The following is a 138,156-nucleotide window of genomic DNA, read 5'->3' as shown; positions in this document are numbered from 1 at the left end:
AGAGAAAGACGTCAGTTTGAATGGTTCCATTCCCCACCGCTACCCCAGCCAGGTTCTGAGTGTTGTGGTGACCCAAGAGAGGAACCTCTCTTCGGTTCACCTCAGTTTTGACAACTCTCTCGAGGACAGAGAGCTCCTCCTCTCTGCCCTTGCTTCTTCTGCCGTCTCCTATTCGCCTACCCGCCTACTTTCCTCTTGCACTCCCATTTGGAGATGGTACATGGTGATGCTGGGGAGTGTTTTCAAGAGCCAGAGTGTAGCCGAGTTTGCAGTGGGAAGCAGTGAATCAGAAGGTGTCCCCTGTCTGGGCTTAGTAGTCCTCCACCAGATACTTGTCAAAGCATGTCCCAAAATAAGGTTGGGATCGAAGGAGGTGGAATTGAGGTAAAAAAATCTAACTTGAGAACGGCAGGCAAAGCTGGGGCTTGATCGTTGGCTTTGTCTGTGGTCGGCTGGGTCAGTGGTATGTGAGCCTGCACTTGGTTAATTTAGTTCATTAATTTCACAGATATTTACCGAGCACCCACCATGCACCATCCATCGCACTAGGCAGTAAGCAAGACGGAGAAGGTCTCTCCACTCTCACGAAGCTTAGATTTTCCTGGAAGGAGACAGAGTATAAGTAGGTAAAACTATGAAGGAGGGAGAATCATATCGTGGTAAATGCTGCTAGTAAGTGGGTTCCCCTGGTGGCTCAGATGGTAAAGAATCTGCCTGCAATGTGGGACAGAGAGAAATAGATTAATGTCAGATCAAACGGGCAGGTGACCATTATATGGAAGAGGTGATGACTAAGCTGGTTTCTGAATGACACGAAGGATCTAGCCACGCAAAACTCTAGAAACAGAACTTCCTAGAGAATTCCCTGGACGCCCAGTCGTTAGGACTTGGTTCCTTCACTGCTGTGGTTCCATCCCTGCTCGGGGAACTAAGATCCCGCCCGCAAGGGGCAAAGCACAGTCAAAAATTTAAAAAAGGAACAGAGCTTTCTAGATTGAAGCAAGACTGGGTGCCAAGATCCTAGAGTGAACAGACCCAGTGTTTCAAGAAACTCAGAAACCAAAGCTGGGACAGATCATGTTTGAGTATGAGTGTGCGTGTGCCTACTCAGTCTCGTCTGACTCTGCGACCCCATGGACTGTAGCCCACCAGGCTCCTCTGTCCATGGGATTCTCCTGGCGAGAACACTGGAGTGGGTTGCCACGCCTTCCTCCGGGGGATCTTCCCCACCCAGGGATCGAACCCGAGTCTCTTACATCTCCTGCACCGGCAGGTGGATTCTTTACAACTCATACCACCTGGGAAGCCTTTGAGGATGAGTACAGAGTTCAGAGTGTAAAAGTTGGAAACAAAGATCTTATTTATTTTACTTAAAAAAAGATATTTATCTATCTGGCTGTGCTGGGTCTTAGTTGCAGCATGTGGGATCTTCACTGCTGTGTGAAATGGAAAGTCACTCAGCCCGACTCTTTGTGACCCCATGGACTATTCTCCAGGCCAGAGCACTGGAGTGGGTAGCCTTTCCCTTCTCCAGGGGATCTTCCCAACCCAGCGATCGAACCCAGGTCTCCCCCATTGCCGGTGGATTCTTTACCAACTGAGCTATCAGGGAAGCCCTCACTGCTGTGGACAGGATTTTTTTTTTTTGGTTGCGGCATGCAAACTCTCAGTTGCAGCACGTGGGATGCAGTTCCCTGAATAAGGATTGAACCAGGGGCCACTGCATTAGGAACTTGGAGTCTCAGCGACTGGGCCACCAGGGAAGTCCCCAGATCTTATTTAGGAAAGAGGTCAAGCTGGAGTGAACCTCGAGGTCAGAGGGAGGGATTGAGGTTCACATCTCAGCTAGAGCTAAACTGGAGGGTGATACTGGGGGAGGGGGCCAAGGTCCAGGCGTGGGGTCATAGCTGGAAACGGGCCAGAGTGTCAGGAAACGCCAGGGACTGTTTGAAATTAGAGGGGGACAGGAAGCTGAGCACGTGAGGTTGGGGCTAGGGCCTGTGGCTATAGGTGCGGGTCCCGGGGGTGAGCCCAGGGTCCTTCCCGCCTCCCCGAGCCTCCCAGCCCTGCTCCCCCCACCCCACCTCTCATAGTTCCCCAGTCTTTACCTCCGGTCTCTGCTTTGGCAGCAGTCTCCCCCAGACTCCTGGAGGCCAGCAGAGACTGGGAGTAGGGGAGGCCATCTAGGAAGAGAGACACACGTCAGTAAGCCTTTGGGGTTTTCAGTTTGGGACTGTGCGCTGTGCGGGTTTTTGTTTTTTTTTTTAATTCTGTCTTTATTTTTTGGGCTGTGCTGGGTCTTCATTGCTGCGAAGGTTTTTTCTGGTTGTGCCGGATGGGGGCCGCTTTTCCTTGCGGTGCGGGGGCTCCTCTTATTGCGGAGCTTGGGCTTCGTGGCTCCGTGGCACGTGGGGTCTCCCCGGATAGAGGACAGAACGTGTGTCCTCTGCGTTGGAGGGCGGATTCTTAACCAGGGCAGCGTTGGTTTTACTTCCTTGATTTCCTTGGAATCATACACTACTTAGCAGTTCTCATCTAGGGGCCAACGCCCCCTACTTCCTCCCCAGCCCCTCACCCCCTTCACCCGGGGATATTTGGCAATTTCCAGACCCATTGTTGGTTGTCACAACTTGGAGGAACTACCACCATCTAATGAATGGAGACCCGTTGTTGCTGTTCACTCAGTCGTGTCCGACTCTTTGCGACCCCATGGACTGCAGCATGCCAGGATTCCCTCTCCATCACCAACTCCCAGAGCTTGCTCAGACTCGTGTCCATCATGTTGGCAATGCCATCCAACCCTCTTATCCTCTGTCGTCCCCTTCTCCCGCCTTCAATCCTTCCCAGCATCAGGGTCTTTTTAAATGAGTCAGGTCTTCGCATCAGGCGGCCAAAGTATTGGAGCTTCAGCTTCAGCATCAGTCCTTCCAATGAATATTCAGGACTGATCTCCTTTAGGATGGAATGGTTGGATCTCCCTGCAGCCCAAGGGACTCTCAAGAGTCTTTTCCAACACCACAGTTGAAAAGCATCCGTTATTAAACATCCCCTGACACACAGCGGTTCAGCCTCAAATGTAAACAGCGCTAAGGTTGAGCAACTCTGCCCGAGATACAGTTAAGTGCCCGCATCTGGTAGGTGGTGATGAAGAGCAGGTTCCCTTCAGGTCGCCCTGAGCCTTCTTGTGTCTACCCACATGTCCCGAGGCCACATGCCCCCAGGGTTCTCTCCCTTGAGAGGCCAAAGGGGGAGAGGGGAGTCTCAGAGATGGTACCCAGCCAGGCACGACGAGGAGGTAAACAGGATCGGGGCTGAGCAAAGAGGAAGTGGATGGGGGGCCCTGCAAAGAGATACTTAGAACCACCGACACTCACCTGGCTCCCACCATCTGCCAGACCCTCTGCTAGGAATTTTCCATGCAGTCTCACTGACCACACTACAGAATTGTGAGGAGGCTTCATAACACCGTTTTAGGCGTTTGAAACAAACAGCATCACTCTCTCGTGTTCAGTCGCTCAGTCGTGTCCAACTCTGTGCGACTCCATGGACCGTAGCCCGCCAGGCTCCTCTGTCCATGGGATTCTCCAGGCAAGAACACTGGAGTGGGTTGCCATATCCTCTTCCAGGGGATCTTCCCGACCCAGGGATCGAACCCGTGTCTCTTATGTCTCCTGCGTGGGCAGGTGGGTTCCCAGGGAAGCCCCAATCAGTCTCCCAGGCTCCCTCAACGCGTGAGTGTCAGAGCAAAGGAGGGAGCCCACACACAGCGGGTTTCTGAAACCAGAGCCGGCAGGTGGGGCAGAGTGAGGGGATGGGGTGGGCCCTCCTTTTCCTGCCTTTACTCACCAATGGTTCTCCACAGGTCTAGGATCCCCAGGGTCGTCTTCTCCTTCCGGCCTCTGTCCGCCCTCGGGGGAGGGGGGAGCACTGCAAGGGGCGGGGAAGCAAGACCAAGAGGTCGTTAGAGGCAGAGAGGACACACAGCCGGTGGTCCCAGAGCACCGCTCAGCGGGCGAGGGACGGAGCATGGGCTGACCAGGCGGGGGCGCAGCTCTGAGAGACAGACACCTGCCCGGTTACCCACCCCCCACCCCAGCCGGGGGAGACTCCTGAGAGCCCCTTGGCCTGCAAGGTCAAACCAGTCCACCCTAAAGGAGATCAACCCCGAATATTCACTGGAAGGACTGATGCTGAAGCTGAAGTTCCGATACTTTGGCCACCTGATGCAAAGAACTGACTCATTTGAAAAGACCCTGATGCTGGGAAAGACTGAAGGCAGGAGAAGGGGACACAGAGGATGGGATGGTTGGATGGCATCACCGACGCGATGGACATGAGTTGAGTAAACTCCGGGAGTTGGTGATGGGCAGGGAGGCCTGGCGTGCTGCAGCCCTTGGGGTCTAAAGAGTCAGACACGACTGAGTGACTGAACAACAAACAACCCGTAGGTGGCAGAACTGGGGCTTGAGCCCACCTGCGTCTGCAGCAAACCTCACATCGTTTCTGCCACACTTCCTGGTGCCTGACCGACTGCACTGTCCCGAGAGCACGAGAGCACGTCTCCAGTGGTACAGCAAGCGCCCCGTGAAGATGGGGAGGGGGGTCGGGCAGAGGGGACGGGGGATCGTGGCAGGAAGTGCTCCGGTCTGTCTGACCCTCACGCAGTGTGGGGACAGCGTTGCGCCCGCTGTCACGGGCCGGGGAGCCGAGGCGTGGAGGCTGCACACCCGCCCCCGGGGGCAGAGCCGGGACTTGAAGCCAGCGGTCTGGCTCAGGGATCCCAGCGCACATCACTTCCCTAGACTAACCCCCAAGACCGGTCTGGAAATCAAGCCCGTGGGCTTTGGGGGCCGGGGGCCATAGGGCTGGGAGTTTCGAGTTGCGAACACACGGCTCACAGGCGCCAGGCAGGGATGGAGAGTCACTCACCGGGACCCAGGAGGTAGCCGGCACTGTTGAGGGTCCAGCCTCCTCGCCCCTAGATAGAGATGAGAGAGACAAGGCTCAGAGAGATGGGAAGTGCAGTCTGCACGGCTGGGAGGACCTGGGTCAGCACACCGCCCGCCGCAGCTCAGTCACCACTCTGTGAAGTCGTTTGGCTTAATCTGTGTTTCCCCAGTGGCTCAGCAGTAAAGAACCCACCTGCAGTGCAGGAGACCTAAGAGTCGCAGGTTCAATCTCTGTGTCTCTGTGTCGGGAAGATCACAGGTTCAATCCCTGGGTCAGGAAGATCCTCTGGAGGGCACTGGAGGAGGGCATGGCAACCCACTCCAGGATTCTTGTCTGGAGAATCCCACGGACAGAGGAGCCTGGCAGGCTACAGTCCATGGGGTCGCAAAGAGTCAGACACAACTGAGTGACTAAAATTATTGTGGGCTTACTCTATGCCAGCGTGGGTTCTGAGGACTGATGTAGGGAGTCCAGTGCAAAATGAAGATACAGGGCCCCTCCAGGTGACTCTCCTGCTTGCTACAGCACTGAAAGTTTACATTGTTGGGAAGCTCTGCCTTAGAAGGCAGCTTTGGGCATCTCTGGGCCAACGCTAATCATTAGGGTATTTTTGCTTTGGATAAGCTGAGCCCTGACCCCCTCGTATTCCACCTGTGATCTGTTCTAACCCGCCCCCCACCCCCGCCCTGGACCAGGGTGATGAATTCAGTCTTTCTTATTTAAGAAAAAAAAAAATGTTTTTTTAAATTTTTGGCTGCACCGTGTGGCCTGTGGGATCTTAGTTCCCAGACCAGGGATCAAACCAGCACCCCCTGCATTGGAAACACAGAGTCTTAACCACTGGACCGCTAGGGACGTCCCTCTTGCCCAGCCAGGAAAGCTAGAGCTCCTTTCCCGGGAGGGCAGTGACAGGTGTGCAGTGACAGGTGGGTCTCACCCCGTGGACGGGGGCAGAGGCTGGAGTCTCGGCCAGGCTGAGGAGGACCGCAAGAAGGAGCAGGCGAACAGACAGAGGCATCTCAGGGCTGGAGGGCTGGGTGCTGCGGAATGCTGCAAAGGGCAGGGGGGTTATTTGCTAATTTTGCAGCTTGATTGGGGTATAACTGATACGAAAAAAAAAAAAGAAAAACACGAAACATGTTTAAAGAATGCCTCTTGGTGAGTGTGGACATGACCTTTCACCGATAACACCATCATTGCAATAGATGTATCCACCACCTTCAGAAATTTCTGTGGGTTTTTTTTTCCCCCTCAAAATTTATATTTTTTCCCCAAAGATCCCTCATGGTAAATGTCACATTGCGCTTGAAAATATGTGGTTTATTTTCAAATATCTTTTGATACTGATCTCTAGCATAATTCCACAGTGATAGAAGCACAGACTGTGTGATTTCAATACTTTTACACCATGAAATTTCTGCACCTTGTTTTATGTCCCTGGATGTGTTCCAGTGTCTCCTGGTTTATACTCTATGGGAACTTGAATACCATTTGTATCCTGCTGTTATGTGAAAATTGTATAAATCTTAATTATGTTGAAATGGTTCATAGTGCTTTTCACGTCTACTATATCCTTCTACTTCTCTGTCTATTCATCCTATTAATTTTTGACAATTTGATATTGAAACTCCAACTAAAAATCTTAATTTGTCTATTTTTAAAAAAACTGTAATTACAGTGGAACTATACGTAACCTAGTTCTGTATTTTCCAAGTGTCCTGTAAAATGTGTGATCATACTTTCATAATTTAAAAAAATAAAAATTAAAAAAACTTTTATTTTTAAATTTTTAATTGGAGGATAATTGCTTTACAATGTTGCATTGGCTTCTGCCATATAGCTACATGAATCAGCCATAGGTACATACATGTCCCCTCCCTCTTGACCCTCCCTCCCATCCCACCCCTCGAGGTTGTCACAGAGCACTGGGTTGAGCTTCTGTGGGGTTTTGTTTTTTTTTTAAGATGCCACACGTAAGTGGGTCTGAGGCTCTGATGGCTCAGACGTAAAGTGTCTGCCTGCAATGTGGGAGACCCAGGTTCGATCCCTGGGTCAGACAGATCCCCTGGACAAGGAAATGGCAACCCATTCCATACTCTTGCCTGGAAAAATCTCATAGACAGGGGGGTCCATGGGGTCTCCAAGAGTCCGACACAACTGAGCGACTTCACTTTCACTTTTCATTTAAGTGGGCTTCCCTGGTAGCTCAGATGGTAGAGAATCTGCCTGAAATTTGAGAGACCAGGGTTCGATCCTTAGGTTGGAAAGATCCCTTGGAGAAGGGAATGGGTACTCACTCCAGTATTCTTGCCTGGAGAATCCCACGGATGGAGGAGCCTGGCACGCTACAGTCCTTGGGGTTGCAAAGAGTCGGACACAACTAAGCAACTAACACACACTTCACTTCACATGTAAGTGAAATCATACAGTACTTATCTTTCTCTGTCTCTTAATATACTGTAAAGTGCAGGATATCCTGTTGTTAACTGAAGGTTCATCTCTACATTTTGGGTCATAAATATATAATCAAGAATTAAAACGAACACTTCTGAATTTTTTAACTTTATGTGGAGCACATTTCTTTAAGTAAAATGAGAGTTGGTGGAGGGAGAATCCCAAAGTAAGTAAGTAACAGGATATTCAGTACATAGAATGTAAGTGTGTGTGCAAGTGTGAAAGTTGCTCAGTCATGTCTGAGTCTCGGACTACACAGTCCATGGAATTCTCCAGGCCAGAATACTGGAGTGGGTAGTCTCTCCCTTCTCCAGGGGATCTTCCCAACCCAGGGATCAAACCCAGGTCTCCCGCATTGCAGGCGGATTGTTTACCAGCTGAGCCACAAGAATACTGGAAGTGGGTAGCCTATGCCCTTCTCCAGCATATCTTCCCCACCCAGGGTCTCCTGCATTGCAGGGGGACTCTTTACCAACTTAGCTATCAGGGAAGCCCTGATACATAGTACATAGTACATAGAATATGCCCCTCCAAACCCCGCAGTGCATGAGTGACCCGTTTCAGAACCAGAGAGGCCTGAACTGAGACAGTAAGACTGACATAGATACACACCACCACGTGTAAAATAGCTAGCTAGTGGGGAGCTCAAGCCAGGGCTCTGTGATGTCCTAGAGGGGAAGAATAGGGGGGAGGCGGTGGGAAGAAGGCTCAAGACTCTTTGCGACCCCAAGGACTGCAGCCCACCAGGCTCCACTCTCCATGGGGTTTTCCGGCAAGAATGCCAAAGTAGGTAGCCACTCCATTCTCCAGGGGGTCTTCCCGACCCGGGGATCGAACCCAGGTCTCCTGCATTGCAGGCGGATTCTTTACCGTCTGAGCCACCAGGGAAGCCCCAGATAGCCAGTGGGAAGCTCAGCTTGGTGGTCTATGATGACCTTCTTCTTGGAGGGGTGGGATGGGGGTGGGATGGGAGGAAGGCTCAAGAGGGAGGCGGTCTATGTTCACATATAGCTGACTCCCGTCACCGCACAGCAGAAACCAACACAACCTTGGAAAGCACTCACTCATCCTCCAAATAAAAACCAGGGCCACGGACCACCACCGTGCCTCCCCTATCCAGCCCTGGAACGCCGCCTCCTCACTGGCCCCAGCCCCTGTCCCGGACCTCCCAGCCCCCTCCCTGCCTCACCTGTGTCCCTCCCCACCTCCCCCTCCCCTTCTCCGCATCCCCTCCCGCCTGCATCTCCATCCTCCCAGGACCCCAGCCTCCCCGCCTCGGTCTCACCTCGCTGGAGTGGGCAGACCCCGCCACCTTTCTCCTGTCGGCCGGTCTGGGTCCCAGCTCCCGAGAGACTCCAGCTTTTATACCCGAGGGGGAGAGGCGGGAGGAGGGAAGCCGGAGGAGACTAGACGGGGAGAGGGCGTGGGGGAGAAAGGCGGAGCGGAGCGCCCGCCCACAGGAGGGGTTTCTCAGGTCAGGACAAGGATGCTTCCCGGAAGGAAGATTTCTCTGCCCGTTTCCCCCGCAGACCCCGCAACCCGAGGTGTTTGCTCCGCATTTATCCAAGGACCCCCAGCCCACCTCCGCCTGGTGTCGGCGTTAGTGGGAAGGGGGCGGTGGACGGGGCTTGGGGAGGCGGGGTATTCTGGGTTCTCTGCACGCCCTTGACTTCTCTCCACCTGCCGGGGCACCCGGGCCACCTGTTTCCGTGTTTGTGGAGCGTCTCTCCTCGCCACACACCGGGAAATAAGCTCGCTGCAGGCCGGGGGCGGCGGGGCCCGGGGATGGGGGCGGTCACGTCCTGGGAGTCGCCAGCACGCGGCGCTAGCCAGGCGGGCCCCTTCGGCCGCGCTCGGAGGCTCTTCCGCGCGTCCTGACCCGGGAGGGCGCTTCCGCATCCACTGGGTGGAGGCCAAGGATGCTGCATCCTCCGGGGCAGAGGACAGCCCCCACCCCCAGCAAAGAACCACTGGACCTCCAGTGTCCGTAGTACAAGGATGGGAAACCCTGTGGCAACCCCTAAAACGGTCCCCAGAACCGAACAAATGTTGCTGGATGAACAAATGAAGAGTGTGTGTGTGTGTGGGTGTGCGCTTGGTCTCTCTCCCGCTCCGTTTCGCTTCCTCCGTTCATCTGTCTGTTCCTTTCTCTGCCTCTGGGCCCCGGGACAGCAGCAGTTTTCCAGAGGAAAGACCCCGGAATTAAAGGGAACGGGGCCCGGCCCGCTGGCTCTACTCCCGGGCTTTCGACCGTCCTGGGGTCCTCGCGGGACTCGATGTCCTGGCTCTGAGATGAAGAGCCCGGGTTCAGCCCGGACTCGGGGGTCCTTGCTCCAGGTCCTCATCTCTACCCCAGCCCTACCACCCCCACTGCAGACCTTTCTGGACTGCCATGCCCGTCTGCCTCGCTTTTAAGAGGCTCAGGCTTTACCGACTGAGCTAACCGGGAGACCACTCCCGCCTGCCTCAACCTTAAAAGCAAGACCCCCAGCGGGGAGGAGGGTGAGAAACAGCATCCCGGAAACCTAGTGCGCGCCTCCCCCGGGTGGCTCCCTCTCCCCTCTTCCCGGCTTCCTTCCCTTCTCATCTGGGGGGAGGGGGTGGTGTTCCGATTGCGAGAAGGTGACAAGGAGGTGTAAATGGCTCTGCTGGAAAAGAGCGGGAGCGGGGGAGGCTGTCGAGGATAAACCGGCTGATCTGAACCTGGCGGACCCGCCTCTCTGCGTGACCAGTGCCGTGAAAAGTGAAGCCATGGGGTCTGCATCTTACGCAAACAAACACACACACACAACCCGGATGATGTGGGGGACATGTCACTTTACATTTCTGTGACACAGCTGGACGTCTGTGGATGTGTGTATATGTGTGGACATCCATGCATCTGTGCAGATACCTAGCTAGGTAGCTACCTAGCGTATCTCCTATAAGAGCTATATCTCCTTTGAGTATTCCCTAAGTAGCAGTTGTTGTTCAGTCGCTAAGCTGTGTCTGGACTGTTTGCGACCCGACCCCATCGACTGTAGCCTGCCAGGCTCCTCTGTCCATGGGATTCTCCAGGCAAGAAGACTGGAGTGGGTTGCCATGCCCTCCTCCAGGGGATCTTCCCGACCCAGGGAGCGAACCCATGTTTCTTGGGTCTCCTGCATTGGCGGGCGAATTCTTTACCACCGAGCCACCTGGGAAGCCTTTTCTCATATAGGTTAACACAGAATTCCTTGCTTTTTTTGCGACAGTTTTCAGAAGCATGTCTCTGTACAGATAAGGCTCTGAATATGGATTTGCATACATACATATATCTCTCCAAGTGAAAGTCGCTCAGTCGTGTCTGACTCGGACTGGGGTCCGTGCAATTCTCCAGGCCAGAATACTGGAGTGGGCAGCCATTCCCTTCTCCAGGGGATCTTCCAAACCCAGGGATGGAACCCAGGTCTCCTGCATTGCAGGCGGATTCTTTACTGGCTGAGCCACCAGGGAAGCCCGTATCTCTCCACCTCTTCCTTTAAACAGCCCCCAAGCCCTAAGGTGAAGTGGCTCAGTCGTGTCCGACTCTTTGCGACCCCACGGACTGTAGCCTACCAGGCTCTTCTATCCATGGGATTTTCCAGGCAAGAGTACTGGAGTGGGCTGCCATTTCCTTCTCCAAGCCCTAGGAGTTGTTATATCCCCCTGCTACCACGAGGGGGAGCCAAGCCCAGGACGATCCGGCACCTCCCAGAGTTTCCTGCGTCCCTTTGTTATTGTTTGGTGGGTGTGTTCAGAATACCTCCCGTTACGAGATTCGAAATCTAAAAAAAGAAAAAGAAAATGTTACAAATAGACCTACTTACAAAAGTATATATCGCAGTGCGATATATAACATAGGTAACTAGTAAGGACCCGCTGTACAGCATGGGAAACTCTGCTCAGTACTCTGCAACGGCCTATATAAGAGTCCTAAAAAACAGTGGCTGTGTGTATATGCATGGGCTTCCAGGGGGCTCAGAGGTAAAGAACACGCCTGCCAACGCAGGAGACACAGGTTCCATCGCTGGGCCGGAAGATCCCCTGGAGGAGGGAATGGCAACCCACTCCAGTCTTCTGGTCTGGAGAATTCCCTGGGCAGAGGAGCCTGGCGGGCTACAGTCCACGGGGTCGCAGAGAGTCGGACACGACTGAGCGACTCAACACCACCAATGTGTATATATATAACTGGCGCACTTTGCTGCACACCTGACACCAACACAACGCTGTAAATCAACTCTACTCCAGTGAAAATTAATTTTAACAAAAATAAAGAACTCTTTGCATGAGATCTCTCCTCTTGAAAAATCTTGAGGACTCCAGTCAGGGGTTCAGCAGACCTCTAGAACATACTCATCTAGCGTAACTGAGTGCCTTCTCCCCCCGTGCACACACACACACACACACACACAAACACACACACACACGGCATGCATGAGAAATCAGCCAAGGGGGGAAACCAGGACGTTCAAAAACACGTGGCGATTAGCCAGCCCACCGTGAACCACCACGGGGTCAAGGAAGAGATGGTGTGTGAAGTCAGGAAACACCCTGAGTTAGGCTGGCTGACTCAGACCTCCGCCAAGGCTTCCTCAGAGATTACAGATCCCGCCCCCACGGTTACAGTTAAATTTTCATGAGTCGGGGGGAGGGGGCTTACAAGGCCAAGTTTAACGACAGTGACTGGCCCTCAGTGCTTTCATCCGGGGGGTGGCAGAGTATGCCAACCCCCTAAGGATGCCATGTTGGGATATTGATCACTCTGAGCCTAAGCACATGGGAAAAAAACACAAAAACATCAGGGAGAGACTTCCTCCCCGCCCCCCACCCTCCACACACACACACACACACACACACACACACACACACACACTTTTACTTCTGCTGGGAACACTTATGAACATCCAAAGGAACTGTTCATCTACGCCATTGGCTTTCTATCAAGTACTTGAAGAAGTGATATAGGAGGATTTAGTCTGCTCCCAACAAATAATATATTTAAGTGTCTACATTAGGATGAAGGTGTAAATTGAAAGACCGAGGAAAGAAAATTGAGGCAGGCAGCGGGAGGAACAGCTGGATTTTCTGTCTGCCGTCTCCTGCTTTAGCATACTGAGAGAACACAGGGAGGTGAAGACGGGGTGGACAGGGGTGGGTAGGTTGGTAGATGGATGGCTGATAGATGAGAGGTAATTGATAGATGATATATAGCTGAAAGAGATGACAGATAATTGACAGATAATAGACGAGGCTTCCCTGATGGCTCAGATGGTTAAGGACCCACCTCAATGCACGAGACTCAGGAGACGTGGGTTTGATCCTTAGGTTGGAAAGATCCCCTGGAGGAGGGCATGGCAACCCACTCCAGTCTTCTTGCCTGGAGAATCCCATGCACAGAGGAGCCTGGTGGGCTACAGTCCATGGGGTCAGATCGCAAAGAGTCAGACATGACTTAGCGACTGAACAATAACAACTGCTACTTAGGGAGTACTCAAAGGAGATAGAGCTCTTATATCTCATAGGAGATACGGCTAGGTAGCTACATAGCTAGATATCTGCACAGATGCATGGACGGAAGGAAAAAACACATAGAAATAGAGAAAGACAGCAAGGGTCAGAGAGAATGTGTGTGTGAACGTGTGCTTAGCCATTCAATCCTGCTGGACTCTTTGCAACCCTGTGGACTGTAGCCCGGCAGGCCCCTCTGTCCATGCCAGGCCCCTCTGTCCGTGGCGTTTTCCAGGCAAGAATACTGGAACTGGTTGCCATCCCTTTCTGCAGGGGATCTTCCTGCCTGACCTAGGGATCGAACCTGGGTCTCCTGCATTGCAGGCAGATTCTTTGCCCACTGAGCCACCTGGGAAGACTTTATTTGCTAATAACAGTTAAAGAAGAAGCAAGATTGTCTAACTCTTGCAGGCCTCTTGTGTGCAAATTCTGTTCACTCATTTCTGTTTTTGCTGCAGCTCGTTTCCCCGTTAGTTATTCCCTCCGTATCAGTGGAGGAAGGGAAACAGGCATGGTTCTTGTCTGGCTGAAGACATAAACTTCAGTTTTGCCCCATTTGGCAAATATCAGCTGTCTGGGCCAGGGGCCCTTCTATCCCCTACTTCAACTTCGTTCCCAGACCAGGGATCAAACCTGAGCCCTCTGTGTTGGAAGCTTGAAGTCTTAACCACTGGACCATCAGGGAAGTCTCCGTTCTGAGGTTCTTAGTATATATTTCCAAATTACCTTCAACAATAGGGGACCAGTCTGCCATACCGCCAGCACTATGGGAAGGTCCCCACTCCACCTGGGAGAGTCACCTATTTTGAGAGAAGTTTAGTGAGAAAGACGTGAGCATTGCCGGTGCCAAAGAAATCGGTGGATTTTTAAAACAAGGATGGGTGGCTGAGGCTGACAATCGTGTTATCAGTAGGGGCAAGATGTCTGAGAGACAGCGGGAGAGGAACCCGTGGTCAGGAAGCGTCATTTCCTAGCTGACCCCCAGAGCACATTTCTGTGAGAAGCTGGTGAGTCAGAATGCGGTGGAGTCCAGGAGGGGTCAGGATGTTGAGGGCAGCCTGTGAAAAGCTTCGCTGGTGTTGATCGTGCCTTCACGCCGGGGCCTCAAGTGGAGTGCCGTCAGGCGGGGGGCGGAGGGGGGTCGTGCTGATCCATCCTGGAGCCTGCAAAGGTGGGCGCGTCCTGGGGTCCCGAAGCCGACAGCAGCCAGGACGCAGAGTTCAAGGGACAGCATGGCCTAGCCTTTAACGGGTGAGTGGGCCAGAAGGTGTGGACATTTTTTTCAACCTTTTTTTACTGAACTATAGTTGACTTACAATGCTGTGTTCATTTTGGCTGTACAGCAAAATGACTCAGTTATACCCTACTGTCATCACTGTTGCTGTTCAGTCGCCGAGTCGTGTCCGACTCTTTGCAGCCCCACGAACTGCAGCACGCCAGGCCTCCCTGCCCATCATCAACTCCCGGAACTTGCTCAAACTCATGTCCGTTGAGTTGGTGATGCCATCCAACCATCTCATCCTCTGTCGCCGCCTTCTCCTCCTGCCCTCAGTCTTACCCAGCATCAGGGTCTCTTCCAGTGAGTCAGTTCTTTGTGTGTATATATGCACAATACTCTAAAAGCTCTCGTCCATTATGGTTTATCGTAGGTTTATCATAGTTCCCTGCGCTATACAGTAGGGCCTTGCTGTGTATCCATCCTATATATAAAATCTTACGTCTGCTAATCCCAACCTCCCACTTTAGCCCTCCCCCAGCCCCCTCTCCCCCGCAACCACCAGTTTGTTCTCTATGTCCATGAGTCTCTTTCTCTTTCAAAGATGGATTCCTTTGTGTCATATTTTAGATTTCACATATAAGTTATTCCATATGGATTTGGTATTTCTCTTCACCTGACTTAATCCACTCAGTTCTCTAGTTGCACCCACATTGCTGCAAATGGCATGATTGCATTCTTTTTTTCATGGCTGAGTAGTATTCCATCGTATATACGGACCACATCTTCTTTACCCACTCCTCTGCTGGTGGACATTTAGGTTGCTTGCGTGTCTTGACTATTGTGAATACTGCTGCTATGAACATAGGGGGCCTGTAACTTTTCAAATTACACTCTTTACGTTTTCCCTCTTTTGAGTTGGGCAGTTTCTAAAATCCATGTTCGTGTGATGTGTGGTCCAGCGACTTCGCATTCGTCAAAGTCTGCTAAGATTTAAAATTTTAGAGCCATATTTGTCTTTTCAGTCTTATCAGAGAATTCTCTGCACATACACACAATAAAGGGCTTCCCAGGTGGCCCTAGTGGTAAGGAACCCACCTGCTAACGTAGGAGCCGTAGGGATGTGGGTTCGATCCCTGGTTTGATCCCTGGGTCAGGAAGATCCCCTGGAGAAGGAAATGGCCACCCACTCCAGTCTTCTTGCTTGGAGAATCCCATGGACAGAGGAGCCTGGTGGGCTACAGTCCTGGAACTGCAAACAGTCGGACACGACGGAGTGCCTGCACAGCAGCAACACGTACAGTAGAGCAGCGAATAGGAGGTCCTCACGCGCTACACAGTCTCCCTGAAGCTTCCCTTCTCTTTCTGCCTGAGAAGGGAGGCGAGGAGAGACTTCCGGGGTGTGCGGCGGCAGGCAGCCTTCTTCCCTGGGGCTCAGCTTCGAGCAAACACCTCTGTCCACTGTGCTGAACGTTCCAGCGTCTCCCTCGATCCCTCCTTCCTCATCCCGGACCAAGATCCAGGGATCACAATAAAGCCTCTAAAGGACACAGGTGTGTGATTGTTGGGGTTGGGGATCTGGGTTGATTAACACACCCTCTCCCTTTCCTGCCCAGAAATCGCCCAGTGTGGGTTCAACACTCCCCGCTTTCCCCCTCTCGCTTTCACCATCTCACACCGAGAAAAGAGGGGGATTTGGGGGTCAGCATTCTGTTGTTGCCCTAACTCAGGGAGAGGCAGTTGGAGACATCCTCGTGTCTCACTGGCCAACTGTGCGATTGTGGGAAATTCTGCAGGTCTGCGGACTTTGTCTCCTCTCTGATGACCTGGTTGTACCTGGGTTTTGTTTGCTTGTTTTAGTTCTTTTATGGACTCTTTCAAAATCTGCTGTGTCATTTTGTGAGTGGAGTGGGGTCATACTATAGATCTGGTTACATTTCTATCTTTCTCCCAGCTGCTGGCTCCCCCCACCCACTCCTCATAGTGTTTTAAAGAAAAAGTTGTGATTCTGTGAGTACCTCTAGTTCATTGCCTCTGGCTTCAGGTAGTATTCAGTATAAAGCTGTAACTATTGATTTTTAAAAATCTCATCCATCTCATATTTAAATGCTTTCTTCTCTGTAATCAGCCTCTGTGTGTTTTCATTTCAGTCTTCTAGCTTCACTGAGGCTTTCAACGGCTAAGTCAAAGATCCCTCTTGGTAAATGTTACATTGCACTTGAAAATACATGGGTTATTCTTGAACATCTTTTGATATTGACTTCTAACATAATTCCACAGTGATGAGAACGGACTCTATGATTTCAATACCTTTAGATCATAAAATTTTTGCAACTTGATTTATATCCCTGGATATGTTTCAGTGTTTCCTAGTTTACACTCTATGGGAATTTGAATATAATTTGTATCCTACTGTTGTGTGAAAACTATTTAAATCTTGATTATGTTGAATTGGTTCATAGTGCTTTTCAGGTCTACTATATCCTTCTACTTCTTTGTCTATTCATTCCATTAATTTTTGAGAGTTTGATATTGAAGCTCCATATGAAAATATTAATTTACCTAGTTAAAAATAACAGTAATACACAGTGGAATTTTTTATTGAAAAAGACCCTGATGCTGGGAAATATTGAAAGCAAAAGAAGAGGGCAACAGAGGATGAGATAGTTGGACGGCATCGCCATCTCAATGGACATGAATTTGAGCAAACTCTGAGGAGGTGGTGAAGAACAGAGGAGCCTGGCGTGCTGCAGTCCATGGGGTCACAGAGTTGGACATGACTGAGTGACTGAACAAGTGGAACTCCAAGTAACCTTGTTCTGTATTTTCCAAGTCTCCTGTAAATGTGTTATCATACTTTCATAACTTAAAAAAATGTAAAAGAACACACACACAAAGCAAACAAAAAATCTCATACCAATAGATCTCAATGCTGGGTTGAGGATTTTCTGGGCTCCTTTACCACAGACCCCCAGGATGCAGAGCTTGTTGTAAGGATTGGAAGGACCAAGGCCATGCAGCTGGCGGAGCAGGGTGCTGAAGAAACATGGCTGCTCACACCTGGTCCATGCCCCGCCCAGAGGGTGGTCCTCCACACCTGGGTGCCCTCCTCCACCAGACAGAGTAAACGTGGCCCCACACCTAACTAGCTGTGCTCAGGTTAACCTCTGACTTGGCAGGAGTGGTGAACCAACCCCTCTCCGTAACAACTGTTGGCCCGACTCAGTTTCACTTGCAAGGAGTTAGAGGAGCCCGGGGTTGGATGTCTTGTTTTTCAACACTGCGGCATGATGTTATCAGGCTGCCCAGCGGAATCACTTTCCGGGGTTTGGACAACTTTTCCTGGACGGTGTGCAGGCGCCTCCCCCTCCCATCTGAGCCGTCCGTCGTGGACACCGCGCTACACAGGTCCCGCTGCGCGGGGCCGACACCGCAGTCCACGTGGGTCCCCTAGAGGGCAGGATGCGAGCCCCCGGATGCTGCTGCCACACCGCAAACCTGGGGTCCTCCACCCGCCTGCGCCCCCGGCCACCAGCTTCAGACCCCAACCGCGGCGTGGCCACACACCCCTCCGATGCCTCGGTTCCCCCATCTGTGCGGCGGGGTGACCACAGCGCTTGTCTCCTTGGGTTCTGACGATTAAAGCACTTGGTAGCTTTGAGTGCTTGAAAGGGGTCCCTGGGGGCTGGCACTCGGCACGCTATTGGCAGAGCCCCGTCCTCGGACCCCAGCTCCGGGGGAGACACCCCTATCTCCCCTCCTCTGGTCCCCTCGCCGGGTCTGGCTGCAGACATGGTCTCTCCAAGCCAACCTCCTCTGCCAGGCGTGGCGACATGGACCCCGGGCGTGGAAGGAGGCCCTGCCAGAGACCTTCCGCGAGGGTCACAGTTCGGCGGGCCGGAAGGGCAGGCCTCTGCCTTCAATTCCAGGGCCGGCCCCTTCCGGAGCGTTATTAGCCCCGTCCCACAAGGTGGACGCTGAGGCCTGAGCGCTTGCCCGAGGCACCCTGGAGACCACCTGGAGCCCCTGCCTCCACCAGCTGTTAATGGTTTCAGAGGTGGGGCCCGACTCCGGCTGTAAATGCCTGTGGGGTCCAGCTAGTCGCTTTCCCAGACTCCCTCGCAGCCAGATGGCAGGGCCCCGTGGCCTGGGTCTTGCTGGTCCAGGGGCTGGCAGAGCGAAGCGAGGGCCGTGACCGAGGGGGGTTCCGCCAGCAGCAGCCGGGCCAGGCTCCTGCACTCGATGCGCAGGAGCCCAGGGCAACTCACTCCGCCACCTCTCAAGGGCTCATGGAGTCTCTAGACTCAAGGGCAAGGAACCGAGCCCTGGTCTGCGCCGACTCCCAGGGCCCTGCCAGCCGGGAGGGTCCCCGGTGGGGCCCACCATGCCCCTCCCCGGACGACAGCTTGGACAGAATGCAGGCGCCGGGGTCTGCACAACTCATCAGCGGCTTTATTAACAACTCTCCAGACGCTAGCCAGCGGGGGTCTCCGGCGCGCGTCCCGGGAGCCGGCATCTGTCCACCTCGGGCCTGCCTGACAGGCCGCTCGCAGCGCGAGGACCCCAGAGCTCGATCCCCCTGCCGGAACCCGCGCCGTCCTGTCGGAGCTGTGCCGCGATCCACCCGTCCTGGGAGGGGCAAGGGGCGGTCTCCCCGGGCAGGACAAGACCCAGTCCCCTCCCTGCAGGCTCCTCCGGCCCAGGGCCCTGCCCCTGTCCAGGTCTTCGTCTAGGCTCCGGGCCCAGGAGGGTCGGGGTGGGGAGGACCGCAAAGGCACCCTCGCACCGCAGAAGCTGCGAGGACGAGGGCGGGGCGGGGGCTGACCCGCAGAGTGAGGTTTAGGGCATCACGCGACAGGGCTCGGGCACTGGGGTGCGGAACCGGGGCAGAGGCGCCGGGCGCGCGGCCGGAGCTACCCCAGGGGCCAGGGCGGGAAGGGCGCGGTGCCCTCGGGGCCCGGGGCCGCCCCGCCCGCGCGCCCGTGGGTGCGCTGGTGGCGGAGCACGTGCTCGCGGCGCCCGAAGCCCTTGCCGCACTGCCAGCATGCGAAGGGCCGGGCGCCCGAGTGCGTCTTGCGGTGGCGCACCAAGTGCTCGCGCCAGTAGAAGGTCTTGCCGCACTCGCAGCAGGCGTGCGGCTTCTCGCGCGCGGGCAGCGGGCGCAGGGCCGGGCCCGGGCCGCCAGGGTGCGTGCCGCGGTGGCGTCGCAGGTGCTCCTTGCGCCGGAAGGCCTTGCCGCACTCGGGGCAGGCGTGCGGCTTCTCGCCCGAGTGGCTCTGCCGGTGGCGCAGCAGGTGCGCAGGCTTCAGCGAGGCCTTGCCGCAGTCGGGGCAGGACGCAGTGGCCGGGGCCGCCAGGAAGGCGGGCAGGCCGGGCGCCGGCGGGTCTGGCGGCGCCGGCAGGGGGCTGCCCGGCTCCTGCTTGTAGGGGCGCGCGGCCTGGGCGTCCGCCGTCGCCGGTTCCTCAGGTCTGGGGGCCGCATCTCCTGCAGGCAAAGGCACAGAATCAGGACGGCCATGGACTGGCTCATGGATGCCGGCGACAGGGTGGTTCATGGATGGGGGGTGAACAGGTGCAGGGACTGGGGGCAGGGTGGTTCATGGGCACAGCCAGGATGGATGGGCGGGGGGATGAGTGGGCACTGGGGGTGCATAAGCTGGGTGGGTGGACGGACTGGTTGATGGAGGGTGACCAGCTGGCTCAGGGATGGGGGGTGGACAGACCGGTTCACGGATGGGGAGGTGGAGAGACTGGTTCATGGGTGGATGGGGGATGGGTGGACGGACTGGTTGATGGATGGGGAGTGGGCTGGGGGAAGGATGGGGGTGGGCTGGTTGATGGATGGGGGCGGGCTGGGGGAAGGATGGATGGGCCGGCAGGTGGGGAAAGACAAGCTGTGGGGGGGGTGGACAGAGGCTGCCAAGGAGGCGCCTGGTGAGAACCAGGGTGCAGAGCTGGGGTCAGGCTGCCGGGACGCAACCCTGGTTCAGCAGGCGCCCATCCCGAGTGGGTTAGTCTCTTCTGTGCCGGGGCTCTTGCTGCAGGGAAAGGCTGGAGACGCCGGGCTCTCGAGGCAGCCACGGGATGTCCGCACTGCGGGCGCTCCCGTCCTGTCTGACCCCCACCCCCGTGTGCCGGGCCCTCCGGAGTGGGGTCCGGCGCGTGGGGGGTCTGTCCATTGAACGCATGAGTGATGGACAAGCGGGGAGTGTGGTGCGGAAGGAGGGGCTGCTCACCTGAGGGCGTCGCCCCACCGGCTTCCTCTTCCACGCCGACCCCAGAGCCTCCGGTCGCATCCTGAGGCGCCCTCGTCGCTGGTCCCTGGAACCAGAGACCCCACGTGGCCAGCTGAGAAGCCGGAGCCCCACCGCTCACCCTCCGGGTCCTGCTGCGGGTTTTTGAGGGCAGCGGCCGCCAGGCTAGGGTCCTCCGTGGACAGGCCCATGGAGAGACCCACATGGCGAGGCCCGAGACCTCCCTCTGAGCACCTCGGCAGCGGGTCCTCCAGCCCCCCGCAGCCTCCTGAGGGGCCCGGGCGGGCGCCCCTCACTCCCGACTCATGGGGCCGGCGGAGACCATCACCGTTTACTGCTCTGAGCCACTGCGCTTCAGGCGGTTTTGTTACCCGACAGACAGACCACTGATGGAGCCGCTTTAACCCTGCTTTTAGCCTCGATGCCCTGTGCCAGCTCCAAGACAAAACGCAGAAGGAAAACACAGACGCTACTTTCAACTCAGGACCAAATTAAGGAGCTTTTCCCAGCTGTCCCGTGGACGGCTCTGAGCAGCGTTGCCCGGCCAGAAGTCCATGTCCAGAGAGACTTCAGACCCACAACTTCTGGCTCCTTTACGCTCTTGTCGCGGCTCCTCGAGGAGTCTGTGTGGAGACATTTCTCCTGGAAAGGCCTCATGGACCTCCTGGTGGAGTCACTGGACTGCCTTTACCAGGTGGCTCAGTGGTCAAGAATCTGCCCACCAATGCAGGATACGTGGGTTCGATCACTGGGTCTGGAAGATCCTCGAGAGTAGGAAATGGCAACCCACTGCAGTATTTTTGCCTGGAGAATCCCACGGACAGCTCTGCCGCAGGGAGAAACTGGCCCCAGGCCAACTCTAAAGTGCTCGGGAGGCCAGTCACACTACAGCCCGGAGGCCCCGGGGCTGACCCTCCGGGCGCAGCAGGACCTGGGCTGCCCCAGAGAGGCCTGCCCTCTGCTCCTGCCTCCTGGGCGGGGAACCCTGGGCCGGCTGGTCCCGCCAGACTGGGTCCTGGGGCCATGCTGGGCGATATCAGGACCTAACTCACGGCAGCGGAGGCTCCGGGCCATGCGGGCATGCAGCTGAAGCCCCGCCGCACCTCCGGGCGGGAAGCTCAGGAGCACTCCGGCTGGGGCTCCTCCGTGTGCCCTGCCACATGCTGTCGCCCGGGGCTGGCGCTGCCCCCTGGGTCCCAGGAGGACTCTCCTGGCCTCTCCCCACCGTCTTTCCTCAGCAGTTAACCAGTGTCCTTCCGCCGGGACCAACCACAGCTGTGGGCAGGGCAGGGTCAGCCCTCAGGGTGGTCCACGGACCCTGAACTTTCATCAGTCGTCAGAAGGGTGGGTCTGGGGCGGTGTTAGTCGTGTCTGGCTCTCTTCGACCCCTTGGCCTGCAGCCTGGTAGGCTCCTCTGTCCTTGCCTGTCTCCCGAAGTTTGCTCAAGATTGCCTGTGCACCCACCGTGCCTTACTGCCAAGGCAGGCCTCACCCTTTCTCCCGCCGCCGCCACACCACGGACCTCAGGGTGGTGTTGGGGGTGTCTCCATGGGGAGCTGGGGGGGCTGGGGGCAGGGGAGGGGCGAGCATAGGGGGAGGCGGAGGGGGGGACCCGGGGGCAGGGGGTGAGCATGGGGGAGGGGGAGGAGGGAGGGCGGAGGGATGGGGGTAAGGAGGGAAGGGACAGGGGTGAGCGTGGGGGGAGGGGTGAGCATGGGGTAGGGGGAGGAGGGACGCGGGGTGGGGGAGAGATGGGAGTTAGGAGGGAAGGGACAAGGGTGAGCATGGGGGGAGGGGAAGGAGGAGCGGGGGAGGAGGGACCCAGGGCGGAGGGGGGGGGCAGGGGGTGGGCGAGGAGGAAGGAGAGAAGGGACGGGGGGGGGGGGGGGGGGGGCCAAGAGGAGGGACCCAGGGCGGAGGAATGGGAGTAAGGAGGGAAGGGACAGGGGAGGGGACAGGGGTGAGCGTGGGGGAGGAGGGGGACCAGGGGACCCGTGGGCAGGCGGAGGGCAGACCCCGGGCTCACCCACAGCTCCTCCAGCAGCGCCACGGCCTCCTCGCCGCTCTGTGGCCGGCGGCTGCACACCCAGGCCTGCACCTCGGTGGGCAGCGCGCTCAGAAACTGCTCGAGCACCAGCAGCTCCAGCATCTGCTCCTTGGTGCGCACCTCGGGCCGCAGCCAGGCCCTGCAGAGCGCACGCAGCAGCCCCAGCGCCTCGCGGGGCCCCGGGGCGTCGCCCAGGTGGAAGTGGCGGAAGCGGTGCCACGGCGAGTCGGCGGTCAGGCCCTCGGCGGCGCCTCGCTCCTGCTTCACGGGGCCCAGGCCCAGCGCCTCCATGGGGCCGGCGGCGGGGTCACGGAGCCTGCAGGGAGCAGCCGCAGTCAGGGTCCGCTCCGGCAGGGCCCCCACGTGGGAGGGCTGGCCGCCCCATCCCGTGCCTCAGTTTCCCCCCCTCCCCGAGAAGAAGGGCTCACCCGCTGCGTGTGGGCCCCTGTCCCTACTCTCCCCCACTCCTGCGTCCTCCCCGCGAGGACCCAGCGAAGCCGCGCGCACAGAGGCCGCCGGTGCCGGGTACCCGGGCCTTGTCATCAGCACCTCCGATGCGGGTGGTTGCACCCCGATGCCGCCGCACCCCGGAGACAGAGGCTGCTGGCTCCCAAGTGCTCCCCGCCCTGCCTCTCCCTCACTAACCAGGGTGGACACAAGCGTGTCCCCCTCCACCCCTGGGGCTCATGTGGACTCTCTGGCCCCAACGTGACTGTACGCGGGGCCGGGGCTTTGAGGAGGACGTGGAGGTGCAGTGAGGTCGTCGCGGTGGGGCCCAGGGTGTGGCTGTCTTCATAGGACAGGGCAGGTCTGGCCCTGACCTGGGGGGACACAGCAGGAAGGGAAGGCAGGGTTCGCAGGCGGGGGAGAGGCCCTCGCCAAACCCCCATCCACCTGCACTGATCCCGGCCGGATCCCCGCCTCCCCAGCCACAAGGAGCAAGTGTCTGTGGTTGAAGCCGCCTGTTCTGCGGCGGTCAGGCCTCGACACTCACAGGGCTCCCCAGTCACAGTCTGGGAGATGCTGGGGACTGACTGTAAGACCCTCCACCCTCTCAGTGGAGTCACTGGACTGTCTTCCCAGGCAGCTCAGTGGTCAAGAATCTGCGAGCCAATGCAGGAGACACAGGAGACCCGGGTACGATCCCTGGGTCGGGAAGAGCCCCTGGAGTAGGAAATGGCAACCCACTCCAGTGTTCCCATCCAGGGAGCCCTCTGCCCCCCACTTCCTTGTCCCCTTCCCAAAGCGGGGGACACAGACGGGCAGTGGCCTCAGTCCTGAGGACTGAAGACACGGAGCAGGGCTCCAGGGCAGGGTGATCTGGAATGGTCTGGGGACATTTCTGACATGGCACAGCTGGCATCTACCCAGCGGAGGCGGGGACGCTGCTGGGGACCCTGCAGGGCCCAGAACGGCCCCACCCTGACAGAGAAGGACGCAGCCCCCAAATAAACCCCGCCTGGAACCCCGGTCCTCAAACGGCCCAGGGACCCTGGCGTTCCTCTGGGGCTACCTTGAGGTGAGAACACGCTTCCTGACCCAGAGAAGTTACCAGCCCCTTTCCCTGCCTTCTCTCCCGAGCATGCGGTAGGCCTTCCAGGGGCCTCGCCGGGAGCAGTGGTGGCCGTGGAAACCCAGCTGTTCAGGTCACACTGAGATGTGCAAAGACAAGTGATACCATGCTTCCAACTTTTCGTTTGGAAAACACGGTTATTCTTCATTTAAATACCGTTATGGGGCGTGGGAAAAACTGGGAGATTGGGATTAACACATACACACTACCACATACAAAACAGAGAACTGATACGAAGCTAGTAAATAGCACGGGGAACCCTACTGGATACTCTGGAAGGACCTATATACGACTAGAATCTGTAAGAGTGGATATGTGCATGTGTAACTAATTCACTTTGCTCTACAGCAGAAACACACTATTGTAAATCAACTATCCGTGGGTGCATGTTAAGTTGCTTCAGTCGTGTCTGAGTCTTCGGGACCCCATGGACTGTAGCCCACCAGGCTCCTCTGTCCGTGAATTTTCCAGCAAGAAGACTGGAGTGGGTTGCTAGTTCCTCCTCCTGGGGATCACCCCCAACCCAGGGACTGAAGCCGCATCTCTTAGATCTCCTGTGTTGGCAGAGGGGCTCTTTACCACTAGTGCCACCTGGAAAGCTCCTTAAATCAACTACGAAAGTGAGTCATTCAGTCGTGTCCGACTCTTTGCCACCACATGGCCTATACAGTCCATGGAATTCTCCAGGCCAAATACTGGAGTGGGCAGCTGTTCCCTTCTCCAGGGGATATTCCCAACCCAGGGATTGAACCCAGGTCTCCCTTATTGCAGGCAGATTCTTTACCAGCTGGGCCACCAGGGAAGCCCTAAATCAACTGCACTCCAATAAAAAAAGAAAAGAAAAAAAAAATTAAGAGAAAAAAGTGCTATTTATGTTAACGTGGAAAAGTCAACTACTGCTATTTCTAAATGCATTAATTACTATTATGAGATTTTCTCAGCCTTACTTTCTGAGATGACTCAGAGATGTAAACAAACGTGCTTTGGGGAGCATCTTCAAAAATTGTTTAAGATATAAAGGGGTCCTGAACTTAAAACCTTTGAGACCACTGGCCCACAGCCTGTTTTTAAACAAAAGTTTTACTGCTGCACAACTGTGCACATCTGCTGTGTAGGGAGGATCATCTCAGACTTAAGCTGGTTTGATCAGCCAGCTAATAAGTGGCAGGGACTGAACTCACACTGGCCTTAAAGCGTGGCTGCAAGGGGAGGAGCAGAGGGACAGAGTGGGAGATTGGGATTAGCAGACACAAACTGTTATACACAGGCCAGATAAACAAGGTTCTACTGCACAGCTCAGGATCCCAGTCCATCATGATATGGTTCATGATCAATCCTGCGATGAACCATCATGGAAAAGAGTAAGAAACAAGACCGCAGCAGTGTATAACTGAATCACTTTGCTGGACAGCAGAAATGTGAATCAACTAAACTTCCACAAATTAAGTAAAAAAAAAAAAATGCAAAAAAGGGGGAGGGAGGTTCCAGAGGCAGGGGACAAATACATACCTACGGCTGATGCACGGTGATGAATGGCAGAAACCAACACACTATTATAAAGCAATTATGCTTCAGTTTTAAAAAATATAAAAAAATACAGAGAATAACATAAATGTTAAAAAAAAAAAAAAAGACGGAAAAAATAAATGAGAAGGCTCTGGGTGGAGCGTGCCTGCCTGGCTACCACTTTTAACCTGGCCAATGTTTTGCAGCCTCTTTCACCCAGATGCCAGCAGTGTCTCCCCAATTGTGACAACCAAAAATGTGTCCCGGAAACTTCCACGAGTCCCCGGCGGCGGGGGCAAGGGCACAGTGGGCCCTGCTGGGGAGCCACCGGCCCACTGGACTAATATTTACTCAGACCAAAGGGCCACCTTCCCAGCGAGTCGACCTAGGACAAGGCACACCACCTTTTACGCTCTGAATCTTCCGTCCCCGGGACTGCAAAACGGGGAAAGTCGGACCAACCTAGACGTCTCAGGAAGTCAAGACGTACGGAAAACAAAGATGCTGCGGGGCGCGCGCGGAGGCGCCAAGCCAGCCTTCCACCAGCGTCCGCCCTGCCCACTCCCGTCTCTGTGCGGTGCCGGGGACACCGCTTCCAACAGAAGCGCCGGCGCTGCACCCAAGCACCCGCGGGAGCAGGGGCTGAACCCGCGGGAGCAGGGGCTGAACGGGGAAATAGAAGGCGGGCGGCAGAGCCGCCGCGGACGGCCAGGAGAGCAAACACAGCCCTGCAGCGCGGCGCGCCCACCAGTCAGGCTGTCGGGGGGAGGGTGGGGGGCACGTGTCCCCAAGCAGGAGAGAAAGGAGGAGAGCAGCTGACCCCGGCCGGGGAACGCGCAGCTCGGCCGAAGTGCCGCCGAGCTTGCAGAGGCCCGCGCGCCGGAGGGCCGCCCGCACCCCGCCCACCCCCTCCCCGGAGCCCCTTTTCGCAAACCTCTCCGACCCGGTCAGTCCCCGACGGCGCCCCCAGACTCCCAGGCAGGGCCCAGCCCCCGCCCCAACCAGTACCCCCCCTCCCCCTCCGACCCTCCCCCACCCAGCCCCACTCCGTCTCCAACTCTCCCTACCGCCCCCGGCGTTCTCCGACCCCGGGACCGCAACCCCCTCCCCTTTCCGACCCACCCCACCCCTCCCCCCTTCCGACCCTCCCCCTCCCCGCCGGGCCCCTCGGACTTTAACTCTCCCCGCCCCCCGCCGGCGTTCTCCGCCCCCTCCCCCACCCCTCCCCCTCGCCGCCCCCCTCCGTCTCCAACTCTCCTCACCCCCGGGACCTGCACCCCCGCCCCCTTCCCTCCCCTCCCCCTCCGTCTCCAACTCTCCCCGCCCCGCCGTTCTCCGCCCCCCTCCCTCTTACTTCCCCTCCCCCTCCCCGCACCCCCGCCGTTCTCTGCCCCCGGGACCCACACCCCTCGTCCTTCCCGACGCCCCCACCCCCGTTCGCGCTCCCAGCCCCCGGCTCCCTTTTCATCCCCTCCTCCACCTCCGCCATTCCTCCCTCCCCGGGCCCCCGCCGGCCCCCTCCCCGAAGCTCATCCCACCGGGCCCCTCCGACGCCTCCCTCCTTGCCCCCCTTGCTCACCTCACTCTCCCAGGCGAGGCCCCCCAAGCCCCCTCGGCACCTCGCGCATGCGCACAGCGCTCACCAGGACTCCATGCCCCGGCAGGCTTTGCGCCAAACGCACCTATCCCCCTCCCCGCAACCCTCCCAGACGCCCCGCGGCCGCTTCCCCACTGCAACTACCCCGCCGCCCTCACCTAGAACAACATCTCCCAGGGAGCACCGCGGCAAAGGCGGCCTCTCATTGGCCCTCGCCTAGGTGACCCCCCCTTGCCTCACGCCCGTCCCCGGAAGGCGCCGCAGGCGCCAGAACTACATTTCCCAAGATGCACCAAGGCGCCGCCAGGTTTTGGACTACATTTCCCACAACGCACACATACGGGTCTTCGCCCGGGCCCGCGCGCGGGCACCCCACCACCCGACCCCGGGAAGGCGCAGGCGCGCCGAAGGGGCCGAGGGAGGAGGAGCCAGGGCGGCGTTGCCGTGGAAACCGGAGCGGCCCGTCCGGAAACAAGGCCCCTGCAGCCCAGAAGTCGGTCGGCGGGGAGGAGGGGCCCGAGCGGAGCTCCGCGCCAATCAGAGCTGCGCGCTGCGTCTCCTTGACAACGGGCCGCGCGTCATCCTCCCTCCCCGCCCCATGCGTACGCAGCGGGGTTCGAGTTGGCCACGCGGCCGCGGTGGCGGGCCTCCGGGGGGGGCTCCCTCCCGGGGCCGGCCAGGGCGCCGTGCTCTGCCGTGTGAGCCTGGTGCGCGGGTCCTAGACTCCGTTTGCCTCCCCGCCTTTGAATCGGGGAGGGGGCTGTCTGCAAGGTCTCGACTGGCCTCCGGGGACCGGGCCGCAGTCTCCCCATCTCAGACCCGGGAAAGAGATGCACAGACGGGAACAAGACCGAGGCCGGCCCGGGAGCCGCACGGACCCCGGGCTCAGTCATCGCCCGGGGCCACACCTCGTGTCCTTGGGAAGGGTGAGGCAGACACGCCCTTCGCCCCCACCTCCGCCTCCGGGGCTGGTGCGCAGACGGGGTGAGACAGTGACTGGCGCGGAACCAGCGTTGACCAGACGGACACTTTCCCCCTGGTTTCACAAGTGGTCAGTGGCTGAGTCAGAACCTCCTGTCCGAGAGCGGGTGAAAACCATCCTCACTGTGGCCTCACGGACCTTGGCCCACGCTCCCCTCTTGCCCATTGGTTTCCAGCCACATCGGAGTCTTTCCTGCTGACCTTTGTTCCCACTCACTTCCGATTGCCCACTCGACGTCTCCACTTGGATTTTTTTAAGAGGTATTTCAGACCTTGAGGTGGACAGAGGAGAATGTTTTGCCCCTCCCCCCTAGCAAAGAAACTTGCTTTCGTCCCAGTTTTCTACGGTCTTAGGAAATGAGTCTCAAGGACCTCCCTAGTGGTCCAGTAGTTAAGACTCCAGGCTTCCACTTCAGGGGCCTGGTTTCGATCCCCGATGGGGGAACTAAGATCCCACAAGCCACGCGGTACAGCAAAAAAAAAAAAAAAAAACAGTTGGATGGCGTTTAGGACATTCACATTGTGCAAACCATCACCACCGTCCATCTCTAAAACACTCCTTATCTTGCCAAACTGAGACCGCCACACTCGACTCCCTCGTTCCCATGCCCCAGCCCCTGGCAGCCTCCATTCTACTTTCTGCCTATGAATGTGAATATTCTAGGCACTTCACGTAAATGAACTCATACAGTACTTGTCTCTTGTGACTGGTATATTTCACTTAGCATAATGTTTACCCCTGTTGTGGCAGGTGTCACATTTTCCTTCCTTTTTTCTTTTAAGGCTGAGTAATATTCCATGGTATGAACAGACCACATTTTGTGTATCCATTCCTCAGAAGGCTCTTCCTAAAACTTAAACTTTTGGACTTCCTTGGTGATCCTGTGGTTAAGACTCTGAGGTTCCACTGTAGGGGGCGTGAGTCCAACCGCTGCCTGGGGAACTAAGATCCTGCATGCTGCATGGCAAGGCAAACAACAACAATAGCTTAAACCCTTGACTTTGGCCTGCAAGTTCCCACAAAATAGGACCCCTTCATAGACCCAGGATTCCTCCAGCTTTGGGGCAAATCAGGAGTGCCAGGGCTTGCCTAGCAGAGTAGGGAGTCAGTAGATAAACATTCATTCCCTAGTGGGCTTCCCTGGTGGCTCAGACGGTAAAGAATCTACCCATGATGTGGGAGACCTGGGTTCGATCTCTGGGTTGGGAAGATCCCCTGGAGAAGGACATGGCAACCCGCTCCAGTATTCTTGCCTGGAGACTCCCCAAGGACAGAGGAGCCTTGCTGGCTACAGTCCATGGGGTTGCAAAGAGTCTGACACGACCAAGCGACTAAGCACAGCACAAATAAACATTAGCTAATTTTTCACTTTACCTATGGTTGAGTCAGTAATGAAAGCATGCCCAACCCAGACGCAAAGTTCACCCCACCCCACCCCCAGCCTGCTGCCATGTAATGAAATACCCTGTTTCACCACAGAATCTCCTCTGCTTATCCCTTGTCTGATTCCTGCTGGGCACTTGTATATTGTTATTAATATAAAGACAGAAGCTCAGCAGGCTCAGGACACGGGCAGGGTTGAGGAGGAAGGACAAGGCAAACAGATTCCAGGTCCATCTGGAGCTTCAGCGTTGCACAATGGGTGTGTCAAGGTTCAGAATCCCCTCCAGCACCGTCTCACACACACACACACACACACACCCCGTGCCGTCCTCCCTAGCTACAACACGTCAGCGTTTTCATCTGAATTGTAGGTGACCTAGCACACAGATATATTCCCAGGTGTTACTAGTGGTAAAGAATCTACTTGCAATGCAGGAGACACGAAAGACATGGGTTCGATCCTCAGGTTGGGAAGATGCCCTGGAGGAGGAAATGGCAACCCACCGCAGTATTCTTGCCTGGAGAATACCATGGACAGAGGAGCCTGGTGGGCTACAGTCCATGGGGTGGTAAAGAGTCTGTCAGGACCGAGGGACTGAGCACACAGACCACCTTCAAATTCTTTATATGTATGCATATATATCATTATTATTTGGCTGCTTTGGGTCTTAGTTGTGGCATGCAGGGTCTTTGGTTGCGGTGCGCAGGCTCTCTAGCTGTTGCATGCGGGCTCTAGAGCATACCATTCTGTAGTTGCCATGCAGGGCTTAGCTTTCCATGGCATGTGGGATCTTAGTTCCCCAACCAGGGATCAAACCCGTGTCCCCTACATTGCAAGGTGGATTCTTAACCAATGGACCACAGGGAAAATCCCATCTTCAAATTATCTTTTTGTGTGTGTGGCGGGGTGTAAATTGAGGTGTTTTAATGTTAAAAAATGAACACCAGTGATATTAAAGAACATCACTTCAAGTATATTTCAGGGGCCCTTTCAGATAAGAAAATATTGTGAAAATCTGCATTTGAAGTTGACTTTGGTAGATGCTAGACCCATCTTCAAATTCTTAATGTTTTTTTTTTTTTTTTTTTTTAACATGGGGCTCTGCATTGTCACTGTTCACTGGGCCCAGAAATTCAGTAGCTATACACATAACATCGCCTTGATGAGTTATGCAATACCCGCACAAGGCAGCCCTTTCTCCAGTGCTCACGTGTACCGTCGTTATGGGTGAGGAATAGCATAAAAGGACTCTCTGGATGTCTTCCCTCTATTTCTTCACCCAGTACTATCGTACCTACTGATCAGTGATCAAGTCACATGTCACCTCCTCCAAGAAGCCCTCCCAGACCATGCCCACTGCAATAAACCTGGACGAAGGGCCTCATCTGAGCCTCCACAGTGTCCCTTCTCTCTCCATCTCTGTGGGTGTGTGGCTGCCCTGCCCACCCTCTGGTAAGGAACTCATCAACACAGATCCAGTGGTTGCCAGCTCCTCACTTGGGGCCTGCTCTGGAAAAGAGTAAATAAGCAGGGGAGGAAAGAAATTCTTACCCTACTTCCCAGGCCTGAGGGCGAGAATTCCTTTGGCACCAAATCTAGCCGTACCCCACCAAAGCCCCCCGCCTTCTTTGTAGCACAATATAATTATTACTCAAAATAATAATTAACGCTTTCTTTCTGTCGGGTCTTTAAGGAGATCCAGCAGGGTGGTGAGGGCGTTGAGCTCTCCCCTGGGTCTCTGGCCCTGCCCTGAGCGGCCGGGAGGCTCAGGTAATGTTCCTGGATAAACAGGTGATAGACAAGCCCCTGCACAAGAGAGGGGACAAGTCCTGGGATGAACGGGGCAGTCTGCACCCCACCGCGAGGGCTCCAGGGCAGGGAGTGGGGGCTGAATTCGAGAGTGAGTCATCTTCCCCTTAGGAAACACTCAGGATAAATAAGGAAATTAGGAATGAATTGCTTAATGATGGGATCACGCTGCCCCCATTATGTTATTTCACCGGCACACTCACCCAGGGTAGAAGGCAGAGCAGATCAAAGCATGAGCCCATTTTACAGTCAGGAGAAGTGAGGCCCTGCGAGGTGAGTAGGCTTGGCCCAAGTGACACAGTGGGAGAGAGGCAGGAGTGGGGCTGGACCCAGGCTTTAGGACCTGCAGAGGAGGGTGGGGTGCAGGCTCTTCGCTGGCTGGAATACATGCCACCCCCCAGCCCTCCTTCCGTGGGTGTAGGGACAGTGAGCAGGGCCTACAGCAGGAGGGAGACAAAGAGAGGTTTAATTTTTCACCATTCTGGAGGCTGGAAGTCCAAGATCACAGTGTTGTGGAGCCCTGTACCAAGGTCACAGGACTGAAATCTCTGGAACTGACCAAGCCCCATAGCAACTGTTGCCACGAGTCTATAGGTCTAAACCGGCCAATTCCCTGACCCCCGGTTGTTCAGTCGCTAAGTCATTTCCATCTGTTTGCGACACCGTGGACTGCAGCTTGCCAGGCTCTTCTGTCCTCCACTATCTCCTGGAGTTTGATCAGACTCATGTCCATTGAGTTGGTGATGCCATCCAACCATCTCATCCTCTGTCATCCCCTTCTTCTCCTGCCCTCAATCTTTCCCAGCATCAGGGTCTTTCCAGTGAGGCAGGTCTTTGTATAAGGTGGCCAAAGTATTGGAGCTTCAACTTCAGCATCAGTCCTTTCAATGAATATTCAGGGTTGATTTCCTTTAGGATTGACTGGTTTGATGTCCTTGCTGTCCAAGGGCCTCTGAACAGTCTTCTCTAGCACCACAGTTTAAAAACATCAATTCTTTGGGGGTCAGCCTGACTGGAAAAACCATAGCTTTGACTAGACAGACCTTTGTTGGCAAAGTGACGTCTCTGCTCTTTAATACGTTGTCTGGGTTTGTCATGGCTTTTCTTCCAATCTTCCTGATCCCATATCAGGTAAAATACCCACCCTATGACTCACCCTGTAGCGTCCTAGATCAGATCAGATCGGTCGCTCAGTCGTGTCTGACTCTTTGCAACCCCATGAATCACAGCACGCCAGGCCTCCCTGTCCATCACCAACTCCCGGAGTTCACTGAGACTCACATCTGTCGAGTCAGTGATGCCATCCAGCCATCTCATCCTCTGTCGTCCCCTTCTCCTCCTGCCCCCAATCCCTCCCAGCATCAGAGTCTTTTCCAATGAGTCAACTGTTCGCATGAGGTGGCCAAAGTACTGGAGTTTCAGCTTTACCATCATTCCTTCCAAAGAAATCCCAGGGCTAATCTTCAGAACGGACTGTTTGGATCTCCTTGCAGTCCAAGGGACTCCTAAGAGTCTTCTCCAACACCACAGTTCAAAAGCATCAATTCTTCGGTGCTCAGCCTTCTTCACAGTCCAACTCTCACATCCATACATGACCACAGGAAAAACCATAGCCTTGACTAGATGAACCTTTGTTGGCAAAGTAATGTCTCTGCTTTTGAATATGCTATCTAGGTTGGTCATAACTTTCCTTCCAAGGAGTAAGCGTCTTTTAATTTCATGGCTGCAGTCACCATCTGCAGTGATTTTGGAGCCCAGAAAAATAAAGTCTGACCCTGTTTCCACTGTTTCCCCATCTATTTTCCATGAAGTGATGGGACCGGATGCCATGATCTTCGTTGAGCTTTAAGCCAACTTTTTCACTCTCCACTTTCACTTTCATCAAGAGGCTTTTTAGTTCCTCTTCACTTTCTGCCATAAGGGTGGTGTCATCTGCATATCTGAGGTTCTTGATATTTCTCCCAGCAATCTTGATTCCAGCTTGTGCTTCTTCCAGCCCAGCGTTTCTCATGATGTACTCTGCATATAAGTTAAATAAACAGGGTGACAATATACAGCCTTGAGGTACTCCTTTTCCTATTTGGAACCAGTCTGTTGTTCCATGTCCAGTTCTAACTGTTGCTTCCTGACCTGCATACAAATTTCTCAAGAGGCAGATCAGGTGGTCTGGTATTCCCATCTCTTGAAGAATTTTCCACAGTTTATTGTGGTCCACACAGTCAAAGGCTTTGGCATAGCCAATAAAGCAGAAATAGATGTTTTTCTGAAACTCTCTTGCTTTTTCCATGATCCAGCGGATGTTGGCAATTTGATCTCTGGTTCCCCTGCCCTTTCTAAAACCAGCTTGAACATCACGAAGTTCATGGTTCGCATATTGCTGAAGCCTGGCTTGGAGAATTTTGAGCATTACTTTACTAGCGTGTGAGATGAGTGCAATTGTGCGGTAGTTTGAGCATTCTTTGGCATTGCCTTTCTTTGGGATTGGAATGAAAACTGACCTTTTCCAGTCCTGTGGCCACTGCTGAGTTTTCCAAATTTGCTGGCATATTGAGTGCAGCACTTTCACAGCATCATCTTTCAGGATTTGGAATAGCATCCTAACCGATCACCTAATGCCACCCTTCCAGTCTACAAACATCGACTACTAGCTCATGAGAGAGGTTAGCTCTCCCTTGAGCCGGCCTGCTGTTCTAACAGTGTCGCCCGCTCTCATAAAGTTTATCCTTCTCTCATTCTGCCTCATGTCTGGAAATTCTTTTCCAACCCGCGCACAGACCAGGACAGGTGTCGTCAGAGTTGGTTTCTTGCAAGTCTTGATTTTGAGTAATTGTTGGGCATAAACCCATTTACTTAGTAGGAGCATTCGAAGGTATGGAATTCACATACAAGGAAGATCGACTACTTTTTTTGGTTTTTAACTGGAGTAGTTGCTTTACAATGTTGTGTTAGTTTCTGCTAACAGCAAAGTGAATCGGCTCTATGTATACATATGTGCCCGCCCTCTTGAGCCTCCCCCCCACCCTTCTAGGTCATCAGAGCAGAAGCTCTGTGCTACAGAGCATGTTCCTGCTGACTATCTATTTGACACACGGTCGTGTGTGCCTCAGTGTTGCTATCTCATTCTCCCCCTCCCCCTTCCCGAGTCCACAGGATGCACTACTTTCTAAGAAAATAATAATAGTTTTTAGTTTCATTGGTCAAGAGAGAATCCCAGCCAAACCCAGAAATAACACTCTTGTAAATACGAGATACGGGTCCCTGTGGGAAGTGGCCGTTCCCCAGAACCACTTATTCTGGGATGCTGAGGCCCTCGTGTGCTGTTCATTGTCATTCCACAGAGTCCCCGACACACACACACACACACACACACGGGCACAGTGCAGCCTGGAGAGAGGCGCTGAGAATGACCACCTGGGAGATCTTAGTTCCCTGCCTAGGAATCGAAGCTGGGTAACCCGGCATCCCTGGTGCCTCAGTGATAAAGGACCCGCCTGCCGACACAGGAGATGCAGGTTGGATCCCTAGGTCCAGAAGATCCCCTGCAGAAGGAAATGGCAACCCACTCCAGTATTCTTGCCTGGAGAATCCCATGGGCAGAGGAACCTGGTGGGCTACAGTCTTCGGGGTGGCAAAAGGAATCGGACGTGACTGAGCGGCAGAACCAAAACAAGTCTGAGTCCAGAGTCCCTCACCTTCACAAAGGCAGCCCCTGCCTGTTCAGTGGTCCCTCTGGGGAGTCAGGGAGACAGTAGTGGGATCAGATGCAGAGCCAGCAGCCCCAAATTTATCTTCTGTCCTGTGATAATGTCGGGAAAAACTGCCAGACATAAATAAACGTTTATTTTTAAACGAACTCCTCCGGCAACAAGAGAGCGTTCCCTTTTAAACCTCACAACCATTCGGAATTTACGCTGAACTTTTTATAGCTCTGGGAACAACCCGCCAGCCTAAGAGGAAAGTTTAATGGGTTTTATAGTTTGTTTACACCAACCAACACCTGCCCCTGCCCCCACCTCCCGTTAACTTTCTCCTGACGTTTCTGTAATTGCCAAACCACGTCTGGCTGGAAATGAACTGAGATCTAGAGGATCTTAATGTACTTTGCTTCTTCAGTAATAAGGATCTTACTTCATTTTGTAATGAAATGTATTAAAAGCTGGTTGGATTAATAGTTAAGGAGGTCTTTGGGGGTTTTGCTGTGTCTTATTTCTCTGGTCCATCTTTTCCCCCCTTGGGTGTCAAGAGTGTTAGGAAGAGCAGTGAATAACCAATTCAGTCTCACTCGGGGATTCTCACTCTTTTACAGATGGAGTTAGAAAAGCCTCTTAAGGAGACACACATTTCATTCTTTTTTTGAGAATCGATTTATTTATTCGCCTGTGCTGGGTCGTCTTTGCCGCGTGAGGGCTTTTCTTTATTGTGGTGTGTGGGCTTCTTATTCCGGTGGCTTCTCTTGTTCGGGAGCACAGGTTCTAGGGCGCACGGGCTTCTGTGGTCGTGGCATGTGCCCTCAGTAGTTGGGGCACACGGGCTTAGTTGCCCTGAGACCTGTGGGATCTTCATTCCCAGACCAGGGATCGACCACATGTCCCCTGCTCTGGAAGGCAGATTCTTAACCACTGAAGCATCAGGGAAGTCCCCATGTTTCCTTTAGAAAGGGAGTTGCCATGATCTGGATATTCACGTCTCCCCAGCATTTCTGTTGAAATCCTAATGTGGCCGGATGCCTTGGTGTGTGTGTGTGGGGGGAGGTCTCTGAGAGGTGATTAGGTCATGAGGGAGGTGCCCTCAGGTACCAGAATTAGCGCTTGTATAAAAGGGACCCCAGAGAGCTTGCTAGACCCTTACACCATGTGAGGCCACATGGAGAAGGTGCTGGCTGTGAGCCAGGAAGGTGGTGGTGGGGGTGGGCCTCACCAGAAGGCAACCGTGCTGCAGCCTCGACCTTGGACGTCTAGCTTCCAGAGCTGTGAACAATGAATCTCCATTGTGGAGAAGTCACCCAGTCTGTGATAGCAGCCTGAGTGTGCTAGAACAAGATACATTTATGTGCACGTGTGTGCATCCGTATTGTCCTCTGTCTTCCACATGTGTGTGTTCTCAGTTGCTCAGTTGTGTCTGACTCTTTGTGACGCCAGGGACTATAACCTGCCAGGCTCCTCTGTCCATGGAATTCTCCAGGCAAGAATATTGGAGTGGGTTGCCGTTCCCGTCTCCAGGGGATCTTCGCAACCCAGAGATCAAACCTAGGTCTCCTGCATTGCAAGCGGATTATTTATTATCTGAGCCACCAGGGAAGCCAAAGAATACTGGAGTGGGTAGCCTATCCCTTCTCCAGGGGGACGACCGAGGGATCAATCCCAGGTCTCTTGTGTTGGCAGGCAGATTCTTTACTATCTGAGCCACCAGGGGAGCAGGGGACTTGTTTCATGGGATTGTTGTGAGGAGTAGTTGAGATCAGGTAAGTGACGAGCCCAGCAGTGTCCCCATGGACACACTTTAGCTGATGTTGTTAATTCCTTGCACAATGATGAAGATAAGGTGAGGAAACGCCTGTGAAGCACCCAGCATGCCCACCTGTCACCAGCCTGGACCCTTCCTTGAAACCTTCACTATCCTCCCAGTATCCATTCCCTTGTCTCCGGTAACTGCACCCAGTTTTCCTGGGGAGCCGAAAGGGTCACCTTTTCCCGACTCCTCTTCTACCTGGTTTTGGGGAAGCTGGCTCCATAGGAGTGATCCTGTGACTCAGGACTGGCCAATCAGAACAGCACCCCCCTCCCAGGCCACTGTGATTGGTTCAGGCCACCCAATCAGATTTAACCAAATAGAAGTGGGCCGTTTGCCAGGACAAGGAAGAGAAAGGCACGCACCAACTTTTCCACCTAATTTTTAGAGAGGTAAGCATAATTTGGAAACTGCTGGAGGCCATCTCGCCACCATATGCATGCCTAGAATGAAACAAAACGGAGGCTAGCAGAGCCCAAAGATACGTGGCAAGAGACCAGTACTGGGTGACATTCTTTGAGCTCCTGGATCAAATCACACCTGATGGTGTTTATATGTGTGGAATGTTTTGGATGTTATATAAGCCAACACAATGTTATTGCCCTCCCCCCTTTTTGTTTTTGGCCTTAAACCTATTTGAACTGTTTCTGTTTCATGCAAGCTGAGCCCTAACTGTTAAAGTCCTAGTTTGTGATCAGACTTCTGCGGATTGGAATCTTTGAAACCTGCATGCAGCAGTCACACACTTTGATCGTAGAGCTCCAAAGCGTTGGGGCCGCAAGGGGCTTTTGAGGAAACCCCAAGCAGTAACCAGAGTTTCAGAGCCCGATAGGTGTGGGATCGAATCTCTGCCCTGTCCTTGCTCACTGTGGGTTCTGGACAAAAAGGGGTTGTCATTATAATGGGAATGGTACAGGGAGGTGGAGGACGGGGGAGGTACTCAACCTGGTTGAGTCAGGAAGGATGAGTAGGAATTACTGAGGCAAAATGAGAGAGAGCAACAGAGCTTAAGGGAACAGTGAAAGAAAATGCCCAGAAGTGGGGAGATGGCAGCACAGCTGGGAAAATTTCCAGTCGCTTCTGTGGCCGTGGTCTAGCATCACTCTGGGGGCCGGGGTGACTCTGAGAGTCTGGACCCGTGGGCCAGAGCCACACACTGACAGGTCTCGGAGCTCAGTCAGCTGTGGCTTCCTCCTGAGGGTGATGGGGAGCCACTGGAGGGCTTCAGACAGTCATATCAGGGTGATGGTGACAGACAGTCGTGTCAGGGTATTAGACACAGTCATATAAGAGCGACAGACACAACCATATCAGGGTGACAGACACAGCTGTATCAGGGTGACAGACACAGCCATATCAGGGTGTTAGATACAGTTGTATCAGGGTGATGGACAGCCATATCAGGGTGACAGACAAGTCATATCAGGGTGTTAGATACAGTCATATCAGGGTGACAGACAAGTCATATCAGGGTGACAGTCATGTCAGAGTGTTAGACACAGTTATATCAGGGTGACAGACAAGTCATATCAGGGTGACAGCCAGCCATGTCACGGTGTTAGACATAGTCATATCAGGGTGATAGACACAGTCATGTCAGGGTGTTAGACACAGTGATATCAGGGTGACAGACAGGCATATCTGGGTGTGTATGAAAGCTCTTTCTGAGCCTGAAATGAGGCGAGACTGGAGCAGAGGGGACAGGACAGTCGGGAGTGAACCGTCCCCTTCGTCCCCTGCGGCCCTCAGCGCCTGGGACCCACAGAGGAGGTGTGGAAATCTGGGGACATCAGTGATGCAGAGGGTGGACAGATGTTATAGGAGTACCCGCAGTGTCCCCTCGGGAAGGACGGATGCTGAAGCTGAAGCTGCAGTATTTTGGTCACCTGATGCAAAGAGATGACTCACTGGAAGAGACCCTGATGCTGGGAAAGATTGAGGGCAAGAGGAGAAGGGACGACAGAGGATGAGGTGGTTGGATGGCATCACAGACTCAATGGACATAGGTTTGGGTGAACTCTGGGAGTTGGTGATGGACAGGGAAGCCTGGCGTGCTGCAGTCCGTGGGGTCACAAAGAGTCGGACACGACTCAGCAGCTGAACATGGAAGTCCAAGTTCCATGGAATGGAAGTCCAAGAGTAAGGTACTGGCAAGGTCGTGTTCTGGTGAAAGCCTTCTTCAGGGCAGCAGATGGCTGGTTTCTTGCTGTGTCCTCACATGGTGTAAGGGAGGTCTCTGGGTCTCCTTTTTAAATTTTGTTTATTTATTTATATATATTTTTTGGTCGCACTGCACGGCATGTGGTATCTTAGTTCCCTGACCAGGGACTGGAAACTCGGGAGTCTCTTTTTTTGATACCAAATTCATTCAGATTTATTAACAGACATTTAAAATATGAAACTATCAAAATAATAGACAAAAACATAGAAACTCTACATGATCTTGGGTTTGGCCTGTGGATCATGGACTTTGAGTTTTAACACACAACACAAAAAGCCAGTCCACAAAAGAAAAAGGTAGTATTGTGGACTTTATAGGGTTAAAGATTTCTACTCTGAAACACCGTATTCAGAAAAGCAAAAGACAAGCCACAAACCTAGAGGAAAATATTTGTAAAACTTGTACCTGATAAAGGATTTGGACTCAAAATACAGAAAGACCTCTAAAACAACTCCATCAAAAATGGAAAAGGATCTGAACAGACACCCAGCCAAAAAACATTTACAGATAGTAAAAATCATACAAAAATACGCCCAGCATCATAAGCCACTATTGTCTCTGCTATGTTGTGCCCAACTCTTTGTGACCCCATGGACTGTAGCCTGCCAGGCTCCTCTGTCCGTGGGATTATCCAGGCAAGAATACTGGAGTGGGGCGCCATGCCCTCCTCTAGGAAGCTCAGAGCATCACCTCATGGACTAGGTTTCAACATAGGGATTTTGTGGGTACACATGCACACCATAACACCATACATTACAATAGTAAACCACAAGTTTGTTTCTCTTTAAACTTTTAATTATTGTAAGTACACATAACATACAACTTACCATCTACACCATTCTAAAGCGCACAGTTCAATGTCACTAAGTCCATTCACATTGTTGTATAACCATCACCACGGCCCATCTCCAGAGCTGCTTCCATCTTGCAAATAAACTCTGTCCCCATTAAACGCCCCATTCCTCCTCCCCACCAGGCTCCTCTGTCCATCCAGGCTCCTCGGTCCATGGGATTTCCCAGGCAAGACCAGTGGGTTGGTTGCCATTTCTCTCTCCAGGCATCTTCCTGACCCAGGGATCAAACCTTCCTCTGTTACACCACCTGTTACGCTCAGGTGACAGCCAGCCAACTGTAGACCCAGAAAGGGATCAGAGGGACTCAGCCTGCGAGGACACTGTGGTGGAAGTTATTTAAAAAGCATGTATTTATTAACAGAAACAGGTAAGCTCACAAAGCGCCCTCCTCTCCAGAGAGGAGGAAGTGAATCCCTGGACGTTATGATCAACCTTCAGTGACAGGAGGCAGTTTGCAAAGGCACTGCTCAATGCAGGAATTGGGAGCCCGATTCCACGAGTTCGAGCCCAGGACCCGCATCCTCGGTGTGTGGCTTTGGCCAGGTGCCTTGACCTTTCTATTCCTCGTTATCTGCAAAACGGCACTGGATTATCCACAAACTACTTAATGTACCTAAAGCCCCTGGAGGCAGGCGCACAATGTGTTACTGTCGCTCTAGAAGGGAGGACCCCGGCTCAAGCGGGCGCTGGGAGGAGCCTGAAGCGATCAGTCCAGTAAAGAAGGGACCAGGGTGGCAGACGAGAGAGCCCTCCGGGCGCACGGGCTCCGGCCGCCGCGGGCGGCGCCGGCATGGAACGGGTTACAACGATAGAGACGACCGGCGGACCCGGGGTAGCTGAGCGGCCCTGGCCGCCACCCTCCACGACGCCTACCGCGCGACCGCGCAGGCGCGAGAGCCCGGCGCGGGGGCGGGGGGCACCTCCCTGGGCACCCGGAAGTCTCCGCCTAACGGGCCGAGCCCGCTCCTCCTGGCCTGGAAGGGGGCGGGGCGCGAAGCCCCTCGTCGCGCAGCGCCATAGAGCGTGGCCGGAGGACCCGTGTCCTAGACGCGTCCGGAAGTGCCACCCTGGGACGCCCGCTCCGCACCATAGAGCTGGGGGGGGGGCCCCGCGGCAGCTAGGGGGGGGTCGCCGGACTCGCCTTCCTAGAGAGGCGAGGACGGGGTGGAGGCTGGAAGGGGGGTAGGGAGGGGAGGGGGGGAGCGGCGCGGGCGGAAGCGGCCAGGAAGGTCACTTCCGGCCTGGGCGCCCGTCCCCCTGACCCCAGGGTCTGAGTCGCCGCTGCCGCCGCTGCCACCATCCGCGAGGGAGGAGAGAGGAGGAGGAGTGCGGCGCGGCGGCCCCGGGACCGAGGAGGTGAGGGGAGGGCGCGGGGGCGGGGGCCGTGCGCCCGGGGCCGGGTGGGCGCGCGCCTCAGGGCGCCGGGCTGCGGCCGGGGGGGCGGGCGGGGAGGCGGGCGGCGAGCGCGACTGGGCAGGCGAGTGCGCGTGCGCGCCGCGGGGGGCGGGGGCGTGAGTGAGCGCGCGGCCGCTGACGCGGGGCGGGGCGCGCGCGCCGGGACGGGAGCGCGCACCACGCCCGGGGGCGCGCCCGAGGCGGGCGCGCGCAGCGCGGGCTCGCCGGTGGGGCCGCCGTGTCGCCCCCACCCCCACCCCAGCCTTCCCGGCCGCTCGTGGCCGGAAGTGGTGGCGACTCCCGGGGGAAGTTGAGGCCCCGGTGGGGGAGGCGGCGCGCGCGGGCCCAGCCGGCCTGACCGGAAACGGCGGCCCCCGGGGGACCGGTGGCGGCCCCTGGCCTGCCCGCTCCCCTTTCCCCCCTTTTCAAAGGAGCCAGATCCCGTTGCCGCCCCGGGCGCGCTGCGTGCGGCCTTTGATCCGGCCGGTAATTACGGGCATTCCGGCCGGCGGGAGGCTCATTCATTCGCCCGGGCGCGGGCGGCGGGCAGGAAGCGCGTGCGCTGGAGGGGAAATGTTAGGCCAAGGTCAGGCACCGCGTGGCCCGCGGGGCAGGGCGAGGCCGGCGGCCGGGCCCGATGGCCACCCCGAGGCCTCCCGGGCGCCGCATAGCGCCCTTGAGCCCCTGTTCGCGGCCCGGCCATAAAGGGGAGCACCCCAGTTCGTGGAAACGGGTGCCCCTGGGGCACAGGCCAGCCAGGGATGGCGTGATCAGACGGAAAAGTGAGCCACGGCGAGTGTGGACAGAGACTCTTGCGGGCCCATTGGTTGGCACGAGGACAGGGAGATGAAGCAGGCCCGCTGTGCGCGTGGAAGAGCTGGACCGGGCCCATGCGCCTCCTCACCTCCACACTCCTGTCCTCACCCAGGGGACCAGGGAGGGCGCCCCAGCCCCAGTCCAGAGGGGCACTGTAGGAAGGGACTGACTTGGTCTGTGTGCTCCGCGTGGTTCCTGGTGCCTGGACCTGTCTTAGGGATCCAGGGTTAGGATCCAGCTGGGGGTTGGGCCTGCCCTTGCTCCCGGGGAAGCCCGGTTACTGTGGCTTATCTCTTCCCTAAGAACTTAAGCCTCTTTGGCTCAGCTGGCATTCACCCTCTGCCTCTGCAGGCAGGCCCTCCGGCCTGAGCCCCAGAACATTCAGATCTGATTCCTTCTTGTGTTGTCTCTTGTCTTAGCCTCTTACTCCTGGAGGTCTTGGAGTCTAACCCCCGCAGGCCGAGCTAGAGAACTGGAAGGATTCGGCCCAGGGTGGCCCCGGGCGTCAGGTGGCACTGCTGCTTGTTAGCCCTGGGCTCTGGGGTCAGACAGACTGGTTTCAGGTCCCAGCTCCACGTTCATCATCACCTTTCTGACCTCACAGCACAAGGCATTTTTCAGTTTCTACTAGTGAAAAAGAGGGGCTGTACTAATGGCGTTGACCTTGGTAGGAAGGCTCCCAATGCTCTCCTTTTGGAGCCAGCGCACAGCTCTCAGAAGTGGGTGTGAAGCGGGTGCAGAGGCCTCAGGCCGGCCTGGCATTCCCGGGCTCCGTCTCTTCCAGCCCCGTGACCTTGGACCTGCCGCTTCCCCTTTCCCAGGCTCAGTTCCTCCTCAGGCCCCCATGACCCAGAGCACGGTCCACCATCCCTGGGTGAGCCTCGTCCATCAACGCAGCTGCCAGCCCCACCTGGTGTTGGGCCTGGGACACAGTGGTCCTGGTGCGGTGCTCCGCTAGGGGTGGGGCAGGACGGTGCAGTAGTGGAGAGGCTCGGACGCCCCAGGCAGGGGCTGGGGGTTGCCAGGCTAGCCGGGAGCTGGAGGAGCCCGGGGGAGATGTCTCGAGTCTCACAGGACAGAGGAGCTGGCCGAGAGGCCCCGGGGACCTGAGGGGGGCCTGAGTCCTGGGCTAGTGGCGGCGGTCTTGGTCTTAACCTCCAGTCTCTGCCTGGCTGCCCTGGGTCTTGGGTGGTCCTTTCTGGGCACTCCTGGGCTCAAACTCCCCCAGCCCTGACCCTGGACATGTGTCCTGCAGCGCCCCCAGCTGGCCGAGGCTGTGCCTGGGACCCCGCTGTGGCCCTGGCCTCCTTGTGGAGGCAGACTGCAGCCAGGAGCCTGGCACGTACCGCAGAGGCCCCAGGGTGGGGGTGGTCACCCCACTCAGCGGTGGGCTGAGCCCCCTGCACTGGTGCAGGGTTGGCGGGAGTCCAGAGCCTGGCCTTTACCAGAGCTGCCGCCTCCGCTGGCTTCTTTTGGCCAGGCTTGGGTTCTGGGGAGATGGAGGCTGTTCTGGAGGTCTCTGAGGTATCCGTTGGTTTGGGGTTAGGGGACTTGGATACCCCCCATGGGGTGGGGCCGATGACTGGCTCGGAGACGCAGAGCTGGCGCCTGTTTTCAGGTGTGACTCTCGGTCCGTGTGTTAGGAGGCCTCCCTGCCCCAGTTGCGGGGGGTTGCTTGTCTCTCCAGCGGGGCCAGCAGCCCTGTCCTGGTGGCAGAGAGGGCGCCTCTCACCACTGCGCTGCCCCCCGGCTGAGCCGGCTGCTCCTGGGGTCCACCTTGGTGTGGGGGTCTCCTTGCTCTGCCTGCCTGATTGTTGGGCCCACAGAACACTGGCCTCTCTTTGCCAAATGGGGGCTCCTGTGCGGGCTGCCTCGTCACGAGTGATGCTGGGGACCCACACGTGGTCCAGCCTGGAGGCGCAGGGTCAGGCCGGCCAGGACGTCCTGACTCCCTGGGCTGGAGGAGTTTGCCGTCTGCTGAGGTGTGTGTGGACACATAGGGTGGAGGAAGTCAGGGAGAGCCTCCCAGGGATGTGGGCTTGGCTGTAATCCGGAGTAAAGGGAGCCGGTACTGGTGTTCTTGGCGGAGGGGAGGACTGGCCTTGGAGGCTGGGCCGCGGGTGTGTCCCGAGGCCCTGGGAGGTTGGGTCAGCCCTGGACGGGTCTGAACTGGGCTCCAGAGGCCTGTCCACGTTCCCTGGGCGCCCAGCTCCTTGTGGAGCGCGGCCGTTCCTCTCATGATCTGGATGCCAAGCCCTTGAAGACGAGGCGCGGGGTGGAGCATCCGCCCCGGATGGCGTGGCTGGGGGTGAGGCCGACTCCACCCTGGCCACCCACCCACCAGCCCAGCGAGGGCAGCCTCCCATCCCCTTAGTGGCTGTGGGGATCAGGTGGTGCCCACGCTGTGTCCAGTCCTCGGTGTTGTTGTTTGGTCTTGTGTGGGGAGAAGGGACAGTGGAGCTGAGGGAAGGGAGGAGTCTGGGAAGGCTTCCTGGGGGAGGTGCTGTGTTCTCTGGGCTCTGGCGGCAGGTCTCCAGGGAGCAGACAGGGGCGGGGGCAAGGAGGAAAGAAGTATCCTGCAGATACCAGCCAGGACAGCCCAGCGCCCCCAGAGGGAGCGGAGTCTGGCCCATCGCCCGGTCAAGGGGTGACAACCAGCAATGGCCCACGTGTGCAGCTGTGTTTTTCTGGCCTGAAGAGTATTTTGTTGTTTTAAGGAATCTTCACTTATTTACCAGCATTTAAGGGCAGACGTGTGGGAAGCTCTAGGAAGGCTGGTGGTGGCCGGGCACTGGAGAGCAGACCCCTGGAAGGCCAGAAGGTGCCCGGCACGTGTGATGTGGGGCAGGGCTCCCAGGAGGAAGTGCGTCTGCGGGCTGACCTGGCAGACGCCGCCCGGGTCTGGAGTTTGGACCTAGTGCAAGGGTCGTGTGTGGGGGTAGTTCAGGTAGGGGGGTGGTGGGACTGAGCTGCCCTTAATAAAACAGACAGCAGCTCCCCTGTGAGGTGGTTGCCGTGCAGACAGGTCACCCTCTTACAGCTCACAGTGACCACGTGCACAGGGACGTGCCCCTGGGGACCACAGGCCCGAGTCCTGTCTGGGTCTGCCCGTCCTGACTTCTTGGGCAAGCGGAGTCACCGAGGTCTCCCCTCCGAGACCAGCGCTTCCTCTTCCTGCTCCTCCAGCTGCCACGGGCTGCACGCGCGTCCATCACCGGTGACAGCCGTTTGGGCTGTCTCCACGCGCGGCTCTTGTGACTTGTGCTTCCGCAAACACGCGCGTGTAAACTGTCGTGCGGACGTGTTTTCACTCCTCTTGGGTTCATGGCTGGAAGGCCCTGCTTCTCCGCAGGCGTGCGCGTGCTTTCTGTGGTCATCGTGTCCGGCTGGCGCGCCTGCTCTGGGGTCTGTCTGTGGTCTTGACGCCACGCGGAGCATGTATCTCTTCGTGTGCTTGCCAGTTCCTTGCGTGTCGTTTTGGAGAAGTGTCTCTTCCCATCCTCTGCCCCCTTTCAGTCGACTGATTTGTTTGAACCTAGTGCCTGGAAAAGATGAACCGGTCCGTGGTGTGGGGAGCAGATTTGGAGAGGGCTTGGAGGGTGCAGGCCCCGGGGGTGGGAGTTGGGAGAGGGTGGTGAGGGTGGGTGCAGGGCCCTCCCAGGGTGGAGGCCGAGAGGTAGCCACTGGGCTTCGGTGGCCTCGAGGCTGGGACGGGGGCTGGGGAAGAATGGCCGGGGAGGAGCCAGGGGTCCCAGCTAAGGCCTGAGGGCAGCCCAGGAACAGAGAGGCACGTGGGGCGGGTGGGACGGAGAAGCGAGGGGACAGCCGGGGCAGCTGTCTCCAGCAGCGGGAACCCTGGGCAGGCGCCGGAGCAGGGCCGGCCGGAGGAGGCGGCGAGATTGGCAGCGGAACAAAGAGCCGGCGGGTAATTGGTGGGCAGGCATCCAGTGCAGGTGGGTGGGTCTAATAACAACAATAATAATAATTTGTCTCGCAGGCCCTGCCGGCTCCCAGGCTAATTGGATCGCTGCAGGGCCCCGCGGGGGTGGGCCTTCGTCTCTGTGGAGTGGGTGGGGGTCAGAGTGGGGCGGCCGGGCCTGACAGGTGTGCCGGGCCGTGGAGCGTCTGGGGGGCGGGGAGGGCAGGACCCACCACCTTCAGCCTCCAGAGACATCAGGTTCCACAGTCGGGCTGGCGCGGGAATCACCCCACTTCCCCCAGGGAGCCGCCGGGTCAGGGGCTGCCCCAGCCCCCAGCTCTGGGTGGGAGGGCTGTGGCTTCCCCCTCCCCCCAGGTCCCAGGGTTGGACCCCAAGGCCCCGGGGCTCGGGGCAACACAGGAGCCCGAGTGGCCGCAGTGGAGGAGCACACGAGTGGCCGGGGCGACTCTCCAGTGCACGCCGTTGGCCCTTCACAGGGATCCAGGGAGTCTCCCAGGGCGCGCTCCGGCTCCTCCCCACCCCCAACCCCGGGCTCCTGGGGTCCCTGCTGTGTGAGGCCGCGGTGGGGGCACAGGGCCCGGCCCCCGAGCCAGAGCGGCCCCCACGAGAGGCCCAGCAGGTGGATGCCAGGGTGTTTACCCGGTGGCTGGCTTTAAGTCTCCCTTTCTGGGGGGGCGGGGAGGGGGGTCACCGCCCTCTGCTCAGGCCAAAAGCAGAATGCAGAGCAGACTGCCCCGGGGCCCGGGTGTGCCGTGCGCCAGGTGGAGAGCCCGTGGGCCCAGAAGTCAGCCAGAGAAGCTGCCGCCTGTGGGGCCCAGTCAGGGCTTCCTGCCAGGTTCCGAGTTCCATCCGACCGACCCCGCCCCCTCCGCTGCGGGCTCTGCCTTGGGCTCCTCCAGGCGTTTCCCAGGGCGCCCTGCGTGGCCGGCGCTTCCCCGAATCGTGGCAACCCTGTGCCCTAGCCTCCGGGTCTCAGACTCTGACCTGCCGCTGGTCAGCCTCGCTGAGGGTCTGTGTGGACACCTCGATCCCACTTAGACCCAGTGAAAAGCGCCCTTCGTTGGACGGCAGCTCCCAGGAGGATCATCGTGTGTGCACCCCCGCCCCCACTCTGTTCCAGTCTGTCGAGGGGCCTTACCCTGCCCTCCTCTGCCCTCCTGGGGCTTCCAGCTGGACTGACTGAGGCGATCAGCAGGAGACCAGATGGATTCTGTTAAGCACCAGCTCGGGAAAACCCGAGTGACAGGGCGGGGCGCCAGCGGGGGTCTGCGTGCTGGGGGGTAGCCTGGGCTGCGGTGGGGGAGACAAAGGAAGGTCATGTCTGCAGGTTCCCCGCCCTCTGGGGCGTTGTTCCCTCCTGGTGCGGGACCCTCTATCGCGGGGGACTTGCCTCCTCCTCTCGGGGAGTCATGGGTTCAGAGGAGCTCCTTGCACCAGGAGCTGGGTGTGGGCGGGGGTCCTGCAGTTCAAGGCCCGCTCCCCGCCCGCCATGGGAATCAGGTGGTGTCTCCCTCACTCCCTGAGCTGCCCCGTCTGGGGGTGTGGGGACCTCTGGCCTCGGGGCAAGCTGCCCAAAACCTCCCTGTCCTGCGTCCCTTCCCCTGGAGCCTGTGGACACCCTGAGGAGGATGGAGGGCCCCCGCCTTCTCAGTGCAGGAAGCGGGCGGAGGTGGATGCTGGCCGGGAAGGCCCTGCTTGCTTGACTTGGACGCAGTTATTCCGGCCCCACAGGTGGCCGCCCAGCAGATAGGTGTGGATCAGAAGTCTCGCCGAGCGGCCCCTCCTGCCCCTGCCGCTCCTGTTTCTCTTTTACTCGTTTCTGACACGGATGGTGCTTGAGTCAGGGCCTGCACACATGTCTTAGTCTGTTTACGGACTCACTGGGACATAAGCCACCCTCGTGAGAGGGACAGTCCACTGGGTGTCACAGAGTTCGGCAGCCACTGCCACCGTCTCGTCCCAGAACATTTCATCACTCAGAGAAGCCCCGTGCCCACACGTGGGCGCTCCGCCAATCCCCGGCCTGGCAGCCTGGCCTCAGCCGGATCTTCCATGGCCTGCTCCGCTCCCCTCGCTGCCTCTGCGCAGCGCTGCTGTGAAGGCGGCCTCAGAGTGGGATTCTGGGGCTGCGTGGGCTGAGCCCCTGTGGTCGGCCTGCTAGGCTGTTCTCACGGCGGCCGTCCTGGTTGGCATGCCCGACCGCCCTGTACCCGGACTGTGGGGTGGTACCCGCTCGGCTCCGGCCGTCTGTCCTGTGGGGTCTGGGGTGGAAGGGTCTGGCGGCCCGTGTGTCGGCGTTCAGCGGGCTGCCTTCCGGACCTGGAGCCTCCACGCTACTCAGGCAGTTCCTGGGCGTCGCTCACCGTCAGCAGCGCCTGCTGTGTCCGGGGGTCTCGGGGTGGCGTGTCCCCGGGCCACCAGCTTCCTGGGAACCCCGTGGCCCCCACGCCCCCACCCCTCCACTCGGGGCAGTCGCCCTGGGAAGGCGGCTGGGGTCCCCAGCTCGGGCTGAGCGCTGCCCGCATCTGTCTTGTGGCCGTCCAGCCGGGGGGCGGAGGGTGCAGCTCGGGCCCCTGCGTGCGCTCTGGCGTCCTGTGAACCCTCTCCTTGTCTCCCCTCCGACAGGGCCCAGACATGGAGCTGCGGGAAGAGGCCTGGTCTCCGGGGCCGCTGGACTCCGAGGACCAGCAGATGGCTAGTCACGAGAACCCAGGTGAGGGGCCTTGGGCTTCTCCCGGCTGACCTCGCGCCCTGCCCGCCTCCTGGAGGCTCGGGGTCCTACCCCGCCTCCCAGGCCCAGCCAGCCGCCTCCCGGGCCTGGTGGGGTCTCCGTGGCCCCCCAGCTGGGAGCCTTTGGGGGCAGCCCCCTCGGCTGCCGCGGGTGGGGGCTCCTCAGCCTGGGGAGGGCCCGGGGGCTGGGGGCCAGGAGGACACAGGGCGTCCGGGTGGGCCTGGGTCCTCCCGGGTTTTCATCTTCATTTAAGACATGGGCAGCCTGCCTTATTTAATAAAGCGTTACCTGGCTTGAGTAACCCCCTCTGTGAGCCCCCGGGGATGAGGCTTCGCGTGCTGAGGCCGGGCCACAGCCTCGCCAGCCCCCACCCTCGGGGAGCCGTGGCCCATCTCCCCGGCCCCGGGCTTCCGTGCAGGGCGCCTGTGAAATAAAGTGTGAAGCGCTCTGTGCTGCTGTTGATGCGTCTTCGTGCGTCCCGGCCGGCGTCCATGACCTCTCACTGTGAGGGCTCTAGGCCTGGGGGAACAGACCCTGCCCTACAGGGAGGGCCCAGGCCCTCCTTCACCACGGCGCCCCCCCTCCCTGTTTTTTTACCGCTTTAAAGTAAGATTAACCTTACAGTTGGTTTCCTTCTGGAAACTTCCAGCCCGACAGTGTGGTGGCCGCATGTCGCGCTGCCTGGCCCCAGCAGTGAACCACACTGGGTGGGCCTACACTGCCTGTGCCCGTTTCTTGGAGGATTTCAAAAAGCATCCCCACGTGTCGCAGCGGCTCACCCATAAATTCTCCGCGAGCAGCAAACGCTCATCTCAGCTGACGGACTCAGCGTTTCCCCTGACTGTCCTCTGCCCCCAGCCGCCTCCGGAAGGCGGTTTACCTCGGAGCCCAGAGTTCTGACTGTGCACGCTGTCCACTCAGGCGCTCTCCTGGGCAGACCTTGAAGGGCAGGTGGGCTCTCACCTCTGTTCTGCCCAGTGGTCTGCTCGGGCCTCCACCCTGTGACCCCCTGCGCGCTTCCCAGCTGCTCTGCTCCCCCTTGTCGGCACCCCTGTGGGCCCCTCCCGTGAGGGGCAGTGTGGGACCCCTGCCCTGAGACCGCTGGTGCGGTGGGGAGGGCCGAGGGGCCCCGGGGGCAGGGCTGTGAGCCCGGGGCATGGGACGGTGGGGCCACCAGGAGCCAGGGCTGGGGCTGGGCTGGACTGTCTGCAGGCTGCAGCCAGGTCTGTGCTGACCACCTCACGGGCGCACTGACCGCGCACGCCCCCCCCAGACCCCGGGGGAGGGGGGGAGCCGGCAGGGGTGCGGTGTGAGAGCTGGCCAGGTCTTCCACGTGGGCACTCAGAGAGAGGTCCTCTGAACACGGATCGTAGGTGAAGAGAAGGCCTGACTGAGGCGGGGAGGAGTCTTCAGCCAGTGGGTTAGAGATAACCCTCCAGGGCCAGGGACCCAGCCTCACACGGTCAGGCCCGCCTCTCCTATCTCAGTGCCACTAGCATCACCCCGCAGAGTCCCCTGAAATGCTCTGCCTGAGCTGGGGCAACAGCAGACCCTGCGTGAAAAGACAGCAACCTCACCCAGGCAAGACCCACGTGCCCTGGCACAGCCCCGAGCACAGGGGGATGGGGACGAGCCAATGGCCCTCGTAGTGTTAGGGGGCGGGGAGCTGGCCACCAGGCTGCCCTCGGGGGTCACTGTGGGCAGCAGCCGCAGCGGGTGTTCCATGCAGAGCAGCAGCGGGGTGCACAGACTGCCTGGGCCCGCGGCTTCCTGTGTCCAGGGAAAGCACCCGCCATGGAGGCCCCAGGCAGGGCAGGGTCTGCACGGAGGGGCTTCAGGGTCCAGTGGGGACTGCAGTGGGGAGGGGAAGGTACTGACCAAATGGGGTGGCGGCAGAGCGAGGGTCCCTGGGAGAGCAGGTCACACACGCGGCAGAGGACCCTCGAGGAGCTGAAAACACTGCCCAGAATGTAGCCGCCTGCGAATTCAGGGAAGTGGACGTCCAGAGATGGGCAGACAGGGAACTAAAGTTCTGTTCTGCTGACCCCACCCCGCAGGAGCTACTAGAATAAGAGAAAGGGGCCGAGGAGGGTGTCCTCAGATGCGGAGGCTGCGGTGTGTCAGAGGTGCACAACCAGACAGGCGGGACTGTGCGGAGGGGCTTGGAAGAACAAGACCAGGACCGCGCGGCCCAGGGGCAGAGCTCAGCAGACAGCCAGAAACACAGACAAAGCCATTTCAAGACAAAGATGGAGCAGCTGAAGACCAAGTAAAAGTAGTGAGTGCATCGTTCCCTGAGAAAACCTGAAGGTGAAAAGGAGGAAGGTTGTAAAATCAAAAAGAAATAAAGATTACAGCAGGGTTTAAAAAAAAAAAAAAGGTACTGAAGTTAGTTAAAGAAAGCCCCAAGAAGACAAAACCCTGTATAAGGAAGAGAACAGTGAAACCTACGCGTCTAGAAAACATTCCTGAAATGGAAAAGTTGGGTGTCGAAAGAGCAAGTCGAAACTCTGAGAACATCCGCTCGGATGGATGGTCTTTGAATCAAGTCGCTGGGCTTGAAGAAGCAGATCCCCCCGGGTACCTGGGGAAAGAGCGGAGGGCCCCAGGCAGAGGAGACGGCATTGCGCTCAGCCAGTCAGTGGCGCCTTCTGCCAGGGCAAAGTGGAGGGCTCCTGTTTCTGATTGTTGGGGGAAGGAAAGGGAGGCCGCGGGTCACATCGTATGGAGAAGCGACCTGCACATTGGAAGGGCGGAGCCAAGCAGACCGGCTCCGCGTGGGCCCTTCCTGGAGATCCGCGGGCAGGGAGCGGGGCCAGGCTGGCTGTGAGGTGGGCGCCCGAGTCCTGAGGAACCTCGCTTGGCCGTGCCGGTGTGTGCACCGCCATCCCGATGCTGGTGCTGTGGTGTCAGCAGCCTGGCACAGACGGCGCCTCTGGGTTCTCTCCTCGCCTTGTGAGGACTGGGGATGCGGGCGTCTAAGGAAGACCGCAGAGAAGGCTACTGGCCTGGATCTGTATGGAAAGTGTCAGTTAGAGCTTACAGGAATTTTACCTTAAAAAAAAAAAAAAAAAGCAGTGATCACTTCCAGATTTGGAGCTTGAAATTGTTTCCTGCTCAGAGAAACCAGAGCGCCCTTGTAGATTGGCCGGCTGCAGGTCTGGGGAAGAAAGTGTGGGTGAGCCTGTGGTGGCAGAGGAGCTGTCAAAGGACCCCCTAGGTCCCATCCGGAGGACTCGGAGCCCCTTCAAGGCTCCCACGCACCACAGCTGGCGGGGTGACAGGCGAGGGGTGCAGCCCACCAGATGTGTGTAAATCCGTGGACTCAGAGTGCAGTGAGGAAAGGGAAGGTTACTTGGTCATGCTGGAGGACAACGGAAGACCGGGCAGATGAGGGAAAATGAGGTTCATTCCGCCGTAAACCCGTGAAATTGACCACTGGGTCCCAACCAGCGGGCGAGGGAGCTTCTCAAAACTACTCCACCTACTAAACGGAATGTGGAGCTGACCACAATCAGTGCAGGACAAATGCCCTGTCACGACGGGGGCGGGGCCCCTCTGTGCCCGCTGTGTGCAGGGGCCGCGCCGTGCATCCCTCCATGATTCCGTAGATGTCTGAGTTCCTGCGTGTCAGTGGCCCTTGATGTCACAGAAACGATACGCCATCACACGAGAGACGATAATCCATGCTTTTAGTGAGAGAACGGGATTGCACCTTCAGAATGACTGACCACAGAACCGGCGGGGCTGGGCCCCCAGCAGCCCACGAGGAGGAGCTGGCAGCCCGCGAGGGTCCAGAGGGCCGCAGGGCTCCGTGAAAAGAAGATTGTCAGGAAAGGCAAGAGACCGGCGAAGCTGTATATTACACAGGACCTAAAAGACTTAGATGAAGTCAAAAGTAAAGGGACCGAACTCATGTCTGGGGATGTGCACTTGGGTGACGGCGTGCAGGAACGCGAGGGGGCAGGAACGCGAGGGGGCGGCTCTTGCACGGCTCTTTGGGCTTGGGGTGGGGGAGGGTGCGTGGGACCGGGCACGGAGGGGCTCCGGTAGGGAGGGCGGACCGGGGGCAGCCGCTGACCATCTTCCTGACCTGGACGGGGTGCAGAGTCGGACTCGGGGGTGCACGAGAGCGCGGGGCCCTGCACCCACTGCAGGAGACCAGAGGTCCGCTGGTTGAGGGGCAGGCCCGCCTCCCGGAGTGAGTAGACACTCCTCCACTGGGCCGTTTAACACCTGCTCGAAAAGTAGTGCCTGTGGTGAAGGCGGCGCAGTGCCGGCCCGGCTCAGCCCCACTATCAGCCCAGCCCTGCGGCGCCCCCCCCCCCCCCCCGCCCGGAGCTTTCTCTCCTGTTTCCCGACCGGCGCTCCGCCCCTCGCCCCCCACCCGCATCCAGGACTGCTGGTTGAGTCCCAGGGGTCTCACAGGTTCAGGTGGGCTATGTTATGTCCGGGTCCTTGCGATGGCAAATGCGCGTCATCGCCGAGTCATGTCTCTGTTGTTAAACTTTAGGGACAACTTGGAAAGCAGAGCGTGTACTTCGGCCTTCCGCCAATAGCAAGCCTACTTCCCATCCCCTCCCTTCCCCACGCCTTAGGACGTCGTGTGCTTATGACTGTTTCTCCTCTTTATCTCCCTTGGCCGCGCTGCGTGGCTTGCTGGATCGCAGGGCCCCGATCAGGGTGGGACTGGGGCCCGCGAGGCAGTGGAGTCCTAACGGTGGCCGCCCCGGAGTTCCCGATTTATGTTGACGTCAAAGTGGAGTGGGCCCCAGGCCATCTCTTCGGAAGCGCCTCCCACCCCGCCCAGGCTTCCTACCGAAGTGATGTCCTGTCCCAGCTCAGGCCCTGTTCCGGTACTCCTCGCGTGGAGCCCTGGTTCTCAAAGCGTCGGTGCTCAGTCACCGGGGGTGGCGCGTGGGGCATCGTCTCCCAGCGCTGCCGGAGCTCAGGGCGGCCACCTGGGATCCGGACTGCGGGCCCCTGGTGCTTCTCCGCCCCCGGGCCGTGTCGCCGCGGGAGGCGGCTCATCTGGCTGGCCCCTCGGTGTCCTCGCTGCGAAGGCCCGAGTCCCCAGCGCCCACCTCGCGGGTCTTAACGCACAGATGCTTACCGAGTGCACGAGGACGTTATCTCGAGGACAGTGTTGGGGCACTTTGTCCCAGGCCGGGTGCTGGAACACGGTCCGACCGCTGGCCCTGTGGGCCTGCAGGCTAGTGAGAGGGGGCGGGAAAACAGAGCTAGGTAGGTTATGGTGGGGTTCACCTTTGAGCGACGCCTTCGCGTGGCACCTGGGGGCGGGGCCGGAGGCTGGTGGGCGGGGTTATTTCCGGGGCGGAACCGAAGCTTGGTGGGCGGAGCTGTGTCCGCGGCCCAGGCCGGAGGCTGGTGGGCGGGGCTATGCCGGGGCGAGGCTGGGTCCGAGTGTGGGCGGGGCTGTGCCCAGGGGTGGAGCCGGAGGCTGGTGGGCGGGGCCGTGTGGGGGGCGAGGCCACGCCTAGGGGGTGGAGCCGGAGGATGGTGGGCGGGGCTGGGCCCGAGCTCTGGCCCCTGGCAGGTGTCTGAGCTGGAGCCCCCTAAATCCGTCTCCATTCTGTAGCTCAGGCCCGAGTCGCACAGGGAAGGCAGATGTCGCCGAGGGTGCACCCAGATCTCGTGGAGCCGCTCATCTCTCCCGGGAGGCCGCCCGGGCGAGGGGCGGTGTAAATGTATTAAGGCTTTGTCGGGCAGTCGGCCCTCGGAGGTGTCCGAGGTGGTGTCCTCGGTTCGCAGGCGCCGGGAACGAGGCCCCGCGCTCCTTTCTTGTCTCCACTGGGCACACAGGGCCCACAGAACCAGGGCCCAGGCTGAGGACGTCTGTGATAGAGGTTGCGGGGTGTGGGGTTGCACCCCCAGTTAGTGGGGGGGGGGTAGTCAGGGCTCTCCTGCAGTGCTCTCATTAACCAGTCCGACCCCCGCAGCCACGGTCGTCTTCCCAGAACCCAAATGTGACACCGTCCTTTCCCGGGCCGAGATGAGAGCCGCCTGGTGCGAGGGTCTCCTGCCTCAGGGATCATTCTGTACTAGGGCCTTACCTAGCCCTCCACGCGCAGCCCCGTTCGATTCTGTTGATTCCTTTAGCAGACATTTCTGGAATCCCCACCAAGTCCCGGGCATTGTTCTGGGTGTGGGGGAAACGGCTGTGAAGGAAGGCGAAGCCCTAGGGGATGGTTATGGAGTGTTTGGTAAAACGCAGGAAACTGGGGGGTGTGGGGATGGGGATTGAGCGAGCACGTCTGCCCGGGGCAGGCCTGGCAGCTGCAGGCCCGGTTCTCGGCGCTCCGAGGTGCCGCCCCCGGCCTGGTGGAGGGGAGCCGGTTCCCGAGGCCTCGCAGCGCGGCAGGGAAGCAGCCCCAGCCGCCCTCCGCGGGCTCTCTGACGTCCTCTCCCCGCTTCCTTGCAGTGGACATCCTCATCATGGATGACGACGACGTCCCCAGCTGGCCCCCGACCAAGCTGTCCCCTTCCCCATCGGCGGCCCCCGCCGGCCCTCCGCCCCGGCCGCGGCCGCCCGCGCCCTACATCTGCAACGAGTGCGGCAAGAGCTTCAGCCACTGGTCCAAGCTGACGCGGCACCAGCGCACGCACACTGGCGAGCGGCCCAACGCCTGCGCCGACTGCGGCAAGACCTTCTCGCAGAGCTCGCACCTGGTGCAGCACCGGCGCATCCACACGGGCGAGAAGCCCTATGCCTGCTCTGAGTGCGGCAAGCGCTTCAGCTGGAGCTCCAACCTCATGCAGCACCAGCGCATCCACACGGGCGAGAAGCCCTACGCCTGCCCCGATTGCGGCCGCAGCTTCACGCAGAGCAAGAGCCTGGCCAAGCACCGGCGCTCGCACAGCGGCCTCAAGCCCTTCGTGTGCCCGCGCTGTGGCCGCGGCTTCAGCCAGCCCAAGAGCCTGGCGCGCCACCTGCGGCTGCACCCCGAGCTGTCCGGGCCGGGCGTGGCGGCCAAGGTGCTAGCGGCCAGCGTGCGCCGGGCCAAGGCGCCCGAGGAGGCGGCAGCGGCGGACGGCGAGATCGCCATCCCGGTGGGCGACGGCGAGGGCATCATCGTGGTGGGCGCGCCGGGCGAGGGGGCGGCGGCGGCTGCAGCCATGGCGAGCACGGGGGCCAGGGCGCCGGGACCCCGCTCGCGGCGCGCCCCGGCCCCCAAGCCGTACGTGTGTGTGGAGTGCGGGAAGGGCTTCGGGCACGGGGCCGGGCTGCTGGCCCACCAGCGCGCCCAGCACGGGGACGGGCTGGGAGCAGCGGGGGGTGAGGAGCCGGCGCACATCTGCGTGGAGTGCGGCGAGGGCTTCGTGCAGGGCGCGGCGCTGCGCCGGCACAAGAAGGTGCACGCCGTGGGCGCGCCCTCGGTCTGCAGCCACTGCGGACAGAACTACTACCGGGCGGGCGGGGACGACGACGACGAGGACGACGACGAGGAGGCGGCGGGCGGGCGGTGCAGCGAGTGCCGCGGCGGGGAGGGCCGGTAGGGGCGGCGGCCCGGGGGGGCGGGGCCCCTCGGGCTGGGCGGGAACGACGGCGCGGGACCCAGAGGCTGGGGCGAAACGGACAGAGGGGCGTCCCGGGGGTGCGGCGGGCCTGGGGCGGGGCGCGCGGAGCGCCCACCAGGTCGCCCGGCCCCTCCCCGCGCCCGCCGCTCGGCCTGGCTTGGCCCCGTCGGTTCTCGGCCAAGCCCGAATCGAGACGTTGGGTGGGAACTAGAGAGACCAAGACGCGACGAAACCCATGAGCGGAAGACCATTCGCCCTCTTTCCTTTCCCTCGCCGAAAGGGCTGCTGCGAGAACGGCGAGCCGTGCACCCTTTACCCTCGGAGGGGCCCCAGCAGGAAGGGAGAGAGGGTCCTTTTACCCTTTAGAATTTTCTTTTAATCACACTGCCTCCTGCCCCCGCCCGCCTGTTATTTTCTTCCCCTTCGCGGTCCCAGCCTTTCTCCTCTCCCTGCCCTCCCCCACCCCGCCGGGTCTGGGGTCGCGGAGGCGTGCGGAGCAGAGCGCCCGCGTCCCGGGCGACCCCGCGGACAGCGGGTCCCGGCTCATCCCAGGCCTGGGCGCGGCGGGAAGAGGGCTCGGGGGCAATAAATCGCACTATCCGATCGTCCCTCCTGTGCGTGGTTCTTGAGTCCGGGGAAACGGAGGGCCCCGCACCCGGGCAGCTGCTGCTGGGTGCGTGGGTGGGGGGCACCGGCCAGGCCGGAGGAGAGAGGCCGACATCGGCCCAGGCCGCGCGCGTACCCGGGTGCTCCCTGGAGAATGTCCTGGGAGAGTGACCGGCCGGCTCCGGCAGCGGGCTCTGGGTCCCCGCGTGAGCGGCGTCCTCAATCCGGGAGGACGGGCAGGCCAGAGAGGACCTGGGGCGGGTGTTCCGAGCGAGGCCCGCCCACCGCTGCTTTTAAAAGGACTCCGGCGGCCGGGGCCGGGGGGCGGGGCGGGGCTGAACAGGCCGTGCCTCTCCTCGCGGTGGCGGGCAGCTCTCCCCCGCGCTGCCAAGGACCCCAGGCTCCCGTCTCCACCAGCCCCGGCGGCCCCGCCTGCGTGCAGCGTCTTGGAAGACTTGTCCTGCACCTTGTAGCTGTGTCCCGTCCTCACATCCACTGGGGGAGCAGGGGACAGCCACGGTGTCACAGGTCACCGTAGAGGAGTGCCTGTCTCAACTTCCCAGCGACAGAATTACTGCCTCTAGGAAGAAGCTGGACTCTGGTGGGTGGGCGGGTATCTGCCTACACACCGCCCCCTGCCTCCCAGGAGCCAGCGGGGCCGGGGGAAGACAAGGGTGGGCAGTGGCTTTCTGCTGCTGGGCCACGTGCCAGACCCACAGGTCGGCCCGGGTGGGGGTGGTGCCTGATACCACCCCAGCATCCCGGAACCCTCCGCTGGAGGCCTGGGGACCATGGGGTCTTGGGAGGCTGCAGTGGGTGACCCCGGGGAGGTAGGGTCCCCCCAGGGTGTGTTTCCAGCCTGGCCAAACGGTTCCTCTGGGTTCCTCTGGGTTCCTCTGACCTCCGCGGAGTGCGGAGCTGACCAACCAGTCGGGGGAGCTGAAGGAGGAAGCAGGGGTTGGGGTGTGTGTCCTCTCAGGCCTGAGTCTCCCCTGGTCTCTGCTGTCCCTGAGCAGGCCCCAGGCCACAGCCCCTTGGGGCCTCGGGTTCGGAAGCCAAAGTCATGGCCGGCCACCGGTGGGCAGGGACGTGTAGCCCAGGAGGCTTCATTAGGACACCTTGTTCTCAAGTGGCCGTGGCCTCGCTTGGAAACGGTGGACCTGGGTCCGTTTCTTCTGAGGTCTCAGACCTCTGTACGGGAGGGAGGGGGAAAGCTGCTGTTTGTCCAGCGAGGCCGGGGAAACAAAGGCTGAGGGGACGTTTCCCGGTGCCCGCAGGTCCCTTCTCCGTCGGCCAGAGCTGACCTTGGGCGCTTCCGGAGGCGGGGGGGAGGGGGGGGAGTGCTGCCTGCTGGGGGTGGGGGGTGTTCCCTGTCCCCTGGGGAGGAGTAAGCGTTGGGTTGAGTCGTTCTGTCCCCACCTCCGCGGGCAGAGGCAGCACCTGACACCCGGGCCAGATTCTGGGCCACAGAGAGAGGCTGTGTGACCCTGGGCAAGTGAACTAACCCCTCTGACCCTCCGCTGCCTCCTCTGTGCAAAGAAAAACTTGCCTGTCACAACTGTTTGCAGGGACCCCTGGGGTGTCTCTAAGTGCCTGGTCTCCTCTGGTCACTGACCTCGATTCCTGTCCCGGGAGGAGCCTAGTGCGGGACTTAGGAGCCAGGCACACTGCTCTGCCAGCCGGTGCCGCCCGCCTTCTCCAGTCCTCAGTTCACTTCTTGTCACAATGTGGCATTCAGTGAGCTTGAGGGGCTTCCCAGGTGGCTCGGTGGTCAAGAATCCACCTGCCAACGCAGGAGATGCGAGGAAGAGCCCCTGGAGCAGGGCATGGCACCCCACTCCAGAATTCTTGCCTGGAGAATCCCATGGACAGAGGAGCCTGGTGGGCTGCAGTCCACCGGGTCACACAGGCATGACTGAGCGCGCGTGCAGTGAGCCAGCAGGGGCACGTACTTGGTTTATTTATCCCGTCTCCTCCTGCTCCCAAGCTCTGGCGGCTGTGACTCAGGCAGCCGCACCTTTGGGTCTAGGAAACAGCCCTCCTCCTCCGCGGGGAGCAGGCAGTGGCCACCCCCTAACATGTCAGGAGGACGCGGGCCTGTGTGGAGGGCACTTTCGTCCTGTGGGGCATGGACGCGTGGCCAGGAGAGGGTTTTCTGTCTCAAGTGAAGCGGCAGTTCTCAGCTGAGGCGACTGTGCCCTGGGGTCATCTCTAATTCCCAGGGTAGAGGAGGAGGGGTGCGTGGGTGCACCTGGCATGTAGTGGGGGGAAGGCCAGGGATGCTGCTGACGTCCTGCCATGCTCAGGGGGGGCTCCCGCCCCCAAAAGGTTATCCTGCCCGGAGGCCGGCGGTGCTGGGGAGACACTGGCCCCAGGGACCCCTCCATCCTTCCTGCTCCCGCGCGTGTAAAGGGAAAGACGACGCTCTGCCGCCACCTCGTGGGCACCAGGGGGAGCGCAGGGAGGTGGGCTGGGCGCCTGCTCCTGGGGCCGCGGGATTAACTGAACTGGACTCATCCACCCACCTACTTGTCCCCCAGTGAACAGGGAGGTTCTACACAGCGACCCCAGGCCAGGCATTCGGGGACTTGTGGCTCAGAGGACCAGCTGACATGGCTTCACACCAGACACACACACACACACAGCCCCCCGACTTTATCCACCTGGAGAAAATGACAAGGGCGAGCCCACAGCCATCCAGGACGCAGTACAGATGTCCCCACCCCACCATGGCCAGATGAACTTGGTTGGTCAGGGCGATGCCCCTGCATTTGCCAAGGGACCCTCCAGGGCTTCCCTGGTGCTCAGTGGTAATCCCCTGGCAGAGGAAATGGCAACCCCCTCCGTATTCTTGCCTGGAGACTCCCATGGACAGAGGGGCCTGGTGAGCTACAGTCCACGGGGTGGCAGAGTCGGACACGACTGAGCGACTGAACGGCAGGGATGGACCCCTCCGGGAGTGGGTCCCTGCCCTCTTGCCCTGCCTTTCCCTGGTGCAGATATGGAAGTAAATGTGCACACAGCTGTGCGTCGAGTATTAGATTCCACGTGGAGTGACAGCCACATGGCATTCGCTTTCTCTTCCTGACTTAGTGTGATCATCCTGCGCCCACCCACACTGCTGCAAACGGCAAGCGTTCGCTCTCTTTACGGCCGAGTAGTACTCCCTGTGCGCCGTCTTTACCCATTCATCGATCATGGCCACTTAGATTGTCTCCATGTGGTTATTGTAAATAGTGCTCCTATGAATATTGGGCTGCAGGTGTTCTTGTTTTTTTTTCAAATTAGAGTTTTCTCAGGATGACTAAATGACTTTTTGTGACACCAGGCCAATGTCAACATCCATCGGCCTTTGTTTCCTTTTCTGTAAAAACAGGAAAAATATTACCTACCTCGTGGTTGCTTTGAGGAGGAGACTCTGGCAGACCAGTTCTTTACTACACTAAGCGATAAATTCAACATTGTGTTCATACTTCTGATGTTCAGTGATAGTCACATCCTCCTTTGAAATTCAGATATGCACTTAAAAATTTTTTGTTGAAAAAACATCAACAGAGTTGTGACTTTTTTAAAGACCCAAGGCCTCCCTCGTCTGCTCTGGAGTCACACCCCCACCGATCAAGGAGGCACTGGATGCTTCTTCCAAATGCTGTGTTTATTCAGTCCTCCCTGTGTGTTCAGGTAGGACAGACGCTTCACAGAGAACTGAAGTCCCAGGACGTGAAGGGCACACGCCGTCGTCAGAGGCAGACACCGACAACCGAACTGAAGTGGATACTCAGGAGCCACCACCAGTGAGACTTTGTGAGGATCAGGAATCGTCATCCGTCTCCTGAAGGGTCCCGCATCAGAGCGGGGGTGGGCGGGGCGGTTCTCGGGTTCTTCAGATTCTCCAGCAGGGCCCGTCCTCCTCCTCCTCCGTGTACCAGGCGTCACTGATGACCACGTGGGGCTTCAGTCTCTGCACCTGCTCCAGCAGCCTTCTTACTCGGGCCGGGTATTGCTCTTTCCACAGCCTGGGAAGGGGGCCAGAAAGGGGCCTCCTTACTCTGGGAATTTGCTTCTGATGCCTCTCCCTTCCCCAGCACTCCCGGACACCCCACCCAAGGGTCTGAAACCTCTTCTTGCGCTGTTGCAGACAGACAGCGCCTTCCTCCTTGAATAAAACTCAGCCCCCCACCGTTTTTAAAAAATCAAATTCTGTATCTTTTAGGGCTTCCAAGGTAGCTCAGATAGTAAAGAATCTGCCTGCAACACAGGAGACCCGAGTTCCATCCCTGGGTCTGGAAGATCCCCTGGAGAAGGAAATAACAACCCACTCCAGTGTTCTTGCCTGGAGAATCCCCATGGACAGAGAAGCCTGGCGGGCTACAGTCCAGGGGGCTCACAATAGAGTCAGACACAACTTAGCGACCAAACTACCACTAAGACCACAAGTGGTTTGGCTGGATCCTGCAGTAATTCTCCTTGTGGTTTTTTGGAAGATACAAACATTTTGTCTGTTTGCATTTCAGAAGCCATCTCTGGGGGCTCACCCGATGGTCTGTAGATTAGAGGTGGGATGCATGAAGGCGGAACACAGCGTCGTCATTCCTCTGGGGCCGAGGTCGTTGCGCATCAGGTTCAGGCTGGCCAGGTGGCGGCTGCAGGTGAGGGCGGCAGACAGGGCCTTGCAGCCTTCAGAGGTCAGTCCACACGCCTCCAGCCTGCAGGGTCAGCACAGCCAAGAAAGACCCCGCCATCTGGGAGCCTCCCTCCAACCTGTATTTGACTTCCACTACAGTCTTTTTTATTTTAGATAGCTGTCTCTTTTATTTATTATCATTATTTGGGCTCCCCTGGTGTGCTCAGATGGTAAAGAACCCACTTGCTAATGCAGGAGACCCTGGTTCGATCCCTGGGTTGCGAAGATCCCCTGGAGAAGGGAATGGTAACCCACTCTGGTATTCTTGCCTGTACAACATTTTAAAAAATTTTATTTTAAGGAGATATCTCTTATTATCATCGTTATTTGGCTGTGCCACGTGGCATGCGGGATCTTAGTTCTCCAACCAGAGATCGAGCCCATGGCCCTGCATTGGAAGCGCAGAGTCCGAACCGCTGAACCCCTAGGGAACCGCCCTACTGCAATTTTAACAGTACAGTGGAATACTATTCAGCCATGAAAAAGAACAAAAACCTTGCCATTTGCAACAAGATGGCCGGACCTGGAGGGTGTTATGCGCGGTAAAGGAAGCTAGAGAAAGACAAATGCTGCATGTTTTCACTTAAATGTGGAATCTAAAAAGTGAAATGAATGAAGAAAGTGGGAATAGAGTCACAGATACTGAGAACAAACCAGTGGTTGCCAGTGGAGCGGTCTTCTTTGTTAAAAACTTGATGAGAGTGTAGTTGATTTATAGTGTATTGGTTTCAGGTGTGCAGCAAAGTGATTCGGTGACACCACACATAAATCCACCATTTTTCAGATTCTTTTCCCACGTAGGTTATTACAGAATGTTGAGTAGAGTTCCCTGTGCTCTATGGTAGGTCCTCATTGATTATTTTCATACACAGTATTTTGTGTATGTTAGTTCCAACCTCCTAGTTTATCCCTCTCACACCACCCTCTTCCCCCTTGGTAACCATCAGTTTGTTTTCTATCTATGTCGTGAGTCTGTTTCTGTTTCATAAGTAAGTTCATTTGTGTCATTTCTTGAGATCCCACACTTAAGTGATATCATATGATATTGTCCTTCTCTGCCCAACTTACTTCACTCAGTGTGATCATCTCTAGGCCCATCCCTGTTGCTGCAAATGGCTTTAGCCCTTCCCCTTTCAGGGCTGCATAGCACTCCACCGTATGTACTGGCACAGTGTTCTAAGAAGCCTCCGGGGTGATTCTGGTGCTTTCGAGAGTTTGAGCTCCACCCGTGTCATCATCTGCTTTTTGATCCATCCTTCTCACTAGACGGGCAATGCCAGGTCTGTACACCTCCACCGTTTGATCATCTGCTTTTTGACCCATCCTTCTCACTAGACGGGCAATGCCAGGTCTGTACACCTCCACCGTTTGATCATCTGCTTTTTGATCCATCCTTCTCACTAGACGGGCAATGCCAGGTCTGTATACCTCCACCGTTTGATCATGTGCTTTTTGACCCATCCTTCTCACTAGACGGGCAATGCCAGGTCTGTATACCTCCACCGTTTGATCATCTGCTTTTTGACCCATCCTTCTCACTAGACGGGCAATGCCAGGGTCTGTGCACCTCCACCGTTTGATCATCTGCTTTTTGATCCATCCTTCTCACTAGACGGGCAATGCCAGGTCTGTGCACCTCCACCGTTTGGCACTGTGTCCAGCAAACATTTATCTGCTTAGTTCTCACCACCTCCGGACCACGTTCTCCAGCATTTGTATTTCATTCATGCATATACAGGTGTCCAGTCGGACTGGACGCCTCGGTCTGCTCCCCTGCCGAGGTTGGGCTCCATTCGATGGGATGGTGAACAGAACCTGCTCTTTGTGGGAGCGGCGTCACGTCTGCGTTCCCCTCCCCCTGCGCCCAGCCCTCTGGGAGGTGGTCCCAGGACCCTACCCGAGTCTCGTCAGGGTGTTCTTCTGCTTCAGTCCCTCGCACAGCGCCGCAATCCCCTCATCACCCAGGGCGTTGGCGGCCAGATCCAGGCTTCTCAGGCGCGGACTCCTCGTGATCACGTTGGACAGACTCTTGCAGCACGAGGCGGTGAGGCGGCAGTTCACCAAACTGCGATAGGCGGGAGGTGGGAGGGGACGGAGAGCGAGGGAGAGCTGGAGGTGGGGGAGAGAGAGAGCCAGACGGGGACGCGGAGACGGACCCTAGAACTAACTCGCGGTGCCCTCTCTTTCGGCCGGCTAAACCGTGTGGTAGACTTGATCTCCGACAAGCGGGGAAACTTACTCCAGGTCCCGGAGAGGGCAGGACGGCTCCATCATGACCTCGCACAGAAGGTTCATCCCGGGATCTTCCAGGGGGTTCATGCTGAGGCTCAGGTGCGTCAGATGCCTGTTGCCCATGAGTGCAAAGGCGAGGAAGCCACAGCCAGCCACATCCAGGCTGCATGCGTTTAGTCTGCGGGGCACACACAGAGAAGAGGAAGCTCAGGTGTGCTCCTCAGAGTGACCTCGGCCTTTCAGATGGCCCCCAGGGACAGCCCGAGGCTACAGAGGCTGGAAGGCGCCTTAGAGAAAATGGGCGTGTTCCACAAGCTTCCTGCGGGCTCGAGTACAGTGCTGTTGGTTGCGAGCTCCACATTCGCTGTTGAGTCGCTCAGTCGTTTGCGACTCTTGTGCAACCGCATAGACCGTAGCCCACCAGGCTCCTCTGTCCATGGGATTCTCCAGGCAAGAATACTGGAGTGGGTTGCTATGTCCTCCTCCAGGGGATCTTCCCCTCCCAGGGAGGAATCCCCTGCATTGGCAGGCGGATTCTTTACCACTGAGCCCCCAGGGAAGCCCGAGTTCAATGTTAATGATTCAGTAATATGTATTACATAAGGTGTCTGTAAACAGAAACACATAAAACAAGGTTAGGTATTGATCGGTTGGAGAAAATAACACCACAGATGAACTTTTCTCTTAAACAGAAACAGACTCACAGACTGGTGGTGGCCAAGGGGCAGGGGTGTCGGGCGAGGGGAAGAATGGGGAGTCTGGGTCACCAGACGTGAGCTCCTACAGACAGGATGGGTAAACATCAGGGTCCTACTGCAGAGCACAGGAAGCGCATTCAACATTCTGTGGCGAGCCACAATGGAAAAGCGTTTTAAAAAAGAGTTGAGTCACCTGTGCAATTAGCAGAAATTAACACAACATGCTAAATCAACCATACTTCAATAAAAGAAATTTTAAGAAAACGCTGTGACCAGAGGTGCCCAGGAACTGTGGGAGTCTTTCCCTGGAGAGTCACTCATCCTGCGTCCACCTGTCCCGTACTCACGGCAAATTTACAGAACAGGACTGCCGGGAGTAATGAGACGTGGCTGTATGTGGATGAATGAGGACTTCCGGCTTGAAACACAGAGGCAGAGGTGGGATTTTCCAGGGTAGAAGCTATCAGGAGAGGGCAGGACATGGCACTTCCGAGGTCCCCTCGTCCTGACCATTTCCCCACTGCTCTGCACTCGCTGTAATAGAGCTACAGATGCTCTGGGGGCCACGGGGTGGACTCACGCCAGCTTCTGCAGACCACAGCTGGAGAGCTTCACGGCCCGACACAGCAGGCTCATCCCTTTGCTCCCCAGTTCATCGCCCGACAGGGACAGGTGTGTCAAGCCCTGGTTCTCGATGAGAGCAGAGGCCAGGTCTTGGCAGGTGGCGGCTGTGAGCCCGCAGCTCCCCAGGCTGCAAGGAGAGAGGCCAGAACGGAGATGACAGCTCAGTCGGTGAAGAACCCGCCTGCCAGCGCAGGAGACACCGCAGACGCGGGTTCCATCCCTGGGTCAGGAGGATCTCCTGGAGGAGGGCACGGCAACCCCCTCCAGTATCCTTCCCTGGAGAATTCCATGGACAGAGGAGCCTGGCAGGCTACCATCTATGGGGTCACAAAAGAGTCAGACAGGACTTAGTGACTAAACAGAAATAAACTTCCACAAAGGGCTCCCTGCAGGAGGCCCTCCCTCCCTTTTCTAACCCTCAGCTTATGCATCAGCCAGTTCCCCTCCCTTTCCTCCACCCGCTGTGACAGGGACGATCACAAGGGAAGATAGGACTCGTGAACAGGAGTACCGCTCACATTAGGTTCTGCAGGGTGCAGGGTGTGACCTTCAAGGCGTCACAGAGAGACTTCACGCCCTGGTCCGCCACCTTATTTCCCGTGAGGCTGAGGGATTTCAGGCTGCCGGACGTAGCAAGCACTTGGGAGATCTCCCGACAAGAGGCTGGGGTTAATCCACAGCGATCCAACCTGCAGAGACAGGCAACGTGGAGCACGTCCTCAGCTCTCCCCAGCAGCAGCCCACTTTGCCCCCATCAGCCGCCCTGTCCCTTTGGCTGGCTCCTGGGCGTTCTCTGCTCTGGCCTGAGGGTCCCAGCATTTGCTGTGCCTGTTCGCAGTCTCAGATCTTTTTGTGGTGCAGTTTTCCGTTCACCCTCTGGGATGCCACCTTGTCTGAGTAAGTCAGTCTCACCACCTTCCCAACCACGCCTGCCTGCCCTCCTCTGCCCCGTCTTCTCGTCCCCGTATTACTTTATTCATAGCAATGACCACCAGCCGACGTTTTGTACGTTTACCTGACCTATACCGTTGTGTAAGTTCAGGTGTCAGCCTGCTGACTTGATACATTGATATATTGCGGTATGACTGCCACAGTAGCATTAGCTATCATCTCTATCACGTCACACAGTATCGTTTTTTTTTTTTTTGGTAGGAAATCATTAAAATGTATTCTTTCAGCAATTTTGATGTTTATAATACAGGATTGAGGTATGTTAGTCAATAAAGCTGAACAGACCTCGTGTTTCTCTCTCTCAAAATACAGCCAAAGCACCGAGTAGTCCTGGTTTTTAGTCCCAGAGAATCTAAATGGCAAAACACACCCCCAGGAAACCACAAACTGGCAGCGACTGAGATGTCCCTGGAATGGTGAATGACTACACTAACTGCACACGCCTGTATCACCAAATGGGGTGTGTCTGTGTGTGGGTGTGTGTGGGTGTGGGGTGTGTGTGGGCCTGCGTGGGTGTGGGGTGTGTGTGGGCCTGCGTGGGTGTGTGTGTGTGGGTGTGTGGCTCAGTCAGTCCGACTCTGCCCCAAACCCCGCTCCTGTCCAGGCTGCCGCAGAACCCTGAGCAGAGTTCCGTGTGCTGCAGGCACACTGGGTTTTTAGTGGCTGCTCGCGGCGTCTCGTTCCCTGGCCAGGGATCGAACCTGGGCGCCCTGCATTGCGAGCACACAGTCTTAGCTGCGGCACCACCGGGGGAGGCCCCGGAAGTTACGTTTATTGTGACGGTACGCGTGACACCATCTGCGCCCTCTCTCGGTGTCCGGTTTGGCGGCGTTTATTACATACACACGGCCGTGCACTCATCCTGGCCAACCAGCCCCAGACTCCCAAACCTTTGTACGACCTCGGCAGCTTTCTGCGAAAGCTTATTTCAAAATAAAGAGTAAAAGCAGTGACGCCCTGAAATCCAAGAAGCAGAAAGCATCCCCAGCGCGCGACTCGCCTCAGAGACTCCAGCGCACACTGTGGGTGCCTGAGGGCCTCGCACGCCGTCTGCACGTCCTCCTCTCTCAGGCGGCAGCCCGTCAGGTCCAGGCGCGTGATGTTCCGGTTGATAATCAGAGTCATCCAGAGGTGACGGAGACCAGGGGTAACCCGGGCCCCTTTAAATCTACAGACGGGAAAAGGGAACGTGAGTTAGGACTACCTGGAGAGGTTTCGTTGTACCCTCATCTTTCCTTCTCACTCTGTTCCCATTTCGACTCTGATCTTTCATTATTTGCAGTTACAGTTGCTCCTCAAACAACACGGGTTTAAACTATACGAGTTCTCGTGTATGTGGGGTTTTTTTCAATAAATATAAAAACACACATGTAGACCATCGTATGCAAAACTGGCATTGATGTGGACCGCCTATCCCTACACAGGAATGAGGTGAGTGGTATTCAGCATAAAATCAATGATGTGTTTGTTTTCTTACTATTTTAGAACTTTGCTTTCAAAGACTTACATTAGTGTACAGAATGCTCTTCTCTCTTATAACCAGAGAAACAGCCTGTCAGCCAATCATTAAAGGTAAGTGTTTTTCTTAAATATAGCAATGTTGTATTATGTTTATTGTATTATGTACAATATAATATTATATTATGATTATGACCGTAATGTGGATGCCGTAAAAGTTTGCAATGATTCATTCATCAGTGTCCAGGCAGGGCTACCGCGTTGTTGTTGCGGCTTAGTCGCAAAGTTGTGTCTGACTCTTTGTGACTCTATGGACTGTAGCCCGCCAGGCTCCTCTGTGCATGGGATTCTCCAGGCAAGAATACTGGAGTGGGTTGCCATTTCCTTCTCCAGGGGATCTTTCCTACCCAGGAATCCATAAAGCAACCTTATTGATGCTTCTTCATTATCAATGTGTGAATCATTATGTGTATAAATACATGTATGATTCTCTTTTTTACATTGTATTTTCATTTTTGATGTCCAGTGTTACACATATGTATAGACACATATGTAGTTATACATATGACATCTAAAGTGTTTTGTATATAACATTGATGAGGTACTGACACATGATTCATCAGACAGACAATGTAAATTTATGGTATCAATGAATACAGTACTGAAATGAACCTTCCTCACTTCCTGCTCCAACTAAGCAACTCCTATTCATCCTTCAAAACCCTGAGTAAATGAACCCACCTTAGTAATCCCTTCACAAGATCCTTAGTCATTCCCCACCTATACTTTTGGGAACTTGGTTGCTACACCTTCCACAGCCCTTATTCCCTGCAAATACACTCTATAGATCAGTAGGTAGGAGAGGAGAGCCATGACACAGCCACACAAAGGGATGTACGGGGTCTGGGAAGCCTCACATCAGATTCTGTATTTTACAGGCTGGCTGCCGCAGCTTGACACACAGGGTTTTCATGGCCTCCTTGCTCAAGACGCTGCCACTCAGGTCGAGCTGTCGTAGGTTTGGGTGCGTGCTGAGCACGGAGCAGAGGTCTTCCCAGTGCTCATCAAGGGTCTTGATCTTCAGCCTATTGTGGAGAAGGAAACAAACATTTGTTCACACAGGATGGATTCTGACATGAGCAACTGCCCCATCCACGCCCGAGGAGAGAAGTCAGGCTGTTAGGATGGGGGAGGGTCTCAGAGGCTCTGAGTGGATCTGATCTCATGGTCTGGAGGAGTGTTGTCAGAACCAAACTGCTTCCAGAACACTTCTGTACCCACAGGGCATACCGCCAGCTCTAAGTAAGATTTGTGCTTGAATTCTAGCTCCCTCTTGAACGTCAAAGTGTAGTCACTATGGAAAACGGTATGGAATGTCCCCCCCAAAACTAAAAATAGAACTACCATTTGCTGTTGCTCAGTCGCCAAGTCATGTCTGACTCTTTGTGACTCCATGGACTGGAGCACGCCAGCCATCCCTGTCCTGAACTACTTCCCAGAGTTTGCCCAAGTTCATGTCCACTGAGTCGGTGATGCCATCCAGCCATCTCATCCTCTACCATATGATCCAGAAATCCCACTTTTGGGGATGTGTCCAAGAGAATTGGAACCAGGGTCCCAGAGAGGTATTTGTACATTATTCACAACAGTCAAGATACAGAAACAACCTAAGTGTCCATCAGTGGATAAAGAAACTGTGGTGTGTGTGCCCCAGTGTCCACTGCAGCGCTGTTTACAACAGCCAGGACATGGGAGCAACCTAGATGTCCACCGATAGCGGAGTGGATGAAGAAGTTGTGTTACATATATACTCAGTGGGATATACTCAGCCACAAAAAGGAAAGAAACTGAGTCAGTTCTAATGACATAGATAAACCTAGAGCCTATTATATACAGAGTGAAGTAAGTCAGAAAGACACAAATAAATTTTGCATATTAACACATATATATGGAATCTAGAAAGATGGTACTGACGCATCTACTTGCAGGGCAGGAAGAGAGACAGACCTAGAGAACCGACTTGTGGACACAGCGGGGGACGGAGAGGCTGGGATCAATCGAGAGAGTAGCCTTGAGACAGGTACATTATCATATGTTAAACAGACAGCTGATGGGAATTTGCCATATGACACAGGGAGCTCAGCTCGGTGCTGTGATGACCTAGAGTGCTGGGATGGGGTGGCAGGGAGGGAGGTTCAAGAGCGGGGGGCACATGTATACCTGTGGCTGATTCACGTGGATGTGTGGCAGAGACCAACACAACACTATGAAGCAATTAGCCTCCAACTACAAATAAATACATACAAAGAGAAAATGTGGTGTACACACATACAATGGAATATTATCCAGCCTTGAAAAAGAAGGAAGCACTGCCATTGGCCAGAACAGCAGTCAGCTAGAGGACACTGTGCCAAGTGAAATAAGCCAGTCACAGAGAGACGTGTCCGGTCTCACTTAGATTCTAAAGCAGTCAAATTCACGGAAGCCGGGCGTGGAGCGGTGGTTGCCTGGCCTTGGGGTGGGGAACTGGGAGATGTTGGCCAAAGGGTTCAAAGTTGCAGCTATCAGGATGAGTGCATTCTGGAGCTCTAATGTGTTAACACAATGATGCACACCCAGGGGGATAGTCTTTAGGTGTTTTCACACACAAAGAAAATGGTACCTATATGAGGCGATGGGTGTGCTGACTAGCCTGACGGTGATCATTTCAGGTACATCAAAACACCAAGTCATACACCTTACATACGTGCAATTTTGCTCAGTTATACCTCTCTTGTGTTGGAAAGAAACACAAGAACGGGAACGGCAGAGGTGGGGCACTCACCCTTGGGAAGCCCCGGGCCATGCCTCAGCAAATTCATCCTTTGGGGTCCCTCTGACATCCAGTCGAACTTTCCGTAAATGCTGGCAACGCCGGAGACAGAAGGAAGACACCGTTAAGTCCATTGGCCGGTTCAACTGCAGCCACACTTCTTGGAAGCCATTCAAGGCCAAGCGAACAAACTCGTCGTCCTGTGTCTCGAAAAGGCAGTAGAAGGCCTCGAGCAAGTCTGGGGAGGCGGCGGCAGCAGGGTGCTGACCCAGCAGGCAGATCCAGTGCAGAAGTTGCTGCTTAGCCACGGGGGCGACGGGACAGCCTAGGAGGGTTTCCAGGGCCCGCATCACCTCCTTGCTCACAAGGCCAAATAGGAATCTCTTCATCTGGACCAGCTGAACGTTGAGGTCAATATGCCTGAGCTCCGTCAGACTCTTTGTGCTCTGGGGGAACAGCGGGTAGCCCTCCCCGTCTCCCTCGACGCCTCGCAGGACGTAGAACAAGGCTGCAAAGAACTCCTGGAGGCTGAGGTGGGAGAATGCGTGGCCCCTTCCGCAGTGGCCATCAGGGAGAAGGATGCTCGCCTGCTGCAGGGCGGAGAGCTCGGGCCCCTGCAGCCCGTGGACGCCCAGGTCGTCGCCGTCAAACACGAACTTCGCGTTCCACACGCCGTCCGCTGCCAGCCGGCACAAGCCCTTCAGGGCACCGCGTTCCTCCCCGCTCAGCGCGCGCCAGCCTGCATCTTTGGGAGCCAGCCGCTGGAACACGAAGGTGGCGTACAAGCCCGTGAGGGTGTGGCCGGGGACGGGAAGGCCTTTCCCCGGCTCCCCCTGCAGCTCGAGGGCCTCACGGACCAGGGCGCACACCACGGGCACCTGACACTTGTCAAGCACTTCCTGGTGGTCGGCCCCCGCGTGCCAGGCGCATGTCTTAGGACGGCAGTGCTTCCCGCCGCCGAGGAGCAACTGCATCCTGTTTTCCACTGAGAGGCCCCCGACCCATAGGTAACGGGGAGACCGGAGCAGGGCTTGGAGCCTCTGCAATCCCGCGTCCTGGACGGTGAGGAGGAGGGCGCACTCGGGGAGCAGGACTTTCTTCAGCAGGCTGTGCGCCAGGACGGCTGCGGGCTGCCTCTCCGCCCAGTCGGCCAGGAGGCTGGAGTCCTGGTCTCTGAAGGAGAGCTCCAGCTCTTCGAGTCCATCCACCACAATCAAGAGCCTTTCGGGCTGGGACAGGACCTTCTCCACCGGGGCCGGGGCGTCCGGCCACTCCCTGGAGATGAGCTCCGCGAAGCTGGTCTCCCTGGACCCCTGGAGGTCTCTGGCGCGGAGAAGGAAGACGTAGGAGAACAAGCCCTTGTAGAGGTCGCCTTGCGCCCAGAACAGCAGGAGCCTCCGGGCCAGCGAGGACTTACCAACCCCCGGGGGTCCGTGCAGAACCACCGTGAGAGGCCGGAAGCCCCCCGAGGGGTCTGGGTTAAATGCCCCCGATAGCGCATGTGCGTCCGGACACTCGGAGGCAAATTCTTCAAAGCGCTGGGGTGTGTCCAGCCTGGTGGAGAATGTCGTCATCACGTGGATCCTGTAGTCCCGCGAGTCCTGTGGGTCCTCTCTGGGGCCTGCATGGGACGGAAGAGAGGGGAAGAATGGGACTGGGTGTGAAGAGAGTCACAGTTTTAGCGAGAAAGAAGCAAAGACGCAAAACAAAGACCACAGACTTAGTCGCTGCGAAGACAGCCAGCCTGCCTCTGGGGCGCTTTCCTTTCTTCCTAGCAATGTGCGTATAAGGATCTCTGTCCCTAAGATCACTGCCTCAGAGCGGATGGATGTCCTGGGAAATAGAGCTGTGTCCCTTTAACTGGACCTCTCTTTCCACCTGACGCTTTACAAGTTTTACACCTGACGCTTTACAAGTTTGTCTCCCCACCTTGGGCGGTGCCAGAGACTCTGCTGCTTGCCACTGTATCTTTGTGGTAAAGAATCTGCCTACAATGCAGAAGACGCTGGAGATGAGGGTTCAATCGCTGGGTCGGGAAGATCCCCTGGGGGAGGAAATGACACCCCACTCCAGTATTCTTGCCTAGAGAATCCCCATGGACTGAGGAGCCTGGCAGGCTACAGTCCCTGTTGCCATTTCCTCCTCCAGGGCATCTTCCTGATCCCGGGATCAAACCTGGGTTTCCTGCATTGCCAGGTAGATTCTTTACTACTGAGCCACCTGGGAAGTCCCACTAATATCTTAGATATCACCACCAGGACTTCCAAGGTGGTGCAGTGGTCAAGACTTTACCTTCTAATTCAGGGGTTGTGGGTTTGACCCCTGGTCAAGGGCCTAAAATCTCACATGCCTCAGGGCCAACAAAAACAAAAATATAAAACAGAAACAATATTGCAACAAGTTCAATACAGACTTTAAAAATGATCCATATCAAAAAAAATTTTTTTCCCATGATCACATTCTTGTATATAAATGTTAAGAGCAGCATAATTCACACACATCCATGTTTCCACCACTTCGTCCCTCCCCGCAATCCCCAACTAACCTGGCACTTCTTTCATGCTTGGACCTTGGTCAGTCTTTGTTGGTGCAGAATCTTCTGATATTTCAGCCAGTAGATACTCTGCAATCAAGAACAGGTGAGCTGGTGTCTCAATAATGTCATGGCGGCTACCCTCATCAGGGATGAAAACATCTCCAGCCCCAAATACTGAAGGGAACCCACACTCGTCTCAGCATCTCAGTTTATTCCCCAATTCGTCTGCAGCGAGGAAAATGGAGACTCAGGGCCTGTGACAGTCTCAACACGGTGGCTCGGCTGGGGGTACTGATCACTAAACATCCACTCTTATTTTGATTTTATAACCTTAATTTCCTACAGTGACAGATTTTATTATCCTGGGCTCCAAAATCACAGCAGACAGTGACTGCAGCCATGAAATTAAAAGACCCTTGCTCCTTGGAAGGAAAGCTATGACAAACCTAGACAGTGTATTAAAAAGCAGAGATTTCACTTTGCTGGCTAAGGTCCTTACAGTCAGAACTATGGTTTTTCCAGTAGTCATGTATGGATGTGAGATCTGGACTATAAACAGATCTGAGTGCTGAAGAATTGATGCTTTTGAACTGTGGTGTTGGAGAAGATACTCGAGAGGCCCTTGGACTGCAAGGAGATCCAACCAGTCAATCGTAAAGGAAATCAACCCTGACTAGTCATTAGAATGACTGATGCTGAAGCTCCAATACTTTGGCCACCTGATGCAAAGAGCTGACTCACTGGAAAAGACCCTGATGCTGGGAAAGATTGAAGGCAGGAGGAGAAGGGGACGACAGGATGAGAAGGTTGGATGGCATCACTGGCTCAGTGGACATGAGTTTGAGTAAGCTCCAGGACTTGGTGATGGACAGGGAGGCCTGGCGTGCTGCAGTCCATGGGGTCGCAAACTCAGACATGACTGAGCAGCTGAACAACAACAACAATTTCCTATGAATAACAGTAACATGTTTTCCATCCAGGGATTTTTTTTTGATTCTCAGAAGGAAGAGCTTCTGTTCAAGCTCTTTATGGACACAACAGATGAGCAACATCTGGGTGTGTAATACCTGTAAGTCTTTAGAGCCAATCTGGCTGCTCACACTTGGGACTCTTAAGTTTTTGTCCACAGTTGAAGGAGAGAATTCCTCCTGATAAAGGAGAGCTATTATTTTTTTCCTACTACCTTTCTCCGAAATATCTTAAGATAACCACAGAACTTGATGTAAGTACATTGCTAGAATATGCGTACCAACATTCTGAGGGAGGGCAATCCTTAGAGAAGTTCCTTGAACCTTAGTCTCTAAATCTAAGGCAAGAAATAAGGGAGACACCCGTTCTATAGCTGTTACTGTTCTTAAAAACAAACAAACCCAAATGCCTCAGACCTAGGGACACACACAGACTGAAAGTGAAGGGCTGGAAAAAGATATTCCATGCAAACGGAAGTCAAAAGAAGCAGGAGTAGCAATACTCATATTAGATAAAATAGTCTTTAAAAATAAGGAGATGGTGATGGACAGGGAGGCCTGGCGTGCTGCGATTCATGGGGTCGCAGAGTCGGACACGACTGAGCGACTGAACTGAACTGAACTGAAGGCACTTCCCAGGTGGCGCTAGTGGTAAAGAATCCACCTGCCAATGCAAGAGACATGAGAGACTTGGCTTTGATCCCTGGGTCAGGAAGAGCCCCTGGAGGAGGAAACGGTGGAAAATTCCAGGAAGATGGACAGAGGAACCTGGCAGGCTACAAGTCCATGGGGTTGCAAAGAGTCAGACAGGACCAAGCACATTCACAAGAGACAAGGAAGGCCACTACATAATGACTGAGGGATCTATCCAAGAAGATGATGTAACAATTACAAAGATACACGCACCCAACAAAGCAGCACCTCAGTGCACGAGGCCGATGCTGGCCGCTGTTAAAGGGGAATTGACGGCGACAAGAGAGTAGTGGGGGGCTTTAGGACCCCACTCTCACCGGAGGACAGATCTTCCGGACAGAAAATTAATGAGGAGAAACAAGATGAAGATTCACTTTCTCATTGGACCTTGGCAACAGCACGTAGACGCAGCACAAATACTGTCCCCCAGATGTAGAGAAGGAGAGACTTTGCCAGAAGTCACACATGTGGGGCCACCAGAGCTCTGGCGTGGCACTTTTGACTCCACGTGCCGTCTGCTACCTTCAGCCCACCAGGCAGACCTGTCTTCTCCTTCACTGTTTCATGGGCTGGAGATGACTTGGGTTTCCAGCGAGGCAGGTTGAGCAGTGAGTGAGTGAGTTCTCCTAGTTCAGAGTCCCGCTGTAGAGATGGACACCCTTCCACCCCCAACGGTACCTTCCCTATCCCCTGGGAACTTGAGGTCACCCCCTGTTTCCCCTACCCCCGAGATCTGCCCCAATCTCACTCACTTTTCATCTCGTCTCTTGCCATCTCAGACAGTGCCGACAGGCTCATCTTTTCAAAGATGTCAGTGGATGTCTTCCAGGCGAGAGATGCTCTGCAATGCTCATGCAGGAGGGAGGCAAGGGACTCCGCATCAGCCCTGTCCACCTGGACCAGCGGGAAGGAGCACGCTGCTGATTCTGACGCATGCTCCTTCAGGAGGGCCTTAAATGTCTGGAACTCCTCTTTGCCCAGCTGCTCGAAACACCACTGCAGTCCGTAATTGGAGAAGGGGGCTATTTTGGCTTCTCTCATCTTGATGCAAGGTTGAGAGCTCAGGTGGAATGGAAAAGTAGTCTTTGGTAAACGAAGCCAATGGGACCTGTTAGAAGAGTGAAGAGTTAGTTGCTCAGTGGTGTCTGACTCTTTGCGACCCCAAGGACTGTAGACCACTAGGCTTCTCTGTGCATGGGATTCTCCAGGCAAGAATACTGGAGTGGGTTGCCATGCCCTCCTCCAGGGCATCTTTCCGACCCAGAGATCGAACCCGGGTCTCCTGCATTGCTGGCAGATTCCTTACCTGCTGAGCCCTGGGGTAGGTCATAGAGGAAGATTGAAAACACTTGCCAGTGAGTGGTCCTGGCTAACAGGCTAGGCTTAATGGAATTGGCCGATAGGTTACCGTCATTTACTGAAAATCAGTCACAGGGTTTTCAGATGAGTTCTTTCCGGTTGCCCTTGTTAACGTAACATCCAGTTACACACACACACAGTAAAGACTTTTGGTATAAAGGTATTCTGAGGACTTCCCTGGGAATACAGTGGCTAAGAGTCTTCCCGCCAATGCCGGGGACACGGGTTTGATCCCAGGAGGGTCCCCCATGCCGAGGGCAGCTGAGCCCATGCAGCAGAGCTCCAGGGCCCAGGAGCCTCAGCTCCTGATGCTTGAGTGCCCTGAGCCCCTGCTCTGCAGCGAGAGACTAGCTTCCACTCAGAGCCCTCGGGCAGCAACTGGAGAAAACAGTTTTCTACGTCCGTGCGTTCGTTTTGTAGATAAGTTCATTTGCTGCACGGGGGTCTTGAGTGATCCTACAGAAGCTGTTAGGATTACAGGGCCTGGAATCAGACCCCGTTTGAATATCGAGTCTTGGTGCCCCAGGCAAAGGCGTTTCCCTCAGTAACTCGGTTTCCTCCCGCGACAAAGAGCACCCTCAGGACTGTAGGGTGTCGCAGAGCGCTTTGATGACTGTAAGCCACGGTGAGTAACACCCCCAGACTCCTTTAAGACACAGACACACATCAGTTGGTCCTGACGTTCAAGTCAGAGCACCCCAAGTTCATCCTCTACTTTAGACCAAGGGGCTTGCCAGGTGGCGCAGTGGTAAAGAATCCGCCTGCCAATGCAGGAGACCCAGGTTTGATCTCTGGGTCAGGAAGATCCCCTGGAAGAGGAAACTCAACCCACTGCAGTAGTCTTGTCTGGAGAATCCCATGGACAGAGAAGCCTAGTGGGCTACAGTCCATAGGGTTTGCAAAGAGTCAGATAAAACTCAGTGGCTAAACAACAACTTCAGACCTAGAGGTTGGGAAGAGCTGAGAGATGTACCCAAATATGCCAAACAGATGTGTTTTGTGGGTGGACTTTTTCATCAAAGCAGAGCAATGGGACATACCTCCTTCTCTCTGAGGGTTTCTTTGGTCCCTGGGCTCTGATGAGTCTAACTGGAGAGACTGGGAGCAGAGAATAGGGCTCAGCGAGTAGGTTCCAACCAGGAAGGGAGAAAAACAGGGAGAGAAAGATTCCAGGGAGAAGGCAGGAGGAAACGCCCACCACCCTGACTCCTCACCTCTAGGACGGGATCCCACCGGCAAGCGGTGATGACGGGCCTTTGGGGGGATCCGTGTGGTGACGTTCTTGCCGTCTATTGGCTGCTGCGCTCCGCGTGGGCATACCCAGGGTAGACGGGGAGCAGCGGCTCTCTGCACCTGCTTGCCCCGCCCCTTCCCACCTGTCAGGTGAGGATGCTCTGTCGGCCTTAGTTCACCTGTGCTGAAGACCCGCGGGTCAGTACAGCCCTCACCTGGCTGGCCCAGAGCAATGGGGTGTGGGTGTATGTGTGTGTGTTGGCACTTGCTGACCAGTCTCTAAGGATGCTGCTGTTGCTTGTTCAGTTGACTTTCTCCGTAACACCCTCTTATCTGGATTCCTGTGAATTCATAGTATTTACGTGCTCTGTCCCTCAGTCGTGTCTCGCTCTTTGCGACCCCATAGACTGTAGCCTGCCAGGCTCCTCTGTCCATGGGATTCTCCAGGCAAGAACTCTGGAGTGGGTTGCTAGGCCCTCCCCCGGGGATCCTCCCAACCCAAGGATCAAACCCACGTGTCCTGCGTTTCCTGCATTGGCAGGCGGGTTCTTTACCACTAGCACCACTTGGGAAGCCCCGTGGTATATGCACCTGCTTGTTATCAAACAAATCTTCTCCAGTGTTCTAAAGTGCACCTGTGTTCAACATCGCTAATAAAGGATGCAAATCAAAACCACAGTGAGATCTCACACAACACCTGTCTCAATAGCTATCATCAAAAAGAACACAAATAAGAAATGTTGGCTAGGAATGTAATTTGATGTAATTTGAATGTAAATTGGTGCAGTCACTGTGGCAAGCATTATGGAGGTTTCTCTAAAAACTCCTTTGACATTGAAACTTCAAAAATATTAATGTATCTACCTAAACATAATTGTAATGTATAGTGGAACTATATGTAACTCTGTTCTATTTTTCCCCAGTCTCCTGTAAATATGTTATCATACTTTCATAATTTAAAAAATGAGCAAGAGAAAAAAAAGAAGAAGTACATAAAAATAAAACTACCATATGACCCAACAAGTCCACTCTTGGGTATGTATCTGGATAACCATAGAAGCTCTCATTTGGAAAGATACCTGCACCTCTATGGTCATAGCAGCAGCATCCGCAATAGCCAAGGTATGCAAACAACCTCCGTGTCCACCAACAGACGAGTGGATAAAGATGTGGTGCGTTTATACAATGGAGAATTACTCAGGCAGAAAAAAGAGCAAAATTTGCCATGTGCAGCAGCATGGTTAGAATTGGAGGGTAGTATGCTGAAGTGAGGGCTTCCCTGGTAGCTCAGCTGGTAAAGGATCTGCCTGCAATCCTGGAGACCCTGGTTCAATTCCTGGGTCAGGAAGTTCCTCTGGAGAAGGGATAGGCTACCCACTCTGGTATTCTTGGGCTTCCCTGGTGGCTCAGACAGTAAAGAATCCGCCTGCAATGTGGGAGACCTGGGTTTAATCCCTGGGTCGGGAAGATCCCCTGGAGGAGGGCATGGCAACCCCCTTCAGTATTCTTGCCTGGAGAATCCCATGGGCAGAGGAGCCTGGCGGGCTCCAGTCCATTGAGTCACAGAGTCAGATACGACTGAGCCACTAAGCATCACACGTACTAAAGTAAAATAAGTCAGACAGAGAGAGACAAACACTGTATTTCACCACTGATGTCTGGAATCCAAAAAGGCAACAAACTAATCAGTGTCACAAAAGAGAGGCAGACACACATGGAGAATAAGGCACTGGTTACCAGTAGCAGGTGCAGAGGGGCAATTCAGGGGTGGGGGGATATCAGATGTTGGGTTACAGGGATGTTGTGCACAGCACAGGGAATTGATAGCCAGTGTTTTGTAATAACTGTAAATTAAGTGGGACCTTTGAAAATTGTATAAAAAATACAAATTAAAAAAATGCCCGTCTCAGTTAATAGTAAGACCAGCTATTTTGTGCCTTGAGTCTCCACGTGAATGGTTCTCTCCCAAAGCGTTTCTTTCTTTTTTTCCCCAGCTTTATTAAGAGAATCATCAACCCTGCGTAGGTTTAAGGTGTATAATGTGTTCATTTCATGCACATATATTGCAAAACCTTTACCACAGTAGTGATGTGTCCCACCCCAGTAATTCCCAAGTTTCTCTGCAGGTTGGAATCACTTGGAGGAACGTTTAAAATCCCTGAGCCTCAGGCCACACTCATTTCACTTAAGACAGGATGGGGCCGGGCTGTTGCATTGTTTAGTCGCTAGGTTGGAATTCCATGTGGAAGACTTGGCTATTCTCCCACATTTATTTATTGATGTATATATGTTATAGAATCATGTGCATTTATATTTCGTCACAGCACCGGCTGAACCCTGCATCATGCTGCAGCTTCCCACTGGTTCTCCGTTGTGCTCATGGTAAAGGGTGTAAGTGTCCATGCAGCTCTCAGTTCTTCCCAGCCCCTCCTACCCCTGCTGTGTCCACAAGTCTGTTCTTTGTCTGCATCTATTCCTGCCCTGCAAATAGGCTCACCTGTACCATTTTTCTAGATTCCATATATATGCGTTGTTGTTCTTCAGTCGCTCAGCATGTCTGACTCTTTGCGACCCCGTGGGCTGCAGCACGCCAGGCCTCCCTGTCCATCACCAACTCCCAGAGTTGACTCAAACTCATGACCATTGAGTCAGTGATGCCGTCCAACCTTCTCATCCTCTGCTGCCCTCTTCTCCTCCTGTCCTCAATCTTTCCCAGCATCGGGGTATATGCATTAGTACACCATGTTTTTCTGACTTAAAGTATCGTCTTCCACCTAGCTTTTAACAATGGTTTGCCAAAACCCTTTGGGGACCTCAGGGTTTTTTAGGGCATGGACCACTCGTCCCATTGACTGGCCCTGCAGTAAACCTTCCTCTGCTCCAAACTGCGACGTTTCAGTTTGTTTCGCTTCCCTGTGCGTTGGGCACATGAACTCATGCTAACAAAAAGAAAATGACTATATGACTGCTTTCGAGGTCTTTGAGTTCTAAACGCTGTCCTAACTTTTAACTAGTTGTGTGCTAGTTAGCTGTACTATGCTCCCTTGTGTCCAACTCCACGGACTGTAGCCTGCCAGGCTCCTCTGTCCATGGCATTCTCCAGGCAAGGATACTGGAGCAGGTTGCCATTCCCTTCTCCAGAGGATCTTCCCCACCCAGGGATTAAACCCTCGTCTCCTATACTGCAGTTCGATTCCTTACCACTGGGCCCCCAGGGGAGTCCTGGGCTAGATGGCTAGAACCCGAAAAGCCCATAGTCTGGGGAACTCCCAGCTGATCCAGGGGTAGGACTCCACGCTTTCACTGCCAAGAGCCCAGGGCTCAGTCTCTGCTCGGGGAGCTGAGGTCCTACAAGCAGGGTGGCTGGAAAACACCAGAGCAAAGTCTGTTCTGGGCGGTGCAGTCCCTCCAGGAGGTTGCACAGGAAGCCACGTGCACCTTGTACAACTTCTCAAGGCCCTAGGATGATAACTGGGGAGGCAGAATTGAGGAAACCACTCTCTAGACCCCCAGTCTGGGCCCAGGCCCATCCTAGTGTAAGTCACAGAGAAATCCCCTTTGCTTTACTCTATTAATGGACTAACCTCCTTTAAAAAGTTGAGAGTCACACTTCACTTTTTTTGTTGTTGTTTTCAGCTCACTGGCTTAGTTGCTGCACAACACATGGAATCTCTTTTTTTTTTAATTTTATTTTATTTTTAAACTTTACATAATTGTATTAGTTTTGCCAAATATCAAAATGAATCCGCCACAGGTATACATGTGTTCCCCACCCTGAACCCTCCTTCCTCCTCCCTCCCCATACCATCCCTCTGGGTCGTCCCAGTGCACTAGCCCCAAGCATCCAGTATCGTGCATCGAACACGTGGAATCTTAATGGACCAGGGATTGAACCCCTGTCTCCTGATCGGCAGGCGGACTCTTTACCACCCAGCCACCTGGGAGGTCCACCTTTCACCTTTTAAAAAGAGTTCCTTAAACATGAGGTAATTTCCCTTTTCCATTGCTTGCTATGTTATCTTCCTGGGATGTTTCTCCCCCGAAACTTTAAGCTTTTTATTTTGTATGGGGTATAGCTAGTTAACAACGTTATGATATTTTCAGGTGAACAGCAAAAGGACTCAGCCATACATATACATGTATCCATTCTCCCCCAAACTCCCCTCCCACCCAGGCTGCCTTCTAACACTGAGCAGAGTTCCCTGTGCTGTCAGTGGGTCTTCTTGGTTATCCATTTTGGATACAGCAGTGTGTGCATGTCCCTCCCCCCACCCGGCCCCCAGGGCAACCATAAGTCCGTCCTCTAAGTCTGTGAGTCTCTGTTTGGTAAGTCAGACCATCGGTATTATCTCTTTTCGTTCCACACACAAGGGATGTCACATGATCTTTCTCCTTCTCTCCCTGACTGACTCCACTCAGTAGGACGCTCTCTAGATCTGAACCCTCTTTCAAAGCAAGATGTCTTCCTTTGTAACAGTTGACTTGCAAGTCTATTTATAAATAAACACTCGAAACGTTTTCTAATTGCTTTCATGCACATTTTTAATTCAATTCTTGCAATACCCCAGTAGGTGAGTCTGTGACACTGTTAACAGGACATATTCAAAGACATCTGGAAGCCAGGATTAGACGTGAGCTGTAATGTTCCTTACCATGGTGACCCCAATTCCATGAACTAATCTCTGTTGGACACACAACCTTCAGTATCTCCCAGGGGGCTGTTTGCAGGTCATGCTCCGGAGCATCTCCTGGAACTAACTGCGCCATCCCAGACTCAGAATGGCCCACAGACAAGGCAACCGATTCCTGATTTTCATCAGGAAAAAAAACCACAACTATATCCAGGGCGGGGGGCTGGGGTCACGAGATCAAACCATCCCTGCGGCCTGATCACAGAACTCATCTTTCCAGTCCTGGACCATCTTCAGGATGTCCTTGTTCACCACTGGGCCCTCCAGTCTTCTCATCATGTCCACTCCATTGCTTTGTTTCTTCTTCCTGTGAAAGATAAGAATCAGTGTATGCCTTTTTTTTTTTTTTTTGCAGTCCTGGAAAAATACATAAATCCTCTAGAATAGAACTTTAGCACCCAGGAGATGGATAAATGGAATACTGCCTGTCGGATCAGTAAACAAAGGATGTCACAGGCATCAGCGATTGCAGGTACAGACAAAGGTGAGCTGGTGAGCCCGGAGGGAACTCAGGAAGGAACAGCTGCCGTCCAGCAGCCATCAGACTGCACCCACTCCCCACGGTGAGCCCTGAGGAAACTCAGGACGTGAAAACAGGATCCTGGTCCCAGGGAGCTGAGGTGCACATCAAAGGAATGATTGCAGCGAGCCCAGAGTCTTCCAACTTCCCATACACATGCTAAGTCACGTCTGATTCTTTCTGAACCCATGGACTGTAGCCCATCATGCTCCTCCGTCCATGAGATTCTCCTGGCAAGAATACTGGAGTGGGTTGCCATTCTCTTCTCCGGGGATTTTCTCTACCCAGAGATCAAACTGGGGTTTCCTGCATTGCAGGCAGATTCTTTACCACTGAGCCACCTGGTAGACGAGGACATGCATACACTGCTATGTTTAAAATAGATAACTGGACTTCCCTGGTGGTGTCTAGCAGCTAGGACTCCGTGCTGCCAGTGCAGAGGGCCCAGGTTCAGTTTCTGGTCAAGGAACTAGATCCCACATGCCACAACTAAGATCCTGAGCAGCCAAATAAATAAATATTTAAAAAATAAAATAGATAACCTACAGGACCTATTGTAAAAAAAAATTAAATAAAATTTTTAAATGCAAAAAAAAAAAAAAAGAGCAGACAGAGTATCCGGGTCCACTTTCTCATCACAGACAAGCAGGAGTTGGGGTGTGGCAGCCCCATGAGGGAACTGTAGACCCCCAGCAAAGGGGTGCAGGACGTGGCCACCTCCGCCAGCAGCACCTCGGGCCGGGTCGCCCTCCCGACGAGGCGCCTTCCCTCCCAGGCCTGTGGCTGCCGCACCCGAAGCGGCGGGACGTACAGGACGACCTCGGGGCGGAGCACCCTCTTCAGGGCGGCGTCCTGCAAGAGCTTGGCGCCCTGGAGCCCGACGCCGTTTCCGCTGAGGTCCAGGTACCGCAGGGTCCGGTTGTGGAGGAGCACGGAGGTCAGGGCTGGGCAGCAGACGGAGGTGAACTGGCACTCCTCCAGCCTGCGGGAGGGAAACAGGCCGCGGCTGAGCGATGGCCAGCCGAGCTGTTCACAGCCCGGAAGGCATACTGTGGCCGGAATACCTCATTTCCTTCTGAATAGTCTAATGCTTTCAAACTGTGGTGCTAGAGAAGGCTCTTGAGACTTCCTTGGGCAGAAAGGAGATCCAACCAGTCCATCCTAAAGGAAATCAGTCCTGAATACTCATTGGAAGGACTGATGCTGAAGCTCCAGTGCTTTGGCCACCTGATAAGGACAGCCAACTCATTGGAAAAGACCCTGATGCTGGGAAAGACTGAAGGCGGGAGAAGAAGGGAATGACAGAGGGTGAGCTGGTTGGATGGCATCACCGACTCAATGGGCATGAGTTTGAGCAAACTCTGGGAGTTGGTGATGGACAGGGAAGCCTGGCATGTTGCAGTCCATGGGGTTGCATGGAGTTGGACACAACTTAGTGACTCAACAACAGAAGTTTTACTTTCCTTTTAAAAATTTTATATTGGAGCATAGTTGGTTGACAATGTTGTGTTAGTTGTAGGTGTTCAGCCAAGAGAATCCCTTGTACATGTATATGTATCTTTTCTTTAAAAAATTTTTTCCCGTTTAGGTTATAGAGTGTTGAGCAGAGTTCTTCTGTGCTACACAGTAGGTCCTTGCTGGTTATCTGTTGTATATATAGTAGCAGTTTTAAAAAATTAAACTACTGTGTAGCACAGGGGACTCTGCTCCATGCTATGTGTTAGCCTGGTTAGGAGGGGAATTTGGGAGAGAATAGATACATGTATATCTATGTTACAGCCAAGTCCCTTCACTGTTCACCTGAAACTATCACAACATTGTTAATCAGCTCTGCTGCTGCTGCTGCTGCTGAGTCGTGTCCGACTCTGTGTGACCCCATAGACGGCAGCCCACCAGGCTCCTCCGTCTCTGGGATTCTCCAGGCAAGAATACTGGAGTGGGTTGCCATTTCCTTCTCCAATGCATGAAAGTGAAAAGTGAAAGTGAAGTCGCTCAGTCGTGTACGACTCTTAGCGACCCCATGGACTGCAGCCCACCAGGCTCCTCCATCCATGGGATTTTCCAGGCAAGAGTACTGAAGTGGGGTGCCATTGCCTTCTCTGGTTAATCAGCTATACCTTAATACAAAATAAAAAAGTTAAAAATAGATTACTTATTAAAAATATAGTTGATTTACAATGTTGTATTAATTTCTGCTGTACTGCAAAATGATTCAAATATACATATATATATATTTTTTTCTTTTTTTTCACTTATGGTTACCTGGAAATGTATTCCATACTTGCAAATATACTTCACTCAACCTAGGAGATAAATCAATATTTAAATCCCAAGACTAAATTTCTGGAGTAAAAGAATTGTGACCTGCAGTGAATTCCCTTCGAGTAGTTAATTATCAACAAAAATGAAATCCATTATCAGGATTAATCCTAGGAATTAAAGATGTAACATAAAGTGATTTAAATGATCTAGACTTAAGTGATGTCACTTACACGTGGAATATAAGAAATCACACAAGTGAGTAAATATGCAAAACAAGAAAACTCACAGATATAGAAGACAAACTAGTGTTAACAAGGGGGAGATGGAAAAAAGGGAAAATTAACTAATTGAATTAAGAGAGACAAACTATTAAGTATAAAATAAGTAACAAGGATGTATTGTACAACATGGGGAATTGTAGTCATCATTTTTATAATAATGTTTAATGGGGTAGACTCTGTAAAAATACTGAATCACTATACTGTATGCCTGAAACTAGTGTAATATGATAAGCAACTGTACTTCAAAAAAAAAAAAACAAAAGCTCACATATCTGAGTGAAAAAAAGATCTAGACTTAGAACCCAGACCATACCAATAGTGAACAGAAAATGCAGGTAGGAAAGAGGAAAAAAAAAAAGAAAAACTGTATATGCATAACAATCACTTTGCTGTGTGCCTGAAACTGACACAATATTGTTAATCAATTCCAATACAAAATTTAAAATGAATAAAAAATAAGTCTAAAAACGTTTCAACCTTTGTTACTGGAGAAGAGATGTTTTTAAATCTTTTCCAAATATCTGGAGTAGCCACAATAACAATTAAAAATAGGGTGGATCCTTTTAAGTCACTGACTAGTATGATGTTGGCATAGAGATGTTATAAGAGAAGAAAGAATTATATACAGAGAAAAGAGTCCCTAAGCATAAACACTGATTTCAGAAGACTCCATCTAAGGCTAAGGTATTAGTCTAAAACTAACAAATGTTTCACTGAATGGAAGAATTTTTCCTGGAATGATGGTCCTTAAACACTAGCATTGCTGGGAATCATGGGAGGTGTTTGTGAGACAGGCTGTGCAGGGCCCACGTGATCCAGCAACCCTATGTCTGGGTATGGACCCAAGAAATAGAAATGAGAATATCAGAGTTATCTGCACCTCATGTTCACAGCAGCACTGTTTACAACAGCCATGATATAGAGCAACCTAGATGCCCATCGCCAGATGAATGGATAAAGAAGGTGTGGTATGCACACACCGTGGAATACTACGCAGCCGTGAAGAAGCAGCTGTGGCACGTTTACACAACAGCACACGTCGCAGCCACAAAGCAGAAGGAAACCCTGCCATTTGTGATGACTTGGGTGGACTTCGAGGGCATAATGCTCAATGAGATAAACCAGACACATGCAGGCAAATGATGCAAGAATTTGCCTTTCTAACAACTTCCCAGACAAAAACATTCATAGTGATAAAAAATCCACTTGCCGATGCAGGAGATGTAGGTTTGATCCCTGGGTCAGGAAGATCCCTGGGAAGAGGAAATTGCAACCCACTGCAGTATTCTTGCTGGAAAATCTCATGGACAGAGGAACCTGGCAGGCTACAGTCCATGGGGTTGCAAAGTCGGATGCTACTGAGCAACCACACACACACACACACAGCCCCACAACCCACAGGGTCACAGAGTCAGACACGACCGAGAGATTGAACAATATTTGAGGACTACACTCTGAGAACCACTGCTCTGAAGCTTCTAAGTCCTCTACCCAAATGGATGGCAAATCCCAGCAATGCAAAACACGTCCCCACATTCTACCCTGAGAATTTTACAGACCCCGGGTCCCAAAGGAAGCAATGGGGACAGCTTACTCGAGAACCTGGAGGCCAGAGTCAGGGTTCAACAGGGGCTGACACAGCAGGACCACGCCGCTGTCCCTCAGCCTGTTAGCGCCGAGGTCCAGACTTCTCAGGGTTTTATTTTTATCAAGAGCAGATGCTATATCTTGACAGCACTCGGAGGTCAGGGCGCAGTTCCTCAGCCTGCAAAGAAACAGCCAACCAAACGCCTTTAAGCTTCTTTTCTGCCTTTTATATTTTTTTTGTAGAATAGCTTTACCTAAATATAATAATTGATGCTTTCGAACTGTGGTGCTGGAGAAGACTCTTGAGGGTCCCCTGGACAGCAAGATCAAACCAGTCAATCCTAAAGGAAGCCACCCTGAATATTCATTGGGTGATGCTGAAGCTGAAGCTCCAATACTTCGACCACCTGATGTGAAGGGAAGACTCATTGTAAAAGACCCTGATGCTGGGAAAGACTGGGGGCAGGAGAAGGGGGCGACAGAGGATGAGGTGGTTGGATGGCATCATTGACTCAAGGGACATGAGTTTGAGCAAGCTCCGGGAGACGGTGAAGGACGGGGAAGCCTAGCGTGCTGCAGTAGATGGGGTTGCAAAGAGTTGGACACTACTGAAGTGATTTAGCACACATGCACAGCATCGCTGAAAGGAATTTAGCATGATCTGGTGGTGGAACTGCCTCAAGCTAATAGCTCCTGCAGTGATGAAAAGACGTCAGCATCTCTGACATCTCACAAAGCCGTGCCTCTGTGATTCCCCGCTGGGTCGCCCGGCACATACTCTGAGAACTCTGTCCCTAGCTAGTTTGCCCCTGAAACTGAAACCACTGCCATCCTCCTCTCTGTTACGCTTTCTTCCAGTATCCGCACAAAGCCACGCGTGCAGTAGGCGCTTGATCAATCCGTGGCGTAAAGGAACATATAACATACACAGGGCAGTCTCTCCCCACCGCCCTATTCTTCCCCAGGGAGTTCCAGAGAGCACACCGCTAGTAAGTCTAGGGACTTACACCAGCCTCTGCAGAGGACACGGAAAGTGTTGCAAGATGTTCCAGAGCTGCTTCACCCCGTCATCCTGCAAGGCGTTTTCTGCCAGGCTCAGGTGGGTCAGACTCTGGTTACTCACGAGAGAAAAGGCAAGACTTTCGCAGGAAAGTGGCGTGAGGTCACAATTCTCCAGCCTGTGGGTGAGACACTCACAGTCAGGATGCAGTTTAATTTGTTCCCTTGACTGGGTTTCTCCTGGTCTCCTGCTGAGACTCAACGGTTTCCATCTGGGCTTCCGATCTAAAGGCAGACGTCTCCTCCCACTTCTGTGACCACCTCTTAGGGCTTCCCGGGTTTAAAGGAGAGGACTGGGGGTCGTGATATGAGAAGGAATTGTGGATCAAGAAAACAGTTATAGAGAGGGATGAAGAGGGTAGAAAGCGACCAGCAGGGACTCTAAGAGTGAAGACATTTATGGAGATGACGTGGGAAGAGACAACATCTCAGAAAGTTACAGAAAGATGGAAAGGTGCCCTGAAGACGTAAGGCAGGCCTTGGTGTTAGAGAAGCTAAGATGCAGCGGCTTCCTTGGAGGTCCGGTGGTTACGGCCCTGCGCTTCCACTGCAGGGGCACGGGTTTGATCCTGGGTGGGGGAACTAACCTCCCACATGCCATGTAGCCAAAAGCAGACGAAGAAAACAGCTAAGGTGGAGAGGATGGTTCTGAAAGCGTTTTCATCCACAGCGAGGGAGGGCAGATGTAAATAAGAAAGTGTCTGCTGCTGGGACTTCTCTGGTGGTCTGGTGGCTAAGCCTGCACGGCCCCAGTGCAGAGGCTCAGGTTCGATCCCCAGTCAGGGAGGTCAGTCCCACATGCTGCAGCTAAGACCGGCTCAGCCAAATAAATAAAATAAAATAAATTAAACGTTAAAAGAATAAAATGGAGGAAAGAAAGTACCTAATGTTGTCATCACTCGGTGTGGTGACAGCTGATCACTGGACTTAGCGTGGTGATCGTTCTGTGAGTTAGAAAGTACCAGGTCACCGGAAACTCACTAAGGTTGTGAGTCAGTTATACTTCAGTTAAAAAATAATCTAGTGCTTGAGTTACACATAAACAGCAGCATGTCATTTTCTCCTCAACAGATGGGCCAAAGCTGTAACAGTAACAAGAGTCTGATGAGAATTTGGTGCGGGCGGATTTTCACACACACTGCAGGTGGGACTGCAAATTGGTACGTGTGGTCTGGAAATGAGCCTGGTAAGCGTGAAGATAAGCACTCTCCGTGACATGGCAGTTCTACGTGTGTGTGTGTGTGTGTGTGAACAGCTCAGGCCTCAGCGGCAGATAAGACAGACACTTAAACTGTTGCGCGTTCATACATGTTACCACCCAGCACCAAAAAGGAACAGCCTGTAGAAACAACGAAACACAGAAGACGTCAGTTGACTGGGAAAAGCACACACGGCTGATGAGGCCGCTCGAGAGCCCGAGGGCCCGCAGACCCGTGCTCCGGGTCGGGGTCCGTGTGCGGCCGTGTCGCGGCAAACACAGGTAGGGAGCCTGAGCCCACCTCCAGATGGGGCGGGGGTCCCGGGGCCGGGGTCACCCGTGAGGAGGGAAGATGGTGCCGGCGAGGTTCCAGTGCGAAGAGGGGCTGACGACGCGCCAGGATGACTGTGCTTCTACCTCCAGGGGCAGCCGGTGCGGACACGTGCTGGGTGAGAGCCCTGTCTGTCTCTGTCTCGCCCTCTCCCTGCCTCCTCGTCTGTCTCCCTGTCTGTCTCTCCGTCCCTGTCTGTCTGTCGGTGTCTCTCTCTGTGTGTCTTTCCCTGTCTCTGCCTGTCTCTCTCTCTCTGTCTGTCTGTCTCTCCATCTGTCTCTGTCTCTCTATCTCTGTCTGTCTGTCTCCCTGTCTCTCCGTCTGTCTCTGTCTCTCTCTGTGTCTCTCTGTCTCTCTGTCCGTCTCTCTGTCTATCTGTCTCTCTCTCTGTCTCAACCCTTCACTGTCCCCCCCACACCATTAACAATCACAAGACTTTGCTTTGTTCCGTGATGCACTCTCCCCCCTCTTCTGTTTTCCTCCGTCTCCCGACCGTCTGAGGCACAGCACGGCACCCGGTAAGACTCACGACAGCCTCTCCAGCTGGGGCGCCAGCACCGGGGGACACTCCTCGCCCCTCTCCAGGGAGCCACGTCTCAGCATCAGGGTCTTCAGGTGGATGTTCCTCTTGAGACTCCTGGTGAGGTCAGCCCCGTTGGTGGGGTCAAACGGGCAACCTTCCAGCCTGCGGGAGTCACAGCAACAGCAGCCCTGAGCTCCCGGGGGTGTGGTGCCCCCAGCCACCCGACCTCGCATCTTCCTCGGCCCTCGTCCCTCCCCGAGAGCCGCGGGAGGGGGCTTCCATCCTCTCCGGGTGAACCCGCATCCATTCAGCATCTGAACTGCACATCACCAACGGAAAACAGGCTTCCCTGCTGGCTCAGCTGGTAACGAATCCACTGCAATGCGGGAGACCCCGGTTCAATTCCTGGGTTGGGAAGATCCGCTGGAGAAGAGAAAGGCTACCCACTCCAGGATTCTGGCCTGGAGAATCCCATGGACTGTGTAGTCCACGGGGTCACCAAGGATCAGACATGACTGAGTGACTTTCACTAGTACAATAGAAAACAACACACGCGGGGCTGTGACGAACTGGCGTGGGGTAACCATGGGGCTCTAATCCCAGACAGGGACTCCGCCTGCCCTCGAGCACACCTTCTTTCCACGCTTATCCGCCAAACCACCTTCAGGATGAAGAACCAGCGGACAGAGTAGGGGCTGCAGGTGGGGGGCGGGGTGGAGGAAATGATGGTTTAAGGGCGCAACCCCCCAGTTATAAGGTGACTGAACTCTGGAGATCACTGGTCCAATCTGCTGATGGTGATTAACTCGAGGGCCGTGTGCACGGACGTGGCTAACAGAGCTGATCTCAAGTGTTTAAACGGTGGCTTGTGAGCCGGCCAAGGGGTTAATTAGCCTGACGGTGGTGAGCGGTTCACAGTGCGTGCATGCATGAGACCATCATCTTAAAAAAGAAGCTGAGTGAACGGTCACAAACAGGAATGAAAGGCTGTCATTTGCAGCAACAGAGATGGATCCAGAGATGATCATACTGTGTGAAGTGAGTCAAACACAGACATTTTGGTATCACTGGTATGTGGAATCTGAAGCATAACATGAAAGAATTTATTTACAGAAGAGAAACAGACTCACAAACATAGGAGACAAAGTCACAGTTACTAAAGGGGAAAGGGATGGGGAGAGGCAGAGATCAGGAGTCCGGGATGAACAGGTCTATGTTCAGGACAGATCATGTCCAGAATCGACCGCGTTGCTGTACAGCAGAAGCAAAGACAACATTGTAAAGCAACTAGAGTCCAGTTAAACAATAAAGTAGGTGAAGCAACAAGGGTTTCCTCTATAGCACAGGAAACTGTAGGGCTTCCCAGGTTAAGGACCCGCCTGCCATTGCAGGAGACACCAGTTCCATCCCTGGGTCGGGAAGACCCCCTGGAGGAGGGCCCGGCAATCCACTCTAGTATTCTTGCCTGGAGAATCCCCCTGGATAGAGGAGCCTGGTGGGCTACAGTCCATGGTGTCGCACAGAGTTGGACAGGACTGAAGCAACTTAGCACAGCACAGCATAGCCCAGGGAACTATCTTCAATATCTCACAATAACCTATAATGGAAAAGAATCTGAAAAAAAAATCTATCTGCAGAACGGAATCGCTGTGCTGTACACCTGAAGCTAACACGATATTGTAAATCGATGACACTTTGATAAGAGAAGAAAGCTGGGTGAAACGAGCAGCAACTGCACACAGTGAGACGTCAGCCAGACTGAGCCTGCAACCAGTGCCCTGGGTGCCGGTGTCCTGTCCCCGCCGCGCCTCGGGCCTCACCTGAGAAATTGCAGAAAACACCATGGGTGTTTCAGGGTGTTGCAGAGAGCATCTATCACTTGGCATCCCACTTCTGTGTCTTGTATTTCCAAGTGTCTCAGGTACTGGTTTTCCACCAAAACTCTGATGATGCCTTCACTCACCACGAGGGAGCCCACACGCTTAAAGCTGAGGAAGCAAGCGGTGTCAGTTATCACAGCGTCCTACGAGCCCATCAACCCTGAACACTCTCTGGAAGGATGGATGCTGAAGCTGAAGCTCCAGTACTTTGGCCCCCTGATGTGAAGACCTGACTCCTTGGAAAAGAACCTGATGCTGGGAAAGAGAAAAGGTGGGAGGAGAAGGGGGAGACAGAGGATGAGATGGCTGGATGGCATCACTGACTCGATGGACATGAGTTTGAGCAAGCTCTGGGAGATGGTGAAGGACAGGGAAGCCCGGCGTGCTGCGGCCCATGGAGTTGCTAAGAGTTGGACACGACTGAGCGGCCGACACTGAGGTCAGGCTGACTGGCACTCACATCAGTTTCCGGAGGTTACAGTGGGGATGCCTCAGTGCTGCGGCAAGAGTCTCCACGGCCTCTGTGTCCATCACACTGTCTCTCACAGTCAGGACTTCCAAACTCTCGTGTGTCTTAAACACAGAGCAGAAGTCTTGCCACCAGAGAGAACGCAAGTCACTGCCTTCTGGTCTGTGTGGGAGTAAAAAAAAAAAAAAAGAAAAAATAGCTCATCATTAGCTATTAAGCTCGAGAAAACCTACCAGCAAACCCAGGACTTGCTTATGATCGTGGATCCCTTTGGGGCTTTCCTGAGATGCCCTCATTTAGAAAGTGGCCCAGGGGACTTGCCTGGTGGCCCAGTGATTAAGAATCTGCCTCGAAATGCAGGGGGTGTGGGTTTGATCCTTGGTGGGAACTAAGCTCCCACATGCCTGCAGAGCAGCAAACCCCCGAGTTACAGCTACTGAGCCCAGGAGGCACAGCTGAAGTGTCTGCGCTGCGAGGGGAGATCCCACATGATGCAAGGAGGGAGCGGCTGCTGCCACCCAGACCCCACGCAGCCAAATACATACTTAAAAAAATAAATACAGAGTCGCCCAGCAGAACTGCTCTGAGACTTCTCATTCTATTCCAGGGAGATTTGTGGCCCCACTTACAGTTTAACATGACTGAGGGAGAGAGAGAGCTGCGCTGTGATCAGTCAGGATTTATATGCGGGCAGGTATTAGGTCGCCAGATAGAAACCGTATTCTTACTGTGTGCCTATGAAATTGTCATTAAGGAGAAACGCCTTGAAGCAAGTCAGGGAAGGAGAAGTATCATATGACACCCCTCGTATGTGGGATCTAGAGAGAAATCATGCAAATGAACTTATGAAACAGAAAGAGACTGAACTTATTCAGAGAATGAACTTATGGTCCATTTTAGTCACTCAGTCGTGTCTGACTCTTTGGGAACTTATGGTTAGCAAGGGGGAAGGATGCGGGGAAGGGATGGTTAGGGAATTTGGGATGGACATGCACACGCTGCTATTAAAATGGAGAACCAACAAGGACCTTCTGTAGACACAGGGAACTCTGCTCAGGGCTGTGTGGGAGCCTGGGTGGGAGGGGGCTTGGGGAGCATGGACACGTGTATATGTAGGGCTGAGTCCCTTCACTGTTCACCAGAAACTATTGCGGCATTGTTAATTGGCTCTACCACACATAAAGTAAAAATTTTAAAAAGGAAGAAAAAAACTCTATAAAGGAACAGAATAAGGGGAAAGTATCATTATTACTATTAGGGCATGGTGAGCACAGAGTCTAAAGTCTCTCCCAACAGCAGCGTGTTCAGTGGTTTGGCTCCGGTCTTCACCTTCACTCTTCCCCATCACAGACCCCACTGGACAGCATGTGCCTGGAGACTGAAAACATTACAGTGTGTACAGAATGAGGGGGACAGACAGGGGAGCCCACAGAATGAGGGGGACAGACGGGGAGCCCCACAGAATGAGGGGGACAGACGGGGAGCCCCAGAGAGTGAGGAGCACAGACGGGGGAGCCCCACAGAGTGAGGGGGACAGATGGGGGAGCCCCAGAGAGTGAGGAGCACAGATGGGGGAGCCCCACAGAATGAGGGGGACAGACGGGGGAGCCCCAGAGAGTGAGGAGCACAGATGGGGGAGCCCCACAGAATGAGGGGGACAGATGGGGGAGCCCCACAGAATGAGGGGGACAGATGGGGGAGTCCCACAGAGTGAGGGGGACAGACGGGGGGAGTCCCACAGAGTGAGGGGGACAGACGGGGGGAGCCCCACAGAGTGAGGGGGACAGACGGGAGGGAGCCCCATGGAATGAAGCTGACAGACGGGAGGGAGCCCCACAGAATGAAGGGGTGACAGATGGGAGGGAGCCCCAGGTGCGTGGTGGTGAGGGCACTCAGCATAGCAGGAAGGAAGGTGAACTGTGCATCTTGCTTTTTTGTTCCAGGATTTTCTTGGTTTTAGTGGAACCCAGCAACCCCAGGCATAGTGTCTGTCCTGTTATTTTCCCCCAGCTTAGGAGTTACTTTCTTTTCCATTTTATGCTTTTCCACCAGCAGTTTGGGGCTTCCTTGGTGGGTCAGCTGTAAAGAACCTGCCTGCCAGTGCAGGAGATGTAAGAGACATGGGTTCGATCCCTGGGTCAGGAAGACCCTCTGGAGAAGGACATGGCAACCCACTCCAGTGTTTTCCCCGGAGAATCCCATGGACAGAGGAGCCTGGCGGGCTACAGTCCGTGGGGTTGCAAAGAATCAGACACGACTTAGCAACTAAACAATGATGGGAGGTTTAGAATGTCACACACTCTTAGACACGTGGGTCAGTGAAACTGTACCAAATGTTCACGACAACCCCCAGCCGAGACATAAACGCTGGGTTCCTGCTTGTGTTTTCAACGAAGCCATATTGTTTCAAGCAGAATTACTCGGAATATGACTAAACACATGCTCTGCAACATTTAACCCAGGACTTCCTTTAGTTGCATGAGAGAGAAAAAAAATACACGAAGTTTCTCTAGTTCACTGACGGTCTCTGGGGTTCAGATAATGAAGTCACCATTGAGCCCACCACTACCAATTCTTTTTTTTTGTTAAACTGGAACGGCCTGTTTATAAGACAAATTCCCATGCACAAGGGATCAACTCACAACAGGCGGTCACCCTTGATGCCCAGGAGATGCTAGACAAGGCTCCCCAACAGGACCCCGAATCCCACCAAAGGAGAGATTTGAGCACTTACTGGGGGGAAGGAAGAGGGCCTGGTGAGAGGCTGGTGGCTTTGGCGACGGCCCAGGAGATGGTCACTTCTAACTCCCGCAGCTGTCGGCAGAACTTGAGGCAGAAAGCGGAGACCTGCAGGTCTCTGATCTTGCTGATGACCAGCAGAGCCTTACGGTGGTTGTGGAGGATCTGACCCACGAAGACCTCCTCCCGGATCTCGTGCAGACAGTAGAACAGCTGGGGGAGCCCGTGCTGCGGGGTCAGGGGGTCACCGTCGGGCGGCATGGTGGCGACCTTCAGCAGCTTCCTCTTGTTCCCCAGGGACACCTTGCACCCAAACAGCTGCTCCACGGCAAGGGCGCACGTGTCATTCAACAGCCCAAACAGGAACAGCGCCATCCCGGCCAGGTGGTTTTTCCTTCTCCCGGGATGAGCGAGCAGCTGAAAGATGCGGAAGCGATCCAACACTTGGAAATTCCTGAGCCTCTGCGGGAAGCAGAGGACGAACAGCAGGGCGGCAAAGAACTCCTGGAAGCTCGGGTGGGCGAAGGCGATGAGGTCCCCACCAGCCACCGCCCTCCGGAGGACCCTCACCCCGAGAAACACCTCGACGTCCCTGTCGTCCAGTCTGGCCAGCTTGAGGTCCATCTCACTGAACACCCACTGGTTCTTCCACATGCCCTCCACAGCCAAGGAGCACAGGCGTTTCAACTGCTCCTGGGGGGTCTCGCCGACGACACGCCTCACCCTGGTTGGCAACAGGCTGGAGAGGTAGTGGATGAACACGGCCGTGGCATTGGGGAATGCCCGCGGCAGGCTGCTTCCTCTCTCCATCTGTTGCTTCAGACAAGAGCAGACCAGCCAGCAGATGACGGGGACTCGGCACATGGAGAAGAGGACCGCGTTGCCCATGGCAAAACGCAAGGCTGCGTCGGCATCGCGCCTGTTTTTGAAGTACGACCTGAAGTACCTGGATCTCTCAGGCGCACTGAAGCCCATCAGGGTGATCAGAGAGGGGCTGTTCAGAAAGGGGCCCACGGTCTTCCACAAGCTGAACCTCAGGAAGACGATGATCGTGGCATCAGGGAGCATCCTTTTGCTCAACAGACTGGTCAGGAGGACGGAGCCTGGCATCTTCTGGCTCCAGTCTTCACTCAGGTCCTCCCGTCTGTCTATGAGGGTCAAGGTTAGTTCCTCGAAGCCATCCAGCAGGAGGAGGAGGTGTTCCGGGTGGGAGAGGATCCTAGACGCGAGAGCTGGAGACCCGGACAACTTGCAGGCGATCAGCTCGGAGAAGCTCTGCTCCTCCGGCCGGTCCATCTCCTGGCAGTGGAGGTAGAAAGCGAGCCAGCCCTTGTGGGCGTAGAACTTGTTCTCTGCCCACTGCTGCATCACTTTTTTGGCCACGGTGGTTTTCCCGACGCCGGCGTCTCCCTGAAGGACCACGGTCTTGGGCTGTCTTCCTTGGGGCTTTCTGGGGAGAAGAAGACACTGCAGGAGTGTGTCTTCTCTGCAGGGCTCTTGGTAAAAGAACTCCACGTTGTTCCCAGGCCAAGATGTCCTGTCCCACAGGGTTGAGTGCTCACTCATCACACGTGCCTTGTACTCCCGAATTTTATCTGCAGGAACGAGACGGGGGAGACACAGGGTCCAGCATCAGCTGTTTGTGAGAACTAACCGATCAACCAGAGAACGAGCCTCCGTGTTTACCGTAGGCTCTGGGACACAGGTGCACTGATCAGGCACTTGTCCTGCAAGCCCTGGTGTTCCAGGGGCTAAGGCTCAATCCTCCCAATGCAGGGGGCGCAGGCTGTGTCCCTGGTCAGGGAACTAGACCCCACATGCCTCAACTAAGACCTGGCACAGCCAAAAATAAATAAAAAAAAAAATACGAAGAAAAAAAAAGACTGAATCCAACCGAGAGAGAGAAGGATGGTGGCTGGACTTCCTCCTGAGATGAGTTCACAAGCGCTCCTTTATCTGAAGTTCTGATTCACAGAAGGGACACTGGGCACACCCGTTTGCAGTGCCCCCCACCTCAGGAAGCCAGCATCTCATCCCAACCCACCGCCTCTTGTCTGCCAGGGTCTACACAGGGCCAGCACGTACCAGACTCATCTTCCTCCAAAGTCAGCTCCCTCTTTCTCAGGCTCAAGGCCTCTGGTTCCAAGTTAGGTAAAATTTCTGGAACAGACCAAAAAAACAAAAAGGAGGCTGCCTCATAGGCATGACAAGATGGACAGAAAGACAGAGCCGCCCAGAGGCAACAGGGCCTTTAAGGAGAGTGGCGGCCAGGCCATCCACAAGTCTCATCCTCTCATCTTCTTGGAGCAGGGAGAGGAAAATACCTGGGCTTCCATCACCATGTTGGGAGGTGAGAACGGTGCAGAGGCAGACGGTACCGGGAAGGGTGTCTGTGTGTGTGTATTCAGTCACTTAGTCGTAATGTAAAGCCAATGTCAAAAGGGTGGGGAGGGGAGGGAAGTTCTAGAATAAAAGTGTTTTAAAAGCTGTAATGCGTGCATGCTAAGTCGCTTCAGTCGTGTCTGACTCTTTGTGACCCCATGGACTGTAGCCTGCCAGGATCCTCTGTCCATGGGATTCTCCAGCCAGGAATACTGGAGCAGGTTGCCATTTCCTTCTCCAGGGGATCTTCCTGACCCAGGGATAGAACTCGTGTCTCTTACATTGCAGGCGACTTCTCTACCACGGAGCCGTCAGGGAAGCCCGTACATGTGTGTGTATGTCTGTGTGTACACACACACACACACATATACACTCCACTTCTTTCCCTTGTTCAGCTGGTCCACAGGAGCGGCTGAGAAAGCGCTGAGTTCTCCAGCCCCCAAGCCCACCCCCAGCTCTGTTCTAGATCCCCTCTCACCGTTCAGCTCCCTCTGCGTCTGAAGACACAGCTCTGTCTGGTTCATCTTGGCGAAGATGTCACGAGCCATCTCCCAGGCGCGTTGTCCCGGGAAGTACTCAGTGAGCAGATGAACCAGCTCCCCGCAGCGGGCTGACTTCAGCTGGTCCCAGGTGAGCGGGCTGCAGCCAGGTCTGGGGTTCTCCTCCACCAAAAGCTGCTTGAACCTTTGTAGATGCTCCGCGCTTACAGAAAGCATGAAAGGCATGACTCCGTTTCTGAAGGGGAGGGTGGAGGAGGAGGAGGACTCCAGCGAGGGAGGGGAGACACCAGAGGGGGACAGAGGGGAGGACGGGCAGGAGGAGGGGTCAGAGCTCAAGTTCATGTCACCCATGGTCACTCAGGGTTGGGAACTGCAGCACCAGCGGGCAGAGGGGACCAGCTGGAAGAGAAGACAGAGGCAGCCTGTGGAGACATGAGGTTACAGAATGTGAGAGCACCATCCCGGGGAGGAGGTTTATTTAGACTTGATGGAGCCTGGCGGCTTCCCTGGTGGTCCAGACCTAAAGAACCCGCCTGCAGTGCAGGAGACCTGGGTTCCATCCCTGGGCAGGGAAGAGCCTCTGGAGGAGGAAATGGCAACCCACTCCAGTGTCCTTGCCTGGAGAATCCCATGGACAGAGGAGCCTGGCGGGCTGCAGTCCACGGGGTCACGAAAGGGTGCGATATGACTGAGTGACGAATACTGTAACCGGTGAAGCCTGTCACGTGCTGGATTTTCTCTTTCCCTCCCTTCCTGGGAAACTCTCTGTCCTGTGGAAAGACCTGGGGTCCATCCGGTGCTGGGGCTCAGCATTTAGACTCAAATCCACTCTGGCGTTTATTCTTTTCTCACCTTTGATGGCGGGAATCTTATCATAGCTGCCGGGCACGGTTCTCAGAGAGACACCCCCAGAGGTACATTTAAGACAGCGCCTGCTACATCAAAGCTTCCGAGAAGGACTCGGGCTTCCTTCTATACCATGGTTATTTTAAAGACTCACAATAAAAAAAAAAAAAAAAACAAGCTAATGTCAAAAGGGTGGGGAGGGGAGGGAAGTTCTAAAATAAAAGTGTTTCAAAAGCCGTAATGCGTGCTTGCTAAGTCGTTTCAGTCCTGTCTGACTCTTTGCAACCCTGTGGACTGTAGCCCGCCAGGCTCCTCTGTCCATGGGATTCTCCAGGCAAGAATACTGGACTGGGTTGCCATTTCCTTCTCCAGGGCATCTTCCCAACCCAGGGATCGAACCTGCGTCTCTTACGTCTCCTGAATTGGCAGGCAGGCTCTTTACATCAGTGCCACCTGGGAAGCTCAAACCCTGTAATAAGCGGATGCAATTTGTGCTCCTAGTTTAAATAAGACAGCTGTAGGAGATATTCTTAGGACAGCTGGGGAAGTTTGAATATGGATTTGATAATATATGGTATTAAAGAATTAATGTAAATATTTTTTAAAAGGTATGTATGTTATTCCCTGCTACCTATCTTCTCCACATCACATCCTTCTTCCACCCGCTTGCACCGGATTTATTGTGTGTAAAGAGCGGAATGTGGAGGAAGAGAGAATGAAGTCTTTATCAGGAGGGGCTTGAGTCTCGGTCTACTTATGCTCACATCCTATTGCTTCTCCGAGTTTTTTTATTTTTTAAGATTTTGGGATGTGGACCATTTTTAAAGTCTTTATTGAGTTTGTTACCATAATGCTTCTGTTCCATGTTTTGGATTTTTGGCCACAAGGCACGTGGGATCTTAGCCCCCTGACCAGGATGGAACCCGCCCCCTCCCGCCCCCGCACCGGGAGGTGGGGTCTCAACCGCTGGATCACCAGGGGAGCCCGTCTCTGAGTCATCTTTCCTTATCATCCTTCAGCGCTCATCCCCTCATCCGGGAACTTCCCGGTTGCTTAAGTCATCCTGTGCTGGGCGCTGACTCAAAGTTCTCTCTCTTTCCCTTTGCAGCAGGGGTTGTGGATAATTGCAAGCTCCCTGTGGATAAGAACCACCTCCACTCTTGATTCCGTTCTTCTGCTATTTGAGCAAAAAGAAGAAGCCTAGGTTAAGAAAAAGGGAAGATCTTCAATATAACAACCGAACTTCACACCTCGAGGAACTAGAAAGAGAAGCGTGAATGCACGGGTCTGATCCAGTAACTGTGGGAAAGTGCCGTGGAAGACTAGGACGTAGAAAAGGAAAACAACCCACTCACCCCGAAGGGAGCTAGGCTTCCTGGCTCCTTCCTGTCACAGACATCTCCCAAAGCAGAAAGAGAAGGCGCGGGGCCGGCCCGCCGTCCACCTTTATAAGCTCTGGGCACCGCTCAGCTTCCGCCCTCGTTTCCCATTGGCTGCGGCTTGCACGTTGCCGCCTCCTCACCGCACAAGCTGGAAAGCATTTAGCATTCTGAGTGGGAGGGCCTGGGTTGCAAGGCTTATCCTCACGGGTGCTCCCATTTGGAAAGGACCTGCGCCCCTGCCTCTTCGATTCAGCAGAACAAGCAACTTTAGAAAATGACAGGTTTGGGGAGTTCCCCCGGACTCGTAGAGGGCAAAACGCCTGTCCTCAGCACAAAGATGCTGCGTCCAGCGGTAAACCTCTAGAGCCATTAACCGGATGATCTTGTTCCCATGACCATCACCCCTATTTGGAATGTAATTTCACTGAGCAAAAGGAAGGTTTTGGCATCAGCAGGTCCTAATGTGGGTCTCCCCAAAACAGACCCTCTCAGAGGGAGACCCAGAGACAGAGCATGTCAGAATATCACACACACATCTTGGTCATAGCTTTTCCACAAAATCTGTTGGGTTTTCCAATATGTAATCAAGAATCTGCATATACAGCTTTACCTGTTCTTTTCCAGGCCTTACGCCTTGCTCTAATTGCTTCCTCATTGCTAAATTTAAAACTAATTACAATTGCCCATTGCCCAGATCCTCAGCCTATTAAAGGTGGAAGGCAGGGCACATTGTGGGTTATTCTCAAATATCCTTTGGTATTGATTTCTAACATAATTCCACAGTGACAAGAGAACAGACTTTGTATGCTTTCAAAACCTTTAGACCGTGACATTTTTTTTCACCTGGTTTACATCCCTGGATATGTTCAGTCCTAAAGGAAATCAACCCTAAATATTCATTGGAAGGACTAAAGCTGAAACTCCAGTACTTTGGCCACCTGATACAAAGAGCTGACTCATCGAAAAAGACCCTGATGTTGGGAAAGATTGAAGGCAGGAGGAGAAGGGGACGATAGAGGATGAATGGTTGGATGCCATCATGGACTCAATGGATATGAGTCTGAGTAAACTCTGGGAGATGGTGATGGACAGGGAGGCCTGGTGTGCTGCGGTTCATAGGGTTGCAAAGGGTCATACACGACTGAGCAACTGAACAACAACACGTTCCAGTGTCTCCTAGTGTATACTCCATGGGAACTTGAATAGAATTTATTCCCTGCTGTTGTGTGAAAACTGTATAAATCTTAATTGTTGAATTGGTTCATAGTGCTTTTTAGATCTATAGTATCCTTCTATGGGCTTTCCCAGTGGCTCAGCAGTAAAGAATCTGTCTGCAATGCAGGGGTTGCAGGAGATGCAGCTTTGATCCCTGGATCAGGAAGATCCCCTCAAGTAGGAAATGGCAACCCACTCCAGTATTCTTGCCTGGAGAATCCCATGGACAGAGGAGCCTTGCAGGCCACAGTCCATAGCGTTGCAGAGTCGGACACGACTGAAGCAACTTAACATCACACACACATAGACTTCTTTCTGTCTATTCATTCTATTGATTTCTGAGAGTTTAATATTGAAACTCCAACTAAAAGTCTTAATTTATCTACTTAAAAAATAATTGCAATAGATAGTGGAATTATATGTAACTTCGTTCTTAGCGACCCCATGGACTGCAGCCTACCAGGCTCCTCCATCCATGGGATTTTCCAGGCAAGAGTACTGGAGTGGGGGGCCATTGCCTTCTCCTAGTCTGTTTCTCAAGTCTACTGTAAATGTGCTATCCTACTTGCATACTTTAAAAGATTTTTTTAAAAAGGGGGGGAAAGGTGGATGGTGGGGCAGACCAAGTGCATTTTCCTTCTGCTTTGGGAGATGTTTATGACAGGAAGGAGTCAAGAAGCCTACTTCCCTCCAGGGGTGAGTTAAATGAGTTAAAATTGTTCATTAAAATCACTAATTTAATTGGTAATACAATAGTAAATAGTGGTGGTATAAAGACTAAGCTGCCTTGATCCTGACTTCAGTGGAAAAGCCTCCGTGTATCTGATGGAATGGGTTCATGGGTGGTTTTCCTTGCATTGGGAGAAGAAATGGTTCCAGATGTGGTTGTGATTTTCAGACCTCATGGACTCTTTTTTTTTTTTATTTTATTGAAGCATAGTTGATATACAATGCTGAGTTCATTTCTCTTGTACAGCAAAGTGATTCAGTTACACGCAGACACATACATCCTTTTAAATAGTCTTTTCCATGATGGGTTATCCTGGGAAGTTGAATACAGTCCCCTGAGCTCTGCAGTACGACCTTATCCCTCTATAATCTTTCGCCTCTGCTAATCCAAAGCCCCAGTCCTCCCCAGCCTCTCCCTTGGCAACCACCAGTCTGTTCCCTATGTCGGAGTCACACAGACTCTTTATTTGTCTCCTCTTTCATCATCCTATTAAGATCTCTGCACACCCCACCCTGCCCTGAAGATGGTTGTTGTTGTTTTTCAGCTGCTAAGTTGTGTCCGACTTTGCGACCCCATGGACTGCAGCACGCCAGGCCTCCCTGTCCATCACCAACTCCCGGAGTTTACTCAAACTCATGTCCATCCAGTCAGTGATGCCATCCAACCATCTCATCCTCTGTCGTCCCCTTCTCCTCCTGCCTTCAGTCTTTCCCAGCATCAGGCTCTTTTCCAATGAGTCAGTTCTTCTCATCAGGTGGCCAAAGTATTGGAGTTTCAGCTTCAGCATCAGTCCTTCCAATGAATATTCAGGAGTGATTTCCTTTAGAATGGACTGGTTGGATCTCCTTGCAGTCCAAGGGACTCTCAAGAGTCTTCTCCAACACCACAGCTCAAAAGCATCAATTCTTCGGCGCTCAGCCTTCTTTATGGCCCCACTCTAGGACAGGTATTCACACCACTGGCCTCCTGCTGATGTGGGAGATTTCATTTACATCAGCTGGGTTTTAATTAGAACCTCCAACTCTGCATCCCTCTCTTAGCCGGGACAACTTACACCTGGAAGAGAAGGACTCCAGGATCACCTATGGCAGGTGGCTTCTCCACCCTCCGGAGACGCGGCTGCGACGGAGGGGGCGGGACACCCGTAGACAGACCTGATAGGAGCTGGAGGGGCCCCGGGGCCAATCACAGGCTGGGGAGGGGTGGGGCAGACTGCTTCGGGTCCGGAGTCTGCGTTCTAGAAACTCGCAAGAGCTGAGAAGACAGCTTGGTGAGTGAGGTCTCCTTACTCTGGCTTTTTATTTCTTTTCTTTTTTAAAACAGCTTTGTTGTGATGGATTTAAAGGTAAGGGGGGAAAAAAAAACACCCCCAGCTATATTGAGGTATAATTGAATACGAAAAAAAAAAAAAAAATCCAACCCTTAACACTGCAAACATTTAACAAGCATCTTCATGAATGTGGACACAGACAAGGGGAGACGTAGCCAGAACCTGCACAAGTTTCTTTGCAGGGTCTGTGTGTGTGGCGGGAACGTTTAACATGAGGCTGATCCTCTTACAATTTTCAGGGTACAGAAGAGTATAGATGACTGGGGGCCCTTTGCTGTAGGGCACATCCCCAAACTAATTCCTCCTGCATGACTTGCATTTACTCTGTGGGAGATACATAGTAATACAATAGGATCTTAGCCTTAAAAAGGAAGAAAAAAATAAAAGTGTTAGTTGCTCAGTCGTTTCTGACTCTGTGAGCCCGTCAGGCTCCTCTGTCCATGAGATTTCCCGCAAAAATGCTGGAGTGAGTTATCGTTTCCTCCTCCACGGCTCTTCCCGACCCAGGGATGGAACCCGGGTCTCCTGCACTGGGAGGCGGATTCTTTACGGCTGAGCCCCCTGGGAAGCCCTCCTTGTGGAAGAGAGAGGTCAGTAGGCACAGAAAAACAAGGCAGGCGTGCTGCGCGGAGAAAGCAGCGCGTGGCTGGATCCGCTGCGCGAAGCGGGTGACAGTCGCGGTGCCTGGCCTCCGCTGTCTGTTTCCGCAGGAGCTGTTCCTATTGCGGCTGGAGACCTCGCTCCCGGGCCGATGGCTTCCCCTGCCGGCATTTCTGGGCATGATGGTGCCCGTGACCAGCTGCTGTCCCACCTGAGGGGCTTGGATCCCTGGCAGCTGGAGGACTTCAAACTCGCCCTGCAGTGCCCGGAGCTGCTGCCGGAGGGCGCCCGCAGGATCCCCTGGGCAGACCTGAGAGCCGCGGGCCCCGCCGACCTGCTCTGCCTGCTGGAGGAGCGCTTCCCCGGGAGGCGGACGTGGGAGGCGGCCCTCCGCGTCTTTGAGGACCTGCGGCTGAGCTCGCTGTGCGAGCGGATGCGAGCAGAGCTGCACGGTGAGCGGACGGCGGGCGCGCTGCGGGGCGTTTGTGGGGTCCTCCCTGATTGTTGGTCCCCCCTGAGCGGGAGCCTCCCTGACGGGCTGTAAGAGTCCGGCGCCCTGGCCCGGGAGAGGGTGGTCATGGGAAGAAAGCACCAAGAGGGAACTGAAAGTTCAGCTCTGTTACTAGACAGCTTTTGTTTCAAAAATATTTACTTCTTACTCATTTTTGGCTGTGCTCGGTCTGCACTGCTGCGCCCGGGCTTTCTCTAGTTGCAGTCAGCGGGGCGTCTCTGGTTTCCGAGCACAGGCTCTAGGTGCACGCGGGCTCCAGAGCACAGGCTCAGGTATTGAGCAGTTTATTTGCTCCACAGCCTGTGGGGTCTTCCCGGACCAGGGATTGAACTGGTGTCTTTTGCATTGCAAGGCAGATTTGTAGCCACTGGACCACACAGGGAAGCCCTGCTTTTTTTTTGTTTGTTTGTTTTGTTTTGTTTTTGTTTTTAAGCTTATTTAGTTATTTGAGTTTCCCCAGTGGCTCAGTGGTAAAGAATTCGCCTGCCAATGCAGGAGACATAGGAGATGCAGATTCAATCCCTAGTCTGGGACGATCCCCTGAAGAAGGAAATTGCAACCTATCCAATATTCTTGCCGGGGAAATCCCGTGGGCTACAGTCCATGGGGTCTCAAAGAATCGGACACGACTGAGTGACTTAGCACGCACATCAGTGTAAGACAGTTCCCTGTTCCCTACACGCCTTCCAGCATTGATTGCTTGTAGACTTTTCGATAGTCATTCTGACTGATGTGAGCTGATAGCTCATTGTAGTTTTGATTAGAATTTCTTAAATATTTAGCAAAGTGGAGTGTTTCTCTTTTTTAAAAAATTGGAGTATAATTGCTTTCAAGGTTACAATGTACTTTAAAAAAAACAGTAGGAGTAAACTTGGAAATTGGCTTCTTGACCGTCTGCCCTGCTTTGAATTCTTTTTCCTGGACTTACTCCAGGACATTTGTTGACCACGGGTGTTTTTTCCTTACATCCGGGAGGCCAGGTGAATGGTAAGTGCCCATCAGCAGAGGTTTTTCAGGTGTTGTTACCAAAAGTGGCCACCAGGTGGCAGCATGCGCTACTTGATAATTTAGTTTTTAGTTTCTACTGGAGTCGAGTTGATTTCCGAGGTTCTGTTTGTTTACAGGAAATACCTAGACGTTTATATATTCTTCTTGGAGTCTTCCCATTTAGGTTATCACAGTGTGTTCGATAGACTTCCCTGTGCTATTCAGTAGGTTTTAAAAAATTATCTCTTTGATATATACCCGCGTGTATATGGACTTCCCAGGTGGCTCAGTGGTAAAGAAACCTCCTGCCAAAGCAGGAGACGCAAGAGACGCGGGTTTGATCCCTGGTCCATGGAAGATCCCCTGGAGGACATGGCAACCCGCTCCAGGATTCTTGCCTGGAGAATCCCACGGACAGAGGAGCCTGATCGGCTACAGTCCATGGGGTCGCAGAGAGTCAGATGCGACTGAAGCATTTTAGCAAGGGGCTCAGGTGTGTGTATATTAGCCCCAGCCTCTTAATGTATCCCTCCCAAGTTTTTGTAAAATCGTAAGATGGTTTTCTTAGTCTGTGTCCGTTTATAAGTAAGTTCGTTTGTGTGGGTTCATAGATTCCACCTGTCAGTGATATCTTAGCGTGTTTGTCTCTCTCTGACTTCCTCCACTTAGCATGATCTCTCGGTGGCATTTTTTCGTCCTTCTGGCCGAGCGTATTCCAGTGTCTAGATGCATTGGTGATGCTTCTTTCTCTATCGATGGACATTTTGTTTGATTCTCTGCCTTAGGTATTATAAACAGCGCTGCCCTGAAAATAATGGTGCATGTGCCATTTAAAATTGTGCTTTTCTTGGTATCTCAGGCAAGGAGTGGGCTTAACTCTATATTTAGTGTTCTAAGGAATCTCCATACCGTTTCCTTCCTGGCCGCACCCACCTATTTACCTCCAGCCCACAGTGTCGGAGGATTCCCTGTTCCCCTCGCCGCCCTCGACAGCATTTAACCTCTGTAGATCTTTTGGAGGATGGCCCTTCTGAGCGGTGTGAGCTGCTCTCCTGGTAGATTTGATTGGAATTTACCTAGTAACTGGTGATGCTGCGTCTCTTTCCACGGGCTTTTAATCTTCTACAGTGTGAGTACAATTTACCTCTTGAGATTGGCTAATTGAAAGCCTGCCCTGTTTTGAATTCTTTTCCGGTGATTTACCCCAAGACAGTTTTTTTTTTTTTTTAATTGGAGGATAATTACAGTGTTGGGTTGGTTTCTGCCATACATCACCATGAATCAGCCACAGGTACACTTATGTCCCCCGCCTCTTGAAGCTCCCTCCCACCCCCGCCCGCCCCTCTTAGCACCGGGTTGAGCTTTCTCAAGGGCGGATACCAATTACAGCCCCGCAGGCCTGGTGAATATTAAGAGCCGCGAGCACGGTTTCTAAGTGGTTGTTGCCCAAAGCGGCCACAGGGCGGCAGCATTTCTTCCCGCCCAACTCGGGTTACCCGGGCAACCAGAGCCTCAGGGCGAGTCCTGTTCCTGGGATGTTAATTAGAGTGGAGACACCTAAGGCTTGTGTCTCCTTCCTTCTTTCTCCTTACCCTTGATCCCCCGACACACCCAGTTCCTGCCACACCGCTCTGCAGAGGGAGCTGTCCTCAGGCGGGGACCCTAAGGGAGGAGGCTGGAGGTGGGAACCCACCCCCAGGACGCACGGAACCCAGAGACCCCACCGTCCTTTGGGGGCGCTAGGGTTGGCTCTGCTGCCGAAGAGACGCCTGGGTCTGGAGACCGTGGGGCCAGGCAGAGGGGAACAGGAAGGCCAGCTCCGGGGGCGCTCACTGCGGGCACAGCCTGCCCAGCGCCCTCAGCCCCAGGACAGTCCCGCCGGGGGACCCGAGCCTGCTGCGGCCCCAGGGCTGTGACACCAGCCCGGGTCCCCAAGGCCTGAGGGGAAGAGAGCGTTTCTTCTGTCTGTCTCTCTTTTCCCTCCCTCTTTTCCTTCCTTCCGCCTTTATTTTCAGTTGGAATATACAAGTGATTTCCAATGGCTGTGGGTGTGTTTTTCAGATGTACAGAAACTGATTTGTCCATAGACACATGCATGTTCTCTTCCGGTTCTTTCCCATATAGGTTATTACAGAGTGTTGAGTAGGGTTCCTTGTGCTCCGCAGTGGGTCCTTGGGGATTCTTTTATAAATAGCAGTGTGTCTATGTTATTCTCAAGCTGCTAATTTCTCCCTGGCCCTCACCTTTCCTTTTTGTAACCTGAGTTTCTTTTCCGAGTCTGTGAGGCTGTTTCTGTTTTGTAAGCAGCTCACGTGTATCCATGTTTAGATTCCAGCTGAAAGTGGTTTCATGGGATACTTGTCTTTCCCGTCTCGCCTACTTCCCTTGGGATGAGCCTGTCTGTTCTCACCCCTGGCTGCAAATGGCATCCCTCATCCTTCTTGGGGCCGAGTCACATTCCTTGAGTCCGTGCGCCCCACCTCCTTTATCCAGCCCTCTGCCCTTCTGCACTCAGGTTGCTTCTGCATCTTGACTGTTGGACCTGGTGCTGCCGTAATCATTGTGGCGCGGGCGTCTTTTAAAATTTTGGTTTTCTGAGGATCTGTGCCCAGATCTGGGATGGCTGGGTCACATCGTACTTGTTGAGTGTCTTCGAGAACCTCTGTACTGCTCTCCAGAGTGGATGCAATGATTTCCATTCCCACGCACGGTGAAGGAGGGTGCCCTTCTTTCCACACCCTCTCCAGCATTTATGGCTGTCGAATATTTGAGATGTCCATTCGGTCCAGTGTGAGCTGATACCTCATTGTAGTTTTGATTGGCATCTCTGTAATTAGTGATGCTGAGCATGTGTTCATGTGCTCTGATGAAGTATCCATTTAGAGCTCTGGCCCATTTTTCTACTGCATTTTTAAAAAAATATTGAGCTGTACAAGCTGTTTGTATGTTCTGGAGATGAATCGCTCATGGGCCTCTTCATTTGCAAATATTTTCCCCATTCTGAGGGCTGTCTTTTTCTTTATAAATTCCCTTGCTGTGCAAACGCTTGTAAGGTTGATGAGGTCCTATTTGTTGACTTAAAAAAATTGTATTACTCTTGAGAGGTGGATCCAAAGAGAACTGCCTGCAATTAATGTGAAAGCCTGGCTGCCTACAGTGTCCTAGGAGGTTTATAGTATCCGTCCTCCGCTTTTAATGTTAAAAGCTTTTCATGTGATTAAAAAAAAAAAGTGTGAGCAAAACTGACCTCTCGAGGTTGCCTTCATCACTGTTTGTTCTCTTTTGAATTATTTTGCCAGGACCTACCCCAGGACATTTTTTTGAGGACAGATATCATTTCCTTACATCCTGGAAGAGCTGCTGAATATTAAGCGGTCATGAGCACAGGCTTTTCAGGTGTTGTACCAAAAGCGGCCACAAGGCGACAGCATTTCTCCACGCGCAACTTTTTTTCTTTTGAAATTTAATTTTTATTTTCGATTGGAGTAGAGTTGATTTCTGATGTTGTGTTTGTTTTAGGTGTACCGGAACTTGATCCAATTACACATAGATTTATATCTTTTTTTCCGGTTCTCTTCCCATGTAGGTTATTACAGTGTGTTCAGTAGACTTCCCTGTGCTATTCAGTAGGTCCTTTGGGATTATCTATTTGATAATAAGTACTGTGTATCTGTTAACCACCCTTTTAATGTATCCCTCCCCCTGGACTTAAAAAAATAAGTTTCTTTTTTAGTCTGAGTCTGTTTCTGTTTATAAATGAGTTCATCAGCATGCATTACCGATTCTACCTGTAAGTGGTACACCCTTTCTCTTTCCCTCTCTGACTCCACGCCGTATGGTAAATCTCTAGGCCCGTCCATGCTGCTGCATTGGCAGTTTTCGTTCTTTTTGACGACTGAGTGTATCCCAGGGTGTAGGTGGACCCGTTCCTCTTCGTTTCTCTACTGATGGACATTCTGGTTTGATGCTGTGTCTTGTATATTGAAGCTTACTCCTTGGAAGGAAAGTTATGACCAACCTAGATAGCATATTGAAAAGCAGAGACATTACTTTGCCAACAAAGGTCCGTCTAGTCAAGGCTATGGTTTTTCCAGTGGTCATGTATGGATGTGAGAGTTGGACTGTGAAGAGAGCTGAGCACCGAAGAATGGATGCTTTTGAACTGTGGTGTTGGAGAAGACTCTTGAGAGTCCCTTGGACTGCAAGGAGATCCAACCAGTCCATTCTGAAGGAGATCAGCCCTGGGATTTCTTTGGAAGGAATGATGCTAAAGCTGAAACTCTATACTTTGGCCACCTCATGTGAAGAGTTGACTCATTGGAAAAGACTCTGATGCTGGGAGGGATTGGGGGCAGGAGGAGAAGGGGACGACAGAGGATGAGATGGCTGGATGGCATCACTGACTCGATGGACGTGAGTCTGAGTGAACTCCGGGAGTTGGTGATGGACAGGGAGGCCTGGCATGCTGCGATTCATGGGGTCTAAAGAGGTGGACACGACTGAGCGACTGAAATGAACTGAAGATTGAGATGCACTTGTCGTTTTAAACTGTGACTTTCTCCGGACCTAAGGCAAAGGCTGGGGTTGCCGGATGGACGGTTAGTCTGCGTTTAGTGTTTTAAGACTTCCCTGGCGGCTCAGACGTAAGGCGTCTGGTGTTTTAAGGAATCTCCATACTGCTTTCCTTGTTGCGCACCCACCCTCGTCCCTCCCCGCCCACAGAGCAAGAGGAGTCCCTGTGCCCCCGCCCTCCACAGCCATTATCTTTGTAGCTCTTCCAAGGATGGCCATTCTGAGGGGCTGAGCTGATGGTACCTTGTTGCCGTTTTGATTGGCATTTCTCTAACAGTGATGCTGAGCATCTTTTCACGTGCTTTATGGCCATCTGGATGCCTTCCTTGGAGAAATGTCCATTTAGGTCTTTGGCTCATTTTTCCATTAGGTTATTTGGTTTGTATCTTTTGATATTGCACTGCAGGAGCTGTTTGCATGTTGCAGAGATGAATTTTTTGTGGGTATCTTCATTTGCAAAGGTTTTTTTTTCTCATTCTGAGGCTTATCTTTTTCTTTATGGCTTTTCCTAGCTGTGCAAATGCTTTTCCCTTCATTGAGTTTTCTTTTTCATTATTCTGAGTTGGGCCCAAAAAGCACTGCCTGTGGTTAATGTGAAAACTCGCTCAGCCTATATTTTGCCCAAGAGGTTTAGAGTAGTCGTGCCTCCCTGGAGGTCTTTAATCAATTTGGGGTTTCTTTTTCTGTCTGGGGTCCGGAAGTGTCCTAACTTCATTCTCTTTTCACTTATTTAATGACCCTCCACTTAGTCCTCCATCCTGCTGTTACAAGTTTCCAGCGTCAATGCAGGAGGCATCCTTTTCTCCACACCCTCACCAGAGTTTATTGTTTGTGGACATTTTAACAAAGGCCATTCTGACCAGTGAGGTGATAACCTCCTTTGAGTTTTGGTTTGCATTTCTCTTAAGATTTAGCGATGTTGAAAGCTTTTTCATGTGATTTTTAAAAAACAGTGTGAGTAAAACTAACCTCTTGAAATTTGCCTATTAAACATCTACTCCGTTTTGAATTCTTTCCCTGGACCTACCCAGGGACATTTGTTGAGGGCAGGTGTTTCTTTCCATCCATCCCTGCAGGCTTGGTGATATTAAGTGCCCATGAATGAAGTGAAAGTCGCTCAGTCATGCCCGACTGTTTGCAACCCCATGGACTGTATACTGGAGTGGGTAGCCTTTCCTTTCTCCAGGGGATCTTCCCAACCCAGGGATCAAACCCAGGTCTCCAGCATTGCAGGCGGATTCTTTACCAGCTGAGCTACAAGGGAAGCCCAAGTATACTGGAGTGGGTAGCCTATCCCCTTCTCCAGCGGATCTTCCCGACCCAGGGATTGAACCCGGGTCTCCAGCATTGCAGGTGGATTCTTTCCCAACTGAGCTATCAGGGTCAACTGCCCCTGAGCACAGGTTTTTCCCCTGTAGTTACCAAAAGCGACCACAAAGCGGCAGCATTTTTCCATGCGCAACTTTTTTCTTCTTTTGGTAATATAATTTTTATTTTCTATTGGAGTAGCGTCGATTTCCGATGTTTGTTTCAGGTGAACAGGAACATGATTGAGTTATACATCGATGTGTATCTTTTTTTTCAGGTTCTCTTCCCATATATATTATGAGAGTGTGTTCAGTAGACTTCCCTGGTCTAACAGTAGGATCATAAGTGGTGTGTATCTGTTAATCCCCAACCTCTTAATGTCTCCCTTCTCCTCCTCCCCTTTTTCCCCTTAATAATCATAAGTTGGTTTTCTGAGTCTGTGAGTCTGTTTGTAAATGAGTTCTTTGGTATGAATTTATAGCTTTCACCTGTAAGCGGTCTATTTCTCTGCCTCTCTTACTGATTTACTGTGGTCATCTCTCGGCCCATCCATGCTGCTGATGGTGGCATTTTTTCCCCGCTCTTTTTGATGGCTGAGTGTATTCTGGTGTGTGGATGGACCAGGTACTCAGTTTTCTGTCCGTGGATATTTTGGCCAATGCTCTGCCTAGGATGTTACGAAAAGCGCTGCCCTGGAAATACGGGTGCATGTGTCGTTTCAAATTATGATTTTCTGTGGATCTAAGCCAAGGCGTGGGCTTGGGAAATCATGTGGTATTATACACTATGTTTAGTGTATTAAGACATCTCTGAGCTGTTTTCCTTCCTATATCCCACCTACAGTGTGGGAGGATTCCATGCTCCCATCGCCCTGTGCAACACTTAATCTTTACAAAATCTTTTGGAGGATGGCCATTCTGAGCAGTGGGACTGATAATGTCTTGTGTTTTGATTTGCATTGCTTGAATAATTAGTGATGCAAAGTCTTTATCTTCTAATCAGCCCTGTTGTGAATTGATTTACCCTGGGGCATTTCTTGAGGGCAGGTGTCATTTCCAGCCCCGCAGGCCTGGTGAATATTGGGCCCATCAGCACCGGTTTTCACGGGGTTGTTACAGGGAATGGCCACAAGGCGGCAGCATTTCTTCCTGCCCAACTCCGGTTACCTGGGCAACCAGAGCCTCAGGGCGAGTCCTGTTCCTGGGGTGTTGATTAGAACGGAGACACCTAAGGCCTGTGTGTCCTTCTTTCTCCTTACCTTTGATCCCCAGACACACCCCAGCTCCTGCCACACCGCTCTGCAGAGGGAGCTGTCCTCAGGCGGGGCCCCTAAGGGAGGAGGCTGAACCCCACCCCCAGGACACACGGAGCCCCGGGGACTTTGCGAAGCGCCTCCAGCCCAGAGACCGCACCGTCCTTTGGGGGCGCTAGGGTTGGCTCTGCTGCAGGAGAGACCCCTGGGTCTGGAGACAGTGGGCTCAGGCAGACGGGAACAGGAAGGCCAGGTCCAGGGGGGCTCACCGCGGGCACAGCCTGCCCAGCGCCCTCAGCCCCGTCCCGCCTGGGGACCCGAGCCTGCTCAGGCCCCAGGGCTGCGACACCAGCCCGGGTCCCCAAGGCCTGAGGGGACAGGGCCAGCGGTTCTTCTGTCCCTTTCTCTCCCTCCCTCCATGTTTTTTTCAATTGGCGTATATAGGTGAGTTACAATGGTGTGGGATTTTTGTGTGTGTGTGTTTACAGAAACTTAGTTCATTTATACGTAGACACACGTGTTCTTTTCTGGTTCTCTCCCATATAGGTGGTTACAGAGTGTTGAGCAGGGTTCCTTGTGCTCCGCAGTGGGTCCTTGTGGATTCTTCTATAAACAGCAGTGTGTCTGCGTTCTCCTGTCTGCTGATTTCTCCCTGCCCCACACCTTTCCCTTGGTAACCGTGGTTTCTGGTTTTAGTCTGTGAGGCTGCTTCTGTTTCCTAAGCAAGTTCGTGTGTGTCCATGTTGAGACTCCAGCTCTCAGTGATATTGCACGGCGCTTGTCTCTCCTCTCCTCGCTGACCTCACTTCGTGTGGTCGCCGCTGCGCTTCCCCGCGGCTGAGCGTGGCGTCTCTCGTCCGTTTTCGTGGCGGCTGACACCGCCTTGTGTCCGTGCGCCCCACCTCCTTTATCCAGCCCTCTGCCCTTCTGCACTCAGGTTGCTTCTGCACCTTGGCTGTTGGACCTGGTGCCGCCGTGATGGTTGTGGTGCGGGCGTCCTTAAAGTTGTGGTTTTCTTTGGATCTATGCTTGGGTGTGGGATGGCTGCGTCACATGCATGGTGGGTGTTTAGCTGTCTCCTGCTCCAGCTTAGGGAGGTGGTGATGGACGTGCTGAATCAGTACATTGTAGAACCCGGTAGACGGTGAGCAGTGCAGGGGAGAGGAAAGGAGGGGCAGGGCTGGGGTGGGGAGGGGAGGGGAGGGCGAGTGGGGCCGAGGAAGGCACGTGGTGAGGAAGGCGTGTGATGCTGTGATGCATCCTTAACAGGATCGGCAACTACCTTTTTTTTTTTTTTTTTTGCTTTTACAGCAGTTGGTAGGGTCCAGATATTTTTACTTTCTTTTTAAAGCCGTCTTTCTGGGAGTATGGCTGCTTACAGTGCTGTCAGTTCCTGCTGTGCAGCAGGGCGTCTAGACCCCTCTCTGGGATTCCCTCTGGTCACGCGGAGCCCTGAGCGGCGCTCCATGCTGGGCGGCAGGGTCTCATTAGGCGCCTGTTTACGCGCAGTCTCCACTGTGCGTCCCGTCTCCAGGCCCCCAAGGCCCTCTTGGTGTCCATACGCTCCTTCTCTTCGTCTATTTCTGCTTTATAATTAAGATAATCTCTGCCAATTTTTTCAGACTCCACATATATGTAATCCATATATGATATGTGTATTTCTCTTTCTGACTCACCACATCTGACACACTGTAGGCCCACCCAGGTCACCACGCGCCAAGATGTGAGCGGAGACTCTGAGGGGATGGAGCGAGCCAAGCGGAAATGGGGTGGGGGGTGGAGGGTGGGGGGAGCATTCCAGACCGGGTGGGGGGTGCTGGCTGGATCCAGGGCTCCAGGCAGTGGTATTTTTTTTTTTAATAATTAAAAAATTTTTTGATTGAAGGATAATTGCTTTACAGACTTTTGTTTTCTGTCAAACCTCAACATGAATCGGTCATAGGTATACACATGCCCCTCCCTCTTGAAGCTCCCTCCCATCTCCCCACCAACCCCCCCCCCCCCAGGTTGATATGGAGCCCCATTTGAGTTTCCTGAGCCATGCAGCAAATTCCCGTTGTCTATCTATTTTACATATGGGAACGTACCTTTCCGTGTTACTCTCTCCATGCATCTCACCCTCTCCTCCCCTCTCCGTGTGTCCATAGGAGTGCACTTTTAACATGAGCTGCAGTTTTGCAAAGGAGCATGTTTTCAGTGTGGTCAGGTTGATAAGCTGGAAGGTATGACTTTCAGTCTCTTTAATCCCACGTCTGGCAGAGAAATGGTTGGTTCTGCTGAGATCACCCACAGTTCTGAGCTTATTCTCCAGCCGGGCAGAATCTCAGCATCCCATCCTGTTTCGTTTCAGAAATGTCACAGGTGTGCAGACTCCAAGATCCAAACCAGGAAGAACCAGAGACGCTGGAAGAGACAGGTTTGTAGACTACACGATGATCGCAGACAAGCTGCTCGGTGGAACGCGTGTTCCATGCGTTCTACTTTTGCTCCTGCCTTGAAATTGCCTTCCAGTTATAGTGTGCCAGAAACTAGCCGATCTGACCTTCTGATCAAGCCTGGAAGAGCAACAGGTCACCGTTAGCTGGACATTCTCACCGGGTCCCCTCTAAGGGCTTAGGTACAGTGTCTGTCTCTGGATTTTGCGCTGCAGTGATAGGTAGCTCTATTTTATTTTTTACACAATTGTAACAGGAGAAGGCAATGGCACTCCACTCCAGTACTCTTGCCTGGAAAATCCCATGGACGGAGGAGCCTGGTAGGCTGCAGTTCATGGGGTCGCTCAGAGTCGGACACGACTGAGCGACTTCACTTTCACTTTCATGCATTGGAGGAGGAAATGGCAACCCACTCCAGTGTTCTTGCCTGGAGAATCCCAGGGATGGGGGAGCCTGGTGGGCTGCCGTCTATGGGGTCGCACAGAGTCGGACACGACTGAAGCGACTTAGCAGCAGCAGCAGCACTGTATTTACGGTTTTTAAAAATATATCTATTGGCTCTATTCCCCGTGTTGTACACAGCATCCTTGTAGCCTTAGGAACGGTAGTTTGTGCCTCCCCTCCCCCTCCCCCATGTTGCCCCTCCCCTTCCCTCCCCCCATGGGCAACCACAGCTTTGTTCTCTGTGTCAGTGCATCTTTTCTGTTATAGTCACGGGTTTGAATTTTTTAGATGTCACATAGGAGTGATATTGTATGTAGGTCTGACTTAGTTCATTTAGTATAGTGGTGTCCAAGTCCATTCCATATGCTGCAGGGGGCATTATTGTATTCTTTTTACAGCTGAGTAGTAGTCCACTGCACACGTGCGCGCGCACACACACACACGCACACACATGCACTCTCGGTCTTTCTTATCCGTCTGTCAGTGGACATCTAGGCTGCTTCTGCATCCTGGCTGTTGTAAGTAGTGCTGCTGTGAACACTGGGATGCATGTGTCTTTTCGGACTCTGGCTTTCTTCAGATACATGCCCAGAAGTGGGCATGTGGTAGTTTTTTTTTTAAGGAACCTCCACACTCTTCTCCTTAGTGGCTGCACCAATTTCCACTCCGCACCCACAGTGCAGGAGGGCTCCCTTTTCTCCGCACCCTCTCCAGCATTTATTTCTCATGGGCTTTTTTATGATGGCCATTCTGACCAGTGTGAGGTGATACCTCATTGTAGGTTGTTGTTGTTTTTAAGTTTTTCATTTCATATTGGAGTACAGCTTCCCCACTGGCTCCAGGGTAAAGAATCTGCCTGCCAGTGCAGGAGACTAGGGTTCGATCCCTGGGTGGGGACAATCCCCTGGAGAAAGAAATGGCAACCCACTCCAGTATTCTTGCCTGGAGAATCCCCTGGACAGAGGAGCCTGGTGGGCGACAGTCCACGGGGTTGCAGAGTCAGACACGACTTAGCAACTCTAGAGCGACCACAGTGGATTAACGATGCTGTAACAGTTTCAGGCGGACCGCGAAGGGACTCAGCCGTACCTATACCTGTATCCGTCCGCCCAAACCTCGCTCCCACCGCCCTGTAGTTCCGACTTGCGTTTCTCTGGTCCTTAGTGATGCTGAGCATCATCTCAGGAGCCTCTGGGCTGTCTGTGTCGCCTCCCTTCCCTTTCAGCCCACAGAAGAAGATACAGGGAGAGGCTGAGGACCCGGATCCTGGCCCTGTGGGACCGCACGCCCTGGCCCGAGGACCACATCTACCTGCGGCACGTGACGCAGCGGGAGCACGCGGAGCTGCGGGGCCTCCTGCGCCCGCGGGGGGCCGGGGCGCCGCCCCTCACCATGCTGCTGGAGGGCGCGGCCGGCGTGGGCAAGACCACCCTGGCCACCAAGCTGGTGCTGCACTGGGCGGAGGGCGTCCTCTTCCGGGGCCGCTTCTCCTACGTTTTCTACATCAGCGGCCACTGGCTGGCCAAGCTCGGTGACATCAGCTTCGCTGGTCTGCTGGCCCTGGACTGGCCGGACTCGCAGGTCCCCGTGGAAGAGTTCAGGGCGCACCCCGAGCGGCTGCTGTTCGTCATCGACGGCGCGGAAGAGGTGACCCTGGGCTCCAAGGGCTCGGCCAGCCGGCCCGGCGCCGACTGGTACCAGGAGCTCCCGGCGGCCAGCATCCTAGTCCGCCTGCTGAAGAAGGAGCTGGTCCCCGAGGCGACCTTGCTTGTCACCGCTGGGCCCCCCGGAGGCCGCGCCCTCCGCGGGCTGCTGCTCAGGCCGTGCCGCGTGGGCATCCCGGGCTTCACCGAAGGGGACCGCCGGGAGTATCTCAGGAGGTTCCTGGGGGACCCGGACGTGGCCGAGGAGGCCTGGCGCCGGATGCAGGGGTCAGAGACCCTGGTCCGCTTGTGCGCCGCGCCGCTGGCGTGTTGGGCCGTGTGCGCCGGCCTCAAGCGGCAGCTGGCCGGCAGCCCGGCCCCGGCGCCGGGCGCGCCCACCCCCACGGGCCTCTACGCCCACCTCTTCTGCAGCCTCCTCGCGGGGGCGGAGCCGGGTCTGCGGACCGGCAGCTCGGCCGGACAGTGGAGGGCCTTCTGCTCGCTGGCCGCCGAGGGGCTGTGGCTGGCCGCCTTCACCTTTGCGGGAGACGCCCTGGAGCGCTGGCGCCTGGAAGCCCCTTTCATCGACGGTCTGCTGAGGTTGCAGATTCTTCGAAGGGTCAGCGATTGTGAGCACTGCGTGACGTTTGCTCACCGGAGCTTCCAGGAGTTCTTCGGGGCCTTGTTCTACGTGCTCTGGGGGGCCCAAGGCTCGCTGGGCGGGGTCCCCCGGCATCAGGAGATGAGGCGGTGGCTGAACCACGCCTTTGCCGACGCCAACCCCTACTGGCGTCAGATGGTGCGCTTTTTCTTCGGTCTCTTAGGAACAGACCTGGCCAGGCAACTGGAAGAGGCCTTGGGTTGCCGGATGTCCCCCGGGGTGGCCGACGAGGTGTTGGACTGGGCGGAGGAGCTGGAGAGGTGCGGCGCCGTCTCGGGGCGCTTTGACTTCCTGTGGCTCTTCCAGTGCCTGCACGAGACCCAGGACGAAAACTTGGCCCGGCGGGTTTTGAATCACCTCCCAGTGGCCGATCTGGACATTCAGGGCTGCGAACACCTCCGGGTCTCTTCCTTTTGCCTCAAGCACTGTCAGAAGTTACGAAAGCTGAGGCTGTCTGTCAGCCGCAGTGTCCTGGAAAAGAAACGGACTTCCGGCCTGGGAACTCCGGAGTGAGTATTCCCGAGGCACTCCTCCTTAACTGACTTTGGCTCCCCTTCGCAGGCTCTGCCCACGTTCTTCCAGGAAACACTGGGGGTCTGGTCTGTTGTGTAATCCATGGTTTGTTGTTGTTTGGTTGTTGAGTCATGTCCGGCTCTTTGAGACCCCACGGACTGCAGCACGCCAGGCTCCCCTGTCCTTCAGTATCTCCCGGAGCTTGCTCAGACTCATGTCCATTGAGTCAGTCATGACATCCAACCATCTTATCCTCTGTCGTCCCCTTCTCCTCCTGCCTTCAATCTTTCCCAGCATCAGGGTCTCTTCCAGTGAGCCAGTTCTCTTCGCATCAGGTGGCCTAAGTATTGGAGCTTCAGCTTCAGCATCAGTCCTTCCAGTGAATATTCAGGGTTGATTTCTTTTAGGATTGACCAAGCATCCTAGATCAGTTCCAGTCTGTGAGCACTTTTTCCTTTAGGTTTTATGTAGGGTTCCCTGGATTCTTAACTCATTTACTTAGGGGTAATTTTTGTATCTCAGACCCTGCATGTTGAAGGTTCATGTACCAGGCATCAAGAGATGATATCTACTTGTGTCAAACAGGTGCTCGAAACTCAGTGGAGGGGGGTCTGGTGTTGTCACTCAAAGATAAGAATGCACAGTTCTCTTAGTCCGTGTGGCTCTGAAGTAGCCCGGCCCGGGTCAGTGCCCAGCTCTATTTCAGAGCTCCAGACCGTCCATAAAATGCCCTGTGGCTCTCCTCTGAGCATGTGTTGGAGCCAGAGTGGGGCCAGTGGTGTCACCAAAGTCTTAAAGCTTTCTCTGTGTTTGTCCCTTTGTCCTCCTGAAGGAATAATATTTTAAAATACTTGAGTTTCATCTGGTTCTTCTCCTGTGACCTTTTTCATCCTGTCCCTGACACTTCTGGCTTCCCGGCTGGATGATAAGGAAGCTTAGCTGTTCTCCTAAATTCAGGTCCCAGAAATGTTTTCTAAATTGTTATCTTGAAACAGGAGTTGCTGTATATGTTCTCAAACCCTTTCCTGTTTAACCCTCAAATTTTCGAGAAGCACCAGTTCAGTTTTGAGTGAAGAAGTTGAAATGCTGAGTAGCTTAATTTCTTTGTGTTCACCTGACTGTGATATCAATAAGGTGCTTGGTTTGGGGGTGTGATGGCAGGAGGAGAAGGGGACAACAGAGAATGAGATGGTTGGATGGTGTTACCGACTTGATGGACATGAGTTTCAGCAAGTTCTGGGAACTGGTGATGGACAGGGAGGCCTGGCTTGCTGCGGTCCATGGGATCGCAGAGTCGGGTGTGACTGAGCGACTGAGCAACTGAACTGATACTTACTGGTGATCATTTGTCCTGTCCTGGAATCCCTAAAACTTCAATAGGTGACTATTTCGGTGATGTTCAGTATTGGGTCATGTAAGTGCTTTTACTACAAGTGATTTTCCAAAAGTAATCTCACTGTATTATGAGAATTAACACCCACAACATCATCCCTCCCTTTATGTGTGATCATCCTAAGGCGTAAGGAAGTTTCAGACCTTCCCTGAAGTGAAGATCTTCTGATGTTGAGATTATTTCTTGCTTCTCTACAGCACAGCTTCTTACTGGCTTTTTTCCCCTCAGTGGTTTTAAACGATGTATCAGTAGTACTGTTGCTCAGTTGCTAAGTCATAGCCTGTCGAACTCTTTTCGACCCCATGGACTGCAGCACGCCAGGCTTCCTTGTCCTTTACTATCCCCCAGAGTTTACTCAAACTCATGTCCATTCAGCCAATGATGCCATCCAACCATCTCATCCTCTGTCATCCCCTTCTCCTGCCCTCAGTCTTTCCCAGCATCAGGATATCTTCCAATGAGTTGACTCTTCTCATCAGGTGGCCAAAGTATTGGAGTCTCAGCTTCAGCATCAGTCCTTCTAATGAATATTCAGAACTGATGTCCTTTAGGATGGACTGGTTGGATCTCCTTGCAGTCCCAGGGACTCTCAAGAGTCTCCTCCAACACCACAGTTCAAAAGCATCAGTTCTTCGGCATTTAGCTTTCTTTATAGTCCAACTCTCACATCCATACACGACCACTGGAAAAACCATAGCCTTGACTAGACGGACCTTTGTGGGCAAAGTGGTGTCTCTGCTTTTCGGGTTGCACACTTTCATATTCAGGGCCCCAGTGAGTCCCTGGTGAGGGTGTCTTGCTGCTGCCTGTACTTCACATGCTGGGTGTTGGTTGGGTTTCATCTACTCTCATCAGTGTTCTCTCTTGTTTCCCCCACGAAGGATGAGGGTTGCTGATTTCCAGATGCATCAGTGGGAGGATATTTGCTCGGTGTTTTGCAGCGGGAACCTGAGCCAGCTGGACCTGAGTAACAGCAAACTTAGCACTGCCTCCATGATGAGACTCTGTCTCAAGCTGGGAAACCCACAGTGCAGACTTCAGAAACTGGCGTAAGTGTGAGACGCTCAAGATTTGAAGAACACGATTGGAGAATAACCCAACTTACTTTATCTTTTGATGACGGTCATAAGTATCTATCAGCCAGAAAGTGCGCTGGGCGCTTAGGAGAATAAAATCAAGGGACTTAGAGTCACGAAGCTCCTACTTAGGCAGAGTCAACTGAAGTTTTTTTTTAAATGGCCATCTGATGGAGTTAGAAGTGGCAAGCTGGTCAGAGACTTGACCTTTCTAGAGCAGATTCCTTCAGAGCCATTAATAGCTCAGTTACTGTCATGAATCATGGCTCTAGAATTAGTGTGTGGCATTCCCTTCTACGTGGTACCCTTTATTTCTACTTGGTTTATTTGAGTCTGACCTTTTTGTGTTTTTTTTTTTTTTAATTTTGCTGCGTTGTGTTAGCTACTGCCAGACAACAAGGCGGATCAGCCATAATTACACATCCATCGGCCTCCTGCCTCCCCGCTTTCTCCCCTGTTGCGGAAGGGGCTCCCCGTGCCACAGAGCAGCTTGTCACGCCCCCCAACCTTACACCGATCGTGTGTACACATTGGTGCTCCTCTCCATCTGCCCCTCCCTCTCCTTCCCCTGCTGTTTCCACAATTCTGTCTGCTTTCCATCGCTGCCTGCAAATAGTTCATCCGTACCATCTTTCTAGATTCCATATACATGCGTTGATATGCAGTATTTGTTTTTCTCTTTCTGACTTTGTATAACAGGCTCTAGGTTCACCCACTTCACTAGAATTGACTCAAATGCATTGTTTTTTACAGCTGAGTGAGATTCCGTTGTATATATGGACCACACGTTCCTTATCCATTCATCTGTCGCTGGACATCTAGGTTGCTTCCGTGTCCTGGCTACTGCAAACAGTGCTGCGGTGAACACTGGGGGACCCGACCCTTTAATCATTTAGCTCTAGGGCGCCTGGGCATCAGGAGTTCTGGCGCATGGGCTTAGTGGCCCTGCAGCATGTGGGATCCTCCTGGATCAGGGATCAAACCTGTGTCCCCAATATAGGCGGGCAAATTCTTAACCTCTGGACCACCAGGGAAGTCCCAGAACAGTTACTTCTTGCCTTATGGAGCTTACGTTATGGCAGAGAAACAAAGTTTTTTTTATTTTAAAGATTTTGTGTGTGTTGATGGGGGGACCATTTTTAAAGTCTTTATTGAATTTGTTGCAGTACTGCTTCTGTTGTTTTTTTTATTTTTTCGCTGGAAGGCCTGTGGGATCTTAGCTCCAGCCAGGGATTGAACCCACACCTCTTGCACTGAGAGGCAGAATCTTAAACACTGGGTCACCAGGGAAGTCCCTGGGGAAACAGACTTCAGTGTCTTTATGAGATGGTGACTTCTCCCAAAGCAGAAGGAAACCAGTTCAGCAACTCCGGGAGTGAAGAGGATGTTTTGTGTGTGTGTGTGTGTTTTAATTCATTTTTTTTTAACTTTACAATATTGTATTGCTTTTGCCAAATATCAAAATGAATCCGCCACAGGTATACATGTGTTCCCCATCCTGAACCCTCCTCCCTCCTCCCTCCCCATACCATCCCTCTGGGTCGTCCCAGTGCACCAGCCCCAAGCATCCAGTATCGTGCATCGAACCTGGACTGGCGACTCGTTTCATATATGATATTATACATGTTTCAATGCCATTCTCCCAAATCATCCCACCCTCTCCCTCTCCCACAGAGTCCAAAAGACTGTTCTATACATCAGTGTCTCTTTTGCTGTCTCGTATACAGGGTTATTGTTACCATCTTTCTAAATTCCATATATATGCGTTAGTATACTGTATTGGTGTTTTTCTTTCTGGCTTACTTCACTCTGTATAATAGGCTCCAGTTTCATCCACCTCATTAGAACTGATTCAAATGTATTCTTTTTAATGGCTGAGTAATACTCCATTGTGTATATGTACCACAGCTTTCTTATCCATTCATCTGCTGATGGACATCTAGGTTGCTTCCATGTCCTGGCTATTATAAACAGTGCTGCGATGAACATTGGGGTACACGTGTCTCTTTCCCTTCTGGTTTCCTCAGTGTGTATGCCCAGCAGTGGGATTGCTGGATCATAAGGCAGTTCTATTTCCAGTTTTTTAAGGAATCTCCACACTGTTCTCCATAGTGGCTGTACTAGTTTGCATTCCCACCAACAGTGTAAGAGGGTTCCCTTTTCTCCACACCCTCTCCAGCATTTATTATTTGTAGACTTTTGGATCGCAGCCATTCTGACTGGTGTGAAATGGTACCTCATAGTGGTTTTGATTTGCATTTCTCTGATAATGAGTGATGTTGAGCATCTTTTCATGTGTTTGTTAGCCATCTGTATGTCTTCTTTGGAGAAATGTCTATTTAGTTCTTTGGCCCATTTTTTGATTGGGTCATTTATTTTTCTGGAATTGAGCTGTAGGAGTTGCTTGTATATTTTTGAGATTAGTTGTTTGTCAGTTGCTTCATTTGCTATTATTTTCTCCCATTCTGAAGGCTGTCTTTTCACCTTGCTTATAGTTTCCTTTGTTGTGCAGAAGCTTTTAAGTTTAATTAGGTCCCATTTGTTTATTTTTGCTTTTATTTCCAATATTCTGGGAGGTGGGTCATAGAGGATCCTGCTGTGATGTATGTCGGAGAGTGTTTTGCCTATGTTCTCCTCTAGGAGTTTTATAGTTTCTGGTCTTACGTTTAGATCTTTAATCCATTTTGAGTTTATTTTTGTGTATGGTGTTAGAAAGTGTTCTAGTTTCATTCTTTTACAAGTGGTTGACCAGTTTTCCCAGCACCACTTGTTAAAGAGATTGTCTTTAATCCATTGTATATTCTTGCCTCCTTTGTCAAAGATAAGGTGTCCATATGTGCGTGGATTTATCTCTGGGCTTTCTATTTTGTTCCATTGATCTATATTTCTGTCTTTGTGCCAGTACCATACTGTCTTGATGACTGTGGCTTTGTAGTAGAGCCTGAAGTCAGGCAGGTTGATTCCTCCAGTTCCATTCTTCTTTCTCAAGATAGCTTTGGCTATTCGAGGTTTTTTGTATTTCCATACAAATTGTGAAATTATTTGTTCTAGCTCTGTGAAGAATACCGTTGGTAGCTTGATAGGGATTGCATTGAATCTATAAATTGCTTTGGGTAGTATACTCATTTTCACTATATTGATTCTTCCAATCCATGAACATGGTATATTTCTCCATCTATTAGTGTCCTCTTTGATTTCTTTCACCAGTGTTTTATAGTTTTCTATATATGGGGGAGCCCCACCCCCGTCTTCCCTTGTTCAGAGTTGTCCAACTCTCTGCGACCCCATGGACTGTAGCCCACCAGGCTCCTCTGTCTATGAGATTCTCCAGGCAGGAATTCTGGAGTGGGTTGCCATTTCCTCCTCTAGGGGATCTTCCTGACCCAGGGATCAAACCTGCACCTCCTGCATTGGCAGGCGGATTCTTTACCGCTGAGCCACCTTGGAAGCCCACAGACACACCAAAGTATATAAGCAGACAGCTGGGGGGAAGCTGCTGTATAGCTCAGGGAGCTCAGCCTGGTGTTCCGCGATGACCTAGAGGCTGGGATGAGGCAAGAGGCGGGAAGAGGGTTCAGAGAGAGGGGCCTGTGTATGCCTGTGGCTGGTTCATGTTGATGTATGGCAGAGACAACACTGTAAAACAATTGTCCTCCAATTAGAAATAAAAATTGAGTACAGTTCTGCACCGTGATGCCCCTCAGTGTCTGGGTTCCTCTTGTATCATGTCCCTCGCCCTGGCGGTTAGGTGTGTGTGCAGTGTTGGAAAGATGAACCGCGGGAGCGCCTCCCCTCCAGCGCTCCATCCCTGTGTCTCTCTGCAGCTGGAAGTCCATGGCCCCTGTGGAGGGTCTGAGGAAGCTTGGTCTTCTGCTTTGTGGTGACCGGCACCTGACCCACCTGGACCTGAGCTCCAACAGCCTGGACGCCGCTGTGTCCAGGGGCGTGTTCAGAATGCTGGGGCACTCAGCCTGTGGCCTCAAGTATCTGTGGTGAGTCACTGCGTTCCAGGGCTGTCCCCAACATCATGTGTGGGTTTGAGGACTCACTGGAAGGGCTGGAGTAAATGTTGCAGGAAAAGCATGTGAAGGCTAGCAAAGGGGGAGAATGCATGGGGGTGGAGCACACGTGCTAAGTTGCTTCAGCCGTGTCTGATTCTTTCTGACCCCGTGGACTGTAGCCGGCCAGGCTCCTCTGTCCCTGAGGATTGTCCAGGCAAGAATACTGGAGTAGGTTGCCATCTCCTCCAGGGCATCTTCCCGACCCAAGGATCAAACCCTGGTCTCCTGCATTGGCAGGCGGGTTCTTTACTGTCTGAGCCACCAGGGAAGCCCTGGGTCTGTCCAATAGGTTGGAGTCCTGTGGCCTGAGCACTGAGGTTTGCCATCAGCTCTTCACCGAACTCGGCAGGAACTTGAGTCTGAGCTTCCTCAGCCTGGCGGACAACGACCTCTCCCACGTTGAGCTGGAGAGACTGCGGGAGCCCCCGGGGATGGCCACCTGTACCCTGAAGGAGCTGTCGTAAGTCGCCCTGCTTCCACAGAAAACCCTTCCTTGCAGGATTGCGGGGCAGAGTGGGGGTATCAGTGGGGCTGCATCTGGGGCACCTCGGGGACCCCTGTGTTGTGTCTCCCTACCCCCGACACGGGTCTCGTCACCCTCATGCCTCCCACCCCTCCCCTTGGGGCCCCTGTCTCGGCCGCCTCTCCCCTGGGGGCCCTGACTTGGTTGCCTCTCCCCTCTCCCCTCAGGGCCCCTTCTCAGCCAGCTTCGCTCTCACCTTGTCTTGGCCGTCTTGACCATCGGCTGCTTTTGTCTCTTTTGTCTCACCTTCTCAGGCCTCTGCCAGCCTCCTCCAAACAGGCTAGTTTTCATCCAGGGGCAATTTTGTCCTGCCAGGGATGCGAGGCAGTGTCTGGACATGTGCTTGGTTTTCACATGTGGGGAGGGGAGTTTGCTCTTGGCATCTAATGGGTCAGGACCACCTGTGTGATCAGACTCTCCGGAGCCCTGGAGCGCACGTGCTCTGTTGCGTCCAACCCTTGGTCGCTCTCTGCGGCCTCTGTCCGTGGGATTCTCCAGGCGAGACTAGAGTGGGTTGGCCATTTCCTCCTGCAGGGGATCTTTCCGACCCAGGGATTGAATGCGGGTCTCCTGCAATTGGCAGGTGGATTCTTTACCACTGAGCCACGTGGGAAGCCCCAATCAAGAACGATCTGGCCCAAAGGTCAGCAGGACTGAGATGGAGAAATCTTTTTTTTTTTAATGTTTTATTTTGTATTGGGGTCACTCCAGTACTCTTGCCTGGAAAACTCCATGGACGGGGAGCCTGGTAGGCTGCAGTCCATGGGGTTGCTAAGAGTCGGGCACGACTGAGCAACTTCATTTTCACTTTTTGCTTTCATGCATTGGAGAAGGAAATGGCAACCCACTCCAGTGTTCTTGCCTGGAGAATCCCAGGGACAGGGGAGCCTGGTGGGCTGCCGTCTATGGGGTCGCACAGAGTTGGACACGACTGAAGTGACTTAGCAGCAGCAGTAGCATAGCTGATTAGCAAACAATGTTGTGTTAGTTTCAAGTGAAGAGCAAAGAGACTCAGCCAAACATATATATGCATCCGTTCTCCCCCAAAGTCCCGTCCCATCCAGGCTGCCACATGGAGCAGAGTTCCCTGTGCTTACAGCAGGTCCTTGTTGGTGCTCCATGTTAAATACAGCTGTGTGCTCATGTCCATCCCAAACTCCCTAACCATCCCTTCCCCCATCCTCCCCCCCTGGAAACTATAAGTTCATTCTCTGAGTCTGTGAGTTTCCTTTTAAATTAAAAATTTTTTTGATACATATTTTATCTTTTTTAATTTTTAAATTATGAAAATATAAACAGGTTTGGAAAACACAGAACAAAGTTACATACAGCTCCATTATATATTACAGTTGTTTAAGTAAATAAATGAAGATTTTTAGTTGGAGTTTCAATTTCAAACTCTCAGGAATTAGAGTGAATGTACAGAGAAGCAGAAGAATGTAGCAGACTTGAACCAATTTGACATAATTAAGATTTATACAGTTTTGTGAGCCTCCTTCTGTTCCATGAGATCATTTGTGAGATTTAGATTTCACATATGAGGAATGTCACGTGGTAGAGAAGTGTTACCTTCGCCACCTCACTCTCCTTGGTGCTTCTGTCCTTTACCTGACATGATCTTTGCACAGCCTTGGGCCCCGGGACGGAGAGTTGGGGAGCAGAAAGGGAGCCAGGGTACGGCTCACCTGGCGTCTCCCCCTCTGCAGGCTGGAGAAGGGGAACCTGTCAGCGGCCGCCTGTGAGGACTTGGCCTCACTTCTCACCAGCACCCCCCACCTGACTCGACTGTGCCTGGGACTGAACCCGCTCGGAGATGAGGACGTGCAGCTGCTGTGTGGCTCCCTGACTCGGCCTGAGTGTGTCCTGCAGAGACTGGAGTGAGTCCCTCCTGGCTCGGTGTCTGGGGCGGACCCTCTGTGCGGGGGCCCCTGGGACAGAAGAGCCTGGTGGGCTACAGTCCATGGGGTCACAAAGAGTCGGACACGACTGGAGTGACCTAACACATTTGTATAAAGCTCAAAAAAGCAAAACAAAAGATGCTTTTATTTTTTTTTAACCCAGCCATGAGTGATGGGCACATCCTTGGTGTGCTTGATGCGTCAGGCTGGGGTGAGAGAGGGTAACGGGCAGGTACTGGGTGTGTCCGGGACGGGGCTCAGGGAGGCCCCGGAGGGGCGGTCGGGCGGACGTTGCCCCGAGCTGCTGTCCCGAGTGCCCGTCTCTGTGCTTCTGGGAGCGCAGGCTCTGGTGCTGCCGGCTCAGCACGCCCAGCTGCAGGCACCTGTCGGACGCCCTCCTCCGGAGCCGGAGCCTGACGCATCTGAACCTGAGGAGGAACAGCCTGGGAGACGGGGGAGTGAAGCTTCTGAGCTCAGCCCTGGGCCGTGCGGACTGCGCCCTGCAGAGCCTGAAGTGAGTTCCACCACTTCCTGCGGTCAGAGGCCGAGAGGAGGGTCGTGTCACTCGGCCTGAGGTCAGCTGGGATCTGAGTCCTGGGCCTGGTGGCCAGTCCCCAGCAGGCTCTTGGTTTTGTTGGAGGTGGGAATGTGTGGGTGGGTGTTGGTGGTGGTGGTTGTTCAGTCGCTCAGTCGTCTCCAACTCTTTGCGACCCCATGAACTGCAGCACGCCAGGCCTCCCTGTCCATCACCAACTCCCGGAGTCCACCTAAACCCATTTCCATTGAGTCGGTGATGCCATCCAACCATCTCATCCTCTGTCGTCCCCTTCTCCTCCTGCCTTCAGTCTTTCCCAGCATCAGGGGCTTTTCAAATGAGTCAGTTTTTCACATCAGGTGGCCAAAGGATTGGAGCTTTAGCTTCAGCATTAGTCCTTCCAGTGAACACCCAGGACTGATCTCCTTTAGGATGGAATATTCTTTGATAGTAAAAAAGAAAAAGAATGAGTCTGGGGGTCAGTGTTGCAGAGAGAAGTCCTGCACAGATGAGCCTGTCGGTGGCCTGAGGGTCGGCAGGGAGAAGGCCGCGTGGCTGTTCCTTTTGCTTTCTTCTGTTCACGGGTACATGGGGCACCCAGGTGTTCAGACCTCCTAACCAGCACCCTCCTCTTTCCAGGACTCGGGAGAAGCCTGGTTTTGGAGTCGCTTTCTTCCTTAGAAGGCGGGCTGGAACATGCAGAGAGCAAGGGTTCAGGGGTTGCTTTTCCCTAGTTTGTATTTTCTTTTTTTCATCTTGTAGCTTGTCACACTGTTCTCTCACGGTGGCGGGCTGTCGCGAGCTTGCTCACGCCCTCAAGCGCAATGGTCACCTGAAGATTCTGGATGTCGGGAACAATGACATTCAGGACGAGGGGGTGAAGGAGCTGTGCAGCGTCCTGAAAAGTCCGAGTTGTGTGTTGCAGACACTTGGGTGAGTCAGTGCTTTTGCTTTCTTTCTTTTTTGGTTACCTTTTCTTCTAGTAATACATTGAATTTACAGAAAAGGTGCAAAAGGGGTACAAAGAATTGCCATTAACCTTTGAACAAGATTCAGTGGTAGTTTACATTCTGCCTGAAAGACTTATTCTGTAATCCGTCTGTCTCCTCTCCCATGTCTCTGTATCTATAACATCTACCATCCAGGTACCTGTGTATCTACCACCTGTGTATAGGTCTGTTATCTATGATTTGTGTGTCAGTTAACATCTACCATCCAGGTACCTGTGTATCTACCACCTGTGTGAATGTCTGTTATCTATGATTTGTGTGTCAGTCTCCTGTCACTTTTGCTTTAGTCTTGCTAGTAGCGAGTATTTTCAGATTTTTGCATTTGAAAATTAGAAATAGGATGGAAAAAGTGTAACGAGGGGTGGTCGTGTTATTTTTGTCCTTTTAAGGGCCTTGTAAATGAACACGTCCACTTTATAGTGAAACCACTTCTTCCGTATCCGGGCAGGCTAAACTTCAGTTTCCTCACCTGTCAGGTGGGGTTTAGGATAACCCCTGCCTTTCGCAGGACTGGCATATGGGTTGAATGCTGCCTGTCGACACTTGGACAGTGTCTGGTGTGTGTTAGCAAGTCTGTTTCAGTAGCATGTGTACTGTGTGCCTGTCTTCAGGGTCCAGCTCTTTTCGACCCTGTGGACTGTAGCCCGCCAGGCTCCTCTGTCCATGGGATTCTCCAGGCAAGAGTACTGGAGGGGGTTGCCATTCCCTTCTCCAGGGGATCTTCCCCACCCAGGGATTGAACCCATGTCTCTTGTGTCTCTCTGCTTGGCAGGTGGATTCTTTACCACTGAGCCGCCTGGGAAGCCCTTCAGTATGTGTCCCCCTAAATTCTGTGTCCCTTTTGTCTGTAACTCCTCTGTCTTGGAGGACCATCTTTCACGCTTCTGTCCCACCACCCCTAGGTTGGAGAAATGCAGTTTGACGGCCGCTTGCTGCCGGCCGCTGTCCTCTGTTCTCGGAAGCAGTAAAAGCCTGGAGAACCTGAACCTTTTAGGAAACAACCTGGGGCCAGACGGAGTCAGCAGGCTGTGGATGCCCTTGAGAAAGCTGACGTGCAAGCTGCGGAAACTCGGGTAATCCCCCGACTCCTCCACGGGGAAGCGGCTGTCGGGATGGGGACGAATGGGACGAGGTCCTAAAGCAAGCCCACGGTTCGGTTTCCCAGGGCGTTCAGTTTCCTAGGGCGGTTCAGGCCAGCAAAACTTCCGGCGTCACGCGTGGTGGTCTGCATCCACATTGTCCAGTAGAGGAGCCGCTAGCGGCGTGCGTGTACTGGACGCTTGAAACATGGTTCCTGCAGTGGACAAGCTGACTTTTTAGTCTTTAGGCTGAATTAACCAGCCATGTGTGCCTGTGGTCCCCAGACGATGGCGCGGTCCTACGCACATGGTGTTTTGGGGAGAGTCCCCTACTTTTCCCATTCTGGCACCTGCCGTGTCTCGCTCAGATGTTCACTCAGCGACTTCCTTCCCAGTGCTGACCTTGGGCCGAGCACAGGGGTGTGGTGGTTGGTGTGACACATGGTCCTGGGCCTTTTCATGCTGGTGTGTGTTTGTCTTTGGGAGATAACAAATCCAAGACCCGTGACAGCAGGGTTAGCTGCGTGAATGCTGGGAGGGAAGCTCCGGGTTGTGGTGGAGAGCAGGGTGGTGAGGGAAGGCGTGTCTGTGGGGGTCCCGGCGAGGCTGGAGGGATGAACCATGTGGCAGGCGGGGAAGACGGACAGTGACTGCAGGTGAGGGCGGCGTGTGCCCCGAGGAAGTCAGAGGAATGTGTGCGGAGCCCCGAGGTTGGACCGAGCTCTGTGTGATCTTTGGGGGCATCACAAGAAGTGCATTTGATTTTTTAAACTTTTGTTTTGTATTGGAGTATAGCCGATGAACAATGTTGTGGTAGTTTCAGGTGAACAGCGGAGGGACTCAGCCATCCATATATATACACCCGTTCTCCCCCAAACTCCCCTCCCATCCAGGCTGCCACATGACACTGAGCAGAGTTCCCTGTGTCTGCAGTAGGGCCTTGTTACCCATTTTAAATACAGCCGTGTGTGCATGTCCATCCCAAACTCTATTTCTTTTGCCACTGGCAACTGTGAGTTCGTTTGAAAGAAGAGCATTTGATTAGAACACTTCCCACCTTGTTTAATATCCTGGAGATGAGGTCAGAAAGATAAGCTGTGGTTTTACTTATTTATTTTTTTGAGAAAGACGTTAAACTAAGCATGCTTTAGCAGGAATCCTCTTCAGTACCAGGGAACCTTGCCCGCTTTGAGAAGTTGGTCGAAAGCTGTACACTGAGGATTTCGTGTTATCAACTTCAGAACTAAGACACACATTAAAGTTTTTATTGCGGTCTAGTTGCTTTACAGTGTTGCTAGTTTCTGCCACGCAGCAAAGGGCGTCAGCCGTCTGCTACCTACATCCCCTCGATTTTGCGTTTCCTTCCCATTTAGGTCCCAGAGTACTGAGTAGGGTTCCCTGTGCTGTACAGAGGGTTCTCCTTAGTCACGATTCTATGCATAGTATCAACAGTGGACACGTGTCAGTTCCAGTCTCCCAGTTCTTCTCACCCCCCCTGTCCTTTACGTCTATGTGTTTGTTCTCAATGTCTGGTCTCTACTTCTGCTTTGTAAATAAGGTTGTATACACCAGCATTTTTCGGATTCCACGTATTTGCATTAATACACGGCATTTGTTTTCCGCTGACTGACTTCACTCTGTTTGACAGTCTCTAGGTCCATCCGCGTCTCTGCAGATGCTATGTCATACATTTAAAAAATGGAAGTATGGCTGATTTATAACGGTGCCGCTTTCCGGTGTAAAGCCAAGTGATTCAGTTATGCGTTCCGTGTCTATTATATCTGTTCTTTTCTACTCGCATTCCTTTCCCTTGTGGGTTATTATAGTGTTGAGTATGGTTTTCTGTGCTGTGTAGGCCCTCTGTGGTTGTGCTTTTCATTGGAATACCCCGTCTTACGTTTGTTTCATCATCTTTCCTGGGGATTTCCTGTCTCTTTCCTTTGTGCTCTGCTTTTCTGTGGAAAGGAGCGCTAGTGCCCTGGAATCTCTGCATGAAGCTGGAGGTAGAGAGAGATCCAGGGGACGGTAAAAGTTAGCTTCTCTGGGACACCCATCTTAGCATCTCATCCTGTCTCCATCTCTTCTCCTTCTGTCTCTGTTTTTGCAGGCTTGAAAAAGACCTGTGCTCTGTAGTGAGTGCCGAGTTGGAGAAACTACATGAGAAGGGGTGCTTTTTGAGAGTCAAGTCTCAGTGGGACTTTAATGACCCTGAAGAGAGATGGTGGTGGTGACCCATGGAGGCGACACCACAGGTTTACCGCGGCCCGTCCTGGGAGAACAGCCTCCCTGACGCGTGTGTTGCTCAGGAATTTCCGTTCATGGGGACGAATGAGCCGTCGCCTCCAGGATGCCCCTTCAGTCTGTGACAGGCAGCACGTTAAATGCCCAGTCTGCAGAATACTAACCCAAGTCTCTATTTGGCCCAAGATCCTACATGGGCTCACCTGTAAGTGTTTTTTTTCCCTCGTTGGTGTAATAATTTAAATTCTTGGGGCCATTAAGAGGATTAAATAAAGCAAAGGATATAAAAAAATGTCTTGAGGAAATCAAAAACGTCATTTCTCATGGATTGAGAGGTGGGATAGACGTAGTTATGATTCCATAATTATAATACTGTGATGAAATTAGCCTAATGGACACCTTGACTGATTCTTTTTTGTTTTCAAATTGTATGTATTTATTTATTCTTTAACACTTCATTTTGTATTGGAGTATGGCTGATTAACAATGTTGTGACAGTTTCAGGTGAACAGCAAGGGGACTCAGCCATACATACACATGTATCCATTCTCCCCCTAACTTCCCTCCTGTCCAGGCTGCCACATAACCCTGAGCAGAGTTCCCTGTGTCTACAGTAGGTCCTTATTGGTTCTGCATTTTAAATACAACCCTGTTTGCATGTCCATCCCACACTCCGGGGGGAGGTGGGGTTAGACTGGTTCTTAATATGCAAACAGGCCCAGTTTCAGCCTTTGCTTCTTGTTGTGAAAGATCACAGGCTGTGTTTCCATCTAAAGCGTAATCCACCAACCTGGAAATACGGAACGTGGATCGCACACAGGATGTGACGCGACATTGATGGTGTCATGCATAAACTTTTGTATATGAAGGGTAGGAACTTACAGAATGGTCATGTTCTCTCCCTCTTCCAAACACTCAAGGTTCTTTCTTATCCTCCTTTCCAACAAGCAGAGGCTACGTGTGGTCGCAGGGCACAGATGGAGACTTTATTTTGAACTTGATGATTTGTAACACCTTCGTGGTTTTGATGTTGTTCAGTAGCTAAAGTCACGTCCAGCTCTTTGCAGCCCCATGGACTGCAGCACCCCAGGCTTCCCTTTACTGTTGTTTACTACATTATCCTTCACTATCTCCTGGAGTTTGCTCAAATTCATGTCCATTGAGTCGGCAATGCCACCCAACCATCTCATCCTCTGTCGTCCCCTTCTCGTCCTGCCTTCAATCTTTCCCAGCACCAGGCTCTTTTCCAAGGAGTCAGTTCTTTGCATCAGGTGGCCAAAGTATTGGAGTTTCAGCTTCAGCATCAGTCCTTCCAATGAATATCCAGGACTGATTTCCTTTAGGATGGACTGTTGGATCTCCTTGTAGTCCAAGGGTCTCAAGAGTCTTCTCCAGCGTCACAGTTCAAAAGCATCAATTCTTCAGCATTCAGCTTTATTTATAGTCCAACTCTCACATCCAAACACGACTACTGGAAAAACCATAGCTTTGACTAGAAGGACCTTTGTTGGCAAAGTAATGTCTCTGCTTTTTAATATGCTGTCTAGGTTGGTCATAGCTTTTCTTCCAAGGAGAAAGCGTCTTTTAATTTCATGGCTGCAGTCACCATCTGCAGTGATTTTGGAGCCCCCGAAAATAAAGTCTGTCACTCTTTCCATTGTTTCCCCAGCTATTTGCCAAGATTCAGGAGCAGAACTTGCGGGTTCTAGGATCCCTAAGGAGTAGCAGGAAGGGGGAAATGGTGGGAAAACACGAAGTCAAGACATCTGAGACCTGCATTAACCACAGGCGAAAATCATCATGGGCCCTGATATAAAAAGTGAAAACAGAATTCAGCAGGTAGAAGATGACAAAGGTGACCACCAGCATCAGGATGGTGTGGGCAGCTCTGGTCTCTGGGGGGCATCTGTGGTGCCCAGTGGGGGTGTGAATATACTGCACCCTCTGGTGGTGTCTGAGCAGGAAAAGCACCATGGAGCCACTGGACCAGACCATGAGGGTAAGAAACACGGCATCCGAGGTGGACCACAAGTAGACACAGCCTGCTTTAGAAGCCGAGGGTGAGCAGAACCACTTGCCTTGGGCATCAGTATAGTTGTGCTCATCCTGTGGACCAGAGATGCTCACAGGAATCCAGATATTCATGAATAGACTGAGCATCCAGCAGACCCAACAGGAAGGACCAGTGACCCTGGGGGCTCTTCCTCTGAGCATCACCCACGCCGCTGTCCTGGGGGTGAGAGTGAAGGACTGATAGGTGCTCAGGATGCAGGTGGAGCACAGGGTGGTGCTGCGAGCCACCCTCTGTATGTAATACACAAGCTTACACCCAAGACTGGACAGGGGCTTCCTTGACACAAAAGCTGCCATCGTGTGGGGAACCCCAGCGGAGAGAAGAACCAAGAAGTTGGCCACGGCCACGTGGATGACAATCGTCTGCGGGGGTCTCTGTTTGTGGCCAAGCAAGACTGGGGAGACATTACAGAAGAAGAGGATGACGTTAGCCAGAGTCCCGTTCCCAACCTGTAACAGAAATAGGGCTTTCAGAAACATTTCCCCTGATTCTTTCTGTGGGGGGAGCATCTTTCTGAATGGGGATTTCTCTGGTGGCTCAGACAGTAAAGAATCCGCCTGCAATGCAGGACACACAGGTTTGATCCCTGGGTCGGGAAGCTGCCCTGCAGAGGGGAATGACAAGCCACTCCAGTATTCTTGCCTGGAGAATCCCACGGACAGAGGAAGCTGGTGGGCTGTGGGCCACAGGGTCACAAAGACTCGGACGTGACCGAGCAACTGGCACCTTTGCTTCCTCACATCCTCCTGAGCGCACGTGGAGAGGGCTTCAGAGCGGCCTGGCAGGAAGACCAGGATTTTCTAGTGGAGACATGGGGACTCTCATATCGTACAGGTCCTGGACCTTCTATTCTGAAAAGAGAGACACCATCATCCGTCACACAGGAGGGACTGAACTTGCAGAAGTACACCATTGCACCTATTTCACATTTTATCATTATTATTTTGTATTTCTTTCTATTTACTTTTATATTCTGACTCCCTACACAGATGTAAAACCCAGGAGCTTAGAAGCCATGCCTGTGTTGGTAAAAAATATATGATTGACACATAATAATAAATTTAATAAACATGTAGTTGGTAAACAAGTGAAAGGAGACAAAAATAAAAATACACGGTTGTTCTTCAGTTTTTCAGTCGTGTCTGACTCTTTTTTGACCCCATGGACTGCGGCATGCCAGGCTTTCCTGTCCTTCACCATCTCCCGGAGTTTGCTCAAACTCACATCCATGGAGTCAGTGCCTGCACTATATTTATAATTCATCTTCATCTTCCCTACCATTATCATGCATGAAGAAAATTAAACAGAAAGGCAGAATAATATACATATTACAGGGTTACAGAAGTTATTAAAATTTTCAGGGAACATAGTTCCAACTGTGGAGAAATCTAAATTATACATTCATGTGATAGTATATAAAACACCCCTGTGAAACTGGTAGCACTCTGACTATACAGGCTGCTGGAAGTCCCTCAGGTAATCTATTTGGTATGGAAAATAACCTTAGTTTGCAAAGAATTTTAATCAATAATTTTGCAGGTCTTGACTTGCTAAGTCTGTGCAGGGATTTTTCTAGAGCAGTCTCCAGCTTGCCTCAAGCCATATGTAAAAATAAACATTTCAGTCAAAACATCCAGGTGTACACCTTCAATAAGTACAGTTTTTGCTTGTCAACTGTGTCACCCGAAAGCTAATAAAATACTTGGGTTGTTAGACCCAAGGCACAGATAGATTGCTTTACATCTTCATTAGTTTTCATTTTTGTAAAAATGAGAATCTTGCTAAACTTGGAAACGAATATGATAACTAGTCTTTTTTGTTAAGATTTTTTTTTTTGATGTGGACCATTCTTAAAGTCTTTATTGAATTAGTTACAATTGTTTCTGTCTTTATGTTTTGTTTTTTTGACCTCAAGGTATGTGGGATGCCTTAGCTCCAGGACCAGGGATGGATCCTGTACCCCCTGCATTGGAAGGCGAAGTCTTAACCACTGGACTGCCAGGCAAATCCCAAAAGAAAGATTTTAAGGAACAATCTAACAATCCAGGAACTAAAAGAAAAAAATACTAAGCCCAATGCTCACCAGAAGGAAAGAATTAACAGAAATCAGAGCAGAAGTAAATGAAATACAGACCAGAGAAATAAAAGATCAGCAAAGACAAGAGTTGGTTTTTTGAGAAGATAAACTCTCCGCCCGGTAGGAATGTGAGGGATGGTTATAACATTCAAGGTCAGGCACCTAAGGCATTTCCCATCTTACTAGCGTTTCTTGTCCTAAGTCCAGCTGAATTTACTTCCCTTAAAAAAAAAAAAAGAAACACATTTTCCTTTTATCACAACAATTCACATCCTTCCTTTTTCCTGGAATTCCCTTCTTCCCACTCCTTCAACTGTCTTGCTCCTTCAGACTCCAGCCCACTTGATTTGACTTGCTCACAGTTGCCTGATGATAATCCTCAGTGACCATTTCTGATTCTCTATCTCAGTCTCAAGATGGGATGGGGAGGGAGGTGGGACAGGGGCTCAGGATGGGGGACGCATGTACACCCATGGCTGATTCATGTCAATGTATGGCAAAAACTACTACAGTGTTGTAATTAGCCTCCAATTAAAAAAATAATAATAAAAGAAAACTTGAAAGAGAAGTTAAGATACTAGAAGAAGCAAAAGTGGCTAAGACCACTACATAAACACAGATGTTACCTTGGGAAAGAAGCTGAAATTCTTGCTCTGTTGGAAAGAAGATGAACTTTCTTTAACATCCCACTGTTTCTATACCCACCTCCCACTGATGCTGTTGCTGAAATGCAAGTCAGTCTATGAGGAGGAAGTGATTTTCCTGTTGCACATTGACACCAGAGAATTTGAATAATAAAATGTCATTTACTCAAAAAAAAAAACCCACAAAAACTAAATCTATGCTTTTTCTTTTTTTGCTTTTGTTTTTACTCCACCTCTCTCTTTGGGCTTCCCTGGTGGCTCAGATGGTAAAGAATCTGCCTGCAATGCAGGAGACTCATGTTCAGTCCCTGGGTCGGGAAGATCCCCTGGAGAAGGGAATAGCAACTCACTCTTCCTGCCTGGAGAATCCCATGGACAGAGAAGCCTGGCGAGCTACAGTCCATGGGGTTACAAAGAGTTGACTGAGACTGAGCAACAAACACTTTCTCTTCCAATACACTGAGAGTCGTTTGAGGACAAGCGCAGCTCACCCTGTTGACTGATAGATTGTCTACCCGTGGTGTCTGGACACTCAACATCCTGTGAGCATCAGCTACTGCTATTCCACAGAGTCTCCAACAACAGAGGGAGGAAACACAAGACTTATGCATTCTTATCTCTGCTTTGAATTACAATTACCTGCAACTTCCATGGCATTCCTAGAAAGCTACATTTCGCCGTGGCCCCAGTCATAACACAGAAGAACAAACCTAACCTCGTATTGGATCTCTTCCGTTAGCTGTGACCTCTGCGTCCTGTTGCCTGTGCTCAGCTGCGCTGGTTTGAGCAACAACGCTGCCTGCATGTGTGCCAAGTCTCTTCAGTCGTGTCCAACTGTTTGCGACCCTGGGTGTGGATGCTCAGAGTGAGGCAGGATCAGCCTGCATCCTGCATAGTCTCAGCTCCAAACTCCTCTCCTGCTGCAGAGCCAGCTCTCCTGTTTCCTGCCCTGAGACTGAACACAAGGGAGCACTCACCTGCCTGCACTCGGCTCCACACTCTGCAGGAAATTGTCAGTTAGGATGGGCCCCAGTTATAGGGACAGGGTCCCTGGGCCCGCTCTCCCCACAGAGGAGCCATTATCATGTCATCTGAAGTGGAGGTGACACTGTCTGCATGGAGAGTCTGGGGCGTCTCCAGTGAGGGGCAGATCTTACCCCCAGTGCTCGTCACCCTCACCCATGCCTGGGGACTACTGACAACTCCTGGCAATTACTGAGAAGGTCCCCGTGAGCAGCTGAGCAGAGGGCAGGGAGAGTTTTCTGAGTTCCCTGTGGGAGAACCCAAGTTTACAGTGAAAGTCATAGCTGGGGGAGGGACACTCAGGGCACCGGGGCTCCCTTCACTGTGTCTCCCGCTGGGCATTTTCCCTCATGGTCTTAAGTGTGTTCTCATTGATCATCAGCATGGGATCTGGAGGATGGGCTTTCTCCTGAGTTGAAGTTCCACAGCCCTTTCTATTTATGGCCTCAGGTCTGTTTAATCTGGAAAATGCCCCCATTGAAGCCAGAGTTTCCCTCCTCAGAATCCTCAGGTCTCCCTCTTGGCCACATGAC

General features: G+C 53.6%; 5 protein-coding genes and 3 long non-coding RNA genes across 13 annotated transcripts; 3 read left to right on the top strand and 5 right to left on the bottom strand.

Annotated features, from left to right (window-relative positions):
- Positions 1 to 368: 368 nt before the first annotated feature.
- Positions 369 to 5,612, bottom strand: LOC133231164 (uncharacterized). The gene is made up of 5 exons (XR_009731065.1): positions 5,143 to 5,612; positions 4,930 to 4,978; positions 3,847 to 3,927; positions 2,109 to 2,183; positions 369 to 601 (listed from the first exon to the last, which is right to left on the bottom strand). It is a non-coding gene; the product is annotated as an uncharacterized LOC133231164 (long non-coding RNA).
- Positions 5,613 to 18,558: 12,946 nt separating this feature from the next.
- On the bottom strand, positions 18,559 to 27,359 carry ZNF444 (zinc finger protein 444). 3 transcript variants are annotated; one of them, XM_061389457.1, is made up of 4 exons: positions 27,264 to 27,359; positions 22,409 to 22,745; positions 20,365 to 20,449; positions 18,559 to 19,613 (listed from the first exon to the last, which is right to left on the bottom strand). In XM_061389457.1, the coding sequence occupies exons 2-4, from the start codon at positions 22,718 to 22,720 to the stop codon at positions 19,042 to 19,044; spliced, it is 969 nt and encodes a 322-aa protein (XP_061245441.1). In that variant the 5' UTR covers positions 22,721 to 22,745; positions 27,264 to 27,359; the 3' UTR covers positions 18,559 to 19,041. The 3 variants fall into 3 exon arrangements, with proteins under 3 accessions (XP_061245441.1, XP_061245439.1, XP_061245440.1); XM_061389455.1 differs by lacking the exon at positions 27,264 to 27,359 and adding an exon at positions 27,088 to 27,204; XM_061389456.1 differs by lacking the exon at positions 27,264 to 27,359 and adding an exon at positions 25,512 to 26,226.
- Positions 27,360 to 41,046: 13,687 nt separating this feature from the next.
- On the top strand, positions 41,047 to 56,892 carry ZNF787 (zinc finger protein 787). 2 transcript variants are annotated; one of them, XM_061389452.1, is made up of 3 exons: positions 41,047 to 41,219; positions 48,640 to 48,727; positions 55,188 to 56,892. In XM_061389452.1, exons 2-3 carry the CDS (start codon positions 48,649 to 48,651, stop codon positions 56,261 to 56,263), a joined length of 1,155 nt encoding a protein of 384 aa, XP_061245436.1. In that variant the 5' UTR covers positions 41,047 to 41,219; positions 48,640 to 48,648; the 3' UTR covers positions 56,264 to 56,892. The 2 variants fall into 2 exon arrangements, with proteins under 2 accessions (XP_061245436.1, XP_061245435.1); XM_061389451.1 differs by lacking the exon at positions 41,047 to 41,219 and adding an exon at positions 41,457 to 41,744.
- Positions 51,794 to 54,218, bottom strand: LOC133231161 (uncharacterized). The gene is made up of 2 exons (XR_009731062.1): positions 53,565 to 54,218; positions 51,794 to 53,264 (listed from the first exon to the last, which is right to left on the bottom strand). It is a non-coding gene; the product is annotated as an uncharacterized LOC133231161 (long non-coding RNA).
- Positions 56,893 to 60,526: 3,634 nt separating the features above from the next.
- NLRP5 (NLR family pyrin domain containing 5) lies at positions 60,527 to 75,587 on the bottom strand. The gene is made up of 11 exons (XM_061389454.1): positions 75,299 to 75,587; positions 72,895 to 72,972; positions 70,362 to 71,970; positions 68,455 to 68,622; positions 67,080 to 67,247; positions 65,647 to 65,817; positions 65,085 to 65,255; positions 63,814 to 63,984; positions 63,472 to 63,639; positions 61,426 to 61,596; positions 60,527 to 60,906 (listed from the first exon to the last, which is right to left on the bottom strand). Exons 1-11 carry the CDS (start codon positions 75,585 to 75,587, stop codon positions 60,774 to 60,776), a joined length of 3,297 nt encoding a protein of 1,098 aa, XP_061245438.1. The 3' UTR covers positions 60,527 to 60,773.
- On the top strand, positions 67,231 to 80,732 carry LOC133231162 (uncharacterized). Of its 2 annotated transcripts, none has more exons than XR_009731064.1 (3): positions 67,231 to 67,510; positions 69,526 to 69,617; positions 75,326 to 80,732. It is a non-coding gene; the product is annotated as an uncharacterized LOC133231162 (long non-coding RNA). The 2 variants fall into 2 exon arrangements; XR_009731063.1 differs by having other exon boundaries at positions 67,231 to 67,651.
- A 1,556-nt stretch (positions 80,733 to 82,288) lies between these two features.
- Positions 82,289 to 98,020, bottom strand: NLRP8 (NLR family pyrin domain containing 8). The gene is made up of 11 exons (XM_061385859.1): positions 97,539 to 98,020; positions 96,764 to 96,838; positions 94,674 to 96,273; positions 91,931 to 92,101; positions 91,411 to 91,578; positions 90,221 to 90,285; positions 89,597 to 89,909; positions 87,487 to 87,657; positions 86,487 to 86,657; positions 82,989 to 83,331; positions 82,289 to 82,318 (listed from the first exon to the last, which is right to left on the bottom strand). The coding sequence occupies exons 1-11, from the start codon at positions 97,909 to 97,911 to the stop codon at positions 82,289 to 82,291; spliced, it is 3,480 nt and encodes a 1,159-aa protein (XP_061241843.1). The 5' UTR covers positions 97,912 to 98,020.
- Positions 98,021 to 103,494: 5,474 nt separating this feature from the next.
- On the top strand, positions 103,495 to 137,129 carry NLRP13 (NLR family pyrin domain containing 13). 2 transcript variants are annotated; one of them, XM_061389450.1, is made up of 11 exons: positions 103,495 to 104,115; positions 114,644 to 114,709; positions 116,398 to 117,985; positions 120,264 to 120,431; positions 124,283 to 124,450; positions 124,809 to 124,979; positions 126,749 to 126,919; positions 127,284 to 127,454; positions 128,238 to 128,408; positions 129,388 to 129,558; positions 135,795 to 137,129. In XM_061389450.1, exons 1-11 carry the CDS (start codon positions 103,815 to 103,817, stop codon positions 135,904 to 135,906), a joined length of 3,258 nt encoding a protein of 1,085 aa, XP_061245434.1. In that variant the 5' UTR covers positions 103,495 to 103,814; the 3' UTR covers positions 135,907 to 137,129. The 2 variants fall into 2 exon arrangements, with proteins under 2 accessions (XP_061245434.1, XP_061245433.1); XM_061389449.1 differs by lacking the exon at positions 135,795 to 137,129 and adding an exon at positions 131,672 to 132,097.
- Positions 137,130 to 138,156: the final 1,027 nt, after the last annotated feature.

Source organism: Bos javanicus, chromosome 18 (genome assembly GCF_032452875.1).
Source record: "Bos javanicus breed banteng chromosome 18, ARS-OSU_banteng_1.0, whole genome shotgun sequence".
NCBI lineage: Eukaryota > Metazoa > Chordata > Mammalia > Artiodactyla > Bovidae > Bos > Bos javanicus.
The sequence above is the reverse complement of the archived record's forward strand: the minus strand, read 5'-3'. Positions and strand labels throughout refer to the sequence as shown.

Excerpts from the sequence above, each read along its gene's own strand:
- NLRP5 (XM_061389454.1), bottom strand. The coding sequence starts at position 75,587 with ATGAGAGAAGCCAAAATAGCCCCCTTCTCCAATTACGGACTGCAGTGG. Across the intron at positions 72,973-75,298 it reads GGCAAGAGACGAGATGAAAA|AGTATCTACTGGCTGAAATA; the intron begins GTGAGTGAGATT and ends TCTTGATTGCAG. Across the intron at positions 68,623-70,361 it reads TGGCCCGGGGCTTCCCAAGG|GCTGAAGATCAAGACCCTTG; the intron begins GTGAGTGCCCCA and ends TCTCCACAATAG.
- ZNF444 (XM_061389457.1), bottom strand. The coding sequence starts at position 22,720 with ATGGAGGCGCTGGGCCTGGGCCCCGTGAAGCAGGAGCGAGGCGCCGCC. Across the intron at positions 20,450-22,408 it reads CGCTGCTGGAGGAGCTGTGG|GGACCAGCGACGAGGGCGCC; the intron begins GTGAGCCCGGGG and ends CTCTGGTTCCAG. Across the intron at positions 19,614-20,364 it reads CGGTGGGGCGACGCCCTCAG|GAGATGCGGCCCCCAGACCT; the intron begins GTGAGCAGCCCC and ends CTTTGCCTGCAG.
- ZNF787 (XM_061389452.1), top strand. The coding sequence starts at position 48,649 with ATGGAGCTGCGGGAAGAGGCCTGGTCTCCGGGGCCGCTGGACTCCGAG. Across the intron at positions 48,728-55,187 it reads GGCTAGTCACGAGAACCCAG|TGGACATCCTCATCATGGAT; the intron begins GTGAGGGGCCTT and ends GCTTCCTTGCAG.
- NLRP8 (XM_061385859.1), bottom strand. The coding sequence starts at position 97,911 with ATGGGTGACATGAACTTGAGCTCTGACCCCTCCTCCTGCCCGTCCTCC. Across the intron at positions 92,102-94,673 it reads GGCCCTCTTCCTTCCCCCCA|ACCAGAAGGCAGTGACTTGC; the intron begins GTAAGTGCTCAA and ends ACTCCCACACAG. Across the intron at positions 91,579-91,930 it reads TGTAACCTCCGGAAACTGAT|CTTTAAGCGTGTGGGCTCCC; the intron begins GTGAGTGCCAGT and ends TTGCTTCCTCAG.
- NLRP13 (XM_061389449.1), top strand. The coding sequence starts at position 103,815 with ATGGCTTCCCCTGCCGGCATTTCTGGGCATGATGGTGCCCGTGACCAG. Across the intron at positions 114,710-116,397 it reads AGAGACGCTGGAAGAGACAG|CCCACAGAAGAAGATACAGG; the intron begins GTTTGTAGACTA and ends CTTCCCTTTCAG. Across the intron at positions 127,455-128,237 it reads TGCGCCCTGCAGAGCCTGAA|CTTGTCACACTGTTCTCTCA; the intron begins GTGAGTTCCACC and ends TTCATCTTGTAG.